Source organism: Ranitomeya variabilis, chromosome 2 (assembly GCF_051348905.1).
Source record: "Ranitomeya variabilis isolate aRanVar5 chromosome 2, aRanVar5.hap1, whole genome shotgun sequence".
In the NCBI taxonomy this organism is placed as follows: Eukaryota; Metazoa; Chordata; class Amphibia; order Anura; family Dendrobatidae; genus Ranitomeya; species Ranitomeya variabilis.
This window is the reverse complement of record NC_135233.1, coordinates 567,366,585-567,510,763: the sequence shown is the minus strand read 5'-3', so window position 1 is coordinate 567,510,763 and position 144,179 is coordinate 567,366,585. Positions and strand designations below refer to the sequence as shown.

At 45.0% G+C, this 144,179-nt stretch overlaps 1 protein-coding gene across 4 annotated transcripts; it reads right to left on the bottom strand.

The window, feature by feature from the left end:
* Nucleotides 1-81,272: 81,272 nt before the first annotated feature.
* Nucleotides 81,273-142,980, bottom strand: LOC143807057 (uncharacterized). 4 transcript variants are annotated; one of them, XM_077288232.1, is made up of 14 exons: nt 142,822-142,920; nt 126,880-127,091; nt 112,760-112,828; nt 101,156-101,185; nt 98,162-98,236; nt 97,909-97,991; nt 97,049-97,175; nt 90,888-91,087; nt 90,180-90,368; nt 87,210-87,485; nt 85,443-85,628; nt 83,483-83,677; nt 82,629-82,766; nt 81,273-81,627 (listed from the first exon to the last, which is right to left on the bottom strand). In XM_077288232.1, the coding sequence occupies exons 3-14, from the start codon at nt 112,816-112,818 to the stop codon at nt 81,566-81,568; spliced, it is 1,620 nt and encodes a 539-aa protein (XP_077144347.1). In that variant the 5' UTR covers nt 112,819-112,828; nt 126,880-127,091; nt 142,822-142,920; the 3' UTR covers nt 81,273-81,565. The 4 variants fall into 4 exon arrangements, with proteins under 4 accessions (XP_077144347.1, XP_077144345.1, XP_077144349.1 ...); XM_077288230.1 differs by lacking the exon at nt 126,880-127,091 and having other exon boundaries at nt 142,822-142,980; XM_077288234.1 differs by lacking the exon at nt 90,180-90,368.
* Between the last annotated feature and the right edge of the window lie 1,199 nt (nt 142,981-144,179).

Genomic DNA, 144,179 nt, shown 5'->3' with positions numbered 1-144,179 from the left:
CGTTGTCTTCATTAGGTGAAAAGGTGAGACAGCCAACCTAAAGTTAACTGCCCTGCCGTAGTTCAAAGTAATGCGTAGAGTCTATTACTTCCTCGGCGTTCCGGCCGCCGGCTACGCGCCTCAGAAGGATGTTGCTGATCTTGGGGCACGACTCCTCCTGGTTCTCCTTTGTGCTGTGATCTCGTTTCTCACTTCTCCACAATATACTTCGCTTCGTGTCCTTTCTTAAGATGCCGCCGCAATGAAGTGCAGGCGCGGCTCCGTAACGATCTGTCTAGTGCTAGGCCACTGTCAGGATCCCACCCCTGACAGGGACCCCCCTGAATCTTCCCAAGTAACGCTCTCCTCTCACTAGATGTTACCTTGGCAAAACCCAGTCAGCCTCTCTCTAACTTCCTATCCAACCCCCAGTTTTACCAGAGTGTGAGGAGTGGCCTAATACATAGAATCTTTTGCTCCCCCTGGTGGCCGGAGTGTGAAGTGTAGTGTGTGACTGTGATACCTGGTCAGGTGAACTCCTTTAGTGCCATCAGACATACCATCACTCCCCCTTGTGGAAGAGCGACAATACTGCAATGACCAGGACTCTGGGGCGCTGCACTTGTTTCAGGGGCTGGGCGTGATGTGCACAATGACAGCGCTCGCTCTGTTATCGGTTCAGATCAGCAGTAACAAGCCGACAACAGAGCGTGGCAGAATACCCAGAGTGCAGAGAGCGGCGGCGTCACTTGCAGGGTGATGTGCACAGAGACCAGCGCTGCCCCGCAAGTGACATCACTGGTCTCTGCACGCTAGGTAACAACTGATCGGTGGGGGTGCCCCGGCCAATCACACATTGATGACTTAGCCTTATGTAAAAGTAGTGGACAACCTCTTTAATAAGAGCTCTATCACGGCAGGTGAGCCCTGCATAACCCCACCCACACCTCTGATTGGCAGCTTTCTGTCCATGTACAGACTACATAGAAAGCTGCCAATCTGGGGGGCGGGGCTATACAGAGCTTATGAATATGAAGCACTAGCTGGCAGCAGGGTACTAAGTCCTCTAGTGATGATAATCTCCTGCTTATAAACAGTGGTTTTGTCAAAACTACAGCAAGCAGCCCAGTAAGTAACACATGACTGGAATCAGGGTCTCTGCATCAGGCTGCTCTCATATTAAGTTGCAAAAACACGGTGACAGATTCCCTTCACGTGCAACAACGTTCCTCGTAACTTCCAAATTTAATGACAAAGTATTTTACTATCAAAACCAACATTAAAAATAAGCTTATCGAGAGACAGAAGAAAGAGAATCGTGACCACAGGTCAAAAATACAGCTGAGGCCAAACCCCAGTCAAAAATCACTAATATATTAGCTGTTATGGACCTGGTGGTTAGGAGCACCCGGAATGACCTGATGAGTAAACTAGTAATCGGAACAAGCTCTGGGAAAGTGGGAACTCTGCTGACCGCAAACCCTACTCCTATCACACACACTACAAATAGCCGTGGAGCGTACCTAACTCTCCCTAGACGCCTCTTCACAGAGCTAACTACCCCTAAAGATAGAAATAGAAGCCTAACCTTGCCTCAGAGAAATTCCCCAAAGGTAAAGGCAGCCCCCCACATATATTGACTGCGAGTTAAGAGGAAAGTCACAAACACAGGAATGAAACAGGTTTTAGCAAAGGAGGCCAGACTTCACTAAATAGTCAGAGGAAAGAAAAGGAAACTATGCGGTCAGCACAAAAAACTACAAAAACCACGCAGAGTATGCAAAAAGACCCCCACACTGACTCACGGTGTGGAGGTGCAACACTGCACTCCCAGAGCTTCCAGCTAGCAAGGAAATATGATAGCAAGCTGGACTAGAATTTAGCAGTACTAAGAAATATATTCAGGCAGCAGTAACAACAAATGAACTAGCAGGGACTTAGCTTCTGCTGGAGTAGACAGGTCCTCAGAGAAGTCCAAGAGAGATCTGAAACAATACTGAAACATTGACAGCTGGCATAAAGTAACGATCTGAGTAGAGTTAAATAGGGAAGCAAGCATAACAATAAACGAGGGCAGCTGAGAAAGCAAACCTCAGAGACCAGCAGTTCTGCTCAAAGCCACCAGAGGGAGTCCAAGAGCAGAACTAACCAAAGTACCATTCATGACCACAGGAGGGAGTCCGAGAAATGGAATTCACAACAGTACCCCCCCCTTGAGGATGGGTCACCGAACCCTCACCAGGGCCCCCAGGCCGATCAGGACGAGCCAAATGAAAGGCACGAACTAAATCGGCAGCATGGATATCTGAGGCAACAACCCAGGAATTATCCTCCTGACCATAGCCCTTCCACTTAACCAGGTACTGGAGCTTCCGTCTCGAAATACGAGAATCCAAAATTTTTTCCACCACATACTCCAACTCCCCCTCAACCAACACCGGAGCAGGAGGATCAACGGAGGGAACCATAGGCGCCACATACCTCCGCAACAACGACCTATGGAACACATTATGGATGGCAAAGGAAGCTGGAAGGACCAAACGAAATGACACAGGGTTGAGAATTTCAGAATTCTTATAAGGACCAATGAAACGAGGCTTAAACTTAGGAGAAGAAACCTTCATAGGAACATAACGAGAAGATAACCAAACCAAATCCCCAACACGAAGTCGAGGACCAACACAACGACGGCGGTTAGCGAAACGTTGAGCCTTCTCCTGGGACAACGTCAGATTGTCCACTACGTGAATCCAAATTTGCTGCAATCTGTCCACCACAGAATCCACACCAGGACAGTCAGAAGGCTCAACCTGCCCTGAAGAAAAACGAGGATGAAAACCAGAATTGCAAAAAAAGGCGAAACCAAAGTAGCCGAACTAGCCCGATTATTAAGGGCGAACTCAGCCAATGGCAAAAAGGTCACCCAATCATCCTGATCAGCAGAAACAAAGCATCTCAGATAGGCCTCCAAAGTCTGGTTGGTTCGTTCGGTTTGGCCATTTGAGGATGGAAAGCCGAAGAAAAAGACAAATCAATGCCCATCTTAGCACAAAAGGACCACCAAAACCTAGAGACAAACTGGGACCCTCTGTCCGACACAATGTTCTCCGAAATGCCATGCAAACGAACCACATGCTGAAAGAATAATGGCACCAAATCAGAGGAGGAAGGCAATTTAGGCAAGGGTATCAAATGGACCATCTTAGAAAAGCGATCACAAACCACCCAGATGACAGACATCCTTTGAGAGACAGGAAGATCTGTAATAAAATCCATGGAAACATGCGTCCAAGGCCTTTTCGGGACCGGCAAGGGCAAAAGCAACCCACTGGCACGAGAACAGCAGGGCTTGGCCCGAGCACAAGTCCCACAAGACTGCACAAAAGAACGCACATCCCGTGACAAGGAAGGCCACCAAAAGGACCTAGCCACCAAATCCCTGGTACCAAAAATCCCAGGATGACCAGCCAACACCGAGCAATGAACCTCAGAAATAACTCTGCTAGTCCATCTATCAGGGACAAACAGTTTCTCCGCTGGACAACGGTCAGGTCTATCAGCCTGAAACTCCTGCAGCACCCGCCGCAAATCAGGGAAGATGGCAGACAGAATTACCCCCTCTTTGAGAATACCAGCCGGCTCAGGGACTCCCGGAGAATCAGGCACAAAACTCCTAGAAAGAGCATCAGCCTTCACATTCTTAGAACCCGGAAGGTATGAAACCACAAAATCGAAACGGGAGAAAAACAGTGACCATCGAGCCTGTCTAGGATTCAACCGCTTGGCAGACTCGAGATAAGTCAAATTCTTGTGATCCGTCAAGACCACCACGCGGTGCTTGGCTCCCTCAAGCCAATGTCGCCACTCCTCGAATGCCCACTTCATAGCCAGCAGCTCCCGATTGCCAACATCATAATTACGCTCAGCAGGCGAAAATTTTCTAGAAAAGAAGGCACATGGCTTCATCACAGAGCCATCAGAACTTCTTTGAGACAAAACAGCCCCTGCTCCAATCTCAGAAGCATCAACCTCAACCTGAAAAGGGAGCGAAACATCTGGCTGACGTAACACAGGGGCCGAAGAAAAACGACGTTTCAGCTCCTGAAAAGCCTCCACGGCCGCAGAGGACCAATTCACCACATCAGCACCTTTCTTTGTCAAATCAGTCAAAGGTTTAACCACACTAGAAAAATTAGCGATGAAGCGACGGTAAAAATTAGCAAAGCCCAGGAATTTCTGAAGACTCTTCACAGATGTAGGTTGAGTCCAATCATAAATGGCCTGAACTTTAACAGGATCCATCTCGATAGTAGAAGGGGAAAAAATGAAGCCCAAAAAGGAAACCTTCTGAACTCCGAAGAGACATTTAGACCCCTTCACAAACAAGGAATTAGCACGAAGGACCTGGAATACCATTCTGACCTGCTTCACATGAGACTCCCAATCATCTGAAAAGACCAAAATATCATCCAAATATACAATCATGAATCTATCCAGATACCTTCGGAAGATGTCATGCATAAAGGACTGAAACACAGATGGAGCGTTAGAAAGCCCGAATGGCATCACCAGGTACTCAAAATGGACCTCGGGCGTATTAAATGCTGTTTTCCATTCATCCCCTGTTTAATACGCACAAGGTTATATGCCCCTCGAAGATCTATCTTGGTGAACCAACTAGCCCCCTTAATCCGAGCAAACAAATCAGACAGCAGAGGCAAAGGGTACTGAAATTTGACCGTGATTTTATTGAGAAGGCGGTAATCTATACAGGGTCTCAGAGAACCATCCTTCTTGGCCACAAAAAAGAACCCTGCTCCCAACGGTGATGAAGACGGGCGAATATGCCCTTTCTCCAAGGACTCCTTTATATAGCTCCGCATAGCGGTGTGCTCTGGCACGGATAAATTGAAAAGTCGGCCCTTAGGAAACTTACTACCAGGGATCAAATTTATAGCACAATCACAATCCCTATGAGGGGGTAGGATACTGGATTTGGGCTCATCAAATACATCCCGGTAATCCGACAGAAACTCAGGGACATCAGAAGGAATGGATGAAGAAATTGACATCATCGGAACATCGTCATGTACACCTTGACAACCCCAACTAGACACAGACATTGATTTCCAATCCAATACTGGATTATGAACCTGTAGCCATGGCAAACCCAACACGATCACATCATGCAAATTATGCAACACCAAAAAGCGAATATCTTCCTGATGTGCAGGAGCCATGCACATGGTCAACTGAGTCCAGTACTGAGGTTTATTCCTGGCCAAAGGCGTAGCATCAATTCCTTATAATGGAATAGGATACTGCAAAGGCTCCAGGAAAAAACCACAACGCCTGGCAAACTCCAAGTCCATCAAATTCAGGGCAGCGCCCGAATCCACAAATGCCATAACCGAGTAGGACGACAGAGAGCAAATCAAAGTAACAGACAAAAGAAATTTAGGCTGTACAGTAGCAATGGTGACAGACCTAGCGAACCGCTTAGTGCGCTTAGGACAATCAGAGATAGCATGAGTAGGGTCACCACAGTAAAAACACAGCCGATTCTGACGTCTGTGTTCTTGCTGTTCAGTTCTGGTCAAAGTTCTATCACATTGCATAAGCTCAGGCCTCTGCTCAGAGGACACCGCCAAATGGTGCACAACTTTGCGCTCACGCAAACGCCGATCAATTTGAATGGCCAAGGACATTGATTCATTCAGACCAGCAGGCGTGGGGAAGCCCACCATAACATCCTTAAGGGCCTCAGAGAGACCCTTTCTAAAAATTGCTGCCAGGGCACACTCATTCCATTGAGTAAGCACAGACCACTTTCTAAACTTCTGACAATATACCTCCGCTTCATCCTGACCCTGACACAAAGCCAGCAAGGTTTTCTCTGCCTGATCCACTGAATTCGGTTCGTCATAAAGCAATCCAAGCGCCAGAAAAAACGCATCTACATTAAGCAATGCAGGATCTCCTGGCGCAAGGGAGAATGCCCAGTCTTGAGGGTCGCCACGTAAGAAAGAAATAATAATTTTTACTTGCTGAATGGGGTCACCAGAGGAGCAGGGTTTCAAAGCAAGAAACAGTCTACAATTATTTTTGAAATTCAGAAACTTAGATCTATCCCCAGAAAACAAATCAGGAATTGGAATTCTAGGCTCTAACATCGGATTCTGAACTACATAATCTTGAATGCTTTGGACCCTTGCAGCGAGTTGATCCACACAAGAGGACAGACCTTGAATATCCATATCTACACCTGAGTCCTGAACCACCCAGAGATTAAGGGGAAAAGAGAGACAAAACACACTGCAAAGAAAAAAAAATGGGTTCAGAACTTCTCTTATCCCTCTTTTGAGATGCATTAACACTTTGTGGGCCAGCTGTACTGTTATGGACCTGGTGGTTAGGAGCACCCGGAATGACCTGATGAGTAAACTAGTAATCGGAACAAGCTCTCGGAAAGTGGGAACTCTGCTGACCACAAACCCTACTCCTATCACACACACTAGAAATAGCCGTGGAGCGTACCTAACTCTCCCTAGACGCCTCTTCACAGCCTAAGAGCTAACTACCCCTAAAGATAGAAATAGAAGCCTAACCTTGCCTCAGAGAAATTCCCCAAAGGTAAAGGCAGCCCCCCACATATATTGATTGTGAGTTAAGAGGAAAGTCACAAACACAGGAATGAAACAGGTTTTAGCAAAGGAGGCCAGACTTCACTAAATAGTCAGAGGAAAGAAAAGGAAACTATGCGGTCAGCACAAAAAACTACAAAAACCACGCAGAGTATGCAAAAAGACCCCCACACCGACTCACGGTGTGGAGGTGCTACACTGCACCCCCAGAGCTTCCAGCTAGCAAGGAAATATCATGATAGCAAGCTGGACTAGAATTTAGCAGTACTAAGAAATATATTCAGGCAGCAGTAACAACAAATGAACTAGCAGGGACTTAGCTTCTGCTGGAGTAGACAGGTCCTCAGAGAAGTCCAAGAGAGATCTGAAACAATACTGAAACATTGACAGCTGGCATGAAGTAACGATCTGAGTAGAGTTAAATAGGGAAGCAAGCATAACAATAAACGAGGGCAGCTGAGAAAGCAAACCTCAGAGACCAGCAGTTTCGCTCAAAGCCACCAGAGGGAGTCCAAGAGCAGAACTAACCAAAGTACCATTCATGACCACAGGAGGGAGTCCAAGAAATGGAATTCACAACAATTAGGTGCATAACGCTATGCTAATACAAACGAAACACATACTGAGGATACAGTACCACTCAATGTAGTATATAGTGAGTAATCAGCAAGGAGGGGCTTTACCCACAACCGTATACCTCGATCAGAAGATATCACCCCTGAGGGAGCCTTCTTGATATGGCGAAACACTTAGGGTCTGTGCACATGTTGCGGTGCGGTACGCGGATTTGACGCTGAGGATTCGCAGCAGTTATCCATGTGTTGTACAGTACCATGTAAACCTATGGAAAACCAAATCCGCAGTGCCCATGCTGTGCAAAATACCGCACGGAAACACTGCGGTTTATTTTCCGCAGCATGTCAATTCTTTGGATTCGGCAGCGTTTTACACCTGTTCCGTGATTGGAATCCGCAGGTGTGAAAACGCATGTGAAATCCGCACAAAACCCGCGGATTTTTACAATTCTGCGCAGAAAAATTGTGGAATTTGCAGCATTAGGAGGTCACATTCACTGAACAAAAAAAGCTATTTAACTCCAAAACATCCTAACAGGCCAAGTTACATGTTAACATAGGACCCCTTCTTTGATATCACCTTCACAATTCTTGCATCCATTGAACTTGTGAGTTTTTGGAGAGTTTCTGCTTGTATTTCTTTGCATGAAGTTGGAATAGCCTCCCAGAGCTGCTGTTTGGATGTGAACTGCCTCCCACCCTCATAGATCTTTTGCTTGATGATACTCCAAAGGTTCTCTATAGGGTTGAGGACAGGGGAAGATGGTGGCCACACCATGAGTTTATCGCCTTTTATGCCCATAGCAGCCAATGACTCAGAGGGATTCTTTGCAGCATGAGATGGGGCATTGTCAGCATGAAGATGATTTTGCTCCTGAAGGCACGTTTCTGCTTTTTATACCATGGAAGAAAGTTGTCAGTCAGAAACTCTATATACTTTGCAGAGGTCATTTTCACCCCTTCAGGAACCTTAAAGGGCCCTACCAGCTGTTTCCCCATGATTCCGGCCCAAAACATGACTCCTCCACCTCCTTGCTGATGTCGCAGCCTTGTTGGGACATGGTGGTCATCCACCAACCATCCACTACTCCATCCATCTGGACCATCCAGGGTTGCTCGACACTCATCAGTAAACAAGACTGTTTGAAAATTAGTCTTCATGTATGTCTGGGCCCACTGCAACCGTTTCTGCTTGTGAACACTGTTAATGGGTGGGCGAATAGTAGGTTTATGCACCACAGCAAGTCTTTGAAGGATCCTACACCTTGAGGTTCGAGGGACTCCAGAGGCACCAGCAGCTTCAAATAACTGTTTGCTGCTTTGCAATGGTATTTTGGCAGCTGCTCTCTTAATCCAATGAATTTGTCTGGCAGAAACCTTCCTCATAATGCCATTATCTGCATGAATTCTGTCTGTGCTCTGTTTCAGTCACAAATCTCTTCACAGTATGATGATCACTCTTAAGTTTTCGTGAAATATCTAATGTTTTCATACCTTGTGCAAGGCATTGCACTATTTAACGCTTTTCAGCAGCAGAGAGATCCTTTTTATTTCCCATATTGCTTGAAACCTGTGGCCTGCTTAATAATGTGGAACATAATTTTTAAGTAGTTTTCCTTTAATTAGAATCACCTGGAAAACTAATTATCACATGTGTTTAAGATTGATTTCAGTACTCCATTGAGTCCTGAGGCACAATACCATCCATGAGTTTATTTGGAAAACAAAACAATTAAATCTTCATGACACTTAAATTCAATTTGCATATTAATTTGGAACACAGTGTATGGTGCTGTGCACACCTGTAATTTACTCTTAGCTTATCAATGAGCTTTGAGCACCTATAGCCCTGTCATTGTTTTACTAGTTTTACTTCCTTGGACCATTTTTCGTAGTTAAAGGGGTTGTCCAGCCTTAAAATACAAGTCTGCAGTAACTCTATGTGACTGCAGACTTGTGAATCCTTATATCAAGTGTACTGCACTGTCCTGGCGCGCCGGGAGTGGGCAGTCATGTTTCCCCAAGTGTGGACAACCCCTTTAATGACCACTGAATACTAAGAAAACTGTTAAGGATGATAGCCGGGGGATCTCGTATATTCCACCCCTGTTACCAGGGGATATTGGGGAACTCACAGTGAGCATATGGTATGTACACCTCCGAATCCAACCCATGGAATATATATGTAGCGCCCCCACTGCCGCAGGGCCGAGGGGCACCCGGTACCGGGCCTCTGGGTCTCTGCCCTGGGGTTGTCACGGTGGCTAGGCCCGGTCCGCGACCCTGCCGAGGGGCGTACAGTGAAATATATGATGGAGTGATGTGGGTAGATGATGGTGGTGGTGAGGCTGTGGTGCGATGCAGCAAATAACGAGGACACCAGGTTGCAGTCTCCCTACCTCTTTACTGAAGATCTCTGGGTCCTCAGTCCGGAATCCGGATAACCAGGCTGCGCAAGTCCGGCCGGTCCAATGGCACCTCCAGAGCTCTCTTAGCAGGTGGAAATCTGTGCCTTCCTTCTAGCGCCATGTGTTGTGGTCCTTCCCTGCTGTGCTTACAGAAAGTCCCCACAACTGTTGTGTCTGTTTCCTAAGTTCCCTCACAACTCGATTAGATGATGTTCTGCCAATCCTCCGTCCCTCCCTGGTGTTCTGGTTGGGACGGCACCCGTTTGACGGGTAGGCTCGGAGCTCTTCCGGGACCCCAGAGTCGCCCCTCTCCACAAGTTGCCCCCCAAGACTGCATAGGTGATTTAAGCCAGACAGCCCGCCTTAGACTGACTGTCCTGCCGCTGTTTAGAGTATTGCTTGAAGCTGGATGTTGAAATACCCTCTCGGCGTTCCGGCCACCGGTAGTGCGCCTCAGTAGGGTGTTGCTTCGGTCTTACAGCACGACCCCTACTGGTATTCTCCTATTGCTTGATCTCGTTTCTCACTCAGCACAATCTATCTCGCTTCTGATCCTTCCTTGGGCACCGCCGCTATCCTGAGCAGGCACGGTCCCGTTACGTTCGTTCAAGTTGCCAAGCCTCTGTCAGGATCCCACCCCTGACAGAGACCCTACTGTATCTTCCCCACAACACCCTCTGCCACAAGGTGTTGCCTGGTTCCAACCCAGTCAGCTTTCTGATTTAACTTCCTGCCTGACCCCCAGTTTACCCACTATGGTGGGGAGTGGCCTAGTGAATAGAACCCTTAGCTCCCCCCGGAGGCCCGACTGTGAAATGTATTGGTGTCTGTGATACCTGATCAGATGAACTCCTTCAGTGCCATCAGACGCACCATAGCTCCCCTTAGTGGCGGAGCCACAGTACTGCAACGACCAGGACTCTGGGGCGCTGCATATACCCCATACGGTCACTGTCAACTCCACAAGAACAAAAGAACTGCTAGCTACCATCACCAATCATTTATACAGATTGATTGGACACCAGTTATGGCGTATGGCTTCAGGGGTGCGGTTTATAGAACAAGAGGAACAAAGCTATTAAATATTATATATTTAATCCGGAAAGGCAGGCAGTATTTATAAAAAGTATAGAAAGATTATACAAAATGGGAACAAAACAATACAGTATATACAATTATATAAGAGAAAAAGGAATAACAACAGAAAATTACTAAACCTATTTCAAGGAAATGGCTCAGAACTTAGCGGAAGAGGTACTCCTTAGGAAAATGGACATAGCTACAGCAAGATGTACCTTCTAGGACTGACAAATGACAAAACCCAAATTCTGCTTTTTATTAGATCAAAGTTACACTCACATACCTCCTTTTCGTGAGCTCATGTGGGGGCTGATTGTGGGATGTGCTGGGTCTTTCCGAATTTTATGAGATCCCCAACTTACAGGATATCAGCCAGTAGATATTCTCATTATTAAGTTTGAGGGATTAGAGTCGTCTTATGGTGATGTGAGTGAATGCGCCATGTTCGTCTCTTCCATAGGACGCTGAAAATATATCTCTCATAATATTGGTCAATGCGAACCCCAATATTCATTACTGACCGCTGGCTTTAAAAGGTCTGGGAGCCATTCTTTGATCAGAGGAAGCTTATGCCTGGGAAGCACACTTCCCTGCCTCTGCGTAAGTATCACGTCTTGGTGTCTTTTTCCCAGAGAAAACCTCCTGTTGTAATTACCTGGTCATGGCAGGAGGCCCCTACTTCAGTGTAGGTTGGTGTGTCAGTCTCACCTCCCCAGCCACAATTAATACCATATGTTTAATGTGAGGGTGATATGTCCCCCCTCTGGATTTGTCTGTATGGATTTTGAATTTTTCTCTACAACATTTACTGTTGTAGAAACTAAACTTCACACATGTACCACACACTGATGACAAACGGATGATAAAAATAGACACAGATAACCAGCTCTCTGCCTTAGATTGCTTCTAATTGTAGCTTCACTCAAGATTTGTGTGTTTGCTCTGTGATCATAGTCTTGTATTCTGATCTTTGTTGCCGACCTTGGATTTGCCTTGACCATCCATTTGCCTAGTCCTTTTCTTGTGATCTGTTATCTTTTTGGAATTCTGACCTCGGACTGTTTCCAGACTACACCTTTGTTTCACCCCTTTGTCTATGAGATATTCTCCTATTTTTTTTTATCTCGGGCCTCTTGACTACCCAGCCTCGCTGCTTGTCCATGAATAGTGACTACAGTCACACTAAGCACCTCGTTTTCTAACAAATGGTGTAATGTTTGTATTCCTCTTTCTTCTCAACCTTCCAAGCCAGACACTTTAACAAATTCTGCCAATTGAGGATTCCGCCATATTGGGGTTGGAATAATCAATAATTCCCAGTAATTGTTTCCCTTTGTCCCTGACCTTATACATTAGTGCTAAGGTTGGCTTATCCTGCAATGCCAAAGTTTGCTTCAAATGCATATAAGGGTGAAGTCCATTTTTTGTCTTGTAGAACAAGACATCCTGTTTTGCCCATGCTCGCTTTCCTTTGCCAACCATGAAACTGTTGCATCTGAGATGCTATGAGATTCCGGGAGCAGTGGTGGAGATTCAATGCTGGACTTGGGAAGGGTGAGGAAAGCACAATTTGCAGCTGGGGAATGGCTTATATAAAACTAGAAAACTGTTAACTAAAACTGCTGATGAATGATCTGGGGTACGAACTTGGAGTTGTGTTAAGAGCGAGTATCTCCCTCCTTTAGTAGTGACATTTGATGCACAGGTCGCACAGTCTTAAAGGGTTTTTTCATTAACCAACTGCCGTTATCTATATCATTTATAAGTATGGCTGTATAGATAGGGTTTGGCCATGTCCATAGACTCTATTGACTGAGCAGTGAAATTGACGGGAAGGAACATGAGTCCCTTTCTTTGTATTTCCCTTTTCTTCTAAGGCTGGTTTCACACATTCTTGGACTTTGATTGGAATACCTGTCTCAACAGCTGGGAATCCAAACCTGAGCAAACTATCTCATAGGCATAAGTCAGGAGAGCCAGCAGATGGGCAGGATCTTCCAATCTGTCTATGAAGCTTGTTTCATGGTCATGGATATGTGAAAGCAGATGAAAAGAACTCTTGGCTTTGACTCAAAAAAGAGCACCAAAAACTGCATGTGTGACTCTAAGGCTACGTTCACATTTGCGTTGTGCGCCGCAGCGTCGGCGCCGCAACGCACAACGCAAACAAAAACGCAGCAAAACGCATGCACAACGCTGCGTTTTGCGCCGCATGCGTCCTTTTTTTCATTGATTTTTGACGCAGCAAAAATGCAACTTGCTGCGTCCTCTGCGCCCAGACGCGGGCGCCGCAGGGACGCATGCGGCGCAAAACGCAAGTGCGACGCATGTCCATGCGCCCCCATGCTAAATATAGGGGCGCATGACGCATGCGGCGACGCTGCGGCGCCCGACGCTGCGGCGCACACCGCAAATGTGAACGTAGCTTAACCTTGGAGCTTCTTGTAGAGATAAGCAAATAAGTTTATAGGATTCGGGCCTAGCCACGTCAGTATTCTGTGGCCATCATTGGGAGCCTTGCGAACTACCTCCTGGAATTCCAGGCGCCTGTATTGTTGTGTGGCTTGATGTGACATCATCTTTCTAAATTGACATACTTGTGACATGGCTCCAGGCCTACAGATTAGAAGAGGCGCTGGGGATGCCAGCAGATCGGAGGTGGTTCAATCAGATGTGGTTGCTGGGCTGCAAATAGGTTTGCTCATCTCAAACTTTTTGCGTATGAACATACAGATCATATAAGGATGCACCACAGAAATCTTCTTGCAAATTGTCCTGTTTTTACTTCAGTATTGTGTTTTAAGGCTATGTGCACACGTTGCGGATTGGGGTGCAGAATTTTCCGCACAAAATCTGCATCTCCTGGCAGAAAACGCAGGTGCAGATTTGCCGCGGATTTTGGGCGTTTTTGTTGCGGAACTGATGCGGATTTTGTGCGGATTTTCTGCGTTTTTAACCCCTGCGGATTTCTATAATGGAAGGGGTCAGAAACGCTGCAGTTCTGCACAAAAGAAGTAGCATGCTACTTCTTTTAATCCGCAGCGTTTTTCATGCGGATTTTTCCGCACCATTAGCACAGCATTTTTTTTCTATTGATTTACATTGTACTGTAAATCACTTTGTGGAACTGCAGTGTTTCTGCCTGGAAAAATCCGTTGCGGTCGGCACTAATTCCACATCGTGTGCACACAGCTTTATAATTTATTGGAAGTTTAGTGTATGAAGAAAGGGATGGCGCAGTCAGCCTACCCAATAGATATACAGGTAGATTGTGATACAGAGTCACAGCTCATGGACAAGCCGGGAGTCGGGATAGTCAAGGAGTCTGAGGTCAATAGCCAGGAGAGTACGTCTTAAACAGAGGGAAGAGACAAAGGCACAGTCAGAGGTCAAGATACCAAGAGGATAGCGGATCAGAGCAAAGGTATAGACAAATGGATGGTCAGAACAAGGTCAGGCAGTGATAGAGCAACAAGCAAGGCACTAAGCATAGAGAAAATAAAACCACACTAAGCTAAAGCTAACGCTAACAGCCATCTGGGACTGCCATGCCAGTAAAATAGCCGATTAATCAAAGGAACAGGGAGCATTTGACGAAAGTTCAGCACCTCCTAGTCTCAGATTGGATGGCCGAGCTGTCAATGATAACACAGACTGCTTATCACGCCCCAGCACTAGACTGGACAACAGAGCTGTCCATCACTGCACAGACAGCTTAGCACACCCCTACACCAGGTGCCGTTTTCATGGACTGGTGAGATTGTAATGTGTCACTATGCTTGTCTACCTTTTCATATTCATGGATTTTATTACTATGTCTCTGATCGCTTTATGATCACCTACTCTATTATACTCTGGATCCATCAGGTGCACTTTTTCATGATGCACTTTCTTATGGTGCTCTTTGTACAATAGTATCCATTTGCAATACCTGTAAATCAAATTATATTTTTATTGTATTTACTACTGTATTCATCTAAATGCACTTTATTTATTGGTGTATTTTTGAAAAAGTGTATCATGTTTGTTATTACTGTTATATATATATATATATATATATATATATATATATAGGTATATATAGTATAGAGTATAAGCGGACCCGAGTATAAGCCGAGACACCTACTTTTGCCACGGAAAACTGGGTAAGCTTATTGACTCGAGTATAAGCCGAGTATGCATTTTCCCCGTATCCCTGTCCCGCTATGCATGGCTCCTTATCCCTGTCTCTGTCTGCATGCCGCCCCCTTCCCTGTCCCTGTATGCATGCCTCCCCCATTCCGTCCCTGTATGCATGCCACCCCCCTTCCCTGTCCCTGTATACATGCCTCCCCCATTCCGTCCCTGTTTGCACGCCTCCTGATCCCCTATCCCTGTGTGCATGTTTCCTATTGAAAAAAAAAACCATCATCCTCACCTACCTGCGCACCCTGGGTGCTGGCACTGCATCTCGTTCCGGCGCCTGCCTGCAGCTCTTCCTGTACTCAGCGGTCACATGCTACTGCTCATTAAGGTGATGAATATGCGCTCCACGCCTATGGGAGTGGAGACGCGTCCATATTCATCACCTTAATGAGCGGTACCACGTGATCGCTGAGCACAGGAAGAGCTGCAGGCAGGCGCCGGCGACTGGAACCCAGAACAAGATGCAGTGCCAGCGCCGAGGGCGCGCGAGTTAGGTGAGTATGTGAGTATGATGCGTGCGCAGGCTCCTGCCACCTGCGGCTACGCTGCCCCCCCTCCCCTGCCCGCTTTCTGTACCGTGACTCGTGTATAAGCCGAGGGTGGCGTTTTTATCACAAAAAAAATGTGCTGAAAAAGTCAGCTTGTAAACGAGTGTAACGGTATATACACTGCTCAAAAAAATAAAGGGAACACTAAAATCCCACATCCTAGATATCACTGAATGAAATATTCCAGTTGTATATCTTTATTGATTACATAGTGGAATGTGTTGAGAACAATAAAACCTAAAAATGATCAACGTAAATCACAACTAATGTCCCACGGAGATCTGGAGTTGGAGTAATGCTCAAAATCAAAGTGGAAAATGAAGTTACAGGCTGATCCAACTTCAGTGGAAATGCCTCATGACAAGGAAAAGATACTCAGTAGTGTTTGTGGCCTCCATGTGCCTGTATGACCTCCCTGCTGTACAATGCCTGGGCATGCTCCTGATGAGGCGGCAGATGGTCTCCTGAGGGATCTCCTCCCAGACCTGGACTAAAGCATCCGCCAACTCCTGGACAGTCTGTGGTGTAACGTGACGTTGGTGGATGGTGCGAGACATGATGTCCCAGATCTGTTCAATCAGATTCAGGTCTGGGGAACGGGCGGGTCAGTCCATAGCTTCAATGCCCTCATCTTGCAGGAACTGTTGACACACTCCAGCCACATGAGGTCTGGCATTGTCCTGCATCAGGAAGAACCTAGGGACAACCGCACCAGCATATAGTCTCACAAGGAGTCTGAGGATCTCATCTCGGTACCTAATGGCAATCAGGCTACCTCTGGCGAGCACATGGAGGGTTGTGCGGCCCTCCAAAGAAATACCACCCTACACCATTACTGACCCACTGCCAAAATGGTCATGCTAAAGGATGTTGCAGGCAGCAGATCGCTCTCCACGGCATCTCCAGACTCTGTCACGTCTGTCACATGTGCTCAGTGTGAACCTGCTTTCATCTGTGAAGAGCACAGGGCGCCAGTGGCGAATTTGCCAATTCTGGTGTTCTGTGGCAAATGCCAAGCGTCCTGCACGGTGTTGGGCTGTGAGAACAACCCCCATCTGTGGACATCGGGCACTCAGACTATCCTCATGGAGTCGGTTTCTGACCGTTTGTGCAGACACATGCACATTTTTGGCCTGCTGGAGGTCATTTTGCAGGGTTCTGGCAGTGCTCCTCCTGTTCCTCCTTGCACAAAGGCTGAGGTAGTGGTCCTTCTGCTGGGTTGTTGCCCTCCTACGGCCCCCTCCACGTCTCCTGGTGTACTGGCCTGTCTCCTGGTGGCACCTCCAGCCTCTGGACACTATGGTGACAGACACCGCAAACCTTCTTTCCACAGCTCACATTGATGTGCCATCCTGGATGAGCTGCACTACCTGAGCCACTTGTGTGGGTTGTAAAGTCTGTTTCATGCTACCACGAGTGTGAAAGCACAACCAACATTCAAAAGTGACCTAAACATCATCCAGAAAGCAGTGGTATTGAGATTTGGTCTGTGGTCTCCACCTGCAGACCCACTGCTTTATTGAGTGTGTCTTGATAATTGCCAATAATTTCCATCTGTTGTCTATTCCATTTGCACAACAGCATGCAAAATTGATTGTCAATCAGTGTAGTGCAGCGCCCCAGAGTCCTGGTCGTTGCAGTAATGTCGCTCTTCCACCAGGGGGAGTGATGTTACATCTGATTGTACTAAAGGAGTTCACCTGACCAGGTATCACAGTCACACACTACACTTCACACTCTAGTCCACAGAGGGAGCAAAGGTTCTATGTACTAGGCCACTCCTCACAGATGGGTAAAACTGGTGGGTTGGATAGGAAGTTAGACAGAAAGCTACCTGGGTTTGACCCAGAGAGGGCCTGTCAGGCAGACAGGGGGAGAAGGAGGAACATCTGAGCTGCAGACAGAGGGTCTCTGTCAGGGGTGGGATCCTGAAAGAGGCCAAGCACGAGATAGAACGCTACGGAGCTGCGCCTGCACTTCATTGTAGCAGCATCCTAAGAAAGGACACGAAGCGAAGTATATTGTGGAGAGTGAGAAACGAGATCACAGCACAAGGAGATAACACAGGGAGGAGTCCTGCCTTAAGACCGGCAACATCCTTCCGAGGCGCGTAGCCGGTGGCCGGAACACCGAGGGAGTAATAGGCTCTACGCATTACTTCAGATACCGGCAGGACAGTTAATTCCAATTTGGCTGCCCGACCTTAATACCTATGAAGACAACGGAGGAAAATTGTGGGAGAGGGGCGTCTCTAGGGTCCCTATAAAATAGCTCCAGGCCTACCCCTTCATGCGGGTTGTCCTATCCATATCATCTGGGGGACAGAGAGAGAGAGAGAACATCAGAAACATCCACGAAAGTTGTGAGGACTATCCCGTGGAGCTCAGCAGGGAGGTACTACAACACACAGGCGCTAGTAGGAAGGCTACTGATTTCCACCTGCAAAGGGAACTCTGGATGTGCCTTCGGACCGGCCGGATTCAGCCAGCCCTGTGAACGGTACTCTGGACTGTGGACGAACACCGTACAAACAACTACACCTTTAATTGGGTTCCCCTCAGAAGGGCCACGGACCAGGTCGGGCCACCGTGACATCCCCAGAACTGAGAGAGACAGGCCCGGTACCGAGTACCCCACTGGGAGCGATCCAACTTTGGCGTCACCAACAGGATCTACTTAAGCCCGAGAATCGGGTCATGTGTGCCTTGGTACTGTGCCAGAATCGTGCTTAACCTGTGATTTATTGCAAAGACTGTGTATTGCCATTTGCCGCCAAAATTCCCGCCAAAACTGCCGCCATTGCCACGCCACAAGTAGCGCATTAGAAGAAGAAGGGCGTGGAATTGTGGGCGTGAACGAACTGAGAAGCGCGAAAAATAATGGCCGCCCAGTCTAAATATTTCTGTACCTTGAGGACGTGTCTGTCAGCAGCCGAGATCCGCCTCCTGATCCTCAATGGCGGGCGGAGACAAAGAAAGCGAAACCGCCCCAGGAGGAGAGAGCGGGAAAAGGACAAAGAAGAAGCCAGCCACGTGGAGGACACCATGGCCAGCCGCCTGGGACCAGAGCGTGGGGTCGGAGCAGAGGACTCCCCCAGCCACCTGGAGAGACACCGCGGCCAGGCATCACCCGTTGGCCCTGACTTCCTGTAGGCCGGCGTGGAAGAGCTCAGCGACCAACTCCTGCGGACGCAGCTGAGCACTGAGGCCGGGTGGAAGAAGACCTTCATCGGGAGCCTCACCAGACGTCTGTCGGCAGCCTCATCTGGTTCGGAGCAAGAAAGAAGTTCCAGCGCTCCGAAGCCAGAAAGCAAGGCCCTGCTGGAAAGCGAGATGCTGCAAACAGAGATGAAAACGCCACAGCACAAGGCCCTGCAACCAGCGTTCCATACCCCAGCGGAGGTGGAGCAGACCGGCACCGGAGGGACCGCATCTGAAGCAGGTATGAAGAACGACCCTGCCCTGGTGACCGACACCACTCCAGCGACTGCTCGTGCCACCGCTACTGACTCCGTTCCAGTGACTGATCTTGCAGCAGCCGCTACCTCAGCTGCAGCAAATGTCCTGACTAAGACTAACTCTGAACTGACAAATTCTAACACTACCACCACTGTGTGCATCATTGCCACTACTGAACCTGCTACTAAAACTGACATTCGAACCAAGACTCCTAGTGACTTGACCGCATTTGAAAGACGAACCAACGACATTGACACCGCATCAGACGAGAATATGGAACCAAAGCTTCCCCGGTCAGGAAGTGTTCATTACCGACTGATGCCTTGCAACCTACTATGAGAATAAACCTCAAAACCACGACAATGTAAATAGTTAACTGTTCATTCCTTTCCTTTGCTGCTTAAACCCGTCCTGGGTTAACTCTTAAAGGGATCCCTTTGTTTACCCGGGATCCCTATTGTTTCCAGTTTGCACAAGTTTTCCTGCTTTTATACTAAAGAACATTGGAAACATGGACGGTGAATGATTCACAAACTGCTTTTGTACATAGTTTGCACCTTCTTAAAGGTGCTCTCTACTGGTTTTACAAAGAAGAGCTTTTTGAAGAGACTGTTCCTGACTACAGCGTGAAAGTTCTTGCTTTAAACTGACTTGCAAACTGATTGTTTGCACTACCTCAGAAGAGACTTGGTTTCCTCTTAAAGGGAATGTTAGTTGTTGCACTTCGCCTAAAAGTGATAATGTTGCCTTAAATAGTTAGATAGTAATAATGTTCTTACATAGTGATAGTATGTAGTTAGAGGTAGAAATGTTAATGATGTTCTTTGAATAAAATCGAAGTTAAAGTAATTATTAGAATTGATGAGAGGAAGCTAAAGAAAGATGTAGTAGGCCCGTAGGGGTAGACAGATAGTCCTGCATACGTGAAAGTAAAAGAGAAATAAAGAGAATGTTGATTTGCACTTTTAAATTTTATGGTATACCTTTAGTGAGTACATGCCCTTAAAGGGGAGATACTGTTTTGTATTTAGTAGGTAGCATACCCGTATGGGTAATAACAGTTATTCATAGTTAGTTAATTAACCCCTTTACCCCCAAGGGTGGTTTGCACGTTATGGACCAGGCCAATTTTTACAATTCTGACCACTGTCCCTTTATGAGGTTATAACTCTGGAACGCTTCAACGGATCCCAGTGATTCTGACATTGTTTTCTCGTGACATATTGTACTTCATGATAGTGGTAAAATTTCTTTGATATTACCTGCATTTATTTGTGAAAAAAACGGAAATTTGGCGAAAATTTAGAAAATTTTGCAATTTTCCAACTTTGAATTTTTATGCAATTAAATCACAGAGATATGTCACACAAAATACTTAATAAGTAACATTTCCCACATGTCTATTTTACATCAGCACAATTTTGGAACCCACATTTTTTTTTGTTAGGGAGTTGTCACGATATGGTATGAAATATCATAAGTTTAGTTTCTCTGGTCAGCCCAGGATGTGGGCTAAGAAACCCCCCTTGTCTTTTACTTCAGAGTTGAGCTTGCCGTGCCAATGTATGTGAGAGGGGAGTTTTATTGAAGAAAGGAATTTACGACCGGCATTTCCTGCCGGGTAAGCTCTTGTCCAGCATCACTGGAATGGAAACTTCTAGAACACATGGAAGTTCTTTGTTCCATTTTTGTAAGATATTAGGCGAACGATTTAAAATACGAACACCAAAATATATCGTCATAATCACACTCGGAGGATCTACGCATCACTCTAACTACGGGCTTCTAACTCCATCTAAAAAAGAAGTAGTGATTGCTCTGTACATAATAGGACATATTTGATCTCATTAGAAAGCCCACGGTAATCTGAGATGAATGCTGGGTATGATATGATTCTGACATGTCCTGTAGCGAAGATACCAGCATTAGATATCTTTAGGGGACATTTAGTTACACTGAAGAAAGAGGCGGGCGATCTCAACACAGCCCTTTCTGTGAGATCACAGGCTGTAGGTTATAAAGTTGCTGGCAGGCTTCCAGGGGGGAGTTGTGAGTTTTTACCTGAAGCGACCAGACTGCGAGTGCAAATGCACTGGGATAGATGGAAAGCTCTCCTAGCCTGTTGCCTGCAATGCAATGATCTGAGAATATGTGAGTGTTACCTTTTCTTCATTTAATCCTTTTATTTTTATAATTACCTGGTACATATTTGCAATTGTCTCATTTGTAACATCTTTGTAAAATATTTTATAAACACTGCCTAAAAATCATTTATGGGGTATAATATTTAATACTAGTTCGTTCTTCCTGCCCTAAACCGTACCCTGTCTCTGAAGGGAATTACGCTACTGTTTTGGGGTTAGCTCCGGACCTGTTTAATCGGAGCTGGTGGCGGCACTACCGTGTGCAGGCCTTTGGGTGACATTGCAGCGACTGCGGCTTGATAATTATTGTTCCTGCCTGAGTGGGAGTAGTTATCGCGTCGCTGCAGCGCGCCCAATAGCCAGTACATAGCAGGCAGCCTTTCTGGCGAATAATCACCTTAGGTGCAGTACCTAATCTGACCTGACAGTAAGGGGGGCGCCAGAGAGCTGCAAGGTTTAAGTGGAACTGTAAGCGGGATACACAAATTCCTGCATTTCATGGTATATTGAAGAGCAGTGGGATAACTAAAATAAGCCCCTGCTGTAAACTAAGAGGTCAATAGCCTCGTGTGTGTTTTTTTTCCCATCACATTGTGGCAGTGGAGGGATAACTAGGATAAGCCCCCTGCACATGTGATAGCCGTCTGTTGGTCTAAGGTCACCCCAATCCGTGACATATTGTGGGCAGCGGCTAAGGGATCTTGACAGTCACGGTGTGAATCGTGACATATTGGTGGCAGCGGTGGGATATTAGAGCATTAGTGATTTGGTTTGAGCAATCATTCCTCTCACTAAAAACTTGCAGAAAGTTCTTGCGAGAACTCTGCGCAAATAAGTTTGGAGAACGAACTCAGTGTTTATTAGTCTTGAGACAATTGTGTGTACTGGTGATTATCCCCTCCCTTTTTCTTCGTTTTTCTATCCTATCTTTTATTTGGCAACGAAAGGGGAAGCCTGGTACACCCAGCAGAAGAAAGACACTCTTGCTGGGATATGCACGTATCATGGCCTGAACCCCCAGAGCATGACCAAGACTCAAATGGTCGCTGAACTGGTGCAATGGGAAGCCGCTCTAGACCACTCACAGAGCCCAGAAGCCGCAGATGCCAGCACCAGCGAACATGGTGCTGCAGCAGAGGTCCAACCACTGAATGCTCGCCCCGTTAGCAATCCGGGCGAATTGGACCCCCACCTGCAGGCGGCCTTGAAAGAATTCCCCGCTGACGACCATGAGGGACGTCGACAGCTGATCCAGCAATACCAGGAGCGAGCCGAGGCCCGAGCCGAGCGGGAGGCCCAAGCGGAGCGGGAGTACCGGCTGCAGATGGCGCAACTGCAAATGCAGAGGTCGTCCCAGTCCAGCCGTGAGCCCAGCAGCGCTCAGACACCAAAGCCCCGGCCCGACCACTTTCCTGTTATGGAAAAGGATGGGGACTTGGACACTTTTCTGCGGGCCTTTGAGAAAGCCTGCAGACAGTACCAGCTGCCTACACAAGAATGGGCACGATACCTGACACCAGGGCTGAGAGGAAAAGCTCTGGAGGCGTTTGCTGCCCTTCCTCAAGAACAAGATGGGGACTATGAGGCCATCAAGCAGGCTCTGATAGCCAAGTACCAGCTTACACCCGAGGTGTACCGTAAAAAGTTCCGGACCCTCCAACGTGGCCCACACGACAGTTACAGTGATGTGGTGCATGGACTGGGGACCCACTTTGACCAGTGGACCCAAGGACTGTCAGTGACCACCTTTGCACAGCTGCGAGACCTGATGATCAAAGACCAGTTCTTCCATCTTTGCCCAACTGAGGTGCGACAGTTCGTGATGGACAGAGAACCCAAAGACGTGACGAAAGCAGCGCAGATTGCCGATGCCTATGAGGCCAACCGTAGATCGGAAGTGCGGAAGCCAGTCACCACCAGCTGGAGAGGGGGTAAGCCTGCAGCCAACGCCAGTACCCCTGCCAGCCAACACACCAGAGGTCCTGTCCCCGTGGCCAACAGCACCAGACCTACCACCGAACTTCGGCAGTGTTACCACTGCAGGCAGACTGGACACCTCAGTCACCGATGTCCAGCCAAGCAGAAGAACCCCTCATCCCAGGCCCCAGGGCCTAATGCAGCAGTTCTTTTGGTGGGTGGTGTGGCTGGGAGGGGGTGTGATAACGTACAGCCTGTCATTGTGGGAGGTCGTGTTGCTACAGGCCTCAAGGACACCGGGGCTGAACGAACCCTCATCCGACCCGAACTGGCGGCCCCTGAAGAAATCATTCCGGGGAAAACCCTAACTGTCACTGGGATTGGGGGCATCAGCTGTCCCTTGCCAATGGCCCGGGTTTTTATTAATTGGGGTGCTGGGAGCGGGGTGAAGGAAGTGGGGCTGTCTGATAATTTGCCCACTGATGTTTTGTTGGGGACTGATTTGGGGAGGTTGTTTGCATACTACGTCATTGACACCCCTCCACAATCTACTAATGAGGGTAAAGTTAACCCTGGTGATGATGATGATGATGATGATGGGAAATCGCATGTGTTACCTGACCATGCTTTATCTTGTAGTGATGCATCTGCTAACTATTTTTTCCCTAGGAGTGATGGTGAAAATGTTGTACCTGTGCCAACTGTATCTGATAATGATGTTTCTGTGAAAGTTGATGTGTCCATAGGTACAGGAGTGCTCAGCCACGTCACTCTGCGGAGTGAGACGGCTGAGGAACCCCTAGCAGGGGCAAGTGTCGGTGCTACAAGAAATGGGGAGATACATGGGAACTGTGAGACAGGTGACGCCATGAAATTGACCAGTGCCACCGAGGAAGGTAACTGGCCCATAAGTAGCAATGCTCCTGAGGTAATGGGGGTGGATGGGGAGGTAGAGCCCATAGCAGCGTCGGCTGATGGGTCTGTAGAAACCCCCGGGGAGACAGCCTACGTAGCTGCTGTCACCCGCAGTCAGAGTGCCCGGAACGCAGATAGCTGTCTGCCTCCCAGGCCCTCCTCAGTCATCAGTATGACTGAACCAGAGGTGGACCCAGAGCAGGTCCCAGAGGGTTCCCGTGGGGAAGGGACCCTGACGTCACTTCTGGCTTCCCCTAGCCAGGAGTTTCAGGCCGCTCTGCACACAGATGCGAGCCTAGAGAGTTTGAGACAACTCGCCGGGACGCGCTTCTCCGAGACTGATAAGGAGAAGGTGTTCTGGGAAGGAGGAAGGTTGTACCGGGAGACAGTACCCGGAGAATCACAAAAGGAGTGGTTGAGGGAAAGACAGCTGGTCGTCCCGCAGCAATTCCGGGGTGAGTTGTTGCGGATTGCCCATGAGATCCCGCTAGCTGGACACTTGGGGATCAGCAAAACTAAGGCCCGGCTGTCTCAACACTTCTATTGGCCTAAGATGGGGACAGATGTGTCAAACTACTGCCGCTCCTGTGTCACCTGTCAAAGAGTGGGGAAGGCGGGGCCTGCTCTTAAGGCTCCCCTGATCCCTTTGCCAGTGATAGAGGAGCCTTTCCAGAGGATTGCGGTGGACATTGTGGGCCCGCTGGCCATCTTCAGCAGCTCTGGAAAGCGATATATTCTTACTGTGGTAGACTACGCTACCCGGTACCCAGAGGCAGTAGCTCTGTCGTCAACTAGGGCAGATAAGGTGGCGGATGCCCTGTTGGCCATCTTTTCACGGGTAGGATTTCCCAGGGAAATGCTTACTAATCGAGGGACCCAATTTATGTCTCACCTAATGGAGGCTCTCTGTAAGAAAATGCAGGTGAAGCACCTGGTATCGAGTGCGTATCACCCACAGACCAATGGCTTGTGTGAACGCTTCAATGGTACCCTCAAACAGATGCTACGCATGCTGGTTGAGACACAAGGGCGCGACTGGGAGCGGTACCTCCCACACCTGCTATTTGCTTACCGAGAGGTTCCACAGGCCTCGACGGGGTTCTCCCCCTTCGAGCTCCTGTACGGCAGGCGAGTCCGGGGACCCCTTGGGTTGGTAAGAGAATCCTGGGAAGAGGAGCCGAACCCTTCTGAAGTGTCCATAGTGGAGTATGTCCTGCGCTTCCGTGACAAGATGCAGACCTTGACGCAGTTGGTGCATGACAACATGACGCAGGCTCAGGCTGATCAGAAGCACTGGTACGACCAGAACGCCCGGGAGCGGACCTACCACGTGGGTCAAAAGGTGTGGGTGCTGGTTCCTGTACCAACGGATAAGCTTCAGGCAGCCTGGGAGGGCCCATGCGTCATCCACCAACAGCTCAACCCGGTCACCTACGTGGTCACGCTTGACCACACTCGGGGTAGGCGAAAGGCCTTTCACGTCAACATGATGAAGGCTCATCACGAATGTGAACCTTTCGTCCTACCGGTCTGCAGCGCACCCGAAGAAGGGGAGGAAGACACCCTCCTGGACATGCTGGCCCAAGCCAAGGCCCGTGGGTCCATTGAGGACGTGGAGGTAAGCGCCTCGCTAGATGAACCACAGCGGTTGCAGTTGCAAACCACACTGTAACCCTTCCGGGTCGTGTTCTTCAACCGGCCTGGAAGGACTGAGTTAGCCATCCACGAGGTGGACACCGGGAATCACGCCCCACTACGGCGAACACCCTATCGAATCTCTGACCAGGTGCAGCAGATTATGCGCCAGGAGATCGATGAGATGTTGCAGCTGGGGGTGATTCGACGGTCAAAGAGTGCGTGGGCCTCACCTGTAGTTCTCGTGCCAAAGAAGGACCGGACCACTCGGTTCTGCGTGGACTACAGGGGGCTCAACGCCATTACAGCCTCTGATGCGCACCCAATGCCGCGCATCGAGGAGCTGCTTGAGAAGTTAGCTGGCGCAAAATACCTGACAATAATGGATCTGAGTCGAGAATACTGGCAGATTCCCCTGAGCCCCGAGGCGCAGGAGAAGTCCGCCTTTATCACACCCTTTGGACTGTACGAGTCCACGGTCATGCCCTTCGGCATGAAGAATGCCCCTGCCACTTTCCAGCGGATGGTCAATCTCCTGCTTCAGGGACTGGAGAAGTACGCTGTGGCGTACTTAGATGACATTGCCATCTTCAGTCCCTCCTGGGATGAACACCTGCAGCATCTCGAGGAGGTGCTCGGGCGAATTCACCGAGCAGGACTGACTATCAAGCCGGGAAAGTGCCAGATGGGCATGAGGGAGGTTCACTACCTGGGGCACCGGGTAGGTGGAAACACCCTAAAGCCAGAACCTGACAAAGTGGGCGTGATCGTGAACTGGCCCACTCCCAGGAACAAGAAACAGGTGATGTCCTTCCTGGGCACTGCAAGGTACTATAGGCGCTTCGTGCAGCACTATAGTAGCCTGGCAAAACCTTTGACGGACCTCACCAGGAAGAAGCTACCCCACATCGTCAACTGGACAGATGGCTGTGAGGGGGCCTTCCAGGCGTTGAAGACCACACTGTGCAACGCCCCTGTGTTGAAAGCAGTCGACAGCAGTCGACCGTTCTTGGTACAGACCGACGCCAGCGAGTTTGGCCTTGGTGCTGTGCTCAGCCAGGTTGACTCGGAGGACCAAGAGCACCCCGTGTTGTACCTGAGCCGGAAACTTTTGCCGAGGGAAGTGGCCTACTCCACCATTGAGAAGGAGTGCCTGGCCATAGTCTGGGCCCTGCAGCGCTTGCAGCCCTACTTGTACGGTCGCACCTTCACGGTGGTGACCGACCACAACCCTCTGCGCTGGCTAAGCACCATGTGTGGAACCAATGGCAGGTTGCTACGCTGGAGCCTTGCCCTTCAGCAATTTGACTTCACCATTAAACACAAAGCGGGCAAGGAGCATGGGAATGCACATGGACTCTCCCGCCAGGGTGAACCCACGGAGGTGCGCATGGAGGCATACCGAGAGGTTCTGCCGCCGTAGCGCACGCCAAAAGGGGGAGGTGTCACGATATGGTATGAAATATCATAAGTTTAGTTTCTCTGGTCAGCCCAGGATGTGGGCTAAGAAACCCCCCTTGTCTTTTACTTCAGAGTTGAGCTTGCCGTGCCAATGTATGTGAGAGGGGAGTTTTATTGAAGAAAGGAATTTACGACCGGCATTTCCTGCCGGGTAAGCTCTTTTCCAGCATCACTGGAATGGAAACTTCTAGAACACATGGAAGTTCTTTGTTCCATTTTTGTAAGATATTAGGCGAACGATTTAAAATACGAACACCAAAATATATCGTCATAATCACACTCGGAGGATCTACGCATCACTCTAACTACGGGCTTCTAACTCCATCTAAAAAAGAAGTAGTGATTGCTCTGTACATAATAGGACATATTTGATCTCATTAGAAAGCCCACGGTAATCTGAGATGAATGCTGGGTATGATATGATTCTGACATGTCCTGTAGCGAAGATACCAGCATTAGATATCTTTAGGGGACATTTAGTTACACTGAAGAAAGAGGCGGGCAATCTCAACACAGCCCTTTCTGTGAGATCACAGGCTGTAGGTTATAAAGTTGCTGGCAGGCTTCCAGGGGGGAGTTGTGAGTTTTTACCTGAAGCGACCAGACTGCGAGTGCAAATGCACTGGGATAGATGGAAAGCTCTCCTAGCCTGTTGCCTGCAATGCAATGATCTGAGAATATGTGAGTGTTACCTTTTCTTCATTTAATCCTTTTATTTTTATAATTACCTGGTACATATTTGCAATTGTCTCATTTGTAACATCTTTGTAAAATATTTTATAAACACTGCCTAAAAATCATTTATGGGGTATAATATTTAATACTAGTTCGTTCTTCCTGCCCTAAACCGTACCCTGTCTCTGAAGGGAATTACGCTACTGTTTTGGGGTTAGCTACGGACCTGTTTAATCGGAGCTGGTGGTGGCACTACCGTGTGCAGGCCTTTGGGTGACATTGCAGCGACTGCGGCTTGATAATTATTGTTCCTGCCTGAGTGGGAGTAGTTATCGCGTCGCTGCAGCGCGCCCAATAGCCAGTACATAGCAGGCAGCCTTTCTGGCGAATAATCACCTTAGGTGCAGTACCTAATCTGACCTGACAGTAAGGGGGGCGCCAGAGAGCTGCAAGGTTTAAGTGGAACTGTAAGCGGGATACACAAATTCCTGCATTTCATGGTATATTGAAGAGCAGTGGGATACCTAAAATAAGCCCCTGCTGTAAACTAAGAGGTCAATAGCCTCGTGTGTGTTTTTTTTCCCATCACATTGTGGCAGTGGAGGGATAACTAGGATAAGCCCCCTGCACATGTGATAGCCGTCTGTTGGTCTAAGGTCACCCCAATCCGTGACATATTGTGGGCAGCGGCTAAGGGATCTTGACAGTCACGGTGTGAATCGTGACAGGAGTTATAAGGGTTAAAAGTTGACCAGCAATTTCTCATTTTTACAACACCATTTTTTTTTAGGGACCACATCTCATTTGAAGTCATTTTGAGGGGTCTATATGATAGAAAATACCCAAGTATGACACCATTCTAAAAACTGCACCCCTCAAGGTGCTCAAAACCACATTCAAGAAGTTTATTAACCCTTCAGGTGTTTCACAGGAATTTTTGGAATGTTTAAATAAAAATGAACATTTAACTTTTTTTCACAAAAAATTTACTTCAGCTCCAATTTGTTTTATTTTACCAAGGGTAACAGGAGAAAATGGACCCCAAACGTTGTACAATTTGTCCTGAGTACGCCGATACCCCATATGAGGGGGTAAACCACTGTTTGGGCGCATGGCAGAGCTTGGAAGGGAAGGAGCGCCGTTTGACTTTTCAATGCAAAATTGACAGGAATTGAGATTGGACGCCATGTTGCGTTTGGAGAGCCACTGATGTGCCTAAACATTGAAACCCCCCACAAGTGACACCATTTTGGAAAGTAGACCCCCTAAGGAACTTATCTAGAGGTGTGGTGAGCACTTTGACCCACCAAGTGCTTCACAGAAGTTTATAATGCAGAACCGTAAAAATAAAAAATCATTTTTTTTCACAAAAATTATATTTTCGCCCCCAATTTTTTATTTTCCCAAGGGTAAGAGAAGAAATTGGACCCCAAAAGTTGTTGTACAATTTGTCCTGAGTACGCTGATACCCCAAATGTGGGGGTTAACCACTGTTTGGGCGCATGGGAGAGCTCGGAAGGGAAGGAGCGCCGTTTGACTTTTCAATGCAAAATTGACAGGAATTGAGATGGGACGCCATGTTGCGTTTGGAGAGCCACTGATGTGCCTAAACATTGAAACCCCCCACAAGTGACACCATTTTGGAAAGTAGACTCCCTAAGGAACTTATCTAGATGTGTGGTGAGCACTTTGACCCACCAAGGACTTCACAGAAGTTTATAATGCAGAGCCGTAAAAATAAAATAAACATTTTTTCCCACAAAAATTATTTTTTAGCCACCAGTTTTGTATTTTTCCGAGGGTAACAGGAGAAATTGGACACCGAAAGTTGTTGTCCAATTTGTTCTGAGTGCGCTGATACCCCATATGTGGGGGGGAACCACCGTTTGGGCGCATAGGAGGGCTCGAAAGGGAAGGCGCGCCATTTGGAATGCAGACTTAGATGGAATGGTCTGCAGGCGTCACATTGCGTTTGCAGAGCCCCTAATGTACCTAAACAGTAGAAACCCCCCACAAGTGACACCATTTTGGAAAGTAGACCCCCTAAGGAACTAATCTAGATGTGTTGTGACAGCTTTGAACCCCCAAGTGTTTCACTACAGTTTATAATGCAGAGCCGTGCAAATAAAAAAAAAAAAATTTTCCACAAAAATTATTTTTTAGCCCCCAGTTTTGTATTTTTCCCAAGGGTAACAGGAGAAATTGGACCCTAAATATTGTTGTCCAATTTGTCCTGAGTACGCTGATACCTGATATGTGGGGGGAAACCACCGTTTGAGCGCATGGCAGAGCTCGGAAGGGAAGGAGCATCATTTGGAATGCAGACTTAGATGGATTGGTCTGCAGGCGTCACATTGCGTTTGCAGAGCCCCTAATGTACCTAAACAGTAGAAACCCCCCACAAGTGACCCCATATTGGAAACTAGACCCCGCAAGGAACTTATCTAGATGTGTTGTGAGAACTTTGAGCCCCCAAGTGTTTCACTACAGTTTATAACGCAAAGCCGTGAAAATAAAAAATCCTTTTTTTTCCCACAAAAATAATTTTTTAGCCCCCAGTTTTGTATTTTCCCAAGGGTAACAGGAGAACTTGGACCCCAAAAGTTGTTGTCCAATTTGTCCTGAGTACGCTGATACCCCATATGTTGGGGTAAACCCCTGTGTGGGCACACGGGACAGCTCGGAAGGGAAGGAGCACTGTTTTACTTTTTCAACTCAGAATTGGCTGGAATTGAGATCGGACGCCATGTCGCGTTTGGAGAGCCCCTGATGTGCCTAAACAGTGGAAACCCCCCAATTATAACTGAAACCCCAATGCAAACACACCCCTAACCCTAATCCCAACGGTAACCCTAACCACACCTCTAACCCAGACACACCCCTAACCCTAATCCCAACCCTATTCCCAACCGTAAATGTAATCCAAACCCTAACCCTAACTTTAGCCCCAACCCTAACTTTAGCCTCAACCCTAACTGTAGCCTTAACCCTAGCCCTAACCCTAGCCCTAACCCTAGCCCTAACCCTAGCCCTAACCCTAGCCCTAACCCTAATCCTAACCCTAGCCTCAACCCTAGCCCTAACCCCAGCCCTAACCCTAACCCTAATCCTAACCCTAACCCTAATGGGAAAATGGAAATAAAAATGTTTTTTAAATTTTTTAATTTTTCCCTAACTAAGGGGGTGATGAAGGGGGGTTTGATTTACTTTTATAGCGGGTTTTTTAGCGGATTTTTATGATTGGCAGCCGTCACACACTGAAAGACGCTTTTTATTGCAAAAAATATTTTTTGCGTTACCACATTTTGAGAGCTATAATTTTTCCATATTTGAGACCATAGAGTCATGTAAGGTCTTGTTTTTTGCGGGACAAGTTGACGTTTTTATTGGTAACATTTTCAGGCACGTGACATTTTTTGATCGCTTTTTATTCCGATTTTTGTGAGGCAGAATGACCAAAAACCAGCTATTCATGAATTTCTTTTGGGGGAGGCGTTTATACCGTTCTGCGTTTGGTAAAATTGATAAAGCAGTTTTATTCTTCGGGTCAGTACGATTACAGCAATATCTCATTTATATTTTTTTATGTTTTGGCGCTTTTATACGATAAAAACTATTTTATAGAAAAAATAATTATTTTGGCATCGCTTTATTCTGAGGACTATAACTTTTTTATTTTCTTGCCAATGATGCTGTATGGCGGCTATTTTTTTGCGGGACAAAATGACGCTTTCAGCGGCACCATGGTTATTTATATCGGTCTTTTTGATCGCGTTTTATTCCACTTTTTATTCGGCGGTATGATAATAAAGCGTTGTTTTTTGCCTCGTTTTCTTTTTTTTTTTTCTTACGGTATTTACTGAAGGGGTTAACTAGTGGGACAGTTTTATAGGTGGGGCCGTTACGGACGCGGCGATACTAAATATGTGTACTTTTATTGTTTGGTTTTCTTTATTTAGATAAAAAAATGTATTTATGGGAATAATTTTTTTTCATTATTTAGGATTTTTTTTTTATTTTTTTTTTACACTTGTGGAAATTTTTTTAAAAACTTTTTTACTTTGTCCAAGGGGGGGACATCACAGATCGGTGATCTGACAGTTTGCACAGCACTCTGTCAGATCACCGATCTGACTTAGAGCACTGCAGGCTTACCAAGCGCCTGCTCTGAGCAGGCACTCGGTAAGCCACCTCCCTCCCTGCAGGACCCGGATGCCGCGGCCATCTTGGATCCGGGACCTGCAGTGAGGAAGGAGGTAGGAGACCCTCGGTGCAATGCGATCACATCGCGTTGCTGCGGGGGTCTCAGGGAAGCCCGCAGGTAGCCCCCTCCCTGCGCGATGCTTCCCTATACCGCCGGCACACCGCGATCATGTTTGATCGCGGTGTGCCGGGGGTTAATGTGCTGGGGGTGGTCCGTGACCGCTCCTGGCACATAGCGCCGGATGTCAGCTGCGATAGGCAGCTGACACCCGGCCGCGATCGGCCGCGCTCCCCCCGTGAGCGCGGCCGATCGCGCTGGATGTACTATTCTGTCCTTGGGAAGTAGGGCCCACCCCACATGGACGGAATAGTACGTCCAATGACAGAAAGGGGTTAATAGGTGGTATTTAAAATCATAAGCAAAATGTAAATATGTTCTTGTTTGTAACGTTCAAGTGTTCTCACCTCCCATAAAGGGAAGCATTGTTATACTAACTTGTTTACAGCATTCCAAAAATGTTGTATGTCTTTTGCTAATATGTATTGTTGTTCTTCCTTTCCCAGCCCAGGAGTGCTGGATTTAACGGGGGGGAGTGCAGCGCCCCAGAGTCCTGGTCGTTGCAGTAATGTCGCTCTTCCACCAGGGGGAGTGATGTTACGTCTGATTGTACTAAAGGAGTTCACCTGACCAGGTATCACAGTCACACACTACACTTCACACTCTAGTCCACCAGGGGGAGCAAAGGTTCTATGTATTAGGCCACTCCTCACAGATGGGTAAAACTGGTGGGTTGGATAGGAAGTTAGACAGAAAGCTACCTGGGTTTGACCCAGAGAGGATCTGTCAGGCAGACAGGGGGAGAAGGAGGAACATCTGAGCTGCAGACAGAGGGTCTCTGTCAGGGGTGGGATCCTGACAGAGGCCAAGCACGAGATAGAATGCTACGGAGCTGCGCCTGCACTTCATTGCGGCAGCATCCTAAGAAAGGACACAAAGCGAAGTATATTGTGGAGAGTGAGAAACAAGATCACAGCTGTCATGAATCCCCAATTACGAGGGATAGCACAGGATAAGCAAAGAATAATAAATATCGGACGAGCTCTAGGGTGATGGAACCTGGGCTGACCGCTGCCCTACGCCTGACAAACGCAACTAGAGATAGCCAGGGAGCGTGCCTACGTTGGTTCTAGACGCCACGCACCAGCCTAAGAGCTAACTAGTACTGCAGAGAAAACAAAGACCTCACTTGCCTCCAGAGGAATTAACCCCAAAGGTATAGTTGCCCCCCACATGTATTGACGGTGAAATGAGAGGAAGGCACACACATAGAGATGATGTATATAGCTTTAGCAAATAGAGGCCCGCTGAAAACTAGAAAGCAGAATGACACAAAAGGGGACTGAGCGGTCAGCAAAAAACCCTAATCAAAAAAACCATCCTGAGATTACAAGAACCCATGTGCCAACTCATGGCACATGGGGAGAACCTCAGTCCACTAGAGCAACCAGCTAACAAAGAGACATTCTAAGCAAGCTGGACAAAAACCAAACAACTGAAAATCAGCACTTAGCTTATCCTGAAAGATCTGGGAGCAGGTAGGCAGGAACCAAACAGAGCACATCTGAACACATTGATAGCCGGCAAGGGAAATGACAGAAAGGCCAGGTAAAATAGGAAACACCCAGCCTCTGATGGACAGATGGAAACCAAAGGCCGCAACCCACCAAAGTCACCCAGTACCAGCAGTAACCACCAGAGGGAGCCCGCAAACAGAATCCACAACAGTACCCCCCCCTTGAGGAGGGGTCACCGAACCCTCACGAGAACCCCCAGGGCGATCAGGGTGAGCTCTATGGAAGGCGCGGACCAAATCAGTCGCATGAACATCGGAGGCGACCACCCAGGAATTGTCCTCCTGACCATAACCCTTCCACTTAACCAAATACTGGAGTTTGCGTCTGGAAACACGAGAATCCAAGATCTTTTCAACAACATACTCCAATTCTCCCTCCACCAGCACCGGAGCAGGAGGCTCGACCGAAGGAAAAACAGGCACCTCATACCTCCGCAACAACGACCGATGGAACACATTATGAATAGCGAACGATGCTGGGAGATCCAAACGGAAAGATACAGGGTTAAGAATCTCCGAGATCCTATAAGGACCGATGAACCGAGGCTTGAACTTAGGAGAAGAGACCTTCATAGGGACAAAACGAGAAGACAACCACACCAAGTCCCCAACAAGAAGTCGGGGACCCACGCGGCGACGGCGATTAGCAAACTGCTGAGTCTTCTCCTGAGATAACTTCAAATTGTCCACCACCTGATTCCAAATGTGATGTAGCCTGTCCACCACCACGTCCACTCCAGGACAATCCGAAGACTCCACCTGACCAGAGGAAAAACGAGGATGAAACCCCGAATTACAAAAAAAAGGAGAGACCAACGTGGCCGAACTAGCCCGATTATTAAGAGCAAATTCGGCCAGTGGCAAAAAAGCAACCCAGTCATCCTGATCAGCAGAAACAAAACACCTCAAATAAGTTTCCAAGGTCTGATTAGTTCGCTCCGTCTGGCCATTCGTCTGAGGATGGAATGCAGACGAGAAAGACAAATCAATGCCCATCTTGGCACAAAACGTCCGCCAAAATCTAGACACAAACTGGGATCCCCTGTCAGAAACGATATTTTCCGGAATCCCATGCAAACGAACCACGTTCTGAAAAAACAAAGGAACCAACTCAGAGGAGGAGGGCAACTTAGGCAAGGGCACCAAATGAACCATCTTAGAAAAGCGGTCACACACAACCCAGATAACGGACATTTTCTGTGAAACCGGGAGATCAGAAATAAAATCCATGGAAATGTGCGTCCAAGGCCTCTTCGGGATGGGCAAGGATAACAACAACCCACTAGCCCGTGAACAGCAAGGCTTAGCTCGAGCACACACTTCACAAGACTGCACAAAGGTACGCACATCCCTAGACAAGGAAGGCCACCAAAAAGACCTGGCCACCAAGTCTCTTGTACCAAATATTCCAGGATGACCAGCCAACACAGAAGAATGGACCTCGGAGATGACTCTACTGGTCCAATCATCCGGAACAAACAGTCTTTCTGGTGGACATCGATCCGGTTTATCCATCTGAAACTCCTGCAATGCGCGTCGCAAGTCTGGGGATACGGCGGACAATATTACCCCATCCCAAAGGATACCAGCAGGCCCAGTGTCTCCAGGAGAGTCAGGCACAAAACTCCTGGAAAGAGCATCTGCCTTCACATTCTTTGAACCTGGCAGGTATGAAACCACGAAATTGAAACGAGAAAAAAATAACGACCAACGAGCCTGTCTAGGATTCAAACGCCTGGCAGACTCAAGGTAAATGAGATTCTTGTGATCAGTCAAGACCACCACGCGATGTTTAGCACCCTCAAGCCAATGACGCCACTCCTCAAATGCCCACTTCATGGCCAAAAGCTCCCGATTACCCACATCATAATTGCGCTCGGCGGGCGAGAATTTTCTAGAGAAGAAAGCACATGGCTTCATCACCGAGCCATTAGAACTTCTCTGTGACAAAACCGCCCCCGCTCCAATCTCGGAAGCATCAACCTCCACCTGAAAAGGAAGTGAAACATCTGGTTGACACAACACAGGAGCAGAAGAAAACCGGCGCTTAAGTTCCCGAAAGGCCTCCACGGCCGCAGGAGACCAATCAGCAACATCAGCACCCTTTTTAGTCAAATCAGTCAAAGGTTTAACAATACTGGAAAAATTAGCAATGAACCGACGATAAAAATTAGCAAACCCCAAGAACTTCTGAAGGCTCTTAACAGATGTAGGTTGTGTCCAGTCACAAATAGCCTGAACCTTAACGGGATCCATCTCAATAGTAGAAGGAGAAAAAATGTACCCCAAAAAAGAAATCTTCTGGACTCCGAAGAGACACTTTGAGCCCTTCACAAACAGAGAATTGGCCCGCAAAACCTGAAACACCTTCCTGACCTGTAGAACATGAGACTCCCAGTCATCAGAAAACACCAAAATATCATCCAAATACACAATCATAAACTTATCCAGATATTCACGGAAAATATTGTGCATAAACGACTGAAAGACTGACGGAGCATTGGAGAGTCCAAAAGGCATTACCAAATACTCAAAATGGCCCTCAGGCGTATTAAATGCGGTTTTCCACTCATCACCCTGTTTTATCCGCACCAGATTATACGCACCGCGAAGATCTATCTTAGTGAACCACCTAGCCCCCTTAATGCGAGCAAACAAATCAGTAAATAATGGCAATGGATACTGGTATTTGACTGTAATCTTATTCAGAAGGCGATAATCTATACAAGACCTCAGGGAACCATCTTTTTTTGCCACGAAAAAAAAACCTGCTCCCAGAGGGGACGAAGATGGACGAATATGTCCCTTTTCCAAGGACTCCTTAATATAATTCCGCATAGCAGTATGCTCTGGCAGTGACAGATTAAATAAACGACCCTTAGGGAACTTACTGCCAGGAATCAATTCTATAGCACAGTCACACTCTCTATGAGGAGGGAGCGAATTGAGCTTAGGCTCCTCAAAAACATCTCTATAATCCGACAAAAACGCAGGGATCTCCGAAGGAGTAGATGAAGCGATAGAAATCGGAGGTGCATCATCATGAACCACCTGACATCCCCAACTTAGCACAGACATTGTTTTCCAGTCCAGGACAGGATTATGAGTTTGTAACCATGGCAGACCAAGCACTAGTACATCATGTAAATTATACAGTACAAGGAAGCGAATCACCTCCTGATGAACGGGAGTCATGCGCATGGTCACTTGTGTCCAATACTGCGGTTTATTCATAGCCAATGGTGTAGAATCAATTCCCTTCAGAGGAATAGGAACTTCCAGAGGCTCTAGACTAAAACCGCAGCGTTTAGCAAATGACCAATCCATAAGACTCAGGGCAGCGCCTGAATCCACATAGGCATCGACGGAAATGGAAGACAGTGAAAAAATCAGAGTCACAGACAAAATGAACTTAGACTGCAGAGTATCAATGGCAAAAGATTTATCAACCCTTTTTGTGCGTTTAGAGCATGCTGATATAACATGAGCTGAATCACCACAATAAAAACACAAACCATTTTTCCGCCTATAATTTTGCCGTTCACTTCTGGACTGAATTCTATCACATTGCATAGTCTCAGGTACCTGTTCAGAAGACACCGCCAACTGGTGCACGGGTTTGCGCTCCCGTAAACGCCGATCAATCTGAATGGCCATAGCCATAGACTCATTCAGACCTGTAGGTGCAGGGAACCCCACCATAATATCCTTAATGGCCTCAGAAAGACCATTTCTGAAGTTTGCAGCCAGGGCGCACTCATTCCACTGAGTAAGCACCGACCATTTCCGAAATTTCTGACAATATATTTCCGCTTCATCATGCCCCTGAGAGAGGGCTAATAAAGCCTTTTCAGCCTGAATCTCTAGGTTAGGTTCCTCATAGAGCAATCCCAATGCCAGAAAAAACGCATCCACACTGAGCAACGCAGGATCCCCTGGTGCCAATGCAAATGCCCAATTCTGAGGGTCGCCCCGTAGGAATGATATAACAATCTTGACCTGTTGAGCAGGGTCTCCAGAGGAGCGAGATTTCAAAGAGAGAAACAATTTACAATTGTTCCTGAAATTCAGGAAGGTAGATCTATCTCCAGAAAAAAAACTCTGGAATAGGAATTCTAGGTTCAGACATGGGAGTGTGAACAACGAAATCCTGTATGTTTTGAACCTTTGCCGCGAGATTACTCAGGCTGGAACCCAAACTCTGGACATCCATGATAAACAGCTAAGATCAGAGCCATTCAAGGGTTAAGAGGAGGTAAGAAGCAGCTGGACAGCAATTAAGGGCTAGGCAGCAAAACTCTGAAGGAAAAAAAAAAAAAATTTCCCTTGAACACTTCTTTTTCTCCTGCTTCAGCCCAAACAATTAACACTTTGTGGGCCGGCTATACTGTCATGAATCCCCAATGGCGAGGGATAGCACAGGATAAGCAAAGAATAATAAATATCGGACGAGCTCTAGGGTGATGGAACCTGGGCTGACCGCTGCCCTACGCCTGACAAACGCAACTAGAGATAGCCAGGGAGCGTGCCTACGTTGGTTCTAGACGCCACGCACCAGCCTAAGAGCTAACTAGTACTGCAGAGAAAACAAAGACCTCACTTGCCTCCAGAGGAATTAACCCCAAAGGTATAGTTGCCCCCCACATGTATTGACGGTGAAATGAGAGGAAGGCACACACATAGAGATGATGTATATAGCTTTAGCAAATAGAGGCCCGCTGAAAACTAGAAAGCAGAATGACACAAAAGGGGACTGAGCGGTCAGCAAAAAACCCTAATCAAAAAAACCATCCTGAGATTACAAGAACCCATGTGCCAACTCATGGCACATGGGGAGAACCTCAGTCCACTAGAGCAACCAGCTAACAAAGAGACATTCTAAGCAAGCTGGACAAAAACCAAACAACTGAAAATCAGCACTTAGCTTATCCTGAAAGATCTGGGAGCAGGTAGGCAGGAACCAAACAGAGCACATCTGAACACATTGATAGCCGGCAAGGGAAATGACAGAAAGACCAGGTAAAATAGGAAACACCCAGCCTCTGATGGACAGATGGAAACCAAAGGCCGCAACCCACCAAAGTCACCCAGTACCAGCAGTAACCACCAGAGGGAGCCCGCAAACAGAATCCACAAAACACAGCACAAGGAGATAACACCGGGAGGAGTCCTGCCTTAAGACCGGCAACATCCTTCCGAGGCGCGTAGCCGGTGGCCGGAACACCGAGGGAGTAATAGGCTCTACGCATTACTTCAGATACCGGCAGGACAGTTAATTCCAAGTTGGCTGCCCGACCTTAATACCTATGAAGACAACGGAGGCAAATTGTGGGAGAGGGGCGTCTCTAGGGTCCATATAAAATAGCTCCAGGCCTACCCCGTCATACGGGTTGTCCTATCCATATCATCTGGGGGACAGAGAGAGAGAGAGAACATCAGAAACATCCACGAAAGTTGTGAGGACTATCCCGTGGTGCTCAGCATGGAGGTACTACAACACACAGGCGCTAGTAGGAAGGCTACTGATTTCCACCTGCAAAGGGAACTCTGGATGTGCCTTCGGACCGGCCGGATTCAGCCAGCCCTGTGAACGGTACTCTGGACTGTGGACGCTGAAGTCTTCAGTAAAAGATAAAGAGACTGCAACCTTTGTGTCCTCGTTATTCATTGCGCCTTACGACGTCCACCATCACCACCTACACATCTGGGAAGCCCTGGGGACATACTTCACCTGTGGGAAGGTACACCATCTAGCTGCCATTCCATCACCCCAGCGGACCCCTAGCAGCGTCGGTCACCCTGACCGAATACCACAGGTGGTGTCATGAACACCGTACAAACAACTACACCTTTAATTGGGCGCCCCTCAGAAGGGCCACGGATCGGGTCGGCCACCGTGACATCCCCAGAACTGAGAGAGACAGGCCCGGTACCGAGTACCCCACTGCCCTTCACCTGGGAGCGATCCAGTTGCTTCCTAAGTGGACAGTTTGATTTCACAGAAGTTTGATTTACTTCGAGTTATATTCTGTTGTTTAAGTGTTCCCTTTATTTTTTGAGCAGTGTATATATTTTCCCCAGCCATGTATGTCTTGTGTCTTATACTTCTTATCATTTTTTCATTTAATTCTCAATAAAAATGTATTTTATCACTATATTCTATGTGCCTTACACTCTTTTCTTATTGGTTTTCCCTGCACCAGATTGGACAACTGATCTGTCAATCAATGTCTCCTAAAACACACTGAGGGGTGGAATCATTACATAGATAAGAAGTTATTAAAATGGATCCTTATTTGTCTTGAGTAAACGATTAGTGTGACTAACTTCCTGTCTACGTCATTATAAGTTTCATTTTCTTCATACACTAATTTCTTCCATTTGGTAAATAAGGACACACAATCTCCTAGAGAAGGAATCCGTACCAAAGACGTCAAAGCAGTCACTGCCTGTCTGACCCACCTGCAAATACAATCATACGTTCTTGGACAGCTATATGAGGTGAGAACCCACTAAAGGCTCCATGACTTGTTTTCAAGTTTAGAACGTGCAAAATGAATTATTCCAAAAATCCATCATCTTGTTATTACTTTCTGTATTTTAATAAAGGTGTTGTCCAACCCCAAAGAATCTATTTTTTTGGAGTGAATACATAGTAATGCTGATACACTGCACTGTATCGTATAAGCAATCAAACGATCGTAGCTTCAAGTCCCCTAAGGGGACTATTAACCCTCTTAAGGACCGAGGAGCATTTTTAAAATCTGACCAGTGTCACTATGAGGCAATAACTCTGGAATGTTCCCACTGATTCTGAGATTGCTTTTTCATGACATATTGTACTTCATGTTAGTGATAAATTTTGGTCGATATGATTTGCATTTATTTATGAACATTTGATAAAAAAATGAACATTTTGCAATTTTCAAACATTAAATTTTCATGCCCTTAAATTAGGTAGTTATATAACTCAAAATAGTTAACAAATAACATTTTCCACATCTACTTTACATCAGCATCATTTTTTAAACATATTCTTTTTATTAGGAAGTTACAAGAGTTAAAATTTTATCAATAATTTTTCATTTTTCCAATAAAATTTACAAAACCAATTTTTTTAGGGGACCACAGCATATTTGAAATGCCCAAAAGTGCCACTATTTAAAAAATTGCACCCCTCACAGTGCTTAAAACTACATTCAAAAAGTTTATTAACTCTTTAGTTGCATCACAAGAATTAAAACAATGTGAAAGGAAAAAAATAATATTTTAATTTTTCCCGAAAAAGTGTTGCTTTAGCCCCAAAATGTTTTCATTTTCACAAGATTAACAGGAAAAAGTGGACCATACATCAAGTGCAGTTTTTCCTGAGTACACCAATACCCCATATATGGGGGAAAACTACTGTTTGAGCGCACGGCAGGGCTGGGAAAGGAAGGAGCACCACTTTACTTTTGAGGTGCAAAATTGGCTGGAATAGATAGCGGACTCTATGTTGCATTTGGAGAGCCCCTCAAGGAATTTATCTAGATGTGTGGTGAGCACCTTGAAACCACAGGTGCTTCACAGAATTTTGGAACATGGAAAATGGAAAAATACATTTTCCCCACAAAATTCTTGCTTGTGTCCCAAATTTTTCATTTTCACAAGGGTAAGAGGAGAAAATGGACCTTAAAATTTGCTGTGCAATTTCTCCTAAGAAACCCCATATGTGGTAGAAACTACTGTTTGGGCACATGGCAGGGCTCACAAAGGAGCACCGTTTGACTTTTGGAGCGTTAGATTGCCTGGAAGAGGTAGTGAAAGTCATGTCGCATTTGCAGAGCCCCTGATGTGCCTAAACAATTGAAACCGCATTTTGGAAACTGCACCCCCTCTGCTTCACAAAATTTTAAAACATTGGACTGTGAAAATTAAAAATTAAGTTTTCCCCCAAAAAATGTTGTTTTATCACCAAACGTTTCATTTTGACAAGGGTATTTGGAGAAAATGGACCACATCATTTGTTGTGCAGGGCTCGGAAGGGAAGGAGCGCTATTTGATTCTTGAAGTGCAAAATTGTCTGGAATAGGTTACGAATGCAATGTCACATTTGGAGAGTCAACGAGATTCCAAAACAGCAGAAACCCCCACAAGATACCCCATTTTGGAAACTATGCGTCTTGAAAAATTCCTCTAGGGGAGTAGTGAGCATTTTAAAACCAAAGGTATTTCACAAAATAGTATAACATTCTGTTGTGAAAATGAAAAATTATACTCGCTCCACTAAAATGTTGTTTTAGCTCCAAATTTTTAATTTTTAAAAGAGTTAATAGGAATAAATGGACCACAAAAGTTGTTAGGCAATTTCTCCTGGTATATCAATAACCAATAGGTGGCCAAAAACTACTTTTTAGGCACAGTGCAAAACTCAGAAGGGAAGGAGCACCATATTATAACACAGATTTCCCTAGAATTGTTTGTGGGTGCCACATTGGCAGAGCCTGTGAGGTGTCAGGACAGCAGGACCCCCCATAAGTGACCCCATTTTACAAACTACACCTCTTTTTACCCCCCTCTGGGAATTCAGTGTAGTGATGATTTTGACTCCATGGGTATTTTTCAGAAACAACCAGCAATGAACGATGCAGAGTGAAAATGCAAATCTGCCGTTGTAGTGACCAGTACATTATAGAGCCCAGTACATTGTTCCCAGCTCATGCTTCTGGAGACATGGACTCCATAAATTAAGTGGGCTCTCCTCACTACAGTAATGCCAAACATGTGGATGCTAACTGCGGTTTCGGCATACTGCAGGGCTCAAGAGTAGGAGACATCTGGATTTGGAAGCACAGATTTCGCTGGATTTCTTTTGGTGGGAGCCATGCTACCTGTGTGGACACCCCCTTTATTTCTGTTAACCGGTGAGGTATCTGAATGAAGACTTGTTTTTGTGGGTTGAGTAGAAGCTTTTATGGGTTCACTTTTACCCTATGCTGTACACCTAGCACTTACATTGGGGGGTGGCATCTAAATCTACAAAATATGTCATTCAGATGCAACGCACAAGGGATTCATTCACTAATGAGGTAGCAGAGTTACTCTGTACTCTGTACTCTGTGTGGCTTTTGTTCGGTGTCTGAATTTTAAGAGGTGCACAAAATTGTGGCGGACCACGCTTTTACGCATACCTAAAAAGACAGACACTGCCGGATCATAGGCCAGACAACGTCCACAGTGCCTCCATCTGCCTCGTTATAGGGAATCTTCCACCGGTGGTTGCGTCTGAATCCTGTATTTCAGAGATTTACATGAAAACCCTGGTATAAGCGCTCAACGTAGAGTGCAGGATAATGTTTGGGAGGCAGAATTAACAAATCAACAGCAGGTGAAGAATTAGTTTTATTTTTTATGCCGTTCCTCATGCAGTATAAGAGATTAGATTACTTTATTCTTTGGGTCGGTGCGATTACAGCAATACCAGATTTATATCAATTTTTTATGTTTGGCTGCTGTCGCACACTAAAAAAAAACTAGACTAGTTTTTGCATCGCCATATGTTGAGAACTATAAGTTTTTCTATATTTCAGCCAACAGATATGTGTTTTTTCCAGAACAAGTTGACATTTTTATTGGTACCATTTTTCGGCGCATAATATTTTTTGATTGCTTTCTATTCCGATTTTCGGGAGGTAGAATGAACAAAAAACAGCAATTCGGGATTTTTTTTAATTTTTTTAATGCAATTTACAGTGTGGTAAAAATGCTAAGGCAGCTTTATTCTTCGGGTCAGTACAATTACAGCAATACCAAATTTTATCATTTTTTAAAGTTTTGTTGCTTTTATACAATAAAAACAATTTTATAGAAAAAATATTGTTTTGGCATCGCTTTATTCTGAGAGCTATAACTTTTTATTTTTCAGCTGATGCAGCTTGTTTTTTGTGGGACAAGATGACGTTTTCAGCAGTACCATTTGTATTTACATTCATCTGTTTGATCGCTTTTATTCCACTTTTTTCCAGCAGTATGATAAAAGAAAGTGTTTTTTTTTTTTGTTTTTTTTTACGGTGTTCACTTTAGGTGGGAAATTTCGGAACACAAGGATACGCTGAATGAGTTTTTTTGGAATGGTCAAAGTATTCAGGATTGAGATGGTAAGATCCCATCTGCTATTCTTACCTACAAATATATCAGAAACCAGAGGTAACCCCGACAGATGCTGATTGTGGTCATTGTGGTCTGTTAGGACCTGTTTGGATGAGCTGTTGTGTTCTAAGATATCCTACGTTTTGTACATCTATACATTTTTCATGTCATATCCTTACTTCATCTGAATAATGGCCTATTTATTCTTCATTTTATGCAAAATCTGTGTGCATCATTTTACATACTCCGCACAATCAGCTGCAATCAGTGATGCTTTTGCAGTATGAAAACCTGAGCCAGGAATAGAAGCGGCTGAATGTATGTGGAGGACAAGATTAGGTAATGATTTAATTATGCACCAGGTAATTATATGAGGCTGTGCTAATAATTCTGTAATTGGTATTTATGAAGTGTTGCATATCAAACTTTAACTTGTTTGCAGAGATACACGTGAAACAAGACAGGAATAACTTCAGAATTATCTGACGCCGATGTTTAACGCTTTCATTGCCTGGAAAGTGGACCCAGGCTTGGACTGGCCACGGGAGAAGCGGAGAATCCTCTGTTGGGCCCCCTATTATGTGAGCAGTACTTGGCACAATATACATGAATCACTATGTACAGACAAAGGTGGCATCTTATTCATTTAACAAGTTCATTGTTGTATACATTTGTGATTGAGGATAATGTCACACTTCCACGTAGCTGACAAGTGGGGCCCTGGAGATGGTTACTGGTGGGCCCTTGGCAGCCCAGTCCGACACAGTAGGACCTGAAAAATATAGACATTAAAAATTACAGTCAATATAAAGTGGAAACGCTCATACAGAAATTTGTTAAAGCAGATCTGCCACCAGATTTCAGACTACACACTGCATATAATAGTAACATAGATCTCGTAGGCCTGAAGTGACTGGTGTACTTACTTTGAAAATCCTTGTTTAATCCTGACTTTAACCCCTTACTGACATCGGGCATAGTAGTACGCCGCTGTCAGTATCCCTCCCTTTGATGTGGGCTCCGGCGATGAGCCCACATCTTTCCGCGGACATGTCAGTTGTTTTGAACAGCTAACATGTGCCCGCAATAGCCACGGGTGGAAACGCGATCCACCCAGACTATTACCTAGTTAAACTCTGACAGTGGCATTTAAATCACGCTTCCGGCCATCAGGCCAGAAATATGCACACGGTGACTCCGTCACGTGATCGTGGGTCAACGGTGTGTTGGCATGACAATCTGGGGTCTCCTGGACACCTCTATGATTGTCAGTGCCGGCTTGCTGTGAGCGCCGCCCAGTGGTCAGCGGTCATAGCAAGTCAGCTATTCTACTACATACAGGCGATCTGATCATCCCCTCTATGTAGCAGAGCTGATCGGGTTGTGGGAGCTTCTAGTCTCCCATGGAGGCTATTGAAGCATGACAAAAGAAAAAAAAATGTTTTTCAAAATATTTAAAAAAATATATATATATAAAAGTTCAAATCACCCCACCTTTTGCCCATTTCAAAATAAAACAATAAAAAAATGAAACACACACATATTTGGTATCACCTCGTTCAGAATTGCCCGATCTATCAATAAAATAAAAGGATTAACCTGATCGCTAAACAGCATAGCGACAAAAAAGTAAAAACACCAAAATTATGTTTTTTTGGTCGCCACCACACTGCATTAAAATGCAATAACCGGCGATCAAAAGAACGTATCTGCACCAGCATGGTATTATTAAAAACGTCAGCTCGGCGCACAAAAAATAAGCCCACACCCAACCCCAGATCATGAAAAATGGAGACGCTACGGGTATCGGAAAATTGCACAATATTTTTTTTATTTTATTTTTTTTTCAACACTTAGATAAAAAAGAACCTAGATATGTTTGGTGTCTATGAACTAGGAATGACCTGGAAAATCATAATGGCAGGTCAGTTTTAGCATTTAGTGAACCTAGTAAAAAAGCCAAACAAATAACAAGTGTGGGATTGCACTTTTTTTTTGCAATTTCACCGCACTTGGAATTTTTTTCCCGTTTTCTAATACACGACATGGTAATACCAATGGAGTCATTCAAAAGTACAACTCGTCCGGCAAAACAAAAAATAAGCCCCACATGGCCATATTGACGAAAAAAATAAAAAAGTTACAGCTCTGAGAAGGAGGGGAGCGAAAAACGAAAACGCAAAACCGAAAAAAGCTCCGAGGGTTAAGGGGTTAAAGTCATATGTAGCCCAAAATGATACCAATAAAAAGTCAACATATTTTGCAAAATAACACGCCCTCTCATAGCTCCTTTAAGAAAATAGTTATGAGGGACTGTGGTGTGGTGACCCCCACTCATTAAATTCATGACGAACAATGGTGTTCCTTACGCCACAAATTTTGTTCCAGTACCTGAGTTGGAGAAAGATTTGTGATATTAAAACCGCAAGTCTTGATTAATCTGGTCATCGCAATATAGTTTCTCATGTAATTTCTGACATCTTTATTCATGTGTCTGCTAAAGTGGCAGTATGTACAGTTACGTCCATATATATTTGGACAGAGACAACATTGTTCTAATTTTGGTTCTAGACATTACCACAATGAATTTTAAACAAAACAATTCAGATGCAGTTGAAGTTCAGACTTTCAGCTTTCATTTGAGGGTATCCACATTAAAATTGGATGAAGGGTTTAGGAGTTTCAGCTCCTTAACATGTGCCACCCTGTTTTTAAAGGGACCAAAAGTAATTGGACAGATTCAATAATTTTAAATAAAATGTTCATTTCTAGTACTTGGTTGAAAACCCTTTGTTGGCAATGACTGCCTGAAGTCTTGAACTCATGGACATCACCAGACGCTGTGTTTCCTCCTTTTCGATGCTCTGCCAGGCCTTCACTGCGGTGGTTTTCAGTTGCTGTTTGTTTGTGGGCCTTTCTGTCTGAAGTTTAGTCTTTAACAAGTGAAATGCATGCTCAATTGGGTTCAGATCAGGTGACTGACTTGGCCATTCAAGAATATTCCACTTCTTTGCTTTAATAAACTCCTGGGTTGCTTTGGCTTCATGTTTTGGGTCATTGTCCATCTGTAGTATGAAACGACGACCAATCAGTTTGGCTGCATTTGGCTGGATCTGAGCACACAGTATGGCTCTGAATACCTCAGAATTCATTCGGCTACTTCTGTCCTGTGTCACATCATCAATAAACACTAGTGACCCAGTGCCACTGGCAGCCATGCATGCCCAAGCCATTACACTGCCTCCGCCGTGTTTTACAGATGATGTGGTATGCTTTGGATCATGAGCTGTACCACGCCTTCGCCATACTTTTCTCTTTCCATCACTCTGGTAGAGGTTGATCTTGGTTTCATCTGTCCAAAGAATGTTCTTCCAGAACTGTGCTGGCTTTTTTAGATGTTTTTTAGCAAAGTCCAGTCTAGCCTTTTTATTCTTGATGCTTATGAGTGGCTTGCACCTTGCAGTGAACCCTCTGTATTTACTTTCATGCAGTCTTCTCTTTATGATAGATTTGGATATTGATACGCCGACCTCCGGGAGGGTGTTGGTCACTTGGTTGGCTGTTGTGAAGGGGTTTCTCTTCACCATGGAGATTATTCTGCGATCACCCACCACTGTTGTCTTCCGTGGGCGCCCAGGTCTTTTTGCATTGATGAGTTCACCAGTGCTTTCTTTCCTTCTCAGGATGTACCAAACTGTACATTTTGCCACTCCTAATATTGTAGCAATTTCTCGGATGGGTTTTTTCTCTGTTTTCACAGCTTAAGAATGGCTTGTTTCACCTTCATGGAGAGCACTTTTGACCGCATGTTTACTTCATAGGAAAACCTTCCAAATGCAAGCACCACACCTCAAATCAACTCCAGGCCTTTTATCTGCTTAGTTGAGAATGACATAATGAAGGGATTTCCCACACCTGTCCATGAAATAGTCTTGGAGTCAATTGTCCAATTACTTTTGGTCCCTTTAAAAAACAGGGTGGCACAGGTTAAGAAGCTGAAACTCCTAAACTCTTCATCCAATTTTAATATGGATACCCTCAAATGAAAGCTAAAAGTCTGAACTTCAACTGCATCTGAATTGTTTTGTTTAAAATTAAATTGTGGTAATGTCTATAACCAAAATGAGAAAAATGTTGTCTCTGTCCAAATATATATGGACCTAACTGTATATTTGCTACACTACAGATGCAGCCAGTTAATCGCCTTTCCTGGCTCAAGCACCAGGTCTTCCTTCTCCATTTTCCAGCTTCCTCTGTGCAAGTCTATGCCAGGCTGTTGTGGTAGCCAGGAAATTACCACCAAGGTAATCCTAAGCCTTTTAAGGCCAATTCCTGGTGTTATTGCACTCTCAGTTCTGCTTTCTCAAGTTTTGTTAACAAGCTTGTCTCTGCTATCCTGAATGATGATGGCCACATTTGCAACTCAGCTATTCCCGTGAATAGCCGCATCTCTGCAAGCAAGTTACAAGTTCTCCTTTGTATCTCTAATATTCCCGTGAATAGCCACAGTTTTGCAGTCGAGTACCAGTGTGCTGATACATCTCTGCTCTTTCTGTGTGTAGTTGCACTCTGCAAGCAACATACCAATTTGCCTTTATATCTCTACTATCCCTGCATGTTACTGCACTTTATTAAGTAAGTTACAAGTTTGCCTTTATATCGCTGCTTTTCCTGTGTGTACCTGCACTCTGTAAGCAGATACCAGTTTGCCTATAAATGTCTGCTTCTCATGTGAGTAACCACATATCTGCCAACAATTACCAGTTTTTCTTTTCATCTTTGTAATTTTTTTGTGTAACTGTATTTCTGCAAGCAAGTTACCAGTTTTCCTATTCTATGCTATTCTTGAGTGTAACTGCACTCTTGCAGCAGAATGTCAGTTGCTTAAATGTCTCTGCTGGTCCTGTGCTATCTGCATTTCTATCTTAGCTGTATCTAGTGCCTCTAGCTCCGCTTGCCCATCTGCCACCCTACATACCCTGCTGTCCTGGTCCTTGCTGATCCATGTTCCCTCCAGCAAGTCCAGCTCCACTGGATTATTGACTTCATAGAGGAAAAAAAAGAGAAAAAACAGCTCACCTGGATGATTGATGGCAGGCAGTAGGACAGGATCGTGTGGCCACTCGTGGAAATAACAAAATAAGGGAGAGTGTGCCGCTTCTTAGATGAAAAAATATGCAGTTTATTTCCAAAAATGTAAAAACATAATTGCAAGAAATCCATGGTGATCTAAAAGCAACGCGTTTCAGAGATGTGTTCTTTTTCATCGCTTTCAGACCTACAGCTAAGAGACCTAGTAAGTTGAGCCCAAATCAACCAGGTGAAATAATACTTGTTAAAATATAAGCTTTAATAGATACAATGGTATACTCAAAGCACAAAAACATAAATGCATTTGGAGCGTGGAAATGGACAATCAAGGTTCTTGACCCCAGAAGATGTAGCCATTTACCGTCCACCCTCCACTGTTCTAGTTGTGCCCTAATTTTCAGAGCGGTGTGTTATTCCTGACCTTTTATTCCTAAAATGACTGAGAAATCTGTCATCTCTCAATCCTGACAGCTCGCATTGGGGCCCTAATCTTGAGATAAATGTTGCTCCCAGTGTGAAACCTGCACCTATGAGACGTTTTTGGAATAGTCTGTTGATATTCCATAAATGTTCCAGATTAGAGTACAACTTTAAATGTTTTCAAATTGCTGGTATCATATCCGAAATCAGGAAAATGTACCTGATCTGGCCAGTGTTTTAATATCTAGAACATAGAGTCCCATTGAAAAAACAATGCATACAAGTTTCCACCATGATAGATGATAGATGATAGATAGATAGATAGTAGATAGATAGTAGATAGATAATAGATGGATATATAGATAGTAGATAGATAATAGATAGATGATAGATAGATAGATAGATAGATGATAGATAGATAGATAGATAGATAGATAGATAGATAGATAGATAGATAGATAGATAGATAAAAATAGAAAAAAACAAGAGCAGCACAAAAGAAAAAAGAGTCAGGGTGCAAACCTGGCACTTGTACACATTCATTGCTTGAGAAAGGTTCACATTTTTGGACCGAAACGTGGCTGTTTGGATGGGCTAATTAAATCGCTATTTTTTTTCACTACAAATGGTGTGCTGCCTCTGATTTTTGGAGTGATACATAGATAGATAACAGATGGATAGATAATAGATAGATAATAGATGGATAGATAGTAGATAGATAATAGATAGATAGTAGATAACAGATAGATAATAGATAGGTAGGTAGATAGATAGATAGATAGATAGATAGATAGATAGATAGATAGATAGATAGATAGATAGATAATAGATAGATCGATAATAAATAGATAATATAACTACTTTACAAGGGACATGATAGATAGATAGATAGATAGATAGATAGATAGATAGATAGATAGATAGATAGACTGATAATAGATGGATAGATAGATAATAGATAGATATTAGATAGATAATATAAGTGCTTTACAAGGGACATGATAGATAGACAGATAATAGATGGATAGATAAATAATAGATAGATAATAGATAGTAGATAATATATAGATAATAGATAGATAATAGAGATAGTTGATAGATATAGATAATAGATAGAAAGATAGATAATAGATACTGGATAATATATAGATAATATATATAGATAATAGATAGATAATAGATAGATATACCGGTAGATAGTAGATCAATAGATAATAGATAGATAATAGATAGACAGATATGAGATAGATAATAGATAGATAGATAGATAGATAGATAGATAGATAGATAATAGATAGATAGATAGATAGATAGATAGATAATAGATAGATAGATATAGATAATAGATAGATAGATAATAGATAGATAGATAGATAGATAGATAGATAATAGATAGATAAAAAATAGATAGAAGATAGATAGATAGATAGATAGATAGATAGATAGATAGATAGATAGATAGATAGATAGATAGGTAGAAAATAGATAGATAGATAATAGATGCTAGATAATAGATATGTGATAGATAGATAATAGATAGATGATAGATAGATAATATAAGTACTTTACAAGGGACATGATAATCTATTACTTTTATACAGATCCTAGTCCTGTTTTCCATTTACACTGAAATTAAATCCAAGATGTGCCCCATAGCCTTCCATTATTGCACTTTTAATAGGCTTTCTACAGTTTATTTTTCATTAAAACCTTTCTGCTTCCTACCCATATGTCGTGCAGTGAACCACAGACCGGACATAACCTCCCAGTGGGTGAGTAATTTACCCCCATCAAGGTGCCACCTTGAAGGCATTTGTCCACATGCCGATGGGAGCTGGGAGATTGGGTATTTTATTTATTTTTTATTTTCCATGCCATGGATTTGGCAGTAAAATTAGTTTAGCAGAACATTAACACATTGCTTTCCAAGGTTATTCCTCTTCAAGTGTAGTTCTACTCATGGAGCACAACAACATTTTTTATTGCAGGCAGAAAAAAAAAAAAATGCTAAAAGTGTTAGCACACTACACAATACACATCGCATCCAAACCACTTGACCCATAGCGAGTAAGGCTTACTCAGGCCCCAAAGCAGCTCTAACCGATGAAGGAACTAAGTGGTTAGCAGCAGATCCTTAAAGACCTGTAAATTGTGAGGAAGGACGTCAATGTCTATGACTTGTTTTTCCAGTATATCCCATAGATAGTTGATGGGATTGAGATCTATGTAATTTGGAGTCAACACCTAGAACTCTTTGTCATGGTCCTCAAACCATTCCTGAACATATCTTGCAGTTTGTCAGGGCTCATTGCTCAACTGAAAGAGTCCAACGCCATTAGGATATATCGCTGCCATTAAGGTGTGTACTTGGTCTGTACGATCCTTGGGTAGGCAGTACGTGTCAGAATAACTACCACATGAATGCCAGATCCCAATGTTTCCCAGCAGAATTCACCTCTTCTACATACGCTCTTTTCATCATCTTCCTCCTCTTCCTCCTCTTTTTCAGACTCTTATTTGCTTACTAATTCCTGCAGATCCAGGGCTTTGTCAATGACTTGACTGAGGAAGTTATAGATATCTCCCTATACTTCCTGTTTCAGATGGTTCAGCAGTTCCTTCCTGCAGCTCTTTTTACGCACTCCTCCTTTTTTCTTGGTCCACCTCCGTGCCTCGTGGGACTAGTTTGTTGGAGCATCTAAAACAAGACCTGTATAGAGATATCTACAACTTCCTTCTTCAAGCCTTTGACAAAACCTTGGAGCAGCAGAAACCAGCGAATCAGAGTTGCTTAAAGAAGAAGATGAGATTGGGTTGGATGTAACTATTACTAACATTTATCCCATATTGTGAAGGCCAAAATGGGAAAAGAAATCAAAACGTCAGAATCACTGTTTTTTGATCACGTCACCCCCACTCAAAAAAATGGAATAAAAATAAATCAAAAAGGGCCTCAAAATGGTGTCAATAAAAACAACACCTCAAGCAAAAAAAAACAACCCTATCAACTGAAAAATAAAAAAAGTTATAGCTCTCAGGTGATGGAGACTGAAGCTAGGGTAGGTCAAAACAAGGGTGTCCTTCTAAATTACAACTCATCCTGCAAAAAAAAATAAGTCCTCAAATGGCTACGTGGAAGGAAAAAATATATAAAAAAGTGATGGCTCTTGGAAGGCGAGGAGGAAAAATTGACGGGATCTTTAAGGCATTAAACTACTACCAGATCCCTCTGGTGAGAAAAAGTATTGAACATGATAAAAATCAAATATATCTGTCCTCTATGTCACCATGAAATCTGCCATCAGAGGAAAGCCCCTTACTGGAAATGAGAGATTTCACTGTCTGGTGAGCTTTAGAGCCCACGTGTAGCTGGAGAGCTCCAAAAACACAGTTATTCTGGATCCCCCAAGAAGAAAATGTCATCCTAACCAGCTATCGTAAGACAACATAATAAACCAAAGATCCCAAAAGTTCCAAATATCTATATCAAGTTGTATGATTAGAATCCTAATTATATCTCTGAGTGAATGTGAAAGACAACGGGATCTTATCCCTGTAACATCTACTTGGTAACAAAGAAGAAAATGTTTTATGCAATTTCTCCTCCAACGCGCCCGTATCGATCACAAAAGCCGACATCAGACAGGCTTAAACGACAGTAACATTTGTATCTGTAAATGGCGTTGGTATGTCCCCTAAAATCACCTATTTCCATACTACTGCTTGTTTAACTTTGCCAGGCCTGTAGCCGGGAGCAATTTATAGGCTCCTAACTCCCTTTTTCCCACTGTCGGTGCCCCCACGAGACAAGGAGCTATACCAGCTCGGAGGCATCTCTTCAAATCTGACAGATGCAATTAGCGAGTCAATCTAGGTGGGAGTGGGGGGCTGTCAGTCCCAGAATTGCACATGCACATTTTATTGTGAGTCAGTTCACACGGAAAGTGTGTTAATTGTGGCGACATAAACACCTCTGGCTGTAAAAGACACAGGGAAGTGTTATTAGCAAAGTGGCAATCGGAACATAATTTTTTTTAAAGTGATTTATAATTAGCAGTGATGAGATTATTAGGTTACCTTTTAATAATAATGATCCTCGTAAAGGCGTTGTTTTATGGCAGTGCCGTTTCATATATCGGTCGGTCTAGAGAACCATTGGCCACCACTCCTCCGCGGAACGTGACCACCTGACGTAGACCCTTGGTACGACTCCATCACTTCTTCTTTTCCTTCTGCTGATTTTACTTCTTATAAACTATTGCCATGCTTCTCACTTTACTTTCTTGAAATATAAAGTCCCTGAAGTATATCTGTGTTTTCCTGTCAACTCCCCGTGGAGTATTCGTTACAGAAAAGAGTTGATCTTTTGGTGTCAATGTGTAACGCAGACACTGCAGATATAGAAACAGAATTTGAGGATGGGAAGGAAACAAATGGCAAGTCTGATGCTTTTCACCAGCCTTTTGAATCTTAAAATGTCTTACTGTCTGCGCTGTCAATAGTCGGTTTTCTAGCGGTGTGTTTTACTGATGCTGAACTCGGGACATATACACGAGGCTTATTAGCTGCGAATAGGAAAATAGTCATTATACTTTCTAATAAACCTGTGTGTTTCTGAAGGTTTAAAGTCAGCGAAGATTAACTGAAAAAGCATATTATATATATTTGGACAGAGACAACATTTTTCTAATTTTGGTTATAGACATTACCACAATGAATTTTAAACAAAACAATTCAGATGCAGTTGAAGTTCAGACTTTCAGCTTTCATTTGAGGGTATCCACATTAAAATTGGATGAAGGGTTTAGGAGTTTCAGCTCCTTAACAGGTGCCACCCTGTTTTTAAAGGGACCAAAAGTAATTGGACAGATTCAATAATTTTTAATGAAATGTTCATTTTTAGTACTTGGTTGAAAACCCTTTGTTGGCAATGACTGCCTGAAGTCTTGAACTCATGGACATCAGATGCTGTGTTTCCTCCTTTTTGATGCTCTGCCAGGCCTTCACTGCAGTGGTTTTCAGTTGCTGTTTGTTTGTGGGCCTTTCTGTCTGAAGTTTAGTCTTTAACAAGTGAAATGCATGCTCAATTGGGTTGAGATCAAGTGACTGACTTGGCCATTCAAGAATATTCCACTTCTTTGCTTTAATAAACTCCTGGGTTGCTTTAGCTTTATGTTTTGGGTCAGTGTCAATCTGTAGTATGAAACGAGGACCAATCAGTTTGGCTGCATTTGGCTGGCTCTGAGCACACAGTATGGCTCTGAAGACCTCAGAATTAATTCGGCTGCTTCTGTCCTGTGTCACATCATCAATAAACACTAGTGACCCAGTGCCACTGGCAGCCATGCATGCCCAAGCCATCACACTGCCTCCGCCGTGTTTTACAGATGATGTGGTATGCTTTGGATCATGAGCTGTACCACGCCTTCGCCATACTTTTCTCTTTCCATCATTCTGGTAGAGGATGATCTTGGTTTCATCTGTCCAAAGAATGTTCTTCCAGAACTGTGCTGGCTTTTTTAGATGTTTTTTAGCAAAGTCCAGTCTAGCCTTTTTCTTCTTGATGCTTATGAGTGGCTTGCACCGTGCAGTGAACCCTCTGTATTTACTTTCATGCAGTCTTCTCTTTATGGTAGATTTGGATATTGATCCGCCGACCTCCTGGAGAGTGTTGTTCACTTGGTTGGCTGTTGTGAAGGGGTTTCTCTTCACCATGGAGATTATTCTGCGATCATCCACCACTGTTGTCTTCCGTGGGCGCCCAGGTCTTTTTGCATTGATGAGTTCACCAGTGCTTTCTTTCTTTCTCAGGATGTACCAAAGTGTAGATTTTGCCACTCCTAATAATGTAGCAATTTCTCGGATGGGTTTTTTCTGTTTTCGCAGCTTAAGGATGGCTTGTTTCACCTGCATGGAGAGCTCATTTGACCACATGTTTACTTAACAGCAAAACCTTTCAAATGCAAGCACCACACCTCAAATCAACTCCAGGCCTTTTATATGCTTAATTGAGAATTACATATTGAAGGGATTGCCCACACCTGTCCATGAAATAGCCTTGGAGTCAATTGTCCAATTACTTTTGGTCCCTTTAAAAACAGGGTGGCACAGGTTAAGGAGCTGAAACTCCTAAACCCTTCATCCAATTTTAATGTGGATACCCTCAAATGAAAGCTGAAAGTCTGAACTTCAACTGCATCTGAATTGTTTTGTTTAAAATTCATTGTGGTAATGTCTATAACCAAAAGTAGAAAAATGTTGTCTTTGTCCAAATATATATGGACCTAACTGTATAACTAGGGGGGAAATACTACAATGAAATCAGGAACAGCTTATGTTGTGGTTTTCACCAGTTTGGCTTCCAACACACTTTGTTTTTTTTTGCTTTTTTTGTTTGCTGTTGATTCTTTTTAGGCTTACAAAAATGCCCAGATTTACATGTGTTTTGCAAAATTTTTGGGTGGTGTTTTTATATTCTTTATAGCAGAGGTCCCCAACCTTTCTGACCTTGAGAGCCACATCCAACTATGAAAGAGGGTTGCGAGCCACATTAAGCTCTGAGAGAGGGTCGCGAGCCATGACCAGTTCCTTCCCCACTCACAGTAGTGACACCGAGAGCCCCCATTACCGGTATAATGATAACCAAAGCTTTTCCACTGAAATCACACCAAGGCAGTATGCCAAGCTCCACGGTCTCCTATCTCACCCACATTCAGATCTGCTCTTCCATACAGGGCTACACACAAAAGTCAACATTTAGACATCTGCTCTTAATAGTTCTTTACACCTGGTGCTATTGGACCAAGCTGGCAGGCAGCCGCGAGCCACACATCACGGGCCCGCGAGCCACATGTGGCTCCCGAGCTACAGGTTGGGGACCCCTGCTTTATAGATTTTTTAAAACGTATTTTGTTTGTACACTTTTTCTTATCATAGAGTAATCTATGGTAAAGTGCACCAAAAAATGTTCTAAAAGGTAAAAAAACACACAAAAACAAAAAACTTTTTCTGTGCTCGTTTAATATTTCCCAATTCACATGCACATGCTAGGCGCCTGCTACCCTTTTTTAATAGTTGAATGTCTAGCTGATGTCAGTGAGTCAGCCAGCTATCAATCAAAAGAGGGAGGCAGGCTCTAGGGACATGAATGACCTAGGAAGCAGACTTTTTTTTTTTGTAAGTGCTTTGGGAGGGCAAAGCACTTAATGCTTCATTTGCATATTTATTAAATTGCATATTTCTCTAGAATAACACAAGAGACAGCAAATAGAAAGGTATCAATGCATTTATCTTTCAGTGATCTACATGAGCAAATAAATGGTTAAAGGGGGATTAAACTTGCTGGCAGACTCCCTTTAATATCCTTGTTATTGATTGGACTTGAAATGTTCCATTATACCTACAGTTATATTATATATATAAAAAAAAATTAAAACAAACAGAAAAATATTGTAATGCGTTCTTTTTGACCAGGATACTCTTAATATGAGATCACACTGGGGCAGAAATGCAGGATCGTGTTCCTGATGAAGTTCTGGGGTGCATGAAAACTAAATAACAAAATAAATGGAGTCCAATAGAGAAAAACTCTTGAAGACAAATAGAAGTGTGAACGCTAAAGGCAGAATTCATATATTTACGGATAGTTTTATATATTGTTTTCCAAACTCGTTGAGCGAGAAAGATAAAGACAAGAACACATTGATAGTTTCAGTCTCTCCGGTATAAAACGTAAAAAAAAAAAAAATAAGGTGAAAATCAGCGCTATAAAAAGGTCGTACAGTTTTGACAAAACGTTAAAGATATTTTCTCACCTCCCTAGTCAGCGCTAATTTATTCTTAAATATGATGTTTCACGCTTTGTAGATCGGCACATTGTAGGATTGTTACTGGTAAAACCTAATAGCCATTCAAGGGTGTGAGCTGTGATGATGAAGCCTTTAAAAAAGTGCATTGATGAAGGGATAACTGCTCCCAGACCGTTTTCTCCTAGTGTAAGAATCTATGGCAATTCTTCCTGGCTACGATCTGACTTTTTTTTGTAGAAGTTAAACATTTTAGATGTCATGACATATATATGACATGAGTCCAAGTAATAAACAGAGTAGAAGGACAGCATCCAAACTTGAGAAAAGTAATAAAACTTCTAATATTCTGCCAAATACGGTGCAATGTTTCGACAATACAAATTTTTGTCAGGCTGGTAATATCTAAAAATTTGCACAAGAATTTGTATTACTTCACTGAAGTTTGGATGCTGTCCTTCTACTCTATAGCTATAGTGACCGAGTGAGCTCATTGGATTTTAGAACGTTGCATCTGTCTGTAGGCATGATGACCTGGTCTCCTGGATGTCCCTGATGAGTGCTATGGGCAAATTTCTACATTAGAAGTCCAAGTAATGTCCATTTTCATAGGACTCAAGATACAAACAGTACGACATGCGAATGCAACGTGGAATGAGATGGTGATATAAGTAATATAAATGAGTAAAAATAAATCAATACAACAACAATGTCATCAAGCTGATACTCGATGGCAATAAGTATATGTGAGATATAGGGTAGATCAGCTTAGAAGCTGTCTTGTCACATCATGCTCGCCGAGCCATAGCATCACGGACCAGATTTCAGCAAGGCGGCTCGATGAAGGACTCTCAGGGCAGCTCCAGAGTCATAATGAACAAACGAAGGGTGTCTGTGTTCTGGGAGGGGGTCTCCCTTGTGAGAACAGAGGGTTTGAGACACAAACAGTATCAGCATTCAGTAGCAATGCGACTTTCTCTATGATCACAGGGGTCATTTTTCCAAAGAAACACATGACGTGATCAAAATCAATCAGTTTATGATTTGTGGTCCTTCAGAAGGTCCCTGGAGAACTGTCTGTAAAATATTATATAGACAGATAAAATGTCGGAGTTTTTACAGTGAATGTTCTACTTTGTATGTCATGAAGTTAGGAATGGGAATTTTCTGGTGTAAGGTCACCTTTTGAGCTGTGGAATAGTTATACCAAAGACCTGCAAGGTTCTAAGAAATATCAACTTACAATACCATGGAGGAAAAAGAGGTGAACTCTAGAAACAACTATTGGAAGCAGCAAACCTAAAAGTCAATATGAACCCTTTAACGAGCCTTGCCACATGACGTAGGATAAAAGCCTAATGAGAATATCTATTTACAAACACATGTTTTGGAGTGTTGCCCCTTCTCAGTGCAAAGAAAGTGATCTGATTTGAATTTTTGAGAGGCAAGTTGCCAGGTGATGCAAATTTCCCAGCATTATAAAAAGCCAGCCTCCTCTAATCTTGTGCCAAAAAACCCCAGCAGCCATGCATTCTTCTAAGCAGCTGTCTAGCACTCTGAAAAGGAAAATGGTGGGGACCAACAAAGCAGGAGAAGGCTATAAGAAGATAGCAAAACGTTTTCAAGTTGCCCCTTCCTAAGTTCAAAATGTAATTAACAAATGACAGTTACCAGGAACAGTGGAGGTCAAGACAAAGACTGGAAGACAAATCAAGATTTCAGTGAGAGCTGCTCTTAGGATTGGTAGAGAGGCAAATCAGAACCCACGCTTTGCTGCAAAAGACCTTCAGAAAGATTTAGCAAACTCTGGAGTTGTGGTGTATTGTTCTACTGTTCAGAGACACCTGCAGAAATATGGCCTTCATGGAAGAGTCATCAGAAGAAAACCTCTGTTGTGTCCTCACCATAAAATTCAGAATCAGAAGAATGTAAAAGAACACCTAAACAAACCTGATGCATTTTGGAAACAAGTCCTCCGAGCCAATAAGGTTAAGATAGAACTCTTTAGCCACAATGATCAAAGATATGTGTGGAGTAAAAAAGACACAGAATTTCAGGAAAAGAGCATCTCACCAACCATTTAGAATGGGGGTGGATCAATCATGCTTTAGGGTTGTGTTGCAGCCAGTGACACGGGGAACATTTCATGGGTAGTGGGAAGAATGGATTCAAGGAAATTTCAACAAATTCTTGATGGAAACAACACCATCTGTAAAGAAGCTGAAGTTGAAAAGAGGATGGCTTCTACAAATGGATAATGATCCTAAACACACGTCAAAATCCACAATAGATGACCTCAAAAGGTGGAAGCTGAAGGTTTTACAATGGCCCTCACAGTCCCCTGATCTGGACATCATTGAAAATCTGTGGCTAAACCTCAAAACAGCAGTGCATGCAAGACGACCCAGGAATCTCACAGAACCGGAAGAATTTTCCAAGTAAGAATGGATGAAAATCCCTCAAAATTTTTTAAATGTATAAGGTGAAAATATATGTATATTTTTTGCCTAAAATACAAAGCAAATGTGTCATCTTTAACTTTAGGCCTATTAGAGATCATTTCATCTTCAACTTGCGAAACTGTTCACAATAACAGTAATTTTGACGAGGTGTGCCTAGACTTTTACATGCCACTGTAGTAGATTTAGATCCTATCCTATGTATTCAAGCATCTAATAAGCATGTGCAAAGGTGATTGTGAAAAGAAGGGGAACAGGGTCAGCTGTGATGTTGCCTATTGTGATTGGTGGATACTTTATCAGCTGTGTATATAGCTGTTACTTGTCATTGTAATCCTGTCTCTAATGTTAATGGGCCTGCTGAAAACTCTTCCTTAAAGGACAGGAAGTATGAGTCTAAAAATTACCCCAGTGTGGAAATTGCAAGATTACTCATTTGAGTTTTTAACAAAGATTATGATATGAAAAAAAATACCCAAAATTAAAAACAAACAAACCGTGGTTTAACCAATAGGTCCTTTTCTGATGATAGCCTCCCTTTAAGTCCATGAGGTCAGACCTGTAGTCAGAAAATGTATAATAAAACAACCTTCCACCCTGAAATGTAAAAGTGACTATAGATTTCTCATAACACTTATAAAGAAAAAAGTCCATGCTCAACAAAAAGGAAGAAAATTGATAAATCTTTTTTTAGGCATACATGACAAAATAATAATTAAAAAAGGACCAAAATGGATGATGTGAAAACATCAACAGGGACCACTAGCCCATCAGGCTCTCTTATCTGCATAGCTCCCCTGCTACCTGCACTCCGCACTTTGATATGATTTCATGTCACGTTTCATTATTGAATAAAATTGCACATCAAGAAGGATCTGGGTGAGTGCTTCAATTCTTTCAATTTCTCATGATTTACCTTGATGATACCTATGTGAGTGCACCACCCTACAGAGACCCTAAGGAGGCCTATTGAGGTGTGAACCAGAGAACATTGCTTGATTCCAGCAACTGGTGCCTAATTCTTTTTTTTCAAATAAACAATGAACTGAGCTGTACTGCACAGCTCCAATGGGTAGTTGATGCTATCGGATACTGCACATCAGCTCCTATTCTCTTGTATAGGAGCAGATCTGCTGTACTTGGCAGCAGTCTCCGGTAAGAAGAGGCTGCTCACACTTAATGGACTGGAGAAACTAGCAGTGCTGTGGTAAGAAGAGGCTGCTCACATTGCTGTCCATCATGTCTAACTGATATTATACAGGAGATACCAGGGGAGCTGCGGAAGAATAAGCCACTCACACTGTTATCTATCATGTCTTTCTGGTCTAATATGAGAAAAAGCGGGGGTGTTGAGGTAAAAAGAGGCTGCTCACATGGCTGTCCATCCTGTCTATCTGATCTAATACTGGAGATACCAGGGGCGCTGAGATGAGAAGAGGCTGCTCACACTGCTGTCCACCATGCCTATCTGCTCCAATACTGGAGATACCAGGGGTGCTGAGATGAGAAGAGGCTGCTCACACTGCTGTCCACCCTGCCTATCTGATCCAATACTGGAGATACCAGGGGTGCTGAGATGAGAAGAGGCTGCTCACACTGCTGTCCACCATGCCTATCTGCTCCAATACTGGAGATGCCAGGGGTGCTGAGATGAGAAGAGGCTGCTCACACTGCTGTCCACTCTGTCTATCTGATCTAATACTGGAGAAACCAGGGGTGCTGAGATGAGAAGAGGCTGCTCACACTGCTGTCCACCCTGTCTATCTGATGTAATGCTGGAGATACCAGGGGTGCTGAAGTAAGAAGAGGCTGCTCACAATGCTGTTCACCCTGCCTATCTGATCCAATACTGAAGATATCAGGGGTGCTGAGATGAGAAGAGGCTGCTCATACTGCTGTCCACCCTGCCTACCTGATCCAATACTGGAGATACCAGGAGTGCTGAGGTAAGAAGAGGCTGCTCACACTGCTGTCCACCCTGCCTATCTGATCCAATACTGGAGATACCAGGGGTGCTAAGAAGAGGCTGCTCACACTGCTGTCCACCCTGTCTATCTGATCTAATACTGGAGATACCAAGGGTGCTGAAGTAAGAAGAGGCTGCTCACAATACTGTTCACTCTGTCTATCTGACCTAATACTGGAGATACCAGGGGTGCTAAGACAAGTAGAGGCTGCTCACACTGCTGTCCACCATGACTATCTGACCTAATACTGGAGATCCCAGAGGTGAGGAGGTAAGAAGAGGCTGTTCACACTGCTATCCACCAAGTCTATCTGATCTAATGCTGAGTGATGCTGTGACCTGGAGATAACCTATACTACGTACTGTGAAGCTATCACCAGGCCCCATCAGTGGAGCTTCCTACTGCACATCATTTGTCCTATTAACATTCTAGGACACGTTTCTGTCATACAGTGGTCATTTTAATGAAGAATAGTGATTAGCTCCCTAGACAACAAGAGGAATTTGCTAATTAAAGGTATTTAGGAATTTATTTATAATTTCATTTTATTTTATTTTTTTCTATTTCTACAGAACCCCTTTAGGGACTGGAGTAACATAATAGTTAAAGGGTTAATGTATAAAAAATGATGTAAAAAAATAAAGGAAAAATGATTGTTTTCTTGATTAATTAAGAAACATTTGCCTGCTATAATTGGGCAGTTAATCCAGCAACATGTACGATACTGAACTTAATCCCTGATAGAGGAAGAATATTAATCTTTAAACTGTAATGCTGGATTCAGCGGAGGAACATCACTAATTAACTGATCTGCACCAGGAAGGGGATGCCAGATGCATGTTGAAATGTATGCAATGTTAAATGTCTGCGCTCTATCATTGCTAGCTAAGAGAGATACATAATCGAGGTATGCAACGTGTTTCGCTCAGCAGGAGCACAGCCTGGGCAAACAAGTATTACCTCCAATAATTAGTACAATCAAATATATTTAACTAGAGAAGTGAGAATAAGCCATATGCTTCACCTCCGATTACCAAGAAAGCGCATTCATTTCACTTTTCGTCTCATTTTCCATTTACGCTTGCCCGTGGTCACGCTCTTTTTAGGAGTTTATTGAGAAAAAGGAAACTTCAACTGATCTTGATTTTGGAGTCTTATTCAGACGAGCATATTGCTGTAATGCTGACCCAAATACGGCTGTACACAGCATTTCTGACCATATTTAGTACTTGTAATATAGGCATTGGTACAGTTGTTTGTGCGATCTTTTAGGTGCATATTTACATCTTTTTGTCAGTTTTTTACATCTTGTAGGACTGACTGTACGACAACTTCTTGTTTGTGCAGTCTCTATTCAGAGAAAGACTATGGCTCCGTCAAAGCTACAGCTCACATTTTGGCGGGACACTCACCAGCTCCAGCTCACTTGACTTTGCTTCATTCAGCAGACTGATACCTCCTGTACACAGACCCTGGTTCTTAAGGTACCTTCACACTAAGCGACTTTGCAACGATAACGATAGCGATCCGTAACGTTGCAGCGTCTTGGATAGCGATATTGTTGTGTTTGACACGCAGCAGCGATCTGGATCCCGCTGTGATATCGCTGGTCGTTGCTGAAAGTCCAGAACATTATTTGGTCGTCAGATCGGCATGTATTGTCGTGTTTGACAGCAAAAGCAACGATGCCAGCAATGTTTTACAATGGTAACCAGGGTAAATATCGGGTTACTAAGCGCAGGGCCGCACTTAGTAACCCGATATTTACCCTGGTTACCATTGTAAAAGTAAAAAAAAAAACAGTACATACTCACCCTCTGATGTCTGTCATGTCCCCCGGCGTCCGCGCTGCTGCTCAGAGCTTCCTGCACTGAATGTGTGAGTGCCGGCCGTAAAGCAAAGCACAGCGGTGACGTCACCGCTCTGCTTTAGGGCCGGTGCTCACACAGTGCAGGGAAGCGGACGCCACAGGCACCGGAATGTAAGTATGTAGTGTTTGTTTTTTTTTACATTTACACTGGTAACCAGGGTAAACATTGGGTTACTAAGCGCGGCCCTGCGCTTAGTAACCCGATGTTTACCCTGGTTACCAGGGGACTTCGGCATCGTTGGTCGCTGGAGAGCTGTCTGTGTGACAGCTCCCCAGCGACCACACAGCGACGCTGCAGCGATCGGCATCGTTGTCGATATCGCTGCAGCGTCGCTTAGTGTGAAGGTACCTTTAGTTAAAGCAAGTCAGGTGTATCTAATCAAGACCTGTCCTTTCCTTACTGGCTTTGCTACACCGCCCATAAAAGTCAAAAAGACATTCCTTTGCTATCCATTATGGCTATAGAAGCTTATGGATACGCTCGATGTATACTCTTGATGCTTTCCCAGTACATACGCAAAATGGACCAAGCAAATTATAGTTGTTTCTCATAGAAAATAATTAGATTTTAAGGGAATAACTTTGATCAGATTGATTACTGTACGGGATCACATCACGTTTATGTCTCCATTAATTTTCATACACAAGGCTAAATGCCACCCAGAACATTAGATAGAAGTTGCCCAAATTTACCAATTTCATCAGGATCGTCCAAACATCGAATTTGCAGATGTAAGGATAGGAAGGTTGGAATTCAATTTCCCAGTCCTTTAGTTCTGCGGGCACAAAAGTTGCTGCTAAATAATCCTAGCAGCACCTTACTCTGCTCTCTAGAGCCAGGCCAAGCGTACCTCTCTAAGGGGAGTCGGGAGAGATGCTTGCCAGCCAAACTATTGTTCATCCTATAGTTATCTAATGTATCTGACCACATTGTTTTCATTATAAATGTGATGGAGTCTGGCATTTGTCTCCTGACAATTCAATAGCTCTTGGTGCTCCTTTTTCTGCCATATGCTTTAAACTGTTTAAAGCATGTCAAGGTCAGTGTCACGATCCCACCAGGGGGTTGGACAGCGTGCGGCATGACACACACAATGGGATGAAAATAGGGAGAGGAAGGCCCTACCAATAGGGAATGATGGATGTTACACCTCCTGAGCTCCAACCTGAATATGTCCCTGCACTTCCCTAACGCCTTAAGCGGGTCCTTCCCCCCGCCGCCATCACGAACCTCGTCCCTTGCTGTCATCTCGCACTGCCCTGGCTAGTGCACTGGCCGGCAAGGGTGCTAGCCTCACCACTGCAGATAGTACAACACAGGGGGTGGTGACAAGCACATGACACACAAGGTAAAAACACCACACTTAGCTTCCAGACTCTGCTGGTCCACACCACAGATGACACAGAAACAGGACTCCAAACTCCAGAAGTAGCTGACACCAGACAGCTGCAACTGCAAGGCTGGTCTCCACAGAATAACTCTATCACCAATAGTCAGCTGATGCATCAGGTGACCATTTAACCCCTTCCCGACATGTGACGGGATAGTACGTCACATGTCGGGACCCCCGCTTTGATGTGCGCTCCGGCGGTGAGCGCACATCAAAGTCGCGACATGTCAGCTGTTTTTTACAGCTGACATGTGCGCGCAATAGCGGCGGGTGAAATCACGATCACCCGCCGCTATTAACTAGTTAAATGCCGCTGTCAAACTCAGACAGCGGCATTTAACTACCGCATCCGGCCGTGCGGCCGGATATGAGCGCATCGCCGACCCCCGTCACATGATCGGGGGTCGGCGATGCGTCAGGAAGGTAACCATAGAGGTCCTGGAGACCTCTATGGTTACTGATTGCCGGTGGCTGTGAGCGCCCCCCTGTGGTCGGCGCTCACAGCACACCTGCATTTTAGCTACATAACAGCGATCTGATGATCGCTGTTATGTAGCAGAGCCGATCGGGCTGTGCCTGCTTCTAGCCTCCCATGGAGGCTATAGAAGCATGGTAAAAGTTAAAAAAAAAAGTTAAAAAAAATGTGAAAAAAATAAAAAAAATATAAAAGTTTAAATCACCCCCCTTTCGCCCCAATCAAAATAAATCAATAAAAAAAAAACCCAACCTACACATATTTGGTATCGCCGCGTTCAGAATCGCCCGATCTATCAATAAAAAAAAAGCATTAACCTGATCGCTAAACGGCGTAATGAAAAAAAAAATCGAAACGCCAGATTTACGTTTTTTTGGTCGCCACGACATTGCATTAAAATGCAATAACGGGCGATCAAAAGAACGTATCTGCACCAAAATGCTATCATTAAAAATGCCAGCTCGGCACGCAAAAAATAAGCCCTCACCCGACCCCAGATCACGAAAAATGGAGACGCTACGGGTATCGGAAAATGGCGCAATTTTATTTATTTATTTTTTTGCAAAGTTTGGAATTTTTTTTCACCACTTAGGTAAAAAACAACCTAGTCATGTTAGGTGTCTATGAACTCGTAATGACCTGGAGAATCACAATGGCAGGTCAGTTTTAGCATTTAGTGAACCTAGCAAAAAAGCCAAACAAAAAACAAGTGTGGGATTGCACTTTTTTTGCACTTGGAATTTTTTTCCCTTTTTCTAGTACATGACATGGTAAAACCAATGATGTCGTTCAAAAGTACAACTCGTCCCGCAAAAAATAAGCCCTCACATGGCCAAATTGACGGAAAAATAAAAAAGTTATGGCTCTGGGAAGGAGGGGAGTGAAAAACGAATACGGAAAAACGGAAAATCCCACGGTCATGAAGGGGTTAAAGGATGGTGGGAGTGGTCACCACTCACATCAGCTGACCTAGCCACTCTGCAGTTGCAGCAGGATGCCAGCAAGGGAAACTGACATTAACCCTCGCTGGCTTTAAAGGAAAAAAACGACATTTAAAACAGTGGAACCAAAGCTGCCACGAATCCAAAAATGGATCATGGCAGTCAGTCAAGGTCTATGTGGCTGTAATACACATCTTTAAAAGGTTATTAAAAAAAATAAGTTATCTCCTATCCTTCCATATGATAGGAGATATCTTGCTGATTGCTTTGTGTCCGACTGCTATGAGCCCCGTCTTAAATAGATCTAATATGCCTGGCCTTTGCTTCACTCAGCATCAATGGGACTGCTGGAGAAGGCCGACTACAGCTTCCTGCTATTTCAAGTAGTCCCATAGACAATGTATGGAGCAGAGGTCCATTAACCTTCACTTCTTCAGCTTTGATGCTCCTAAGGTGCTGTTCATACATCCAGAGAACTACAACAAGACACCCAGTTGCCAACTCAACTAAACTCAACTGTTCCTGAATGCCATCCAGACATTCAGCTGTACTGCAGCAAGGTGCCTGATTGTCTACTCAGCTCTGCTGTTCCTGACTATTATTTGCATACCCAGCTCTGATACAACACAGTGTCTGGTTATCAACTCAGCTCTGCTGTTCCTGAGTGCTATCCACACATCCAGCTCTGATAAAAGGTGCATAACTATCTACTTAGCTTTGTCATCTGAGTGCTATTTGCATATCCAGCTCTGTTACAACAGGATTGCTAATCTGTTTCTCCTGATTTAAGGTGGTTTGCAAACTCAACTTTGCTGCTTCAAGGTACCTGCCTTCCTACTTATCTCTACTAGTTTAAGGTGCTCTCTGCACACTTACCTCTGCTGCATCAATGTGCCTTCCTGCCTACTCCTCTCTGCTGATCTTAGGTGCTGTTTGCAAACTTTGCTCTGCTGTATCTAGCACTCCCAGCTCTGCTAATGCATGTGCCTTCCTGCATGACCAGCTATACTGGGGACCTCTGTGTCTGTACTGCTCCCCCTGACCTCAGTCCGCATTACTATGAGCCCTCATCATAGTGGAGCATTAATTATTAATTATCGTTTACATCCTGTAGATATGGTGGTAATAAGATACTGATATAATTGTCAATTATCATGACTAAAATAAAATGTGTAAGTTCCACTATTCGCACTATAATTCTTTTGACTAAGATGATTCGGATCTCCATTTTTTCTTCTAGATTTCTCAAGCATCACAGCTGGTACTTTTTAAATTCACAAATGGATATTTCTATGCGAGGCATGGGACAGCAGCGTACAACAGGTTTTCAGAGGCAGATGCGCCATAGTCATGCTCAAAAGAATCTGCCTCGGGCATTTTTTTTTTTTCAGGGAGAGAAATCACATCTGAGCTAATGCCTGAAAAAAAAAATGTAAAGCTGTGTATAGAAGCATGGGGAATTTTAATAAGACGAGAGAGGAGACGCTGGTAGAAACTGCGCTGCGATTTTGAGAAACGGAAATATTTCGAGTGAAGGGTTAAAAAGAAAAAAAAACCTTTTCCAAAACTTTTGCGAATATCTCCAGCAGACCTATAGCAAATGAATGGAGCGGTGGAATACATCTGCGGTCACCTTTTTAAATTCTCATGTGGCATTTCAGAGACTAGTTCTCAGGATCAGTGGGGGTCCCAGCAGTCGGACCCCCATGGATCTGCAAGTTATCGCCTAGCCTTTCATGAGTGTTTCCAGACTGAGGTTTCTTATGTCCAGGGGTGCGCTGTGAAATGAATTTCTGGAACTGCTTTTTGAAGAAGTGCCGCTAAAATAGGATAAATATATAAAACAAAGTAAAAAAAAAAGATTAGAAAAAAAAATGCAAAAAGTACATGGATATAAAAACTATTTAAGTATACAGTAATACTAACTATGTTTTATGTGGGCTAGTGTCTCCATTTTTCATGATCTAGGGTTGGGTGAGGGCTTACTTTTTATGCCCCGAGCTGACGTTTTTATTGATACCATTTTGGGGTAGATATGATGTGTTGATCGCCCATTATTTTATCTTATTGTAATGTTGCAGCGGTCAAAAAAACCGTAATTCTGGTGTTTCGATTTTTTTCTTGTTGCACCGTTTATCGATCAGATTAATTTACTTTATATATTGATGGATCGGACATTTATGAACGCGAAGATACCAAATATGTGTATTTTTTAAAATATTTTGTTTTCAATGGGACAAATGGGGGGTGATTTGAACTTTTGTGGGAATTTTTTTTTTTTTTTTTTTAAACTTTGTTTTTTTTACTTTTTACTTGCTTTTATAGTTCTCTGAGAAGATTTGAAGCTGCGATCATCTGATCGCCTGTGCTACACGTATGTATAGCATAAATCATGATCTCCTATAAACCTTCCTGCAAACACTGCACCCCCGCTGAGAGCTTTACGGTCGATAAGCCACTTGCAAGCATTACATCACCAAGCACAATGCCGAGCGTCGGATGGAGTGGTATAAAGCTGCCGACACTGGACTCTGGAGGAAATGTGTTCTGTAAAGTGACGGATCACTCTTCACTATCTGGCATCTGACAGATGAGTCTGGGTTTTGTGAATGTCAGGAAATCATTACCTGCCAACTGTAAACGTTGGTGGAGAAGGGGTGCTTCAACATACAAGACATTTTGGCCAATTATATGCTTCAACTTTGTGGGGACAGTTTAGGGAAGGCCCAATTTTGTTCCCTATGACTGTGCCCATAAAGTCATGGTGGAGGGAGTTTGGTGGGAAGGACATGACCGGCTGCACAGAGCACAACCCCATCCAACACCTTTGGGATGAACTAGACCGGACATTGTGAGCCTGGCCTCTCCTCAATATCAATGTCTGACCTCACAAACGCTCTTCTGGGTGAATGGGGCAATTTTGCGCAGACCCCTCGAAAATGTTGTTGACCATCTTCCCAGAATAATGGAAGCTGATATGGCTGCAGAGTCTGGACCACCTCCATATTAATGCCTATGGATGTTCACTGTAGAATGAAGTGTCATGAAAGCCCCTTTATCCATATAGTATAAGACTGATGTCCAACCTGTAACAGGACAAGCACTTGTGCCACCAATACAAATGGTCATCCGCTGGAGATAACAATGAAGATTGCTATGGAATGATTGCAAGCAGAAACCTTAAAAATGGAGAAATTAAAACAGAAATGAGATTGGAAAATCGTATAAAACTTTTCATTATTTAATCAAAAATCATTTGTTTTTTTTCTAATCCAAAAACATCCTTTAAGCAACATCAATCAAACACCGGGACTGGATCTTCCCCAGCACTGTTACATATTTACAATACTATCATATACAATTCAAAAGACAAAATATGACAAGTCTAATGTATCAAGCCCTGCCTTGTGTTTGTCCCTAAACGACATTGAAGCCATTACCGCTGCTCCTGAATTTTTAGGCATAAAGTTGATAAATGGATGATTCTCCGGATAAAGCAGTCATGGATGGTATTCCTACTCCACAGAACACATTCCATTATGCAAGTAGACACGTCATTATATTTTATTGGAAGGAGACTTTGTAGATATTGGGTTTACAGATACACGTCAGTAACCCTCGCTGGTATCACAGCCGCAGATCCTGATACACATCTGTGCCCCTCATATGAAGTCGGCATACCCCCTCTTCTGGCAGGACTGAGATCTAACTCCAATCCTCAGTGTATGGGAATTAGGTTGATTTTTAACCTAAGGTAGGTTTCGAGGGGTTAACCAATCAATATTTTCTGTGCCATCTGTAAAAATAATATACTGTATCACCTACAGACTGCCATTGGGTAGTAAAACCTTTCTATATTAATTAAAAAGACAGAAAACAGTGTCATGTTTTAAGCTCTCCTTTAAGCATTGCAGGGGTGCACACAGAGCAGTATGGCGCCACAGTAAGCACACTGGGTGCCAGGCTCTGACTGACCCACGGGTAATCAGGTAAATCACCTGGTAGGCCCCTGTGATGGAGTGGGCTCCGCACATGAGCAGTGCGCTTTATGCACAGTGTAAACAACCCAAAACCAATTTGTAAAAAAGTAGTAGCAAATTTTATTATACATATAACAACACAAATAGAAATACTCTATAAGGACAAGGTACACGTAGAGCACATATACACTCACCGGCCACTTTATTAGGTACACCATGCTAGTAACGGGTTGGACCCCCTTTTGCCTTCAGAACTGCCTCAATTCTTCGTGGCATAGATTCAACAAGGTGCTGGAAGCATTCCTCAGAGATTTTGGTCCATATTGACATGATGGCATCACACAGTTGCCGCAGATTTGTCGGCTGCACATCCCAAAGATGCTCCATACAAGGCAGGATGGATCCATGCTTTCATGTTGTTTACGCCAAATTCTGACCCTACCATCCGAATGTCGCAGCAGAAATCGAGACTCATCAGACCAAGCAACGTTTTTCCAATCTTCTACTGTCCAATTTCGATGAGCTTGCACAAATTGTAGCCTCAGTTTCCTGTTCTTAGCTGAAAGGAGTGGTACCCGGTGTGGTCTTCTGCTGCTGTAGCCCATCTGCCTCAAAGTTCGACGCACTGTGCGTTCAGAGATGCTCTTAGGCCTACCTTGGTTGTAACGGGTGGCGATTTGAGTCACTGTTGCCTTTCTATCAGCTCGAACCAGTCTGCCCATTCTCCTCTGACCTCTGGCATCAACAAGGCATTTCCGCCCACAGAACTGCCGCTCACTGGATTTTTTTTCTTTTTCGGACCATTCTCTGTAAACCCTAGAGATGGTTGTGCGTGAAAATCCCAGTAGATCAGCAGTTTCTGAAATACTCAGACCAGCCCTTCTGGCACCAACAACCATGCCACGTTCAAAGGCACTCAAATCACCTTTCTTCCCCATACTGATGCTCGGTTTGAACTGCAGGAGATTGTCTTGACCATGTCTACATGCCTAAATGCACTGAGTTGCCGCCATGTGATTGGCTGATTAGAAATTAAGTGTTAACAAGAAGTTGGACAGGTGTACCTAATAAAGTGGCCGGTGAGTGTACATTGGAAGTAACACCATGGGGGGATACATCAGACATGGGCATATCAGACATGGGCATATCGCCTCTGACTGTGAATCAGGTAAGGCTAGCTGGACACACATTGGCACCGACTTATGGGTAAGATATACATGGCAGACTGGTCACTTTTGAATCTAGGTGGGATTTTTTGATGAGATGAGTACTCTTTTGGCACTAGGCACTATGCACTTTCATATGATAGATTAGTCTTACCTGATTCACAGTCAGAGGCGATATGCCCGTGTCTGATGTATCCCCCCATGGTGTTACTTCCAATGTTTTGTGTCCTAAGTATATGTGCTCTACGTGTACCTTGTCCTTATAGAGTATTTCTATTTGTGTTGTTATATGTATAATAAAATTTGCTACTACTTTTTTACAAATTGGTTTTGGGTTGTTTATACTCCGTTCGTACTCTGTAGGAAATATTGACTAGTGGAGTTTTCCCTGTAACATATGTCCATTTTTAGGGCATATCCCTGTTCTAGGGTTTAGTTTGATATGCATCAGTGGTATTTATATCATGCACAGTGTGTATGCAGAGAAAGGCAGCACACCACATATCATTTATTTAACAAACTGCAAATTTTACTATTTCATGGAAACTCAGGCTGAAATTAGATAAAAGAACAGCAGAAAATGACATAATATCCTGCATTTATTTATTTTACTCACTTAAATAGCACCATTGATTGCCACAGAGCTTTACAGACATTATCATCATTGTCCCCATCGGGGCTCACAATCTATATTCCCTATCAGTATGTCTTTGGAGTGTTGGAGGAAACCAGAGAACCCAGAGGAAACCCAAGAAAACACAAGAAGAACCCGGAGGAAACCCACACAAACATGAGAAGAACCAGGAGGAAAAACAGACAAGCATGGGGAGAACCAGGAGGAAACGCACACAAACATGGGGAGAACCAGGAGGAAACCCACACAAACACGGAAATAACAGAAGGAAACCCATGCAATCACGGGAACTAACAGAAGGAAACCCATGCAAACACGGGAAGAACCAGAAGTAAACAAGGAGGAAACCCACACAAACAAGAAAGAACCAGGAGGAAGCCCACACAAATACGAGGAGAATCCGGAGGAAATCCACGCAAACATGGGAAGAACCAGGAGGAAACCCACACAAACACGGGAAGAACCTGGAGGAAACCCACACAAACACGGGAAGAACCTGGAGGAAACCCACGCAAACAAGGGAAGAACCAGGAGGAAACCCACACAAACACAGGGAAGAACCAGGAGGAAACCCACACAAACACAGGGAAGAACCAGGAGGAAACCCACACAAACACAGGGAAGAACCAGGAGGAAACCCACACAAACACAGGAAAGAACCAGGAGGAAACCCATGCAAATACAGGAAGAACCAGGAGGAAACCCATACAAACACGGGGAGAACCAGAAGGAAACCTACACAAACACGGGAAGAACCAGGATGAAACCCACACAAACACGGGAAGAACCAGGAGGAAACCCACATAAACACGGGAAGAACCAGGAGGAAACCCAAGCAAACACAGGAAGAACCAGGAGGAAACCCACACAAACACGGGAAGAACCAGGAGGAAACCCACACAAACACAGGGAGAACCAGGGGGAAACCCACACAAACACGGGAAGAACCAGGAGGAAACCCACACAAGTACGAGAAGAATATGCAGACTCCCTGGAAATGTCCTTGTGGGACTTGAATTCAAGACACAAGCATTGCAGAGCAACAGTGCTAATATCTTCAGCCAATAATATTTGCATGTAGCTGGAGTGGTCCCTAGATGTTACTGATGGGCCCTTGCTACCCCAGTCTGATACTTCTAAAAATACGCTACAATAAAGACCATAAAAGTATTTAGTCTGTCATGTATCTGTTGGGTTATATATTTTACTTACAAATATTTATCGGCTATTCAGGCTTTAATGATATAATGTATTTTTCACAACGTTGCAATCCCGGAGTTATTTTTGTAGAAGTAGTTGTATGAGGCTCGTTTTTGCAGCATGACTTGCATTTGCCAATGGCTTCACTTGGGATTTATCTTACCGTAATTTTTAGTAAATCCTATTGCTTATGTGTCACCATTTTCTTAAAAAAATATATATTATTTAGTATAATTGGAGTGTTAAAGGGGTTGTCCACTTTTTGGAAGATTTTTAAATTTTTTTAATGTACATAAATGCATGTATTTGGGGATAAAATAACTTTTGCAATTGGGTTTCATTGATTTTTTTTCACAATTTGCCATTTAGAGTGTCAGAATAAGCTAATATAGTCCACCTGTGATTATCATTTGCTGCCTTTTTAATTTGTTGCAGCACTTCTTCCTCTATCAGTTCAGCCATACTAGGAGGCTTATAGTAAACACCAAATAGCATCTTTCCATTACTGCCATCCCCATGTACATTTACCCATATTGATTCTACATGGTGGGCCATTTATATGGATACACCTAAACAAAATGGGAATAGTTGGTGATATCAACTTCCTACAGTTAGGTCCATATATATTTGGACAGAGACAACATTTTTCTAATTTTGATTATAGACATTACCACAATGAATTTTAAACAAAACAATTCAGATGCAGTTGAAGTTCAGACTTTCAGCTTTCATTTGAGGGTATCCACATTAAAATTGGATGAAGATTTTAGGAGTTTCAGCTCCTTAACAGGTGCCACCCTGTTTTTAAAGGGACCAAAAGTAATTGGACAGATTCAATAATTAAAAATAAAATGTTCATTTTTAGTACTTGGTTGAAAACACTTTGTTGGCAATGACTGCCGGAAGTCTTGAACTCATGGACATCACCAGACGCTGTGTTTCCTCCTTTTTGATGCTCTGCCAGGCCTTCACTGCGGTGGTTTTCAGTTGCTGTTTGTTTGTGGGCCTTTCTGTCTGAAGTTTAGTCTTTAACAAGTGAAATGCTGCTCAATTGGGTTGAGATCAGGTGACTGACTTGGCCATTCAAGAATATTCCACTTCTTTGCTTTAATAAACTCCTGGGTTGCTTTGGCTTTGTTTTGGGTCATTGTCCATCTGTAGTATGAAATGACGACCAATCAGTTTGGCTGCATTTGGCTGGATCTGAGCACACAGTATGGCTCTGAAGACCTCAGAATTAATTCGGCTGCTTCTGTCCTGTGTCACATCATCAATAAACACTAGTGACCCAGTGCCACTGGCAGCCATGCATGCCCAAGCCATCACACTGCCTCCGCCGTGTTTTACAGATGATGTGGTATGCTTTGGATCATGAGCTGTACCAAGCCTTCGCCATACTTTTCTCTTTCCATCATTCTGGTAGAGGTTGATCTTGGTTTCATCTGTCCAAAAAATGTTCTTCCAGAACTGTGCTGGCTTTTTTAGATGTTTTTTAGCAAAGTCCAGTCTAGCCTTTTTATTCTTGATGCTTATGAGTGGCTTGCACCGTGCAGTGAACCCTCTGTATTTACTTTCATGCAGTCTTCTCTTTATGGTAGATTTGGATATTGATACGCCGACCTCCTGGAGAGTGTTGGTCACTTGGTTGGCTGTTGTGAAGGGGTTTCTCTTCACCATGGAGATTATTCTGCGATCATCCACCACTGTTGTCTTCTGTGGGTGCCCAGGTCTTTTTGCATTGATGAGATCACCAGTGCTTTCTTTCTTTCTCTCTCAGGATGTACCAAACTGTATATTTTGCCACTCCTAATATTGTAGCAATTTCTCGGAAGGTTTTTTTCTGTTTTCACAACTTAAGGATGGCTTGTTTCACCTGCACGGAGAGCTCCTTTGACCGCATGTTTACTTCACAGCAAAACCTTCCAAATGCAAACACCACACCTCAAATCAACTCCAGGCCTTTTATCTGCTTAATTTAGAATTACATAACAAAGGGATTGCCCACAGCTGTCCATGAAATAGCCTTGGAGTCAATTGTCCAATTACTTTTGGTCCCTTTAAAAACAGGGTGGCACATGTTAAAGAGCTGAAACTCCTAAACCCTTCATCCAATTTTAATGTGGATACCCTCAAATGAAAGCTGAAAGTCTGAACTTCAACTGCATCTGAACTGTTTTACTTAAAATTCATTGTGGTAATGTCTATAACGAAAATTAGAAAAATGTTGTCTCTGTCCAAATATTTATGGACCTAACTGTATTTGTGGCACATCAGTATATGGGAGGGGGAAAACTTTTCAAGATGGGTGGTGACCATGGCGGCCATTTTGAATCCAACTATTTTTTTTCAATAGGAAGAGGGTCATGTGACACATCAAACTTATTGAGAATTTCACAAGAAAAACAATGGTGTGCTTGGTTTTCACATAACTTTATTCTTTCATGAGTTATTTACAAGTTGATGACCACTTATAAAATGTGTTCAAAGTGCTGCCCATTGTGTTGTATTGTCAATGCAACCCTCTTCTCCCACTCTGATAGCAACACCACAGAAGGAATGTTAGCACAGGCTTCCAGTATCCGTTGCTTCAGATGCTGCACATCTCGTATCTTCACAGCATAGACAATTGCCTTCAGATGACCCCAAAGATAAAAGTCTAAGGGGGTCAGATCGGGAGACCTTGGTGGCCATTCAACTGGCCCATGATGACCAATCCACTTTCCAGGAAACTGTTCAAGTAGGAATGCTCGGAGCTGACACCCAAAATGGTGATAAACTGGCAGATATTCCCCCTATTCATCAAGCTTTGAGTTTTCATGTCAATCTTAATGAAGGTACGATGTGCTAAATTCATTATGCGACGTGTGCTTTTTTTTTAATGAATTTGTTGCATGTTTCATCTGCTGTGCGCCACCGGGAGAAATGTACAACTTTTCAAAAAGTTGGCAGAGATGGGCAGGTGTAAAAATGTCAAGTCTTTTTTTTTGTGAAACTAGGAGTTCTACAAAGTCCACTTTGCAGCATTTCAAAGTTTTACGCAACAATTTTGGCAAAACCTATTTGATGAATCAGGGCTAATGTGTCGGACCGTATAGGGTGTGAAGCTGAATCTATTCTCTTCTCTGTCAATCCTAGCACCATGCACAACCTCCATAGACCTTGTACAGCACATTTAGTGTTTTTCTGGAGTGTTTTTTTTACTTCTTCCAAGAGCTATTAACTTTCTTTGTTGCTTTTTCAGCAGTTTTATGAGATTTATAATTCTGAGCGATGCTATTCAATTGTAATGTAATAAATAACGTACTGAAAAAACGGGAAAAAAGTCCCAAGTTAAAAAAAATAAATTCTGCCTTTATTTTTAAGTAAAAATAACCTGGTAATAGGATTTTACAGTTAAATACAATTATGGCGACACCAAACTTAGGTTTTGTTTTCAATATTTTTTATTAAGAATATATTTTTTTCTTTTTTTGGAGACCAAAAACTTTTTTTTTGTGTTGCTGCAGATGTAAGAGGGCTGGTAGTTTGAGTGCCAAGCTGTCGTCTTTAATGAGTGTGCCACTTAAATGCCGATGGACAGCAACGTTTATGTGATTAAGGCTACTTTCACACTAGCGTCGTACAACGCACGTCGCAATGCGTCGTTTTGGAGAAAAAACGCATCCTGCAAAGTTGCCTGCAGGATGCGTTTTTTCTCCATAGGCTTGCATTAGCGACGCATTGCCACACGTCGCATCCGTTGTGCGACGGATGCGTCGTGTTTTGGCGGACCGTCGACTCAAAAAGTTACATGTAACATTTTTTGTGCGTCGTGTCCGCCATTTCCGACCCCGCATGTGCGGCCGGAACTCCGCCCCCTCCTCCCCGGACATTACAATGGGGCAGCGGATGCGTTGAAAAACTGCATCCGCTGCCCCCGTTGTGCTTCTATTTCACAGTATGTGTCGGTCCGACGCACTGCGACGGGCCGACGCTAGTGTGAAAGTAGCCTAAGGCCGGGATCACACATATGTGAGATACGGCTGAGTCTCACAGGTGAAATCCCTCCTCTGGCGCCGGCACTTGGGAGCGGAGCGTGCAGCCGCACAGCAACACATGGAGCTGCACGCTCCGCTCCCAAGTGCCGGCGAAAGAGGAGGGATTTCACCTGCGAGACTCAGCCGTATCTTGCGTATGTGTGATCCCGGCCTAAGGGAGCAGTCACACGTCTGTATAAATCGAGCCAGTTCGGAACGTAGTGCACGGACCGTCCGGCCGCTCTGCTGACCTGAGCGTGACAGCTGCATAGAAATACATGAGGCCCTACATGGGTGGGGAGAGCTGGCGGCCAGTCCGTGCACTGCATTCTGATTTTGGTTGGATTTATACGACCATCTGATTGCACCCTAAAGAGCAGCAATAAGACCGACCTCCGAATGCTGCTATCGAGGCGGATGTCGGCTGTATAACATAGCTGCCACCTGACCTGCTGTGCAAATATATATACGTAATATTTCTAGTTATATACACTGTACATATGTTTGTGTGTGTACACATGCGTTTCGTGGAGCTTGAAGGCGTTAAGAGGTGTCCGGTTCAGACAGACGCTTCTCCTTAGAAAGGTTCCTTGGCAATAAGCTAATCACAAAGTGTCCACTTGCTGAGGTCGCCAGCAATCAGCGGTAGGGAAGCCTGGCAGAAAGTGTTCAATATTCTTGTGGCGCCACCACAGGGGAAATTAAGCATTAAACAGAGTCCATCCAAATCAATGCGTTTTCTCATATTGCAGAACAGAGCAGGTCCTCCAGAGGAGTGACGTTCTTCGTAGCAGCTCTCACTCCGGCAAAGAGAATACTGAGCGGAAGACCTCTTCTGCTGACTCACAATTCATTAATGGAGCTCATGAAATAGGAGCTACATACTTCATCATCATTTCTCTCCTTCAGGTGTAAAGTTATATGAACCGTGATTTCATGAAAATCTTTATCAAGCGATTGTAATCAGACCAGTGACACTATACTTATGGCAATGAGTAGCATATCATTTTAATATTTGATCCCAAAATAGCTTTGACCTATAAAAGTGTGAAAATGAGATGCCTCCCTTTAAATCTGATATTTTAGAAAAAAAAACATCAGATGAAACTTTTCTGGTCCAGCATTATTAAAGAGAATCTGTCACCAGGTTTTTGCAGCCCCATCTGAAAGCAGCATGGTATAGGGGGAAGAGATCCTTATCATAAAGATGTTTTATGGCTAAAGTGAGACGAGCCTTTATGTTCTTATTGCTCAGCGGTGGTTATCGTCGAGGAACTCTGCCATTTTTGCCAAGTCTCTTTCTTATGGTGGAGTCATGAACACTGACCTTAAATGAGGGAAGTGAGGCCTGCAGTTCTTTGGATGTTGTTGTGGTGTCTTTTGTGACCTCTTGGAGGAGTTGTCGCTGTGTTCTTGGGTAATTTTGGTCGGTCAACCACTGTTCCATGTTTTTGCCATTTGTGGATAATGGCTCTCACTGTGGTTCGCTGGAGTCCCAAATGTTTAGAAATGACTTTTACAACCTTATCCAGACTGAGATCTCAATTACTTTGTTTCTGATTAGTTCCAGAATTTCTTTAGATCGTGGCATGATGTCTTGCGTTTGAGGATCGTTTGGTCTACTTCACTTTGTCAGGCAGGTCCTATTTAAGTGATTTCTTGATTGAGAACAGGTACGGCAGTAATCAGGTATAACACACTATGTGTTGAGACCTCCATATGCAATAAGAAGCACCCAAATCACAGAAGAGGTCCATTAAAAATCCAAATTTATTGTAATTTTAAATAAATCAACATAATCAAATTTAAGCAGAAGTTGTTACTTACCGTTGACTGCAGCGTCCCCTATGCAAGTCTGTGATTTTTTTTTTTACTTTATAAATAGAAGCGCTTTATAGATATTTGGATCTGATATACAGATTGCTTTGTAACTAGGCTTGTGTGAGAAAACGGTTAATTTACATGGTAATCCTGGTATTCCGTATAACGTACATTATTGAGTTATGTGATTATTGTTTATTGTTGAAATCAGATTTAACGGAATTGAGAATGATAATGGTAATTAAGCCCTTCTATTTATATAGTAAAAAATCACAGACTTACTGTTGACCGCAGCGTCCTTTATGTAACAACTTCTGTATAAATTTATGTTGATTTATTTAAAATTACAATAAATGTGAAATTTTAATGGATCTCTTCTGTGATCTGGGTGCTTCTTATTGCATATGAAGGTCTCAACACATAGTATGTTATACCTGATTACTGCCATACCTCTTCTCAATCAAGAAATTACTTAAATAGGACCTGCCTGACAAAGTGAAGTAGACCAAAAGATCCTCAAACGCTAGATGATATGCCGCGATCAAAAGAAATTCTGGAATTTCTTATTGCATATGAAGGTCTCAACACATAGTATGTTATACATGGTTTTTTGAAGTGCCATTATTTAATTGATACAGAGTATTTTTTGTGTATAAATGGCAATAATCAGGCCTGGGTGTGACTAGGGAATTTGAACTCAGCTTCCCAAAGAGGTGATAAATCAGTTAATTTATGTATTAAGGAGGGGAACAAGCATTTTTTTCACACAAGGCAACTGTATGTTTTCATTCCTTTTTCCCTTAATAATGAAGGCCTTCAATTATAAACTGCATTTTGTGTCTTCTTGTGTTATCTTTGTCGAATACTTACATTTGTTTGGTGACCTGAGACATGCAAGTATGACAAACATGCAAAAGAATAGGAAATCAGGAAGGGGGCTAACACTTTTCACACAACCGTATATGCATCAATCATCACATTAGGGGGCGAGTTAATTGTTTGACCAAATATAGCAGAATAAATTTCAGATTGATTTTTTACGGCCCACAAATGATGGTATGAATATCCAAATTGCCTCCGACCGAGAAAAAAAAAAAAAAAAAAAAAAAAAAAAGATTCCAACCCCTTCCTTCCAGTTCCAGAACTTCCAGTTCTCTCCGATCTAGTGGGAGAAGTCTAGCTGTTATAAAGTCTCCCAGACACAGAGGAACTCCGGCCACCATTTCTCTGCTTAGAACATGTCCAGGAGCAGCTTGGAGGATATAATGCAGCAGTACTGAGCGGTGTGGCTGAATCCAGCACAGTCCGTGTCTCACTGACCACACTGCTTCCCATTCCTCCTTCCTTCTGCATAGACTATAATTGGATGAGTAACCAGATACCTCACTGTGATGGCTGTCGGTCTACCTACCTTTTTCAGAATGGATAGTAATTTCAGGAGGCAGGGCGAGAGGGAAGAAAGCTCAAAAGTGGGAAAATGAACAGATTTCTTGAAGATATATTAGAAAGGTTTCTCACATTCAGTTTTACTATTGACTTATAGTTTTACTATTGATTTATACATAGTTTGGATACACAGAAGTGACCTGTTAACTTATCAAATTAGATTTATTTAGTACATTACTTAAATCGTTAACTCAAAGTTGGTTATGACTGTCAGCTCAAAGAAAAATTACAAAATTACCCCAATTCTGGTAAGTTATAAGGATCTCTAGTCCAGATTTCTCAGGCCTGTCCTGCTTCATCGCCTGTCCTGCTTCACCACGCCAATATTGCACCAGTATAGGCAAAATTGTGGTCCAAGCAATTATCTTATTACATAATCGAGCGGATCGGGAGTTTTCTTTGCTAATAAATGGGGGTGTCTACACTCTGGAACTTGTCTAACTGCTCAGCTGACAAATTTTCCATTTCATACGGCTCTGTTCACATTAGTATCTTTCACTTCCTCACCTTTCATGAGCATTAGGTTTTTTTGTTTTGGTTTTACAAAAACAGTCTACAGTGCTATTCCTGGTGTTTGTAGGTATAAGAGTCCAGTGGGCAGTCCTAATAGTGACAGACAGTCTTCCCTGTATGACTGTGCATGCAGAGATATATCAATCACCAATTAGGACCGCTTACTGGACTAACGCACACAAGGGAAGAAGTTTTAATTAGAAAGATAAAGGTTTATCCTATTTTCTAATACCTAAACCTGGGATGGATAATGAAATCCAAAAATGCCCCAAAAATAAGGGTGGATGTGGTCCCTGGAATTAACCTACTGTGTTACAACATTGCATACGGTGAAGCCTCTTGTACTGTGGATTCAGGGCGCAACATCTGCAGAAAATCCTAAGGCCGGGCTGAGACAGCGAGACTGAGGCATCGGAGGACTCATCCTTTTTCCCCATGAACACAAGCTTGATTACTTCAGATATAAAAATAGATTAAACACCACTATGTAAAAGCAAAAAAATTTATTTTTCCAAAAAAAGAAAAAAAAGCTCATGAACAAGATAAAATATACAAAACAAAAGTAGTTCTCTTGACGGCTGGCATTGCACTGGATATTGACTCTCCGCTTCCCAATCGGTAACAATCTAAGGAGGAACCGTATATATCACATCATTGAAAAAACAATTCGTGAGGAATGTAGGGGACTTGACAAACACCACAATTTTGCTGCACTGCTCTAATACTGAATTACGAGGACAACTGAGTATACAATAGATGCTGCAGGAGGGGTCGTCCGCCATTACTTCAGCAAAGGTTTGGGTTTCGTCGGCCAGAGAAGAGACGAGGTGTTCACAGATACCGCTGTCAGGAAAGGAGAGACAAGACATGTCAGATCGGAAAGGTACACCTTCCCAGAGGAGGCAAGTAATCGCACAAACTCATGTTACCAAAAAGCAAAGGAGCCCACCGGGGTTATGGGAAGAGCAGAACAACACACAGAGCTGGAACCAAAATTATACACCCCCACTGTACTAAAGAACAATGCAAAGGGCTCAAAACCACTAATATAACAAGTCAAGATGTCTCAAGCCTCAAACTTATCCACCCCTTTATGACAAGTTGTCTTTAATACTTGGGTTTGCCTTTTGGCTGTTATAACCTGCTGCAAACATGACGCATAGCCAGACACCAGCTTCTGGCAGCATTCATCAGGAATCTTTAGTTTTTAGGAATGGGGCTAATATACAGCACCAGTTGTAGGGGAAATCAGATATATACTATTTATTTAAAATACTGAAGTGCCCCACAAAAGGTATTTTATGAAGTTCGTGGGGAGGTGAGGGATGATGGCATAATGTGTGAAATAAATGTAAAAAAAAAAAAAAATAGGAAAAAATAAAGTAAACAAAGCCATGGCCAGTAGAATCGCGGACTCTAGCCCCAACCCTGTCCAACAAATAAAAATCAATTTTAAAGTAAAAGGAGAAAAATTAAAATATTTTCTCAATGAATCATCGTTGTAAAAAATAAAAACAAAAATATGCCTAGTCAGGAACAGGGCAAAATGGTCCAGTCTTGAACTGGTAAACAACCAGAAATTGTGTTTCGTGGTTTTTTTTCCCCTCTATCTGCAAAAATCCTTTCCATTTGGCCAGGTTCACAATGCCTATGCTGACTTAAGGAGTGCTACCACCTGGAATGCTTATTACAAGGCAATGATATGATGGTGAAGGTGACCACTGTTCAATTTTTGGGCCTCGGAGCTCATCATGCTGAACTGCAAAAAGAAAATTACTTACGGCACGTTCTGTTAACAGGAGCATACAGCAATGAGTGTACAGAGACAAGTGATTATTACTTACGTGGGGTTGGGAGGAGACCAGGTTTGTCCCCAAGCAATGGACGTTTTGCTGGTGAATGAGATGGAAAACCAAGAAGCGGTGGTCTTTTAGGGGGCATTGCCAAGAGAGGTGGAGGTTTACCTTGTGGTGCAGACATTCCTAATACAAAGGGATGAAAAGACCTAGCGCTTAGCTGACAGATGCCACATAAATCAGAATATACAGATCATATTGAAGCAAATGGGGCTGAAATTGGCCCCTGCACAGTGTCTGAGGCCACGCCACTCCTGCTCTATACACTGCAGTGGCTGAATACAGCTGCTTAGTCAGGGCACCAAGTGTCAGACCCCCAACAATCTCTTAGATGACCGATAAGCCATCAATATCAAAGTATCGCTTTACAGAATTTCCCGTATTCCCTCTTTGACTACTCAAACATTTACTGAAGACAGAGTCCCCCATATGTGGATAACTTACAGAGCCCCTCAAAGTCAGTAAGCACCCTTCCTAATCTCATATCCCCCCCAAACGCAACAAAAAAGGCTGTGTGCCAAATATGAAAAACAACGTTTTTGGCCTAAAAAATGTTGTATGTGCAAAGAGGTATACCCTTAACCACCCACAAAAAAAAAAACAAAAAAAAAAAAACAAAAAAAAAAAAACACAAAACAGTGGCCCAAATAGCTATTGTGGCAGATATAGTGCAGAACACTCATTATAGCCCAGAAAATCTGTGCGAAAGTCAAGAGTCAGGAATTAAGATAAAATAGTCCACCCCAGGGGAAGAGAAGGCAACTATCACAGGAGACAAATGGCTTCAACCAGCGTTTGCCTATTGAACCGATCCAAAATAAACTGGAAAGAAAAAAGCCCACCTGGTGTAGGAAGCAGTCCGGCAGAGGGTCTGTCGCGTAGGAGAGATGGTTTCATGATGGACATTAATGGAGTCCTGCCTGGGGTAGGGAGGAGCGGAGGAGGCTTGGCCATGGCATCAACAGCACTCACTGCTTGTATACTGGTTTCGTACACAGCGCCGACGCCATCGTCTGTGTGATCCATCTTGTTGAAGCCTAAACACCAACAATTATCTGGTCAATGGGACTGATAGCAATACTGACGAGGATACAGCCAATATTAGTCGGCGCAGACAGCTGCACAAAACTGACCGGTAACCCCAGACATTTAAGCAGCGCTGTCCTGGACAAAAGCCTAACCAATCATTTACTGCTGGCCCATCCTAACCACAGGGCATCAAATGACAATCCAAGACCCCCCCCCTCACAAGGAACCGAGAACCTTTCCCTCATTAGTGGGAGCACATGTGCAAACAGACAGGGTGACTAACAAACAGGCAATCCGTGCATGTCTTGTGGCTATCGAACAGCCGAGAGACATGCCGAAGACACCTTATCCAGCACGTTCGCTCATCACTACTCTTAGTATATTGCAGTCATCATATTATACAGCACTTACAATTGCTCAGTTTGCCTTTCTACCCAGCTGATTTCTTTCTTTTCTCTGCTCTATGGAGAAACCGGAAGTTTCTTGTTCCTGCATTTATCATTCCCCTCTTCAACTCCTGACCCAGCTGCTCCCCTCCGACCCCTGCCAGGGACTTTTGCAGTGACTGAGTCGTCATACGGGGAAAACTGACCCCCTAGGATTTGGCTAACCAGTTGCTTAATCACGTGATGTCAAAGAAATAATGGAAAACGGAAGAATTAACCGGGTAGAAAGAGAAAATGAGCACGTACACAGTGCTGTATAATATGATTGCAATATATTAAGAGGATGATGGGAGGAGTGCTTCTTTAAGCCATGAAATGCAGGAATCCATCCGTGTGTGCCGTTTATGGCAGATATTAAAGCTGCTAGTCTTCTAATACCAGCTTTAAGTCGACTGCAAATTAAGAGCTAGATTAGGAGGGAAAAACAGCAGGATACAAGTCATATGATGCCAAAAAGACCGTGCATCCCCATGAACACTCAGGGCAGCTTATTCTGAAACGTTACCCCATAATTTACCAGGTGGACTCCGGGCCTGCTCCTTATCAATTCTCAAATTCTGCACACGATTTGTGGAATACATATGGTAGATAAATTAGTAAAAAAGTTTTCTGCATTAAAAAAAACATAAAAAATTATAAATGAGCACAAGTGAAAAGCTTGAACCCCCCCCCCCCCCCCCGCCAGATGTGGCTACTGAGGACAGCAAACATCTTATGTAGACCGATGTGACCCAGATATTACACCCCGCTGCCTATAAAGGTGCATCTCTTTAACCACTTTTTGTACTTTAGGTTTTTTCCTTCCAAGAGCCATAACTTTGTTATTTCTCTGTAGGCTTAGCCATACGAGGGCTTGTATTTCTTGGGGCAAGTGGTAGTTTTGAATGATACCATTCACTTTACCAAATAAGTTTCCTGAAAACTCCAACAGAATTTAGAGTTTTGATTTTATGCCGAATACTGTGCAATAATGCTGACCCAAAAAGTACAATTACAGAGACACCAAGCCGGCATAGTTTTTCCCCCCACATTTAAGGGGAAGATGGGAGAAAAAAAAATTATTATTTTTTTTTTTAAATCAAGCTTTACAAGGGCTTCTTTTTTTTTTTTTTCTGCTTGAAGAGCTGATGTTTTTATTGATACCTTTAGTTAAGACACGACATTTCAATCACGTTTTAGTGAGATGTGGCTACCCAAAGAAAAACTGAAAAATAACATGCACAAAAAGTAATTCCCTTGTTTCTTAGTCCTCTAATACAGAATACTATACATAATAAATACATAATACAATACAAAATTAAGGGCAGCGGAGAGGCACACTGCTGACCTGGTGTTGGAAGGAGCCCTGCGCCTGGAGGTCGGTCGCCCAGCAGAGAAGGCTTAGGCTGTGCCCCATAGGGATTTCGGGCAGGAGTGGGCAGGAGAGGTGGCGGCTTCTCCAGAAGCGTTTTGGTGCTGGAGTGACTGTCGTATGTTACATTTCCCTTCTCAGTGGTGTCCGCTTCTTCAAAGCCTAGAGTTTAACAACCATGTTAAGCAGAGAAAACAAAAAACAAGGACAGACATGACGCGTCGCAAAAGGAAGAATTGAGGGTAATCTATGACCAGTAAATAGATCAAAATCATGAACTATGGCAAATCACAACACCTCTAATAAAAATAAATACCTGCCTTCTAAATTTTAATGTAGGATTTTTTTAAATTAGTTTAACATCCACGTAAGGAAAAGTTAAGGGAAAACAAATCACTGTGATTTCGTAATAAACTCCTAAATTCAGACAGGATTAAACCTATTGGTTTTTTTTACCTTTTTTAATTTGTTTTACATTATTTTGTTTTTGGTCAATCATAAACCCACAGGATTCACTTTAAAAGTTGGGGAAGGTTTGATGCGACTCCTATAACGACACTGCGTGTATCTGTGAATTTTACCTTTAATTAACGCGAGGATGAGGTGCAATCGATTGTGTAACGTGAAGTTGTAAATTAGCTTTATTTACTTTCACGCTTTAAGGATTAGGCCATTTATGGGGTGCAAAGGATCAGATTAAATAAAGTTGGTTTTTTTTCTTGCCTGAAAGAACACCTTGACTTTACCATTTCGGAGTGTGTATAGGTTATATGCGATTCTTCTTAATTTATCATATAAAGTTTATACATATATTTTGAGGTTTTACCGAAAGGTTGTCACGCACATGGGAAATATGTGGGATTTTAGGTTATATGTATTTTAAAAGAGAAAAATATATATTATTAAGTTTAAAAAATGTGTTTGTGCATTTATTAAAAATATTTTACTTTTTATTTATTTTTCTGGGTTCAGATTTGGACTTCATTTTCACTTGAAGCATTTTTACTATCAATATGTTGGCGTAATTGTGGCATGTTTTACAGGTTTGCTCCCGCCACTGATCTCGCACCAAACAGTAGCTGTGAGATCATCATGACGGAAACGCGCGTTGTGTGGCTGTACCACACCGGTACGCAGGACGTACATTTTAAGCACCGGACGGCAAGTGGTAAAGTGTTATGTTATTCGCTAATACAGCTTCTTTGATTAACATTTTAGTAATTTGTTTAATTAAATTCACCAATATTTAATGATAAGGTCGTAATAGAGGAACATTTTAGCATTTGCATTAAGGCCACAGGTGTTGGGCTGACGACGGTCTTTATGACCCGAACGATCAGTACTAAGGCTCATACAGTGGTCCGTGAAACTCTGTCCGAGCACAGATCGCAATGTACTGACTGCCAACAAGTCTCATGACCTGAACGAGAGCCTCACAGGCATATACGAGGCTGTCGAATTTGGGTGAGGACGCATGAAACACATTTAGCCTGCACAAACTAATCTCTCAGGGACACAAGGGCAAATTGGGAGACATGGAAAAATGGTAGCACGAAGACCACAGATCAGAGAGGAGTGTCCCCGAATTACAGGATGAGTGTTACATACTTTGACCAGTGATTTGGTAGGAGAGTGAGTTCTAGAGTAAAGGTGGGCCCAGTGCAGGGGGCGAGCAGGAGGGGGAGGGGATTGGGGCATGTAGGTGTGGAAAGGGAAGGTCAAGATGGCAAACATTGAGTATACCTTCCAGCTCAGTTATCCTGGTCTTCAGGTAGTTGCTGATTGCGCTCAGCTCTTCAGAATATAAATATTTGCCGTCGCTTAAGAGGAAGAGAAGGTGTCTAATGTCCAGAGGGACATTGTAAGATTGATAGAGTTCCCTCTCCAGGTAGTCATCCGCCAGATCAGCCGCTTTGTGTGAAATCTCGTTACGCTCCTGCTGTTCACGCTCGCCAAAAATTTTCCCAAATGCCTTAACTATCAGAGCCAGGGCATCCTCCATGGGCATATTACGGTGTACTACAGAGGAGAGACATAACTTGCTGTGTCAGTCAGGAGAGCTCACATCTATTAAAAGCATTAAAAATATCATGTAACGTGTTGACGCAATCATGTGAGTTGTAGAAGGTCTGCGGGCGTATACGAGAAGTGGCACGGTAACTTTACTACCAGTGATGACGCACTATCCACCACAGCCTCGGACACAGCACTACAATTGCAGACTTGGGAACAAGGAATGCAATAGTCATTTTTCTTTTTTAAGATATGACAATTATGAGTCAAATGTATATTTTAGCGTAATTTTAGCAATGTGTAAAAGAAAAAAAGAAGGGGAATAATATCAGGGTTCACAACCACAACTGGATATGACGGGTGGGGGGTAGGGGGTGAGATTTAAGTCTACATATTGGGGGTCATTTGGAGACGTGGCATTGTATGTGTCTTCAACACTCCAGCTGTGTATTCTCAGGCAGCTGTAAGTATACGAAGTGAGGGTCAGGTAGGGAGCTTATAGAGCCATGTCAACATTGATGGTCCTCGCGGGATATGACAGTCAGCCAAACAATCAGCCATCTATTCTGGATTGGGTGAGATGGGGGGAATTAAGTCAGCAGGGTCAAAAATGGGACTGCAACTCATAAGTGGTCGGAGTCCCGCAAGGTTCAGTCCTAGGGCCTCTGCTCTTCTCCATTTACACCTTCGGCCTGGGACAGCTCATAGAATCTCACGTCTTTCAGTATCACCTCTATGCTGATGACACACAGATCTACATCTCTGAACCAGATATCACCACCCTACTAACCACAATCCCTCAATATCTGTCTGCTATTTCATCCTTCTTCTCCGCTAGATTTCTAAAACTTAACATGGACAGAACAGAATTCATCATCTTTCCCTCATCTCACGAGACCCCTCCAACGAACCTATCCATTAAAGTAAATGGCTGCCCACTCGCCCCAGTCCCACAAGCTCGCTGCCTTGGGGTAATTCCTGACACTGATCTCTCCTTCAAACCACATATCCAAGCCCTTTCCACTACCTGTCGACTTCAACTCAAAAATATTTTACGGATCCGTACATTCCTAAACCAAGAATCTGCAAAAACCCTAGTCCATGCCCTCATCCTCTCCCACCTTGACTACTGCAACCTCCTGCTCTGTGGCCTCCCCTCCAACACTCTCGCACCCCTCCAATCTATTCTAAACTCTGCTGCCCGACTAATCCAACTGTCCCGTCACTATTCCCCAGCCTCTCCTCTCTGTCAATCCCTTCACTGGCTCCCCATTGTCTAGCGACTCCAGCACAAAACCCTAACCATGACATACAAAACCATCGACAACCTGTCTCCTCCATACATCTGTGACCTCGTCTCCCGGTACTTACCTGAACGCAACCTCCGATCCTCACAAGATCTCCTTCTCTACTCCCCTCTTATCTCCTCTTCCCATAATCGCATACAAGATTTCTCCAGTGCATCACCCCTACACTGGAACTCTCTACCACAACGTATCAGACTCTCGCCTACCATCGAAGCCTTCAAAAAGGAACCTGAAGACCCACCTCTTCCGACAAGCCTACAACCTGCAGTAACCACCGATCGACCAAACCGCTGCACGACCAGCTCTACCCTCACCTACTGTATTCTCACCCATCCCTTGTAGATTGTGAGCCATCGCGGGCAGGGTCCTCTCTCCTCCTGTACCAGTCATGACTTGTATTGTTTAAGATTATTGTACTTTTTTATTATGTATACCCCTCCTCACATGTAAAGTGCCATGGAATAAATGGCGCTATAATAATAATAATAATAATAATAATGCAAGTCAGATTTGCACAACCTCTTTTATCATCACTATTTGCTACTGGCAGGGCAGCATTTCAGATCTTACTTTTGTGCAGCGCTACACTGAAACACCATGAGGGTGCTTACATCATGCACTGTAAAAAAAGGGGTCAATACTATTTGCCACAACGGTTTTCTACTAGTCGGCAGAAATCTAACTGATGGATTTTTTCATCTCATCATTAGTTCGGAGACACCGATCCCATGCCGGGGTAAATGTGAACTAACGAGTGGTTGATAGTTTGGGCCAGCGATTTTTATAAATCAGGTTTTAGGAGGGCTTTTTTTCTGCTTGACGAGCTGATGTCTTTATTGATACCTTTACATACATAATCCTAAAACACTTACAACACAAGATTCTTATGCATCCTTACATAATCTCCATGAATAATCTAATATTTTCTAATTAGTAAATAAAATGAAAATTAGTATTTATGTAAGAGGGAACAGTCTCATGTATGGATGTAAGTGGGAGAAGACTCACTATAATGTGTATTTTGTTCATGTGAACACTTATTCTTTGTTTGGGTCCAGTAGTGATCGGCTCAGTGGTTACAGACGTCCCTGTATGACGGTGCAGGGACAGGACGTCCTATACTATATATGGAGTATTAGATAATGGACCCTAGTTAGTTTGTTCACTGTAACTTCCACTTGTACTTTCTATGTACTTTAACCCCTTCTCATGTACACCACCATGGGGGCAATGGCGCTCTAAAAATATAATAATAATAATAATGCATCCAATTGGACAAATGTTCACAATTAGTCAAAAGTTTCACTTTAAAAAGTACAGTGTTTTGATGTCACAGAAATGTCTTCATGAAAACAATACATTATAAAGGGTAGCAATGAGGAACACTGCTAACCTGGTGTTGGAAGGAGCCCAGCGCCTGCAGGTCGGATGCCCAGCAGAGAAGGCTTAGGCTGTGCTGCGTAGGGATTTCGGACAGGAGTGGGCAGGAGAGGTGGCGGCTTGTCCTGGAGATGCGTTTTAGTGCTGGAGTGACTGTCATATCTGCCATTGCCCTTCTCAGTGATGTCCGCTTCTTCAAAGCCTAGAGTTTAACAACCATGTTATGCAATAACGCAGGGGAACAGAACCTGGCCGGATGCAGCTTCAGAGCAGCGCTTACGAGGTCTACAGAAATCAACTTGCGAGTGTTGTGCTCGTTGTGTAAAAGATCAAATTTTGAGAATGGAGAAAAGTTTTTGTAACAAGTAAATTGCAAAAGTGGTTGGTTTTAACAAGCACTTTGCAATTGTGTCCATGTGTGATGTTGAGGTATCCGTGTGTGATGTTAAGAAACCCCCTTTTCAATGATGCACACCCAAAAATAGTAGTGTAGCCCTAGCCTGAAACACAGCCAGCACCAGACTGCTTCTGTTATACTGGTTTATGTCACAACCCACCTATATTACTCGTACTGATAGAAGCACAGCTGGAGCGTTGAAGGCAAGGAGTGCTGATCAGTGTGTGTCCTTACATGGGCTAACAATGGTTTGCTCTGTGGTCAGTAGTGCGACGAGCGTCCTGCGGAGTGTGGAAACGCTTTTTTATGTATAGCTACACTTACTTTTGATAGAGTCATGAAGAATGATTGCAGTGCAAGAGGACAGAGCTACATTTGACTGTTCAACTAGTATACAAAACGGGGAGCCATCGTTTTTAACCTCCTGGAGGGCGCGTGTGAGACCAGACTCTGATGTCAAGTATATCATCTCCACCACAAGGCCATGATCCTGTAATCGATGGCCTATGGCAGTGGCGTACTCCCTTTAAAAAGAGAAAATGGTTGTTATTGGCAAAAGACAGACGATAGGTTTTATGCAGCGAGACCAGGTTGTGTCATGTCATAGCAGGGACAGTAAGTGTAAGGTGTTGTATCAGTACCGTGTAGTTTTATAGTGTGCAAAACTAATTATACAACATTACTACTATGGATCAAGGGTTATGTTTTTTGTTTTTAAACCATGTTTGTACAATATGACACTAGAATACCCACAGAGAATAGAAAAAAAAAAAAGGTCACTGATAACTGTAAAGAAAAAAAAATTAAAATTAAATATTTTACATATGCACATGATCAGCACTCCCTAGCTAGTCATTACCTGTAAATGGAGGCCAGACAATATGACCACTTCCATTTTGCTGCGGTAAAGCTTACCCACTACAACAGCATCCCATCTTAGTGGTCTCGGCAGCAGCTGGTCTAATGTCTGACGAGACCCTCACAGGGAAAGGTCTCGTCAAAACAGAGGCAGGAGATTACAATAACACGCAACTCTTCTACAGCGGCATATAAAAGTTTGGGCCCCTGCATGGTTAGTATCTAGTAGCACCCCCTTTTGCAAGTATCACAGTGTGTAAACACTTTTTGTAGCCGGACAAGAGTATCAATTCTTGAGGGATTTTCATCCATTCTTCCTTGGAAAATTCTTCCAGCTCTGTGTATCGTCTTGCGTCCTCTGCTATTTTGAGGTTTAGCCACAGATTTTCAATGACGTTCAGATCAATGGACTGTGAGGGCCATTGTAAAACTTTCAGCTTTCTGCATTTTGAGGTCGTCTATTGTGGATTTTGACGTGTATTTAGGACCATTATCCATTTGTAGAAGCCACCCTCTTTTCAATTTCAGCTTTTTACAGATGGTGATATGTTTTTATCAAGAATTTTTTGAAATTTAATTCAACCCATTCTTCCATCTACCTGTGAAATATTCCACGTGCCATTGGCTGCAACATAACCCCAAAGCAAGATTAATGCTCCCCCATGCATAATAGTTGGCGAAATGTTCTTCTGAAATTCAGTGCCATTTTTTCTCCTTTGATCATTGTGGCCAGAGGGTTCTATTTTAACTTCATCGGTCCACAGGATTAGTTTCCAAAATGCATCAGGCTTGTTTAGATCTTCTTTTGCATTTTTCTGATGCCGAATTTTACAGTGAGAACACCAGAGAGGTTTTCTTCTAATCACTCTTCAATGAAGGAAATATTTGTGCAGGTGTCTCTGAACAGTAGAACAATGTACCACAACTCCAGAGTTTGCTAAATATCCTGAAGGTCTTTTGCAGTGAAGCGCGGGTTCTGATTTGCTTCTCTAACAATCATACGAGCAGCTCTCACTGAAATTTTGCTTGGTCTACCAGACCTTATTTTGCCTGCCCTCCACTGTTCCTGGTAACTGCTATTTCTTATTTACATTTCGAACTGTGGAAAGGGCAACTTGAAAACGCTTTGCTATCTTCTTACAGCCTTCTCCTGCTTTGTGGGGCCTCCACCACTTTCAGAGTGCTAGACAGCTGCTTAGAAGAACCCATGACTGCTGTTTTTTGGCACAAGGTTTTTTTTTTTTTTTATAATGCTGGGAAATTTGTATCACTTGGCCTTTCCTAACGATGACAGTGAACAAGTCATAACCCTAACGGGCTAATTAAGGTCTGAAATCTTGGTCAGAGTTATTTGAGCACATAAAGTTAAGTCAATATATATTTGGACAGAGACAACATTTTTCTAGTTTTGGATATAGACCTTACCACAATGAATTTTAAACAAAACAATTTGGATGCAGTTGAAGTTCAGACTTTCAGCTTTCATTTGAGGGTATCCACATTAAAATTGGATGAAGGATTTAGGAGTTTCAGCTCCTTAACATGTGCCACCCTGTTTTTAAAGGGACCAAAAAGTAATTGGACAATTGACTCCAAGGCTATTTCATGGCCAGGTGTGGGCAATCCCTTCGTTATGTCATTCTCAATTACCGTATATACTCGAGTATAAGCCGACCCGAGTATAAGCCGACCCCCCTAATTTTGCCACAAAAAAACCTGGGAAAACTTAATGACTCGAGTATAAGCCTAGGGTGGAAAATGCAGCAGCTACCGGTAAATGTCAAAAATAAAAATAGATACCAATAAAAGTAAAATTAATTGAGACATCAGTAGGTTAAGTGTTTTTGAATATCCATATTCAATTATCCATATTCAATCAGGAGCCCCATATAATGCTCCATCCAGTTCATGATGGGCCCCATAAGATGCTCCATACAAAATACGCTCCATATAATGATCCATATTAAAATATGCCCCATATAATGCTGCACAAAGGTTAATAATGGCCCCATAAGATGCTCCACACGTTATGGCCCCATAAGATGCTCCACACATTTGCCCCATTTGCTGTTGCTGCGATTAAAATAAAAAAAAAAAAATCACATACTCCCCTCTCTTCACTCAGGCCCCCGGCACTTGCGATAGTCACCTTCCTCGTTCCATCACTGCGCGCTGCTCTGTCTTCCATTCTCTGCACTGACTGTTCAGGCAGAGAGCGGCGCGCACACTAATCGCGTCATCGGGTCGATCCCTGCACACTCCTGTCATCATTGCACACCCCCGAGCCATGAAGATGTCTTCTCACATGTTTGAATAAAGGACTTTTACCACTCCAGGATCGGTGAGTGCTGCCGCATTTTTCTGTGACAAGATTGCTACATATTCTATGTTTCATGCAAGCACCCTTGATCAGCAGTCGGGAACTCAGCTGTTGAAGTAAGCATTTGTTTTTTTTACCCTTGTACCCAAGCTGTGCTGCTCCACGTTTCCCTCTTTTTGTATCAATATCCAAATCTCCTAAACCCTTCATCCAATTTTAATGTGGATACCCTCAAAGTCTGAACTTCAACTGCATCTGAAATTAGAAAAATGTTGTCTCTGTCCAAATATATATGGACTTAACTGTAAATCTTCAAGCGTACTTAAACTTTTGCATAGGCCCGTTTTCCTTTTTGTAACCTTAAGTATATGTGCACACGTTGCGGATTTGGCTGCGGATCTGTAGCTTGGATTGGCCGTTGCGGATTCACAGCAGTTTTCCCTGAGTTTACAGTACCATGTAAACCTATGAAAAACAAAATCCGCAGTGCCCATAATGCGGAAAATACCACGCGGAAACGCTGTGTTGTATTTTCTGCAGCATGTCAATTCTTTGTGCGGATTCTGCAGTGGTTTACACCTGCTCCTTTATAGGAATCCGCAGGTGTAAAACCGCAGGTGGAATCTGTGCAAAAAACGCTGGAAATCTGCAAGTAATCCGCAGGTAAAAACGCAGTGCGTTTTACCTGCATATTTTTCAAATACTGAGCGGAAAAATCTGCACAGAAATCTGCAATGTGTACACATAGCCTTAAAATGTAAAAAGTTAATATTTTTTTTTCCCTAATATATAAAAGGAAATGTGTCATGTTTAGTGTTGAGCATTCCGATACTGCAAGTATCGGGTATCGGCCGATACTTGCTGTATCGGAATTCCGATACTGAGATCCGATATTTTTGTGATATCGGGTATCGGTATCGAAACAACATTAATGTAAAAATGTGTAAAAGAGAGAATTAAAATAAAAAATATTGCTATACTCACCTCTCCGACGCAGCCTGCACCTTACCGAGGGAAGCGGCAGCGTTCTTTGTTTAAAATTCGCGCTTTTCTTTCCTTTACGTGAGTCCCGGCTTGTGATTGGTTGCGTGCCGCCCATGTGACCGGGACGCAACCAATCACAGCAAGCCGTGACGTAATTTCAGGTCCTTAAGGATTTTAAAATTACGTCCCGGCTTTGTGATTGGTTGCGTCGCAGTCACATGGGAGACGCAACCAATCACAAGCCGTGACGTCACGGGAGGCTGGACACGCGCGCATTTTAAAATGGGCGCGTGTCCAGCCTCCCGTGACGTCCCGGCTTGTGATTGGTTGCGCCGCGATCAACCAATCACAAGCCGGGAGGCTGGACACGCGCGCATTTTAAAATTTTAACCTCACTTGTCTCATCCATTGCATTATCTTTCTGCTGTGTTGTGTATAAATATGTGATTCTTCAGAATTTGTATTAGTCTATGCCTGATGAAGAGACCTGAGTAGTCTCGAAAGCTTGCAATTTGTTACCATCTTTTCAGTTAGCCATTTAAAAAAGGTATCAACCACAATTCACAACAGAGTAATTTTGACCAAGGGTGCTCAAACTTTTACATGCCACTGTATACCTAGCTGAAAACACAGGATACACCAATCACAATATGCGATGTCCGAATTGACCCTGCTTCCCTTCCTTCACACACACTCAGATGCCTTAACACAAAACATGCGGTCTGAGTCAGTCTATTGCTGCTAATGTGCATGAACATTTCCAAAAGCAACTGGAAGTGTGAGTCTAGACGAGAACATTTAAAATAAAAACCTGATTTAAACATTTCCTTTAAAGCCTCCTCCTGGAAACAAAAGCCTGGACTATTAAATGCTTTGGGCATGCAGTAGCCGGGTCACTTTAGAAGCAGAAAGCAAGTGCATACAGGTCAATAGGTAGAGGATGACTGCAGAAAGACCCTCACCTAAGGGGATAGCTGGGGAGAGTAGTGATGAGCAAATGTGCTGGGATAAGGTGTTATCTGAGCATGCTCAGGTGTTAACCCAGTGTCTTTGCCGTGCTTGAATAATATGTTTGAGTCCCCATGGCTGTTCGACAGCTGCAGCACAATGCAAGGATCACCTGTTTGTTAGGCAATTCCATTATTTGAGCACGCCGAAGACACAATGTTAGCACACGAGCATGCTCAGGTAACACCTTACCCCCAGCACATTCGTTCATCATTTTCCCAGCCTTTTCTCCTGCCCAAATGTTAATATCGCTCATGTGTGAAGGATTACATCTCTGTGTGCTGCGCAGTTTCTATATTACTTAAGCAGAATGCGGAATCGAGTGCGAATAGAACGAATCTTGGAGATAAATGAAAATAGTTCAAATAGAAAAGCAAAAACAAAAAAAAACCACAATGAGTTATGATAGTGACAATTTGATGCATATCAGTCCGCTGGTAATAAAAGCTTTGGTGTTTTTTGTGCAATAATTGACCACTGTTTTCTGCTGTTGAGACGCTGCACTTTCACGTTACTGTTTATTATACGGTTTTAGGTCTGTCGTGGACAATATCGGGGGGACAGGCAGTTTATCAAGTTTAAAGTGAAATGTGGTGAACGCCACGAGATGCAAATATGACGGAGTAAATAATTGATCATAGACGTCTAACAATTTTTTTTTTTATCCCATTTCCTAAACTGATGCATCTACTCTTCGATCAGCCAAATGCAACATTTACATTTTCCAGCAAAATATTTCCCAGTAATTGATTTGATCCCTAGTTTTAATACTTTTTGTAAATAGACTGCAAACCAAGAAAAACAAAAACGGCTAGGGTGGTCAACGTAGGCACACCAAATAAAGACAAACCGCAAAGAGAACGACGTATACCACAAAGGGATCACCTAACAGTAATAAATAAGCCACAAGATTATAAAGACATTTAAAAAGCCTTTATTGTAGGCATCTTTTCCACCTTTATTTTAGGCTTTTTTAATGTTTTTATTATATTTTGTTAGTTGATGCCTTTGTGGTATACTACTTCTTTCTCTTTGAGATTTTATACTGCTAACTAACTGTACAGCCAAAGTAATAAAAAAAAATGACACCTTAATTGACAGCTAATAATACTGTTGTACTGTATCGTTTTTAACAAGAGAAAATGAGCCTCTAATGCACAGATAGGAAATATAAAGCTTACCTTAGAGAGCAGCATAAGGAGCACTATCCATCTTCTAATACACCTAATATACCATAGCAAAGCATCCTGCCGTGACATTACATGCCCTGGGAGGCAGCCTGGCCTATGTACATGCTATAGTCTTATACACTTACATCTGATCCTTGCTGATGGCAACAATCACACAGTCTGAAGGTCTCTCCTTGTGGTATTCATCTTGTATCTGCTGATAAAACTTCAGATAAAGCTTCTCTCTGCGATCGTCAGAGTTGTACTGCTTGGCTATGTTTAAAAAAAAAAAAAGTTTGAATTGGTGCAATTTTTTGCCAATGGCAAAGGAATGGAGATGCATGATAAAAATCTGAAAATATATTGGTCATATAAGATCAAGGGCCCTAATTAGCTGGAGGATCCATCATGAAAGAGTTGGGGAATAACAAGACTTGACATCTCGTGCTAAATTACTGTGTTTCAGTTCATATGTGCGCACAGTGGGCGCAGCAGAGGCGTGCGCAGTGGGCGCAGCAGAGGCGTGCGTGTATCTACAATTTGTGTACATATGTACATATTGAAGAGGTGAGTATGCATGCACTATTCATGCAATAGTGTTGTGTGTATCTGTATGTACAGCAGTGCTGCCTACAGAGCAGGATTGTGTGATAATGTGGATGCTATAGACCTGCATGTAATATAATGTGCACGCTATGGTCTTACCACCCAACAATCCAAAAACTTGTGGAATTGACCTTTTCTTACATAACATATATATCAACAGAGAAATTTTAAACGGTGGCAAATATGTTTTTACCATTTTCTGATGTTCAAACCTGGGATGTGTAACAGTCTGAAAACTATGGTATACACATTTACATTTTGTCACGTTTCACTATAGGGGCATAATGGCCGTTAGTTACAGAGGAACCACTAATGTGAATCATCTATTCCAGGCAATGGCGAAAAAAAAAAAGCACCATAAACTGCTCTAACCGTAGAAATAAGAAGTGCCCCGACTTACTGTCTTGTGAGTACTGATACCGCTCGCAATATTCCTCTGTTCCAGAAGTAAAGTTATGCTTCTTCCCAAAGAGTTCCTCAATGCTGTAAATACACAATGCATCCGTATATATGACAGTACACATACGCATTACTCAGAAACGTTCACATCTAGTAGCATAATATTATCAATGAATTTGCGGCAAAATCTGTCCTGACCCAAAGGAAGACAACATCTTACCGTGTAGGAGGATGCCAACAGCATAAGCTCTTACCTGTTCTGCTCCTCCAAGTCTCTGCTGTACTGGTCCGAGAATGAGGCTTTCTGGCTCGGCTTGTACGGATTAATGCTAAAAATGAGGATATACAAGTTATGAAAAATTGCAATTCAGAATTTGAGTAGTGAAATGGCTTCAATAAAAAGCGGTTTGCGTCACTGTAATGGTAGACCTACATATTCATCTCTGATTAACCTAATAATCTTTGATAATCCATCTCTGATAATCCTAATAGCTTTTCGGAAACGTAAAGGGGTTATTGAGAGCCTTGCACCAAGCCAGCTGCTTGTCACTTCTTATGTCCTATTACTTAGAATAGGATGAATTCATGATACCTGACAATTTTTGGCAAGAAGCTCCTCACCTCCAAAACCAGAAGTGACCAGCATTGGATAGCAACTACATGCCTGTTAGGTCTTAGGCCCACAGAATAAATGGTAAGGGGAAAAAAGAGGCCTTGAAGTAACTCACATTTGAAAACCCCTAATTAATATTTATTAATAATTTTTAACAGGACTAAACATAAATGGCACACTTAAGGCTAAAATGCAAACCTGGTGTAGGCACTACTGGATTCACCCTATTTTATACCTTTTCCTGAGCACCTGCCAACACAGGGGATGTTTCCAAGCCAATATTGCGAAAATGGAGCCCCCCCTCCTCTCGCTTATTTCCCTAGTGCGCCCTTCAACAGCGCTGGCTTGGATATCAATGTGTGGTAGCCACAAAAAAAAAAAAATATATAGGTTGTAAACAGAGGTATGCACCACTAATTCCAAATCCACAAAAACAAGTGGGAAACAAATAGATATAAATATAGAAAGGGGAAGAAGAATCAGTCCAGGTATCGGACTCCGCAAAACAGAATGCATGCCGTGTAGACACACAACAAAAGACGTCAGCAGACAAGGCATGTCATCGATTACAGATACATTCAAATATGGCTCATCAGGAGGCCTGGTAATGCTGACACTAAGTCATGAAGCTGGACATCATGACTTGGTATCAATTTATCAGGCCTCCGTATAGGTGAAACACGTCGAGGCAGATCACTCTAGAAGTGTCTGCATAAGTACCAAGTTTTTCCCCAATCTAATTTCTATACTTTGATCTCATGTTCCTTAGCTATACTCTGACACTGGTATTTGAATGTATCTGTAATCAATTACATGCCTCTTTTACCGTGTGTCCATGCAGCATACACTGTATTATTACTATTAAGGGCAGTGTAGTGGAGGGAAAAAGGTATTGGGTTGATAGGTCAGTTGATTCATAGTGGGAATCTTAAATCTTATGATATGCTGCAGCAGGAATTTCAGTTCCCAGGGTTAAAGTTGTATCAATATAGATGGGTTCAGCACGCATTTCAGGCGCAAAAAAGGAGAGGGCCTATAATGATTCAGATGGATTTAATGTTGGACTTTATATTAAATAACAATGGTACAAAGGGGGCAATATCCGAAGTATATGGTGATTTACTACACACTTTTCTAATAGATTACCCTATTAAGGCCAGAGGGAAGTGGGAGGCCGAATTGGGGCAAATAGACGACGATAGGTGGGAATCTATATTGGAATATATACCCAAGCTGTCGATGAGTGAGCCTGGGAGATTGTCACAACTGTATGTGATAAATAGGGCCTATAGGACACCAGACATGCTATTTAAAGCTGGGTTGAGAGATGATTCTGGGTGTCCTCGGTGCTCACAGTCTCAGGCAGATATACTACACATGCTGTGACTTTGTCCCAGGCTATTTGCATACTGGGTTGTGGTGTTGAACCAGATCGGGGTGATTTATGGGTGTTCGATTCCCAGGGATCCGGTGGTTTGTGTACTTGGGTATGTGAAGGAAATCCTGACCGATGAAACTGCCAAAATGGCAATTGCTAGATTATTATTCATTGCAAGAAAGGTGATTGCAAGGTATTGGATTAGGGAGGAACCTCCTACTAGACGGGAGTTTATTGCACAAGCGAATCATATTATCCAGCTCGAAAAAAGCATATATAATAAGAGGAATAGGATGGGTTTTTTTCAAAAGCTGTGGCAGCCATGGCCGGACGGGAATAACTGAGGGATTGTGGTAAAATGATGCTAATAGTAGAATATGAATGTGATGTTTATTCTCTTCTTTCCAAGAGACTTGTATGGTTGGAGTTGGTCTTCCAGAAGGGGGGGAGGGGGGGGAGGGGGTGTTTCTTTTACATCAAAACACAAATGTACCTTGTTATTTGAATGGATTTTATTGTCTTATGAATAATAACAATAAAAATATTTGGTTTAAAAAAGGGCAGTGTAGGGTGTCCTAGGGACAGCCGCCATGGAGCATGGGAACCATTCTCCCATATATAACTGTGCCAACCTCTGCTGTTAGACAGAGATCCAGATCTTAGGACAATAACAGGGTAAATTTTTTTTTTTTCCCAGCTATACCTTCCTGTTTTGCGGGGTCTGATACCTGGACCGATTCTTCTTCTCCTATTTATTCCCCTTTGTCTCCCACTTGTTTATTTGTGGATTTGGAATTAGTGGTGCATAGCTCTGTTTACAATGTATAGGGTGTTATTTTTTTTGTGGCTGCTACACATTGATATATAAGCTAGCGCTGTTGAGGGCGCAGTAGGGAAATAAGGGAGATCCGCCGAGGAGCAGGAGTGCCAACCTCCGCTGTGTAGCCAGGTGCTCAGAAAAGGGTATAAAATAGGGTGAATCCAGTAGGCATCTACACCAGCTTTGCATTTTAGCATTGTAAACTGTATGTCTTATGTTGTTAGTCTTATTTAGAATTATTAATAAAGGTTTATGTTTTTAATTAGGGGTTTTCCTAGGCCCATAGTAAAAAAACAAACAATTAAATACATAACCCCTTTAAGTCTACAATATTTTGCCCATTACCAGAGAATTTTGTTAAGTTTCCTACTATTAGGGTTAATTGGCAACAAGTTCCAAACTCATGAATCTCTTCCAAAGAGAGGATGAAAACTTACTCTAGGAGTCGAGGAATCCAGCTTGGCTTCCTGAGGAAACAAACGTGCAATTAATGACTTGGCGGACATAGATGTTATCGCACAATGAATGAATTGTGTGAGCAGACAAGGGCAGTAAATACAGTTACTATTTAAGCGTGAGCCTGTCCCCATATATACAGTCATGGCCAAAAGTGTTCATACCCTTGAAATTGCACAATTTTTAGGAAATTCTAAGGGTTAAAAGTTGACCAGCAAATTAAATTCTCAAGTTTCCAACAAAATTTACAAAACCATTTATTTATTTTAGGGACCACATTGGTGTCTCGCCATATGACTAAGCTGTACTCCAGATACAGAGGCCCTAATTGCTAGAAGAGCAGAATCCACCCTCAAATGACCCTATTTTGGACATTATACCACTTTGAGAATTTATCTACAGGTGTCGTGGTGATTTTGACTCCATGGGTGTTTTCCAGAAACAAGCTGCAGTGGATGCTGCAGATTGAAAATTGCAAACTGCTGTTGTAGTGACCAGTACGTTGTAGTGACCGTACAGTGCTCTGATCATGTACTTGTAAATTAGGCAGGCTCTCATTGCTACAGAAATGGCAAACATGTGGACACCAACTGCAGTTAAGGCTACTTTCACACATCAGGTTTTTGCAGTTAGGCAGGATCCGGTAAATGTATAAAAAAACCGGATCCGTTGCAAATTGTGGAAAACGAGAGAGAGAGAGTGAGAGTGAGTGAGAGACACAAAGAGAAATTGTGCATGATTGTATGGAGAATGCATGGAAAACCGGATTCAGAGGCCGGATTCATCATTTCACATGTCAGTTAGGCTACGTTCACACTAGCGTTGTGCGCCGATGCGTCGGCGACGCAACGCACAACGCACGCAAAAACGCGTCAAAACGCACGCAAAAACGCTGCGTTTTGAGACGCATGCGTCGGTTTTTGCCGAAAATCGGACGCAAGAAAAATGCAACTTGTTGCGTTTTCTTGGTCCGACGCTTGCGGCAAAAAAGACGCATGTGTCGCACAACGCAACAAAAAAAAAACGCATGCGTCCCCCATGTTAAGTATAGGGGCGCATGACGCATGCGTCGCCGCTGCGTCGCCGACGCAAACCCGACGCACATTAGCTTAACGCTAATGTGAACGTAGCCTTACAGCCGTTTATCGCTGGAACCGTCGCTTGGCGTTTTTTCGCCGGACAGAAAAAATGTTCCTATGAACGTTTTCTCCGGCCACCGGAAAACTAATTTTAGATGGATCCGGCAAAAAACGGATGAAACGTGCGGCCATCAGGCGCAAATACAACTCTATGAGAAAAAGGAGATTTTTGTGTACTCACCGTAAAATCTCTTTCTCTTAGCCTCTAATTGGGGGACACAGGACCATGGGTGTTATGCTGCTGTCCACTAGGAGGCGACACTATGTATAATCTGAAAAAGATTAACTGTGGCTCCTCCTCTGCAGTATACACCCCTGGACGGAGTCAGCCTTCTCCAGTTTTGTGCAAAAGTAGTAGGAGGAACGTAACATGAATAACATAGACATGCCTATAAGAAGGCCACTATGTACGAGCTCAAAGAACAATATGAGAACTCAAGAGTAACAACAGCCCGAAAAGGGCAACAGGGTGGGAGCTGTGTCCCCCAATTAGAGGCTAAGAGAAAGAGATTTTACGGTGAGTACACAAAAATCCCCTTTACTCTGTCGCCTCATTGGGGGACACAGGACCATGGGACGTCCTAAAGCAGTCCCTGGGTGGGAAGCAATGGACGAATATTGTGCAGACAGGCCCCTATACTTGCAGGACACATCTACCCAGGCTCGCGTCCGCTGAGGACTGGGTATGGTATGAACCCTGTAGTGTTTAGTAAACGTGTGTAGGCTAGTCCAAGTGGCCGCCTTACACACTTGTGCCGAAGCCTGGTGCCGAATGGCCCAGGAGGCCCCTACCGCCCGTGTAGAAGAGTGTGCCGTAATACCGGCTGGAAGAGGAGAATTCTTAAGGCGGTAGGCCTCTTGTATGGTGGATTTGATCCACCTGGCAAGGGTAGCTTTGGAAGCTGGCAGACCCTTGTGGCCGCCTTCCGGAAGGAGGAAAAGAGAATCAGACCTCCGGAAGGACGCAGTCCTAGACACGTATATATGCAATGCCCTGACGAGGTTAAGCGTATGCAGAGCCTTCTCCACTCTATGAACCGGGACCGGACAAAGGGATGGTAGTGAAATTTCCTCATTGAGGTGGAAGTTGGACACAACCTTCGGAAGGAAGGATGGTACCGTAGGAAGAGCTACCTTGTCCTGGTGAAAAGCCAGGAAGGGCCGTCTGCAGGAGAGTGCTGTCAGTTCAGACACCCTGCGTAGCGAGGTGATTGCCACCAGGAAAACCACCTTCTGGGAGAGAAGGCAGAGCGGGACCTCCTTAAGGGGTTCGAAGGGTGGTTCCTGCAATGCTGTCAGGACCAGGTTGAGGTCCCAAGTTTCTAGTGGTCGTCTGTAGGGGGGGGAACCAATAGGGAAACCCCCTGAAGGAAAGTCCTTACTTGCGGCTTGGTAGCAATGCGCCTTTGAAAAAGCACTGAGAGGGCCGACACCTGGCTCTTAAGCGAGCCCAAAGACAGCCTGGCCTCCAGACCGGATTGGAGAAAACCAAGTACTTTGGGTAGGGAATAAGGGAGTGGTATCTGACCACGAGATTCGCACCAGGTAAAGAAAGCTTTCAAGGTACGGTAATAAATCTTGGCAGAGGCTGGCTTCCGTGCCCTGATCATGGTTCCAATGACGTCCGGCGAGAGCCCTGCCTGGGATAGAACCCAGGTCTCAAGGGCCACGCCGTCAAATTGAGAGCCCCTGAGTTCTGGTGGTAGAACGGGCCTTGTGATAGAAGATCGTGGCGGTCGGGGAGACGCCAGGGGGTGTCTGCTGTAAGTTGTACGATGTCGGCATACCATGTACGTCTGGGCCAGTCCGGTGCAATTAGGAAGGTTGAAACTCCCTCTTGTTTGATCTTCCTCACCACTCTGGATATCAGGGGGAGAGGTGGAAAAATATACAGAAGCTGGAACTAAGTCCAGTCCTGAACCAGAGCGTCTGCTCCGAGCGACCGCAGATCGTGTGTTCTGACCATGAAGTTGGAGACCTTGGCATTGAAGTGGGATGCCATTAGGTCCACATCCGGATCCCCCAGCGATGGCAGATCTGGCGAAAAATTTCAGGATGGAGAGACCACTCTCCCGAGTCTATTCCTTGTCGGCTGAGGAAGTCTGCTTCCCAGTTGTCCACACCCGGAATATAGACCGCCGAAAGAACCGACCCTGTGTCCTCCGCCCAGCGGAGGATGTGTGACACTTCTCGCATCGCCTGGGTACTGCGGGTCCCCCCTTGGTGATTCACATATGCCACGGCCGTGGCATTGTCCGACTGTAATCTGATGTGAGAGGCTGCCAGTAAGTGATGGAAGGCCCTCAATGTCAGGAGGATGGCACAAATTTCCAGGATGTTGATGGGCATGGTCGCTTCCACTGGAGACCACCTGCCCTGTGACCTGTGGTGTAGGTGCACCGCACCCCAACCCGTCAGGCTCGCGTCGGTGGTCAGAACCTTCTATTGACCTGAGAGAAGGGATTTCCCCTTTGCTAGCGAGGTTGGCTTGAGCCACCAGTGCAGGGACCTCCTGGTTGACGACGTTAGCCGGAACTCCCTGTCGAGAGAAAAGGGATTCCTGTCCCAGGACTTGAGAATGGCTAGTTGGAGAGGCCTGAGGTGAAACTGGGCAAATGGGACAGCTTCTATTGCTGCCCACATCTTGCCGAGGAATCTCATGGCAAACCGGAGAGATCGAGGGGGTTTGCGGAGGAGGGTGCGAACTCCTAGGCGGAGAGCCAGTGCCTTGTCCTTGGGAAGGAGCACCAGACCCCTGGAGGTGTTGAATAGCATTCCCAGGAAGGTCAGGGACTGACTCGGGGTTGGTGATGACTTTTGTAGGTTGATTAACCAGCCCATGCGACAGAGTATCGGTTGTGATTGAGACGCTGAGCTCGCAGTCCTTGAAGGTGGGAGCCTTGATGAGTAGATCGTCCAGGTATGGAACGACTACTATGCCTCTGGAGTGCAGGACGTCCATGGTGGCTGCCATGACCTTGGTGAACACTCTGGGAGCCGTGGCGAGTCCGAAAGGGAGAGCCACGAATTGGTAGTGGTCCTGGCCTATTGCAAACCTGAGAAACCGCTGATGGGCAGGTGCAATGGGTATATGCAGGTATGCGTCTTGTATGTCTATGGAGGCGAGATATTCTCCCTTCTCCATGGACGCAATGATGGACTGAAGGGTCTCCATGCGGAAGTGACGGACCCGTACATATTTGTTGAGCTGTTTTAGGTCTAGTATGGGCCGTACGCTGCCTCCTTTCTTGGGAACTACGAACAGATTGGAGTAGAACCCTCGGAAGCGGTCGGTCGTGGGGACCGGTACTATGACTCCTGCTAGAAAAAGCGAGGAGACCGCTTGGTGGTAGGCACGAGCCTTGGCTGGCGGTTTTGGGGGGACAGAGAGGAAGAATCGGTCCGGTGGGTTGGAGGTGAAGTCTATTTTGTATCCGGAAGACACTAGTTCCCTGACCCACCTGTCTTCTGTAATAGGCAGCCAGACTTTATGATCGAGCAAAAGTCGGCCGCCTACTGGTGTGGTGTCTTCTGGAGCCCTTGAGTCATGATGAGGAGAAAGTCTGAGATTTTCCTCCTCTGGGCTTAGGCTGACCTGCTTTTGACTGCCAGGTCTTGTCCGACCTTTGCGTCGATCGTGAGTTGTCCCTGCGTGGGAAACAGTTACGATTTTGTGCTGGACGCGAGACGGACCAGCCCGAGGAATTCCGAAAGGATCGGAATCTAGTTTGGTTACGCTTCTTGTAAGTGCGTTTAGGTCTGAGTTGGGGGAAGAGAAGTACTCTTACCCCGGTAGCGTTGGATATCATAGTGTCCAACTATTCACCGAAAAGTCTCCCACTGAGGTAGGGGAGGTGCGTGAGGGACTTCTTTGATGCTGCGTCCGCCTTCCATTCCCGCAGCCAGAGGATACGCCTTATTGTGATGGCGTTTGATGCTATCCCCGCTACTCCCCTTGCTGAATCCAGAGCTGCATGAAGCATGTAGTCTGCTACAACTGCTATTTGAACCGCTTGGTCCGACAGCTCAGGAGCGGATGCTTGGAGAGCTTGTAAATTTTTTGCCCAGGCCAGAATGGCCTTGGCAGCCCAAACTGAGGCGAACGTGGGAGCCAGGGATGCCCCTGCTGCCTCGAAAATTGAACGAGCCATGCGTTCTACCTGCCGGTCTGCTGCGTCCCTGAGGGTTGAGCTATCTGGCAGTGAAAGGAGGGTCTGTGCTGCTAGCCTAGAGACTGGGGGGTCCACTTCGGGTGGATCTGTCCATTCCTTGGTGTCCTTCTGTGGGAAGGGGTACCTCGCCTTCAGATATTTGCGATTAGCAAATTTTTTCTCAGGCTGTGAGAGCTGCTTTTTAAGGATCGTCTTAAAAGGACTCTGTCACCTGAATTTGGAGGGAACAATTTTCAGCCATAGAGGCGGGGTTTTCGGTTGTTTGATTCACCCTTTCCTTACCCGCTGGCTGCAATATTGGATTGAAGTTCATTCTCTGTCCTCCGTAGTACATGCCTGCACAAGGCAATCTTGCCTTGCGCAGGTGTGTACTATGGAGGACAGAGAATGAACTTCAATCCAATATTGCAGCCAGCATGCAGCCAGCGGGTAAGGAAAGGGTGAATCAAACAGCCGAAAACCCCGCCTCTATGGCTGAAAATTGTTCCCTCCAAATTCAGGTGACAGAGTCCCTTTAAACTCTGGGTGGTTAGAGAAAACCTTAGGCGGCTTCAGAGGTCCTTCAAAGGAAATCTTATGTTCTGGGGCCTCTGGTGGCGGATCAGAAATGTCCAGCACCCGATCGATGGAAGAGATTATGTCCTCAACTAGCGCTGTATTGCTAGGAGGGATTGGGATCAGGGACCCCTCCGTTTCCCTGTCTGAGTCAGAGTCGCAGATGCCTTCCGAATCCTGTGTATCACTGAGGCGTCCTCTGCTGAGTGAGCCGGGGAGGAGGCCTTCTCTGGTCGGGGATTGTGGAGATCTGCATTGTCTGTCCCTGGAATGGGACAGTCTAGATGACCTGGAGCTACGGTGTCTCTCCCTAGAGGGGGATGACCGTGTGCTATGGGATGACGCAGATGGACTTGATCTATGGGTCTGCTTGCGTCCTGACCTAGACGTGGATGTGCCAGGGTCATCTTGTTCCTGAGTCAAGCTCTCCCTTTGCTGGGTAACGGTCATAGCCGAGGCATGACCCTGCAGAGCCTGTAGCAACGTGGAGGTTAGGTTATCTATAGGCTGCGTCATAGATTGCGATATCGGAGTAGCCCATTCCGGCGTGGCATTAGACACTGAGGCATTGGCAGGGGTTCTTGGGGCTCTGACACATTAGTTTGTATACAGTTCTGGCAATGCAGGTATGTGCTGCCACTGGGGAGAGCGGTCCCGCAGGCTGTGCAGAATGCATAATAGCAGTTCTGCCTGGTTCTCTGGGACCCTGAGCCCGGCATAGTGCACAGAGTGCAGAAGGGCTGCCGGCAGAGGACCTTACAGGGGTAGAGAAACCTATAGGGGAGCCTTATAGGTAATATGGATTCACAGCTGAGTAAAAAACCCAGCTGTGATCTTACCCCACCAGTGTGCCCCTAGGTCCAGCGCCGAAGATCCACAGTCCTGTGCCCCCCGGAGACTGGCTGCCTGGTCCTGCAGACCGGGAGATGCAGGGTTAATCTGCAGCAGAAAATGGCTGCTGAGAAGGAGAGGAAGGGGGAGAAGGGGGCGGAGAGCTGGAAAAAGGCGGCAAGGCTGTGTAAAAACGCGCCCTTTCTGTCTCGATCCATCCCCTTTATGACACTATAGTGTCATATTTGTCATCCGGGGGGCGGGCCGGGGGAGGAGAGGAGGCGGCGGCTTCAGCTAGGCCGAAGCCGGGGCATCAATTAGATGCCTGAGGCCCAGAAGGGCTCCAGGCTGGCGCAAAAGTCCGGGAGGGGGTCGGATCTGAACCGGCCCCCCCCCCCGGATTTAAAGGCAGGATGGCGGTGGGGCTATGAGCGGAAGGGGGAGCCCGGTTGGGGTCTCCCTGAGGCAGTATAGAGCTGGTGCTGCCGCAGAGACAGGGGTGCAGGGAGCCCTGTCTGTGCCATGCCTGCCTGCACTCCCCCCGGCCCCAACAGGAGCCCGCAGCTGGGCTGGGGTCCCTGGATGCAGGCGCAGTGTGCTGGCCCATTGCTGGGAGCTGTAAAATGCTGCCTGTACAGGCCCTACCTGAGGCGTCTCAACCTAATACCCCCAGAGGGGGATTAGGGAGGGTGCTGTTGTCACACCTTCAGGGGCCTTTATCCTCACCTCACCGACCATTCAGCGGTGGACGCCGCAATGACAGCCCACGTATAGGCTGTAACCTCTCTTCCTTTGTTGGACATTCTACATTATATTGACTAGAGCTCTTCTGTCTGTGTGTCTACTCCCAGACAGGTCATATAGTCACTTACTTCCAGCATTATCCCAATTTACGTTACTGATGAAGGTCCCGTTGTGAGGCCGAAACGTTTTGTTGGATTTGGGATACAATAAATTTGCCATTTCTTCTCACCATTAAGTTGAGTGCCGGGTTTTGTATTGTTTATTGATTACGGTTTGGGAACCTACCCGTGCACCAGATTTGGTTGTGCACACTTTAATTTAACCACTTTATCCTCGCCTTGACCAGAAACCAAAAGGAATTGGGGAAGGGGGGGGGGGGGGGGATCTCGACTTCGAACCAGCACCCGAGGGACTGGGGAAGGAGCAACATGGGGAATAGCCATCTCTACTTCAACTGGGCACCCCATAATAGGGGGCCGAGGAAGGAGCCATGCCGGGAGTCTCACAGGAGACCCTCTTTTCTTCATCTGTAATCCCGTCGGAAAAAACGGAGTAAAAATCTTTTAGGTGTGCCTCCTATGCGACACTAAGCAAAAACTGGAGAAGGCTGACACCGTCCAGGGGTGTATACTGCAGAGGAGGAGCCACAGTTAATCTTTTTCAGATTATGCATAGTGTCGCCTCCTAGTGGACAGCAGCATAACACCCATGGTCCTGTGTCCCCCAATGAGGCGACAGAGTAAAAAACTGATGCAGCAGAAAAAAAAAAAAAAAAACGGATGTTTTTTTTCAAAACTCGCCGGATTGTGCCTGACGGCAAAAACCTGATGTGTGAAAGTAGCCTTAGACACACTGGGGCATTTGAATTTGGGACCACAAAATTTGCCAAATTTCTTTTGGGGGCGAGGAGCCTTTGTGCTACTACTAACGTGGAAGCCCCCTATTTTTCCATTAACAGATGACAGATCTGAGTGGGGTCTTGCTTTTTTTTTTGTGGATTGAGTTGAAACTTTTATTGGGAACATTTTCCATAATTTGGATCACATTTATCTAGCGCTCTACGCTGACCACTCTGTGGTTTCCCTTTACAATCTTAAGGTACCTTCACACTAAGCGACTTTACAACGATAACGACAGCGATCCGTGACGTTGCAGCGTCCTGGATAGCGATATCGTTGTGTTTGACACGCAGCAGCGATCTGGATCCTGCTGTGATATCGCTGGTCGTTGCTGAAAGTTCAGATTGTTACTTTTTTTTTTTTTTTTTTTCCAGTTTCCGCAACATTGCCAAAAGCGGTGTCCCTGTTTTTATTAGGATTGCATAAAAGTGTCGTCGGCTAAAGTTTTCTGCACCTCTGGGGGAAAAAAAGGGATACCACTGAACCGAGGCCAGAGGGAGTCCAGAGTAACTCTGCTGCCTCAGTATAGTGAATGGATCCCTCGGGGGTTTCATCTAAATTAGCCACTCTAAAGGTACCTTCACACTAAGCGACGCTGCAGCGATATCGACAACGATGCCGATCGCTGCAGCGTCGCTGTTTGGTCGCTGGAGAGCTGTCACACAGACAGCTCTCCAGCGACCAACGATGCGAAGTCCCCGGGTAACCAGGGTAAACATCGGGTTGCTAAGCGCAGGGCCGCGCTTAGTAACACGATATTTACCCTGGTTACCATTGTAAAAGTAAAAAAAAAACAAAAAACACTACATACTCACCCTCTGATGTCTGTCACACGTCCCCCGGCGTCCGCGCTGCTGCTCAGAGCTTCCTGCACTGAGTGTGTCAGTGCTGGCCGGAAAGCAAAGCACAGCGGTGACGTCACCGCTGTGCTTTAGGGCCGGCGCTTACACAGTGCAGGGAAGCTGACGCCAGGGGGCCGCGAATGTAACTATGTAGTGTTTGTTTTTTTACATTTAACACTGGTAACCAGGGTAAATATTGGGTTACTAAGCGCGGCCCTGCGCTTAGCAACCCGATGTTTACCCTGGTTACCCGGGGACTTCGGCATCGTTGGTCGCTGGAGAGCTGTCTGTGTGACAGCTCTCCAGCGACCAAACAGCGACGCTGCAGCGATCGGCATCGTTGTCGATATCGCTGCAGCGTCGCTTAGTGTGAAGGTACCTTTAGAGTGGCTAATTTAGATGAAACCCCCGAGGGATCCATTCACTATACTGAGGCAGCAGAGTTACTCTGGACTCCCTCTGGCCTCGGTTCAGTGGTATCCCTTTTTTTCCCCCAGAGGTGCAGAAAACTTTAGCCGACGACACTTTTATGCAATCGTAATAAAAACAGGGACACCGCTTTTGGCAATGTTGCGGAAACTGAAAAAAAAAAAAAAAAGTAACAATTCTCGATTTTGTTTTCCCCTTTGTTCTTTTTTTACGGATTTGCAGTAAATCTAAAACATGTTTTTGGATTTTGAAGAGGATTTGGCCACGCAGATCACCATCTGTTATTGCAAGAGTAAAAAGTAGTACAAGAAATCCTCGTCCCAGGAGAGTAGATTGTGTCAGATACAAAAATCCATGAAAATCTGGGCAATTTGGTTTGGCAGCCGCAGGAGAGGGATTATTATGGCTGTGATACTGGGGGTAAACGTCGCTAGCGTCAGTCACACAACCGCATCGCACTAGATAAATTAGTTCGGTCAGAGGGTACGTTGCCATGGTGTCACAAGAGAGGACCGCCATAGGCATTGTGGTTGCCATAGTAACATCTCCGGGGGGCTTCTATTCAAGAAGAATCCCCCCCCCCCCCGGAGAAGTACAATTGTCTTTTTTCCCAGGACGTCGTGCACAGATAGACCACAGCAAGGGAGGAAAACTAATGTAGGAGGCCTGGATGACTGAGGAAGACGTGGTGGGGAGAGATCTGATGGATACATTGGGAAAGTCTGCAGATTAAAAACGCTCTCGTTTTTTTCTGCACCTCTTCCAAGACACACATTGTCCATCATCCTGTCGACACGGCCATGTTACGGCTTGTTTGTTTTTGGCAGGACTAGTTATGACTTAGGACAACACCACCATTCATTTTACCCTATAATATACTGGGGGAAAAAAATTCCAAGAGCTTGTGAAATGGTGAAAAAAAAAAAAGTTTGCCTGTTGATATGTTTGTTTTAGCTGTGTATTGTATTATTACTAAAACAATACAAATTTTGAATAAGAAAAAAAAATAAAAGTTTGGCCATTGTTTCATTTTTTTTGCGCTATGTTTTCACAGCACTTGTTTGTAGCAAACATAGCCTAGCAGTATGATGACCCGGGTTAGTAAAATTGGCAAGTAATATTGATTGTTTGGTGATGAAAAATCCTGAAATTTGTAAAATAAATTAAAAAAGGAAACAAAGTGATTATACATAATAATTGTGTTATTTTCTGAGACCTGTTACTTTTTTATTTTTTTGTCAGTAGTCCTGGCAATTCCATTTTTTTTTTTTTTTTTAAAGTGGAATTGTTTGATAGCTTATTTTTTTTATGACCCCTAGTCTCTGGTTGTACCAACATGGCAGTGATGGTGTAAAAACGCCTGATAAATACAGACTCCTAGAGCTGAGAGCAAGTAAAAAATGTGTTTTATTTTTCCATATTTGACATAACACACTGGTGGTAAAGTGTAAAATAAAAACTAAAAGCTACAGTACCTTGGGCTTATTGATATAAAAAAAGGAAGAAAAACTCAGATCCCCTTTGAAAAGGAAGTAAATGTGAAACTTTCTCAGTGGAGGCCCCTGAAGAAAAGCTGCGTGGCCCTATAGGAATTCAGTATGTGTGTCATAACCGTCTTATTTTAGCACCGTCTTCCCCAGTGGCAGCCTTCTTAGCCCTTAGATCTGGGAGTCCCAGCATCTTATTAATACGGCGTCATAAAATTTTATTGCCCTGTATGGAGGTCACGCAAACGAGTCATTTTCAATAGTCTCAAAGAAACTTTTTAACTAAGTGTAACTAAAAAAAAAAAATAATAATTCAAAGACAGACAGTAAATAACACCTACTGCTGGATTCACTCATTCACAATTTTTACACATTTCTGATGCTGTTCCATTCATCTGAAAGGGTCTCCATGTTCTGGGAGACAATCACCCCCATCAGATGCCTGGAACGGAAACATCTCTGTATACACGGCACATTCAGCACTTACTTTTTGCCAGCGGCGGGTTTCTGCGGCTGATCCCTAGTGACTTTCACCCAAGACGACATATTGATCGGCCTGAAAAAGTGAAACGTTATTAGATATATAAGCAAAAGCATGTTATTGTTAATCAGCCGTTAATGTGCGGTGTTTAAGGGCTCACTCACACTGGTGTATCAAATCGGTCCCATTCTCATCAAGGCCAATGGGAAGATTTTCTCACGTGTCCTCCGTATACAATCCGTTATCAGATTGCCCTCACCCAATTGATCCGCTAATGTGAGAGAACCTTAAATGTTTCTCCATCCTGACTTCCACAATATACAGTACAGACCAAACGTTTGGACACACCTTCTGATTTAAAGATTTTTCTGTATTTTCATGACTATGAAAATTGTACATTCACACTGAAGGCATCAAAACTATGAATTAACACATGTGGAATTATATACTTAAAGGGAACCTATCACCCCGTTTTTTAAAAATTAGATAAAAATAGTGTGAAATAGGGGCAGAGCTGGGCTTTACATTACTGCCTTTTTGGTGCCTTTACACCCCCGTTAGGCTGCCGAAATACCTTTGTGAAGTGGCCGTTTTCTGCTGTCACTCAAGTTGGTCAGGTCGGATGGGCGTGGTCACAGCGCTGTTTCTCCCCCAGATCAGGCTCATCATTACGTTGGTGGCGTAGTGGTGTGCGCATGTCCAAAGCGAAGATCCACTGCCCAGGAGATTCAAAACAGCGCGGTCTTCGCTATTCGCCGTTTACCGGTGGGCGCGGCCATCTTTCCTGTGGCCGCGCGTGCGCAGATGGAGCGCTCTGCTGCCCGGGGCTTCAGGAAAATGGCCGCCGCGATCTCCATCTGCGCACGCGCGGAATCCCGCGGCCATTTTCCTGAAGCCCCGGGCAGCAGAGCGCTCCATCTGCGCACGCGCGGCCACAGGAAAGATGGCCGCGCCCACCGGTAAACGGCGAATAGCGAAGACCGCGCTGTTTTGAATCTCCTGGGCAGTGGATCTTCTCTTTGGACATGCGCACACCACTACGCCACCAACGTAATGATGAGCCTGATCTGGGGGAGAAACAGCGCTGTGACCACGCCATCCGACCTGACCAACTTGAGTGACAGCAGAAAACGGCCACTTCACAAAGGTATTTCGGCAGCCTAATGGGGGTGTAAAGGCACCAAAAAGGCAGTAATGTAAAGCCCAGCTCTGCCCCTATTTCACACTATTTTTATCTAATTTTTAAAAAACGGGGTGATAGGTTCCCTTTAACAAAAAAGTGTGAAACAACTGAAATTATGTCTTATATTCCAGGTTCTTCAAAGTAGCCACCTTTTGCTTTGATGACTGCTTTGCACACTCTTGATACAGGAAAGAAATATATCTTGGTACTGTGTTAGCCAGTGGATAGAAAAATATTTAGAATTGAGAGTCCTCAGTGGTTGATACCTTTTAATGGCTAACTGAAAAGATGGTAACAAATTGCAAGCTTTCGAGACTACATACGTCTCTTCATCAGGCAAAGACTAAAACAAATTCTGAAGAATCACATTTATGCACAACATAGTATAGAAAAAAAAAAAAAAAAGGGGAAAAAAAACCATGGATAAGCCAGGTGACCTGAAGCAGAATTACCATGGGTGATAAACAGTTAAGTCTATAAATATTGTGCCAATTCTTAGATAAGGAATGTTTTATTGTACTGTGATTAGGGTCTCTGTTGTGATGACCCCACATGGTCTGATGGGCAAGTTCCTTAGTTGATGTAAAAAGACATAAATCCGTGTGACACATTCATTCCTGCAGTTAGTGTCAAAGGTTGTCATCAGTTTATATTCCCAGACTCTCCTGTCTTTCTGCGATTTGAAGTTACCTTTTAGTACAAGTAATTTCATGTCCATAATGTTATGATCCGGGAGACAGAAATGTATTGCCACAGGTAGATCCATTCTTTTTTCTCTTATTGTGTGGCGATGAGAGTTCATCCTTGTTCTCAGTTTCTGCCCTGTCTCCCCCACATACAGACCCCCAGTTGGACATTTAGTACAAATAATTAGGTACACCACATTAGAAGTGTCGCAGCTGAAAGTACCTGGTATCTTGTATTCCTGATGTGAATTGGGGATCTTTATCTTGTCCGTGGTCATTATAAATGGACAGGTTTTACATTTTTTCTGGTTGCAAGGAAAGGTACCTGCAGCTGTTGGGAGAGGACAGGGAGCTCTTGACAATGATACTTCTTAGATTTGGGGGCTGTCAAACACAGTAGTGGGGGGGGGGGTCTGGAAAAATGGATTGTAAGCGGGCATCTTTTTGCAGTAAAGGTTGTAATTTCCGTGCAGCTCCCCTTAGCGCCTCCAGATTTGGATTGTAGGTGACCACTAGAGGCACCCGGTTATTTTCTTCTTTAGTTTTGTAATGTAGCAGACGATTCCTTGATATTCTGGTGGCTCTTGTGATCTGATTTTCAATTGTTCTTGGATGGTAGCCCTGATTCAAAAAGGTCTTTCTGAGGCGACCAAGGTGTTCATCTCTATCCATTGGGTTGGAACATATACGATTATTGTCTACAGCCAAGCCATCAGATACAGAGTTTTTTATGTGTTTTGGATGGAAACTGTCCCATTTAAAAGGAAGGTGCCACCAGTTTTCTTTTTTTTTTTTGTGAAATTAAGCTTAAAATAGTAAATAAAATGTACTAATGCAATGTTTGCACTGTTTGCAAACATTTCTATATGAAAAATATTACCGTATATACTCGAGTATAAGCCGACCCCCCTAATTTTGCCACAAAAAACTGGGAAAACTTATTGACTCGAGTATAAGCCTAGGGTGGAAAATGCAGCAGGTACCGATGAATTTCAAAATTAAAAATAGATACTCCATACCGTTCATTATGGCCCCATAGATGCTCCACATAAAGCTGTGCCACATATAATGCTCTGCACCGTTCATTATGGCCCCATAGATGCTCCACATAAAGCTGTGCCATATATACAATGCTCTGCACCATTGCCCCATAGATACTCCACATAAAGCTGTGCCATATATACAATGCTCTGCACCGTTGCCCCATAGCTGTGCCATATATATAATGCTCTGCACCGTTGCCCCATAGCTGTGCCATATATATAGTGCTCTGCACCGTTGCCCCATAGCTGTGCCATATAGTGCTCTGCACCGTTGCCCCATAGCTGTGCCATATAGTGCTCTGCACCATTATTGCCCCATAGCTGTGCCATATAGTGCTCTGCACCGTCCATTATTGCCCCATAGCTGTTGCTGCTGCTGCAATAAAATAATAAAACACATACTCACCTGTCTTGCTTGCAGCTCCTCGGTGCCATCTTCCCGGCGTCTCTCTGCACTGACTGATCAGGCAGAGGGCGGCGCGCACACTATATGCGTCATCGCGCCCTCTGCCTGAACAGTCAGAGCGGAGAGACGCCGGGAAGATGGCGCGACGCCCGGCGTGTGGAACGAGGACAGGTGAATATGTCATACTTACCTGCTCCCGGCGTCCCGCTCCTTCCCCCGGACAGCTGGTCTTCGGTGCCGCAGCCTCTTTCTCTATCAGCGGTCACCGGCACCGCTTCATTAGAGAAATGAATAGGCGGCTCCGCCCCTATGGGAGGTGGAGCCGCCTATTCATTTCTCTAATGAGCGGTCCCACGTGACCGCTCAGGGGAAGAGGCTGCGGCACCGAAGACAGTGTGACAGGCAGGGGGAGCGCCAGGACTAGGTAAGTATATGACAGTGCTCACCCGCCGACCCCACCACCGATCATGACTCGAGTATAAGCCGAGAGGGGCACTTTCAGCCCCAAAATTTGGGCTGAAAATCTCGGCTTATACTCGAGTATATACGGTATATATTTTCTTACAAATATATATATTGACCACTAGGGGGAGCATTTTCCGTTTTAGACCTCAAGCAGCTATAGTAAGACTTACCACTTACCAGCTTTACTGTAAGGCTACTTTCACACTAGCGTCGGGCTCGGCCCGTCGCGGTGCGTCGGGCCGAGGTTCCCGACGCTAGCGTTGTCTCCGCCGCACAACGGGGGCAGCGGATGCATTTTTCCAGCGCATCCGCTGCCCCATTGTGAGGTGCGGGGAAGTGCGGGGAGGTGGGGGCAGAGTTCCGGCAGCGCATGCGCGGTCGGAAAAAGCGGACCGTCGGGAGCAAAAAACGTTACATGTAACGTTTTTTGCTCCCGACGGTCCGCCACAGCACGGCACAACCGTCGCACGACGGTTGCGACGTGTGTCATTGCGTCGCAAATGCGTCGCTAATGTTAGTCAATGCAGAAAAAACGCATCCTGCAAGCACTTTTGCAGGATGCGTTTTTTCGGCAAAACGACGCATTGCGACGTAATGCAGTTAACGCCAGTGTGAAAGTAGCCTTAGCTGGAAAATCTGGGCAATAACTGCTGACATCACCAATTCCCTCCCCTTTTGGGTGGTCTAATATCCCTGGGGTAGAATGAAGAGCAGCATCACAGGGCAGAGCCATTTTGTGTGTGACTGCCCTGTGATCTGCTAACACCAGCAGCTACTGCATCAGAAACACAGCTTGTTTACGGAAGTGGTGGAGTGGTGTGTGTGTTAGTGATGTGTCGTTGGTGGACTAGCCAATACAAAGAGCCGGCTCCCTGCTGTGAATGAAAGGAGTCGGCTCTGCAGCGTGAGTGATCCGAGTCTTTTTTTTTTTTTTTTCCTTTCTTGTCTGGGCCTGGCAGCTTCTCAGATTCAGCCAGTGAAGTGTGACTGTGGGCTGTAAATAAATGCATGTGAGTTACCATGTGACCCAAATAAAGGGGCAATATTACACTGGCTTGAGTGGCTTCCTCCCTGGTATGTGACTGTGTAGGAGGAATGACAAATTGTATGTTCATCATCATCATCATCATCAATGACCTGCGAGTTACCTTTTGTCCCAAATAAAGATACACTTTACTGTGGCCTCATCCATGGCATATATACATATATGGTACTAGATGGTGGCCCGATTCGAACGCATCGGGTATTCTAGAATATGCAAGCCCACGTAGTATATTGCCCAGCCCACGTAGTATATTGCACAGCCCACGTAGTATATTGCACAGCCCACGTAGTATATTGCACAGCCCACGTAGTATATTGCACAGCCCACGTAGTATATTGCACAGCCCACGTATTATATTGCACAGCCCACGTATTATATTGCACAGCCCACGTATTATATTGCACAGCCCACGTAGTATATTGCACAGCCCACGTAGTATATTGTTCAGACACGTATGTAACAGGTTAAAAAAAGAGTTAAAATAAAAAATAAACATATACTCACCTTCCGAGGGAGCCCTTGTAGTCCTGTCGCCTGTGTGCGGTGCACGCGGCAGCTTCCTGTCCCAGGGTTGGATGCGCGCAGGACCTGTGATGACGTCGCGGTCACATGACCGTGACGTCATGGAAGGTCCTTCTCGCATACCATCCTTGGCACTGGAGCCTGCCGCTTGCACTGCCGAGGAGAGGACGCGACGACGGAGGGTAAGCATAGCAGGTTTTTTTTTATTTTTAACATTACATTTTTTTTTTTTTACTATTGATGTCCCATAGGCAGCATCAATAGTAAAAAGTTGGGGACACACAGGGTTAATAGCAGCGGTTACAGAGAGTGCGTTAAACACGGCATAACGCGGTCCGTTACCGCCGGCATTAACCCTGTGTGAGCGCTGACTGGAGGGGAGTATGAAGCGGGCACTGACTGCGGGGAGGAAGGAGCGGCCATTTTTCCGCCGGACTGTGCCGGTCGTTGATTGGTCGTGGCTGTCTGTGCGGCCTCTCCGGGGTCTGTGCGGGACCGTGGGTGGTCTGTACGGCCTGCCAAGGGGTCTGTACAGCCTCTCCGGGGGGTCTGTACGGCCTGCCGGGGGTCTTTGTGTCTGTGCAGGCATCGTCCGATGGGACTACAAGTCCCATCGGACGATGCCTGCTACACTGACAGTTATTGACACATTAGCCAATGATGGGTCAGTAGTAGTCCCATCATCCGGCTAATGTGTTGAATATAAAAAAAAAAAAAAAATAGAATTATTCTTACCGTTAATTCGGTTTCTAGGAACCTTCCACGACGGCATACGGAGGTTGCCTCTTTGCCCTAATGGGGAACAGGAAATGGAGAGGTTAAAAGGCCCTCCCACCTCCCTCTCACCAGTGACTTATAACTGAAAACCATAGCACCGGTTTACCTTGAATCCCAGATTTAAATCCAGGAGTATAGGGAGGGAACTAGCGCCGTCGTGGAAGGTTCCTAGAAACCGAATTAACGGTAAGAATAATTCTATTTTCTCTAGTCACCTTCCACGACGGCATACGGAGGAATACCAACTGATTGGCGCTAGGGAGGGACAACAGCCTGGAGTACTTTCCGGCCGAAGGCTAAATCCTTGTTGGGCATTACATCCAATCTGTAATGCCTGGAGAAAGTATGCAATGAAGACCATGTGGCTGCCCTGCAGATTTGCTCTGCTGATGCACCTGCTCTTTCTGCCCAGGAGACTGAGGTTGATCTAGTCGAATGAGCCTTGATTCCCACTGGAGGAGCTTTGTCTTGAGCAAGGTATGCTTCTATTGCTTTCTTTATCCAGTTGGCAATAGTACTTTTGGCTACCTTTTTTCCCTTATTTTGTCCTGATGGATGGATAAATAGATTGTGGTCAATTCTGTAAGAACTGGTTTGTTCTAAGTAAAACAATACAGTGCGCCTGACATCCAGCATATGGAATCTCTCTTCTTTTGAATTTGCAGGATTTTGGCAAAAAGAAGGTAGAATAATTTCCTGGGAGCGGTGGAAGTCCGATACGACCTTTGGAAGAAAAGAAGGGTCTAGGCGCAGTACTATAGTCATCTCGAATGGATAGGTATGGTTCTCTTATTGAGAGAGCTTGTAATTCTCCCACCCTCCTTGCTGATGTAATAGCCACTAGAAAAATTGTTTTGTAGATTAGGTTTTTCTGGGAGCAGGAGGATAATGGTTCGAAGGGGGGGACCTGTGAGCCCCTTTAACACTAGGTTGAGATCCCACAGTGGTACTGTTATTTGCTTCTTAGGGTTCATTCTAGAAGCCGATATCATGAATCTCTTGATCCAGCGATGATTTGCCAGATCCTGATCAAATATTGAACGGAGGGCGGACACCTGGACTTTTAAGGTGCTAGGCCTGAGGCCTATTTCTAAGCCCTTTTGCAAAAAATCTAGAATTTTTGAAATATTCGGGTTGAAGGGATCCGGCACCTCAGGGAGACAAAAGGATGAGAATTTCTTCCAGATTTTATTATATATTGCAATGGTTACCGGTTTCCTAGATTTTTGAAGTGTGGAAACCACTGCTTCTGACAGTCCTCTGGCTCTTAATATTTGGGCTTCAGTAGCCATGCCGCCAGATTCCACTTGTGGGCATCTAGGAGATGGATTGGTCCTTGAGAAAGAAGGTCTTCTTCCATCGGAAAGTGGAGCGGCCCATCCACCTGAAGGTCCACTATCAGGTTGTACCAACTTCTCTTGGGCCACAGCGGAGCTACCAATATGGTAGGTGTTTGTTCTTCTCGCACTTTCTGTAAGACTTTCGCCAGTATTGGAATCGGTGGAAACGCATAAGCCAGCCGAAAATTCCACTTCTGGACTAGCGCATCCACTCCTTTGGAGCCGTCCCTGGGGTTCAGAGAGAAGAATGCTTCGACTTTCGCATTTCGGCTGGATGCAAAGAGGTCGATTTCTGGGAGACCCCATTTGTTCACCAGCATCTCGAAACTTCGGTTGCTCAAGCACCATTCCCCCGGATGTATGTCCTGGCGACTTAGACAGTCTGCCTGAATGTTGGATGAGCCTTTCAGGTGAACCGCCGTCAGAGATAAGAGATGTCTTTCTGCCCAGGAGCATAGTCGGGCAGATATGTTCTTCAGGCAATTGTTTTTTGAACTGCCCTGATGTCTGATGTGGGCCACCGTGGTCACATTGTCCGAATATATCCGAACGTGATGTCCCTTGACAAGATGACCTCCTTCTAGTAGGGCTTCTTCTACAGCTTTTAGCTCTCTGTAGTTGGAAGACTTCCTGCTTGTTGACTGGTCCCAGAGGCCTTGGAAAGGGCTGTGATTTATCATGGCCCCCCAGCCTCTTTTGCTGGCGTCTGTTGTAACGGTGGTCAGTGGGACTTGCGTCCAGCTGACCCCTTTTTGTAAATTTTTTGGGGACATCCACCATGCCAGGGAGGCTTTGACACGACCTGGTGTGTACAGTTTTTTGTTCAGAGAACTGGGATAACCATCCTAATTCTGCAGGATATGTGCCTGAAGAATTCTGGAATGGGCCTGGGCCCATGGTACCGATTGAATGCAGGCTGTCATCGAGCCTAGAAGAGACATGCCTTCTCTGATTGTGGGGGATCTGGTGTCCCTGAACATTTTGACCTTTGATAGAAGGGTTAGACGGTGTTCCAATGGGAGGAAGGACATTTGTCTTGCAGAGTCCAGGAGAACTCCCAGGAATTTCCTGCATTTGGAGGGTCGTAGGTGAGATTTTTCCAGATTCGGCACCCATCCAAGAGATGTCAGGATTTCGAGAGTCTTGGATACATGAGACTCCAGGGCCTGTTTGGAAGGAGCTATTAACAGAAGGTCGTCTAGATACGGCACTATACAGACGCCTTGCCTCCGGATAAAGGAGACTACCTCCCCCATTATTTTGGAAAATACCCTTGGAGCCGAGGAAATTCCAAATGGGAGGACGTTGAATTGATAGTGCTCTATCAGACGCCCTCTCTGTACAGCGAATTTGAGATATTGGCGATGTCTTTGGTGAATGGGGATGTGAAAGGCATCTTTCAGATCGAGAGTGGCCATGAAGGAGTGTGGACCTATCAAGGGAATGGCATTCTTCACTGATTCCATCTTGAATCTTCGGTACTTTATATGCCGATTGAGATTCTTTAGATTTATACTGACACGGGACTCGCCCGATGGCTTGGGAACCAGGAATAAGCGAGAGTAGTGGCCTCGATCCCTTTCCGATTCCGGTATCTGGGATATCGCACCTGACATCTTTAGGGCCCTGAGACCGGACGCCAATTTTGATTGATCTTTCAGGGAAGGTAGGGAGGTGACTTTTAGACCCCGTGGGGGGGAGGAAATGAATTCTATTAGGAGACCCTCTTTGATGACATTGAGGATCCAGGGGCAAGAGGTGATGTTTAGCCACTGGGAGTAAAAATTTGAAAGTCTCCCCCCCACTGGATCGAAGTCACCGTTTCTCCTGTTGAGACTGCTGCTGCTGTTGTTGAGGGATGAGGATGTTTCTCCCCCCTCCCTTCGGGTAACTCCACCTCCCGGACTTGCCTTTCCCTCTCTGAGAGGTTTGGGCCTGAAAGGGACGAAAAAACTTCTTTTTGGGAGTTTTTTGTTCTGGGAGGGCTTTCTTTTTATCGGTTGCTTTCTCCAAGATGTCATCAAGAGAAGGCCCGAAGACATAGTTACCTTTAAATGGTATGGCGCATAACTTGGCTTTGGAGGTGATATCTCCAGACCACATTTTTAACCACAGCGCCCTTCTGGCCGAGTTAGTCTGAACTAATGACCTCGCAGCAATTCTGATGGTCTCCATAGAAGAATCCGCTAGGAAACCCGTGGCTCTAAAGAGACTAGGAAGGGAGTCTAACAATTCAGCTCTTGAAGTGCCCTGGGATATGTGAGACTCCAGTTCACCTATCCAGCGGAATAGAGCTCTAGCCACGCATGTTGATGCGATATTGGCTTTGAGGGCTACCGAGGTCTCCCATGATTTCTTTAATAGACTCTCTATCTTCCTGTCCATTGGATCCTTTAACTGTGACGAGTCTTCGAATGGAAGAGCCGTTCTTTTAGCCACTCTAGCCACCTGAGAGTCAACTTTAGGGACATCCCATTTGGTCAACTCGCCTTCCAAGGGGAATCTATGCTTCATCTCGGATGGAGTACTGAGACGTTTTTCAGGTAATTCCCACTCTTGGTCAATCATATCAGATATATTCTGGTGGATTGGAAACCCCACCCGTTTACCCTTAGTTATGCCACCAAACATCTGGTCCTGAATGGACTGTGGTTCTGGCTCCTCCTCCAGCCCCATAGTACTGCGTACCGCAGCTACTAAGTCCTCAATCCAGTCTGAAGAAAAGAGATATTTTCTGGCTTCAGATGTTATAGAGGATGTAGATTCCTCCTGTCGACCTGAGGATGAGGCATAGGAGAGGTCTGACTCAGATTCAGAATCCTCCTCCTGGATCTTCCGTTTTTTGGCTGGAGAGGGTGGTGGAGGGGGTGGGGGGGTAAAGGCTGCTAGGGAGGATTGCACTTCTTGCTTGACCAGAGATCGGATTTCCTCTAGTAAAGAAGGTTGCTCTGCCCTGACAACTTTGTCAGTACAGGTCCTGCAGAGTTTTTTCTCCCATGAAGGTGGCAGCTTAATGGTACAGATGGCACACTTTTTAGTAGTTTTGGGGACAGACCTTTCTCCCTGTAATGAGAGGGGAGAGTGACTAGAGGATACCCCCAAGTTACTACCTAAGGACCCCTGTCCCTGCGGCACTTACTGTGGCAGGGGCAGCGCTGGGCTCTGCAAGCGCAGGGCAGGTACCGCTCTCCATGACAGGAACAGTCTTACCTGCGACGTTTTCTGGCAGGTTTTATACACAGCGGTATGCACCTGCCCCCAGCGATGTGGATAAACCTCTTCCCCTCCATGGTCCAGCGTGGAGGACGCCGTCCTGCACGAGACACCGCCGGCGGAAGTGCCTCCAGGGAGCGCAGAAAGGACCGGAAGTGACGCGCGCGATCACTTCCGGGTTGCCAGCGGCATGTTGGAGGGGAAGGAGACCGGAGAGCTCCAGGAGGACTCCGGTCAGGAACACTAGCCTGCTTTGCCCTCACGGGGGCGCGGGAAGGCTAGGCACAGGTCCCGAGGACACCGCAGCGCGGCGCGACGGGAGCAGCATAGGAGGGGAGGTAAGATACGACCCCATGTTGCCCGGTTACACACAAGCCGACGCTTGTCAGATGCAGCAGTCACCGGCCACCACTGCATACGAAAGTAAACCTCTCCTGTCCCATGGGGAACAGGAAAGACACTGGTGAGAGGGAGGTGGGAGGGCCTTTTAACCTCTCCATTTCCTGTTCCCCATTAGGGCAAAGAGGCAACCTCCGTATGCCGTCGTGGAAGGTGACTAGAGAAATACTACATTCATACACCATGCATACATACTACATACATACAGTACATTCATACATTACATACATATAGACATACAGTACATATAACAGTATATACTCACCGTTACTTGTCACTTTGTTCCCCGAAGCCAGTGTCATCTGTTAAAAATATGAAAAAAAACAAACAACCAATATACTACCTGTCCGCAGAAATCCACGAGTGTCCCACGACGATCTCCCGTGGAGAGCAGCAGCATCAGATAAAAAACGGATACGACAAAAAAAAAAGGATCCTGCGGGAAAAAAACGGATCCGGCGGGAAAAAAACGGATCCGGCGGGAAAAAACAGATGCGGTGGAAAAAAACGGATCCGGCGAAAAAAACCCGGATCCGGAGGGAAAAAATGGATCCTGCGTAAAAAACTGGATCTGGCGGAAAAAAACAGATCTGGCGGAAAAAAAACAGCATGCGCTGCCAAAACTCCGCCCCTTCCTTCCAGACTTCAGAATGGGCAGCGGATGTGTTGAAAAACTGCATCATCCGCTGCCCACGTCGGGCACAAATTTCACAACATGCGTCGGTACGTCGGCACGACGCATAGCGACGGACCCGTACCAACGCAAGTGTGAAAGAGGCCTTTATGAGCGTTGAATAAAAAAAAAAAAAACCCGGCGTGGGCTCCCGCGCAATTTTCTGCGCCAGAGGGGGAAAGCCGATGGCCGGGGGCTAATATCTGTAGCCTGCTATGAATATCAGCCCGCTGTCTGCGTAGCCTTTACTGGCTATTAAAATAGGGGGACTGCAAAAAAAAAAAAAAAAAAACAATTACGTGGGGTTCCCCTATATTTTATAGCCAGAAAGGCTACGCAGACAGCTGCGGGCTGATATTCATAGCCTAGAGAGGGGCCATGGATATTGCCCCCCCCCCCCCCGGCTACAAATACCAGTCCGCAGCCGCCCCGGAAATGGCGCATCTGTAAGATGCGCCAATTCCGGCACTTAGCCCCTCTCTTCCCACTCCCGTGTAGCGGTGGGATATGGGGTAATAAGGGGTTAATGTCACCTTGCTATTGTAAGGTGACATTAAGCCGGGTTAATAACGGAAAGGCGTCAATAAGACGCCTATCCGTTATTAATCCAATAGTAAGAAAGGGTTAATAACACACATTAGGAAAAAGTATTTTAATATTCTTCATTTCACCATACTTACCATACTTCAGCGCCTGCAAAAAACGTAAAATAATAAACCGCATACTATCTGTCCGCCGTAGTCCAATTAATAACGAGTGTCCCACGACGATCTCCCCTATAGAACAGTGACATCGGGTGATGTCACTGCTCTATAGGACCCTCAGTGACACACTGACAGGAGACAATGGCTCCTGCAGTGCATCACTGAGGTTACCTTAGGACAAAGTCTCACTTCATGCCAATTGCTGCCTGGGAAAATTTATCATACAACAATGGCATAAAGTGAGACTAGGGACTTTTTTTTTTACAGCGGCGGAGGAATACAGTGGCGGAAGGATACCTTCCTGCCGTCATTGTATTCCTGGAGCCCCTGGAGAGCAGTCGCATTATCTGATGCTGCTGCTCTCCATGGGAGATCGCCGTGGGACACTCGTGGATTTCTGCGGACAGGGAGTATATTGGTTGTTTGTTTTTTTCATATTTTTTACATTTGACACTGGCTTCGGGGATCAAAATGACAAGTAATGGTGAGTATGTAATGTATGTTTAATGTACTGTATGGAGTACGCACGCAGCATGTATGTACGCACGCAGCATGTATGTACGTACGCAGCATGTATGTATGTATGTACGTACGTACGCAGCATGTATGTATGTATGTATGTACGCAGCATGTATGTATGTACGCAGCATGTATGTATGTACGCAGCATGTATGTATGTATGTATGTACGCACGTAGCATGTATGTATGTATGTATGTATGTATGTATGTATGTACGTATGTATGTATGTATGTATGTAGTATGTATGTATGTAGCATGTACGATGCTTGCACACATGCATAGAGACCCCCCCCCACGCCGCGCAGAGAGGGAGAGCGACACAGGGGGAGAGAATGCAGGGGGGAGGGAGAGCGACAGGGGGAGAGAATGCAGGGAGGAGAGAATGGAGAGCGACACGGGGAGAGAATGCAGGGAGGAGAGGTGGGAGAGCGACACAGGGGGAGAGAATGCAGGAAGAGCGACACAGGGGGAGAGAACGCAGGGAGAGGAGGGAGAGCGACACAGGGGGAGAGAATGCAGGGAGGAGAGGAGGGAGTGCGACACGGGGGGAGAGAATGCAGGGAGAGGAGGGAGAGCGACACAGGGGGAGAGTGCAGCTTACCGGAGATCTCCGGGACTGTGTGTGAGGAGGCGGAGACAGAGCAGGAGAACTGGAGAAGCACCCAGGGAGGGCAGCATGTGAGAGCAGAGGATGTCTGCTCAGAACGCACAATGCCTGGAGTACAGAGGAGCAGGGAGGTAAATCACCCGCACTCCCCACTCTCCGGCTCCAGTCAGCTCTTCTGTCCTGCAGCGATAGAGAGCAAGTGGAGCTGGGCAGATAGCACTGGGCTATAGTAAAATGGCGGCTAGTCACACCTACAGCAGTGAGTTGTGCAGCCCACAGAGGCGTGCCCAGCTCACTGCTAATGTGGCTGCAATGTTATAGATAGGGTCCGCGGCGGTCTATTATCTCCTATGTCCATGGGGTGCCGTAAAATGACACTGATAGTGTCGTGCTACTGCTGTGAAACCAAGATATCAGCCCCCAGTTCCTTCTTTCTACTGGTATAACACACGAAATCTGTTTTACATGCATTCAAATCTTGGTTATAACAGCATGTTATGCTACATTACATTGATGAATGATCTACAAACGCGGTACCTTACCTTTAAGGTATGTTGGACGGTCGATTGGCTTCTGATACAGGGATGTCTCTATTTTATTGTTCTGCAGCTTAATGATGGTGTCCAAAAAGTTAATTTCAGTGCAGGAGTAGTTGAGAGTCAAGTTGATGGTAGGATGAAATTGATTAAACTGTTCATGGAACGACTTTAGCTGTGGCTCAGACTCCGTCCAGATGATAAGGCGCTAAGGGGAGCTGCACGGAAATTACAACCTTTACTGCAAAAAGATGCAAGCTTACAATCCATTTTTCCAGACCCCCCCCCCCCACTACTGTGTTTGACAGCCCCCAAATCTAAGAAGTATCATTGTCAAGAGCTCCCTGTCCTCTCCAACAGCTGCAGGTACCTTTCCTTGCAACCAGAAAAAAATGTAAAACCTGTCCATTTATAATGACCACGGACAAGATAAAGATTCCCAACTCACATGAGGACTACAAGATCCCAGGTACATTCAGCTGCGACACTTCTAATGTGGTGTACCTAATTATTTGTACTAAATGTCCAACTGGGGGTCTGTATGTGGGGGAGACAGGGCAGAAACTGAGAACAAGGATGAACTCTCACCACCATACAATAAGAGAAAAAAGAATGGATCTACCTGTGGCAATACATTTCTGTCTCCCAAATCATAGCATTATGGACATGAAATTACTTGTACTAAAAGGTAACGTCAAATCGCAGAAAGACAGGAGAGTCTGGGAATATAAACTGATGACGACCTTTGACACTAACTGCAGGAATGAATGTGTCACACGGATTTATGTCTTTTTACATCAACTAAGGAACTTGCCCATCAGACCATGTGGGGTCATCACAACAGAGACCCTAATCACAGGACAATAAAACAATCCTTATCTAAGAATTGGCCCAATATTAATGGACGTAACTGTTTATCACCCATGGTAATTCTGCTTCATGTCACCTGGCTTATCCATGGTTTTTTTCCCCCTTTTTTTTTTTTTTCTTTCTATACTATGTTGTGCATAAATATGTGATTCTTCAGAATTTGTTTTAGTCTTTGCCTGATGAAGAGACGTATGTAGTCTCGAAAGCGTGCAATTTGTTACCTTTTAATGGCTAACTGAAAAGATGGTATCAACCACTGAGGACTCTCAATTCTAAATATTTTTGCACACTCTTGGCATTCTCTTGATGAGCTTCAAGAGGTAGTCACCGGGAATGGTCTTCCAACAATCTTGAAGGAGTTCCCAGAGATGCTTAGCACTTGTTGGCCCTTTTGCCTTCACTCTGCGGTCCAGCTCACCCCAAACCATCTCGATTGGGTTCAGGTCTGGTGGCTGTGGAGGCCAGGTCATCTGGCGTAGCACCCCATCACTCTCCTTCTTGGTCAAATAGCCCTTACACAGCCTGGAGGTGTGTTTGGGGTCATTGTCCTGTTGAAAAATAAATGATGGTCCAACTAAACACAAACCGGATGGAATAGCATGCCGCTGCAAGATCCTGTGGTAGCCATGCTATTTCAGTATGCCTTCAATTTTGAATAAATCCCCAACAGTGTCACCAGCAAAGCACCCCCACACCATCACACCTCCTCCTCCATACTTCACAGTGGGAACCAGGCATGTAGAGTCCATCCGTTCACCTTTTCTGCGTCGCACAAAGACACGGTGGTTGGAACCAAATTTGGACACATCAGACGAAAGCACAGATTTCCACTGGTCTAATGTCCATTCCTTGTGTTCTTTAGCCCAAACAAGTCTCTTCTGCTTGTTGCCTGTCCTTAGCAGTGGGTTCCTAGCAGCTATTTTACCATGAAGGCCTGCTGCGCAAAGTCTTCTCGTAACAGTTGTTGTAGAGATGTGTCTGCTGCTAGAGCTCTGTGTGGCATTGACTTGGTCTCTAATCTGAGCTGCTGTTAACCTGCGATTTCTGAGGCTGGTGACTCGGATAAACTTATCCTCAGAAGCAGAGGTGACTCTTGGTCTTCCTTTCCTGGGGCGGTCCTCATGTGAGCCAGTTTCTTTGTAGGGCTTGATGGTTTTTGCCACTGCACTTGGGGACACTTTCAAAGTTTTCCCAATTTTTCGGACTGACTGACCTTCATTTCTTAAAGGGAACCTGTCACCCCGTTTTTTCAAGATGAGATAAAAATAGCGTTAAATAGGGGCAGAGCTGTGCTTTACATTAGTGTATTTTTTGTGCCTTTATTCCCCACCTATGCTGCCGAAATACCTTTGTAAAGTCGCCGTTTTGGGCTGTCACTCACGCTTGTCTGGTCATATGGGCGTGGTGACATCGCTGTTTCTCCCCCAGATCTTGCTCATCTTTCCGTTGGTGGCGCAGTGGTGTGCGCATGCCCAACAGGCGAATCCACTGCGCAGCTGAAGGAAAAGAGCGCGATCTGCGCGGCCATCTTCCTGAGTTCGCATCTCGGCTTCAGGAAAATGGCCGCCGCGATCTCCATCTGCGCACGCGCGGCATCCCGCGGCCATTTTCCTGAAGCCCCGGGAAGCCGAGCACTACCATCTGTGCACGCCTAAAGAAGAAGGCCGTGCCCACCGATAAACCGCTGAATAGCGCAGATCGTGCTCTTTTCCTTCAGCTGCGCAGTGGATTCGCCTGTTGGGCATGCGCACACCACTACGCCACCAACGGAAAGATGAGCAAGATCTGGGGGAGAAACAGCGATGTCACCACACCCATATGACCAGACCAGCGTGAGTGACAGCCCAAAACGGCGACTTTACAAAGGTATTTCGGCAGCATAGGTGGGGAATAAAGGCACAAAAAATACACTAATGTAAAGCACAGCTCTGCCCCTATTTAACGATGACAGGTTCCCTTTAAAGTAATGATGGCCACTCGTTTTTCTTTACTTAGCTGCTTTTTTCTTGCCATAATACAAATTCTAACAGTCTATTCAGTAGGACTATCAGCTGTGTATCCACCAGACTTCTGCACAACACAACTGATGGTCCCAACCACATTTATAAGGCAAGAAATCCCACTTATTAAACCTGACAGGGCACACCTGTGAAGTGAAACCATTCCCGGTGACTACCTCTTGAAGCTCATCAAGAGAATGCCAAGAGTGTGCAAAGCAGTCATCAAAGCAAAAGGTGGCTACTTTGAAGAACCTAGAATATAAGACATAATTTCAGTTGTTTCACACTTTTTTGTTAAGTATATAATTTCACATGTGTTAATTCATAGTTTTGATGCCTTCAGTGTGAATGTACAATTTTCATAGTCATGAAAATGCAGAAAAATCTTAAAATGAGAAGGTGTCCAAACTTTTGTTCTGTACTGTATGTGCACAAGTCATGGGGGGTCAGGGGTGTATGAAGTGAGAGCATATTTTTAACACATGTTTAATAAAAAGATCCTCATGAAAGATGACTGTCATCGAGCATCTACTTCTTGAGAATACGCATCCAGCACTGACTATAAAAACAGTGTGAATTTAGTCTTACAAAACGTCAGTACTCAAGTCTAATTTCAGAGCTAACGAAGCCCAATCTGAAGCCTTTAGGACGAGGCTGTATGGATGAGGCCCCAAGAAGAAGTTCACCAGCTCACTGATGTAAGTCTGATCCAAAATGCTGCGGGAAACACTTGAATGCCATCTATGTATAATCAGATTTCTGTCCATTTTTTTTTTTTTTTTTTACTGTTGAATGAGAAGATTTGATTTTCTTTATTTTTATATAAAAAAAAAAATGTGGATGTGTGAATGAGGTCTAACAGTAGTCACACTACTGTTAGGGCCATCTGCCAGTGATATCTAACATATAACTCTCCTGTTACAGAACTGCCACTGCGTCATGACCATCTGGATCAAACAAAAGGCAAAAACATCCAGGTTACATATTTTGGCATCAAAAACACACCGTCTTACAGTTCCAACAAAGTGGATGGGATTTATAGAAATCTCATGCCCACTGTGCTTTCATTTTACTCAGCGTAAGATGACCTGGGGTGCGCGTTTCAAATCCACAGAACGCCAATTTCTCTTGCAGGTACCAGGACTGTGGGGTCGGTAAGCCAAACCTCAGACTCCTCAATGTCCCTGACTCAGACTCCCCAACACTGCCTCACTACTGAGCACGTGCATACAGTGCAGCACAGATTCATCTCCACAGCACTGCCTCACTACTGAGCACGTGCATACAGTGCAGCACAGATTCATCTCCACAGCACTGCCTCACTACTGAGCACGTGCATACAGTGCAGCACAGATTCATCTCCACAGCACTGCCTCACTACTGAGCACGTGCATAAAGTGCAACAGATTCATCTCCACAGCCCCGGTCACTACTGAGCACGTGCATGAAGTGCAGCACAGATTCATCTCCACAGCACTGCCTCACTACTGAGCACGTGCATAAAGTGCAACAGATTCATCTCCACAGCCCCGGTCACTACTGAGCACGTGTGTTACTACGCATACTTACCGCTCCCGACTTGCTGCTTCCGCTGCCGACCCCGTTCTCAGCGCTCGCTCCTCTCCCAGGCTCCGGCGCTCTGTTCCTTTCACCGCTGCGTCTCCTTTCCCCGCTGCCGCACTTCCTGCTTCCGGTCAGCGGCATGCCCGTCCTCAGCGCACGCCTTCACTGCACCGTCAGATGTCCGCTTCTGCGCAGGCGCGCAGGATCCGACGCTAGATCTTCCTCCCGGTTCCTGGTTCCAGCGCCGGATGTTCTGATCCACTTGGTCCCCCAGCAACCAATCCCTGTGGACCTCACGGTATATCAGGTCGCCTCCCCTGCTAGGAGGTGCCTGAGTGTCTTTAGTTTTTTGCTATTGTCTCTGGCCTCCTTTGTCTCTTGTGCTTTGCTCTGAACCCCCGTACTGGTTCAGCTCTAGTTCCCCGTACTCAGTCTCTTCTCGGTTTACCCTCTCCTCCTGCTTCCCTCAGTTCCTGTCAGCCTCTGTTTTCCCTCTGCTCCGTCCCTACCCGTTCCTCCAGGATTCCACCCTTCTCGCTCCTAAAGTATCCCTGCCTAATCCTCTCCTTTGTTTATTTCTCTATCAAGAGCCGTCTCTCCTGGTGCCTGCTACCGTGGTTTGGTTATCTCCGGGCCTGCTCCCTAACGATCCCTGTATAGGGGTTGGTTACACCTGGCTTGCTCGTCCGGAGGGTCGCCTTCCACGGACCAGAGGGTCCACTCTTGTTTCTGCCTCAGAATCATAACAGCACACTCAGGCCATGGACCCCGCAGGTACCACGTTCTCTGCTCAGAAGGAGTTGGCACACATGCGCGACAATCAACAGCGCATGATGTCTTTCATGAAAAACATGGAGTCCCGCCTGTCTGCTATACAGACCGCCGACCCGGGTAATGCTAATCAAATCGCGGGTTTGCAGCAGGAACTTTCCCAACAGCGTGATACGCAAACACGTATGCTATCCTACATGGCCTCCATAGACGATCGTTTATTTAATTTGCAGTCTGTCTCCGCGGCCTCCGCCTCGGTTCCACAGGACCCAAATTCTTCTTCCTTGCCTCATCCGCCACCTCGCCTTGGTAAGCCGCCGAGGTTTAATGGGGATCCCAAACTCTGTAGGGGATTTCTAAACCAGTGTCGCCTCCACTTCGAGCTCCTTCCCCAGCAGTATCCCACTGACCGAGCCAAGGTGGCTTTTATAGTGTCTCATTTGGAGGGAGAGGCTTTGTCCTGGGTCAATCCTCTGTGGGAGCGGGATGATCCCGTAGTCTCTCAATTGCCCTCCTTTTTAGAGACCTTCCGTAGGGTCTTTGACGAGCCCGGACGCTTAGCTTCCACAACTGAGTCGCTTTTCAATCTTCAGCAGGGCTCTCTATCTGTTGGCCAGTACGCTATTCGATTCCGAACCCTGGCCTCTGAATTAGGGTGGAATAACGAGGCCTTGGTTGGCGCCTTCTGGCGGGGCCTGTCCAGTCGAATTAAGGATGAGTTAGCTGGACGAGATACCCCAACCTCTTTAGAGGACCTCATATCCCTCTCTACGCGCATTGATCTTCGCTTTCAAGAGCGATCACGAGAGTCCGCTAGAGAGAGGAGGTCGGTTCGCCCTCTACCATCTCTCCGCAGGTCAGGGAGTCCTAAGCTCTCTTCGTCACCTACAGCTTCCGTACCAGAACCCATGTAGGTCGACCGAGTCAAGATGGCAGAGCAACGTCGTCGGGAGAGACGTTCCCAGGGACTCTGCTTTTACTGCGGTAGCGCTTCACACTTACTACGGGCATGTCCTGAGAGGCCGGAAAACTCCTCCGCCTAGGACAGGTAAGAGAGGCCTCCCTAGGTGACTTAGACTCCTCTCAACCTTTGTTTTTGTCTGTTTTACTTATTCTCAATCGAAAACGCTTTTCTGAGCTTGCGTATGTGGATTCGGGCGCGGCAGGCAATTTTATCAGTCTTGAGGCGGTTCGGAGGCTTCGCATTCCAGTTCTTTCTTTGGATCCTCCTCGTTTGATTTCCTCCGTGGATGGAAAACCCTTGCAAGACACCATCACTTTGGTTACGGAAGAGATCGAACTGCGTATTGGGGCTCTCCATCGTGAGAAGATTACTTTCTATGTTTTACCTAATCTAACCCATGCTCTGCTTCTAGGTCTACCTTGGCTCCGCACGCACGAACCAACTCTGGACTGGCGCTCGGGTGATGTGCTTCGTTGGGGATCCACATGTCAAAACCAATGTCTTCTTCCAGTTCGTCCTGTAGCCCCGCTTCCTGCTGACTCCGTTCCCTCCGGACTACCAACTCCATACTGGTCCTTCTTGGATGTCTTTGATAAGAAGGAGGCTGAAACTCTACCTCCGCACCGGCCCTATGATTGCCCGATCGAGCTTCTGCCTGGTTCCACTCCTCCCAGAGGGAGAATCTACCCGCTCTCTCCCGCCGAGACCAAGGCTATGTCCGATTACGTCCAAGAGAACCTATCTAGAGGATTCATTCGAAAATCTTCTTCCCCTGCTGGTGCGGGGTTCTTCTTTGTCAAGAAGAAGGATGGATCTCTTCGACCCTGCATTGATTACCGGGGTTTGAACAACATTACAGTCAAGAATAAGTATCCTCTGCCTCTTATTCCAGAGCTCTTCGACCGACTAAGAGGGGCGCGAATCTTTACGAAGCTAGATCTACGGGGAGCCTACAACCTTGTTCGAATTCGCTCTGGCGATGAATGGAAGACTGCCTTTAACACCCGGGACGGGCATTACGAATACCTAGTCATGCCCTTTGGACTCAGTAATGCTCCCGCAGTCTTCCAAGAATTCGTGAATGACATCTTTCGAGACCTTCTTTATTCCTGTGTGGTGGTGTATTTAGACGACATCCTGATTTTTTCGGCAGATCTACCTTCTCACAGAAGAAGCGTTCGTCTAGTTCTGCAACGTCTAAGAGAGAATCGTCTTTACGCCAAGTATGAGAAGTGCCTCTTCGAGCAAACTTCCTTGCCCTTTCTTGGATACATCATTTCTGACACCGGCCTTAAAATGGATCCCGAGAAGGTGAGCGCCATTCTCAACTGGCCACGTCCCTATGGGACTAAAGCCATCCAACGATTTCTAGGGTTTGCCAACTACTACAGGCAATTTATTTCACATTTCTCCTCTGTAGTGCGGCCTCTCACTGCTCTCACCCATAAAGGGACCAACTCAAAGACTTGGACTCCTGAGACCGAAAAAGCCTTTTTGCTTCTGAAGCAGTCATTCTCCTCCGCCCCAGTTTTACATCGTCCGGAGATCAATAAACCATTCGTTCTCGAGGTGGATGCCTCTGCCACTGGTGCCCGAGCGGTGCTTTCCCAAAGAACCTCTACCGGTCGTCTGGTCCCCTGCGGCTTCTTCTCCAAAACGTTTTCGGCCTCGGAACGTAATTATACTATTGGGGACCGAGAACTCTTGGCCATAAAGTTGGCTCTGGAGGAGTGGAGACATCTTCTAGAAGGAGCCGTTCATCCTTTTGTGATTTTTTCTGACCACAAGAACTTGGCCTATCTTCAAACTGCGCACAGGCTGAATCCTCGGCAGGCTCGATGGTCCCTATTCTTTGCCCGTTTTGACTTCGAGCTTCGTTTTCGGCCAGGTGACAAAAATGTCAGAGCAGACGCTCTGTCCAGACTTTCGCAGCCTGAGGACTTCAACGAGGAGCCAGCACATATCATGGATCCCAGTAAGATCGTTACTGTAGCCCCTTTGAGGGTGATCTGTCCTCCTCCGGGTAAGACTTTAGTCACAGAAAATGACAGAGAGACAGTTCTGCGTTGGGGACATTCCTCTAAATTGGCAGGCCACGCCGGAGTTAAGAAAACTCTCCTTCTCGTCTCCCGCTACTATTGGTGGCCTTCATTACGACAAGATATCGAACAGTTTGTCGCCTCATGTCCTTCTTGTGCGAAATGCAAAGTGCCAAGACAGTTACCTCGTGGAGGATTGCTTCCTCTTCCTGTGCCTTCCAGTCCGTGGCAACACATCGCCATGGACTTCATTACCGATTTACCAAAATCCACAAATTGCACAGTCATTCTTACGGTAGTAGATCGGTTCTCCAAGATGGCTCACTTCATTCCCTTGCCTGGTCTTCCCACGGCTCCAGAATTGGCAAAGGTCTTCATTTCAACCATCTTCAAACTTCATGGGTTTCCTCAAAACATCGTGTCTGACCGAGGAGTTCAGTTTACGTCTCGTTTTTGGAGGGCGCTTTGCAAGCTTTTGAAAGTGTCTCTCGATTTTTCTTCTGCCTATCACCCCCAGACTAATGGTCAAGCTGAACGGACTAACCAGATTGTGGCTACCTATCTTCGTCACTTCATTAATTCTCACCACGATGATTGGGTAAGCCTTCTGCCTTGGGCCGAATTCGCCTATAACAACCACTCTAGTGAGTCTTCAGCTAAATCTCCTTTTTTTGTCGTCTTTGGTCAACATCCGAATATGCCTCTGCCGATTTCTTCCACTACTGGAGTTCCAGCCGCTGACTCTTTGACTTCGAATTTCTCTGCAATATGGACTGAGGTTAAAAAGGCTCTTGAGATGGCGTCTGTCAAAATGAAGACTCACGCAGACAAAAGGCGTCTAGACTCTTCTCCATTCTTGCCTGGCGATAAGGTTTGGCTCGCCTCACGTTACATTAGGCTCAAAATTCCTTCCTACAAACTCGGTCCTCGTTACTTCGGGCCCTTTGAAGTTCTGAGTCGGGTCAACGAAGTCGCCTACAAGCTGAAGTTGCCTGCCTCGCTCCGTATTCCCAATACCTTTCATGTTTCTCTGCTCAAACCCGTTATCCTTAACCGCTTCCATTCTTCTCCCTGTGTCTCTCCGCAGCCTCTCCAAGCCAATAACATTTTTGAGGTGAGGGACATTTTAGCCAAGAAGAGAGTTCGTGGAAAAGAGTTTTTTCTGGTGGATTGGAAGGGGTTTGGTCCTGAAGAGAGATCGTGGGAACCTTTGGAGAATATTAATGCACCTCGTCTTCTTGAAAAATTTCTTGCCAAATTCAAGAGTGGGGATTTTAAAGAGGGGGGTACTGTTACTACGCATACTTACCGCTCCCGACTTGCTGCTTCCGCTGCCGACCCCGTTCTCAGCGCTCGCTCCTCTCCCAGGCTCCGGCGCTCTGTTCCTTTCACCGCTGCGTCTCCTTTCCCCGCTGCCGCACTTCCTGCTTCCGGTCAGCGGCATGCCCGTCCTCAGCGCACGCCTTCACTGCACCGTCAGATGTCCGCTTCTGCGCAGGCGCGCAGGATCCGACGCTAGATCTTCCTCCCGGTTCCTGGTTCCAGCGCCGGATGTTCTGATCCACTTGGTCCCCCAGCAACCAATCCCTGTGGACCTCACGGTATATCAGGTCGCCTCCCCTGCTAGGAGGTGCCTGAGTGTCTTTAGTTTTTTGCTATTGTCTCTGGCCTCCTTTGTCTCTTGTGCTTTGCTCTGAACCCCCGTACTGGTTCAGCTCTAGTTCCCCGTACTCAGTCTCTTCTCGGTTTACCCTCTCCTCCTGCTTCCCTCAGTTCCTGTCAGCCTCTGTTTTCCCTCTGCTCCGTCCCTACCCGTTCCTCCAGGATTCCACCCTTCTCGCTCCTAAAGTATCCCTGCCTAATCCTCTCCTTTGTTTATTTCTCTATCAAGAGCCGTCTCTCCTGGTGCCTGCTACCGTGGTTTGGTTATCTCCGGGCCTGCTCCCTAACGATCCCTGTATAGGGGTTGGTTACACCTGGCTTGCTCGTCCGGAGGGTCGCCTTCCACGGACCAGAGGGTCCACTCTTGTTTCTGCCTCAGAATCATAACAACGTGCATGAAGTGCAGCACAGATTCATCACAACTAAAAGCCAAGATCCTTAGATCAGGAACAGAACATTTAAAGGACATTTCATAACTTTCCCAAATTATAAAAATATTTGCAGCCCATCCTGCATTGTACTACTGCACCCAATTTATCATATATTTTAGGAGTTGGTCCATTTGATACTGACTCCGACTCCACTAAAATTAACACCGACTCCACAGCCTTGGCATGTACCCTTGAGTTTTCTGTGCGTTACTTCCCCACAGACTTACATTAGATGCAAAAAAATCACCAGGTAAAATTCGCACATGCGTTTCCACATCAGAGACGCACTAAAAATGCATCCAAATCCCATGTAATCCACTGCCAAGTATAGCAGTAAAGTTGTCAAAGGCTAATACCAGAAAGTATCAAAAATAAAGCAGCTTTATTTAAAGCGTCATAGATGAAAGACAAAAAAAACCCCATCAAAAAAGTGATAAAAATGCAATGAAAAAAAAAACACAAGCAACCTAATTTACTTTATAGGTGCACAAATTCTGCAACGTCAAAAGCTCATTGTGGGACCGTGGCATCAAAGTTTGAAATATGTTAATTTTTGTCATTTTATTTTCATAACTGTTTCTCAAAATGATAAGAGGGTCAGCACTCACAGCTGTTATCCACGGAAAAATAAAAAAATAAAAGTTATGGGACTCTGAAAATGGTGAAAAAAAAAAAAAAAAAAAAATGTTGTTGCTAATTACCAAGACAAGTAAAAAAAAACCCCCCAAATTGGAGGAGGTAGGGGTGACTCACTAATCAGTAGGTGCCAGAGGCAATGGGTAAAACCTGCATATAAAACTGTGTACTCAGAAAAGAGTACACAAAAAAAGAGGGGCTCCCTGTCCCGTCCGATTTGTACCCTCGTGACGTCATTATGGAGGCCCGATACTTGCCATGGCAGGAGATCACGTGACAACCTCCTGATCTGTCAGCTATGGAGGCCCAGAGTATGGGCTAAAAGGCTTCTGTCTGTTTAAAACTCACAGGTATAATGTGTTGCAGGGCTGGTGCATGGCACTGCGTTATACCAGCGATCAGAGTAAAAATAGTGCAAGGGTCATTCCATGTCAAGTGAACCAATGATTTTTACCACTATATTTTTAATTCTTTTGAGATTTTGTTATTTGGTAATAGTGTGTCAGAGAATGCAAAATGTGAAGAAGAAAAAATTCTAGATATTTTTATTTTTTATTGATTTTCAAAGTTCGGAAAAAGTGTGAATTTCGGTGTTGCCTGCCTTTACATTTCTCCCCATAACTCAGGCTAGAAAAGAGATAAAGAAACAAAATAAACACCATTCTACTCAGAACTGTACAGGCTTTCACCAGATATGTCACAAGAGTATCTTTGATAATATTTTACCCATGTGAACGCAAGCGCAAAACTTTAAAGCGCATTTCCGAAAAAAAGGTTTAATTAAAAAAATTTCAAAAACTGCACATGTGCCTGCTATGCTCCTAGCCACATCTGCACCAAAATACAAGCTGGGATCGTGATGGGATCATATTTTAAAAAATGAAACTATTGCAGTGTCAGTTCAAAAATCTTGATTTCAGATCTGTTCAGCCTGTGGTCTAACAGTGTGGGGTCTAGATTTACCAAATAATCCATGATTGCTAGATATTACTGTATTATTTTATTATGTTACAGCTTAGAGAAGCAGGAGAGGACAGAGGAGAAGCTTTGTTAGGGCTGAGAATGACCGGGGTAGACGGTGACTGCAGAGCAGATGACCGGCCGGCAGCTCGGGCCTCCACAGGCCATATTCACACCAAATCTGAACACCCAGGCCACTCCTCAAATGGAGGGAGAAAAATATTCTTAGCATCCAGTTCATGTATTGTACAAACCAGGACTACGGGGAGGAGGAGAGTTTGTGAAAACATCAGTCACAGGAAGCAGAACCCATCACAGGGACTCGGCAATACCGGACTGTCATCCCATGTAGTGGAAATAAAGACAGTGACATCCATGAGGTGGTAGAAGGCGGCACAAGATCAGCAATGGATGACACAACTGGTGATGTGACCTGTGAATATGATCGGCGCTGGTGGCTACTGGACTCTCCAAAGATTGTGAAAATGAAGAAGTAGAAGTGACTTTTTGCACCTTCTGGTCCAGCGCCGTCCTTTGTGTATCCAAGAAAATCAGACATTGTAAAAGTGAACAAAAATCAGATATAACTCAGGTGGAGCCGAGCACCATGACAGCCGTACATACTCTGACACAGAAGGAGACGGCCATTGCTAGTAAGCGCTTATGGACAAGATGGCATTTCACCCACTAGAAGGGACACATTGATGATAACAGGCCAGTGTAAAAACCTACTACTAATTGTTTGATTAGTTCATATTTTATAGTATGAGGATTTAACTACTGGACTATTCCTCTTAAACACTTCAGAAATGACATGTTTAGTGATATAGTAGAAAAAAAATTATTCCATGTATAAATAGGTGGTAAAAATATTGGTTCTTTTAATCTTGTTTTTAACATATACCGTATATACTCGAGTATAAGCCGACCCCCCTAATTTTGCCACAAAAAACTGGGAAAAATTATTGACTCGAGTATAAGCCTAGGGTGGAAAATGCAGCAGGTACTGGTGAATTTCAAAATTAAAAATAGATACTCCATACCGTTCATTATGGCCCCATAGATGCTCCACATAAAGCTGTGCCACATATGATGCTCTGCACCGTTCATTATGGCCCCATAGATGCTCCACATAAAGCTGTGCCATATATAATGCTCTGCACCGTTCATTATGGCCCCATAGATGCTCCACATAAAGCTGTGCCATATATAATGCTCTGCACCGTTCATTATGGCCCCATAGATGCTCCACATAAAGCTGTGCCATATATAATGCTCTGCACCATTGCCCCATAGATACTCCACATAAAGCTGTGCCATATATACAATGCTCTGCACCGTTGCCCCATAGCTGTGCCATATATATAATGCTCTGCACCGTTGCCCCATAGCTGTGTCATATATACAATGCTCTGCACCGTTGCCCCATAGCTGTGCCATATATATAATGCTCTGCACCGTTGCCCCATAGCTGTGCCATATATATAATGCTCTGCACCGTTGCCCCATAGCTGTGCCATATAGTGCTCTGCACCGTTGCCCCATAGATAGCTGTGCCATATAGTGCTCTGCACCATTGCCCCATAGCTGTGCCATATAGTGCTCTGCACCGTTGCCCCATAGCTGTGCCATATAGTGCTCTGCACCGTCCATTATTGCCCCATAGCTGTGCTGCTGCTGCAATAAAATAATAAAACACATACTCACCTGTCTTGCTTGCAGCTCCTCGGCGCCATCTTCCCGGCGTCTCTCCGCACTGACTGATCAGGCAGAGGGCGGCGCGCACACTATATGCGTCATCGCGCCCTCTGACCTGCACAGTCAGTGCGGAGAGACGCCGGGAAGATGGCGCGACGCCCGGCGTGTGGAACGAGGACAGGTGAATATGCGATACTTACCTGCTCCCGGCGTCCCGCTCCTTCCCCCGGACAGCTGGTCTTCGGTGCCGCAGCCTCTTCCTCTGTCAGCGGTCACCGGCACTGCTGATTAGAGAAATTAATTATGCGGCTCCGCCCCTATGGGGGGTGGAGCAGCCTATTCATTTCTCTAATGAGCGGTCCCACGTGACCGCTGAACAGGGGAAGAGGCTGCTGCACCGAAGACAGTGGGACGGGCAGGGGGAGCGTCAGGATCGCCGGGACTAGGTGAGTATGCCTCAGCGCCCTCTCCCCCTCACCCGCCGACCGTGACTCGAGTATAAGCCGAGGGGGCACTTTCAGCCCAAAAATTTGAGCTGAAAATCTCGGCTTATACTCGAGTATATACGGTTATTAGGATCAGACTGTATTTAGAAAACCACACTTGAGGATGTGATCACCTTTTATCTTTTGGCTTGTTCAATGAATTCAGGTTGAAAATGCTGAGCAAGTTGTTATGATGATTAAGTTGTATTTATTTTGGCACTTTGGTATTTGTTTTTTGTGTTTCTTTATTGTTACATATAAATGTTGAAGCAATAAGTTGTAATTTGAAAAGAAAAAAGGAAGAAACTCACACAGGCATAAAATCAGATGATTCAAGGCTTAAAAAAAAAATACAAATTTGATAGATCCCAAGTTGAATCCCTGTACAAATATAAACAAGAACACAAGTAACATACATGCATGTTTTCACAATTTTAAAACATACATTTTTTTCAGAATTGCGCATCAAAATTTTTAATTTGATTTCTCCAAAACAAAATATAAAGAAAGTCTTGTGACATATCAAATGAAAGCCGGTACCGTTCTGAGAAAAATGATGCCTCTCCCACCTCTATATCTTAATTCTAGCCCGAGATATGATAAAAAATGTAAAGCCATACCAGGCCAAAATCTGCGCTTTTTCAAAACTTTAAAAATCTGTAAAAAATTAACTGATGAAGAAAAAAATTCTAAACTTTTAATTTGTAATTAACTAAAGTTGTACTTCATAAAAACAAAAAATAAAAAAAATCTAAAGACGTAAGGTAAAAAAAATATTCATATTTGGATCACTTGATATGGAATTACCCGCAAGTCTCATAGACTGACGAAGAAAAAAAAAAAAAGAAGAGAAAATGTGTGTGTGTGTGTGTGTGTGTGTGAAATTCGTCAATAAGTTTGATTTGTCACATGACCCTCTTCCCATTGGAAAAATTAAAGTTGGATGCAAAATGGCCGCCATGGTCACCACCCATCTTGGAAAGTTTCCCCCGTCCCGTATACTATTGTGTGCCACAAACAGGAAGTTGATATCACCAACCATTCCCATTTTATTTAGATAGGTAGTTTTTTTTTTCAATCACAAAATAAACAGGAGGAAACAATATCAATAAATTTGTATACTTAAAATAAAATTCACATTTGGAATCGTCACGTCCAGAACACCACAATCTATAAAACTCTCACTAGTTAACCCCTTCAGTGAGCGGTTTTAAAAAAATGAATCCATAAGCAATGTTACCCTACGTAAACAGTACGGTCCTGTCTACAGGAGCATCCCCTTATCCAACTGCGCTTTGCCCCGGTGTAAAGACACTGTTCAGGGGAGGGTACTTTTAGGGTGGGCAAAGAGAAAATAAAAGGGTCATGTAGTGCCAGGATCCCCAAAAAGACCTTTAGTAAATGTGTCTTGCAGCCTAGTGACACCTTGGACCTATGCCAGGGCCCTGCAGGACTAATATTGCCGCCTGCTGCTCCCATTGACACCGATGGGGCGAGACTGGCCCATTTTATATTACCGCCCCCGTCTGCATATATTGGGGTTGTATTTACCCCATGGCTTTGTGTGGGGGATTATTTTCTTGCGGAGATGACGCTTATTGATACCATTGTGATAACTTTCTATTGAATTTTTTGTTGTTGTTGTTGGGGGGAGGGGGGGTTAGTAATGGCTCCTGGCAGGAGAGAGGGGGTGACGTCACAAGAACCACTAAGGGGTTACAGGCCCAGTAATCCCCATGCATGGCCCCCATGTCCCGGTACAGAGCCGCGCACTCCGCATTGTCTCCGTTCATGAGGCACGGAGCTTCCAGACGACCCCGGGCCTGCCTGTAGCCGCAGGACACTGCCCCCCGGCCCGGACACACTCACCTCTCCGGTCTCCCTTCCGCAGCTCAGCTCAAAGAAGTGAACGAGCACGACAAGCAACAGACACAGAAAAGAGCCAGAGAGCAGCCGCGCGGGACAACGAGAGAGCGACGGGGAAGAAAACAAGCGAGCGCCAGATAGACACTGACCCCTAGCGGCGGGGAGGGGAGTGGCGCTCTCAGCCTAGAAAATGGCTCTTCTGTATGGCGGTTGTATCATGGGAAATGACATCCGTATTCATTTCATTAGCGGATGGCGGGCTGCTGCAGCTGCATGTGACCCGGACTGTCGGCCCTGTCAGTAATCTGTGGCCGCCGGGCGGGAGAACCGCCTCGCCATGTCACACGCGTGTTATGCCACAACCATGATGTTGTGCCAGGCTGGCTAATCAGAAGAACAGCCACGAATGCGTAAGGCAGTTCTCCCGCTCCCGTCCGATGTGGCCACTGGCCCGGGTCCTGCAAATCAGTTGCCACCAACTCTATTCCTGACACGTGCATAATGCCCGCCGGCCGCGCCCGGGGCTGATCAGAAGCCAAATCATCAGCCCCCCATGTGTGAGGGAGCCGCACCCGACAACCCCTTGGTCCCCGACAAGCCCCTGGTCCCCGGGCCGACAGCCCCTGGTCCCCGACAAGCCCCTGGTCCCGACAAGCCCCTGGTCCCCGACAAGCCCCTGGTCCCCGACAAGCCCCTGGTCCCCGACAACCCCCTGGTCCCCGACAAGCCCCTGGTCCCCGACAACCCCCTGGTCCCCGACAAGCCCCTGGTCCCCGACAACCCCCTGGTCCCCGACAAGCCCCTGGTCCCCGACAAGCCCCTGGTCCCCGACAACCCCCTGGTCCCCGACAAGCCCCTGGTCCCCGACAACCCCCTGGTCCCCGACAAGCCCCTGGTCCCCGACAACCCCCTGGTCCCCGACAGGCCCCTGGTCCCCGACAACCCCCTGGTCCCCGACAAGCCCCTGGTCCCCGACAAGCCCCTGGTCCCGACAACCCCCTGGTCCCCGACAACCCCCTGGTCCCCGACAACCCCCTGGTCCCCGACAAGCCCCTGGTCCCCGACAAGCCCCTGGTCCCCGACAACCCCCTGGTCCCCGACAAGCCCCTGGTCCCCGACAAGCCCCTGGTCCCCGACAACCCCCTGGTCCCCGACAACTGGTCCCCGTCTCCCCATTTGCTGGGATTATCATCTCTAATTTGCCATGATATCACATTACCTCTTATAGGCCGGCTTTATAAAGTCAGGTTTTGTTTCAGATGAAAGTAACTACAATCACTCTAGCCTGTCCTGTAATATTTCAGCTAAGATATCCTGGGCAGAAAGCGGCCGTCTGGCTTTGGTAGGAGCACAGCGAGGTA

Bases quoted from the DNA above. Each gene is read 5' to 3' on its own strand.
- LOC143807057 (XM_077288230.1), bottom strand. From the start codon at position 112,818: ATGTCGTCTTGGGTGAAAGTCACTAGGGATCAGCCGCAGAAACCCGCC. The intron at 97,992-98,161 runs GTAAGAGCTTAT...GTGTATTTACAG, and splicing joins GACTTGGAGGAGCAGAACAG to CATTGAGGAACTCTTTGGGA. The intron at 90,369-90,887 runs GTAAGTGTAGCT...GTTAAACTCTAG, and splicing joins TCTTCATGACTCTATCAAAA to GCTTTGAAGAAGCGGACATC.